At 48.7% G+C, this 121896-nt stretch overlaps 1 protein-coding gene across 3 annotated transcripts; it reads left to right on the forward strand.

Annotated features, from left to right (window-relative positions):
* The first annotated feature begins 21438 nt into the window (after positions 1-21438).
* LOC105694856 (POU domain, class 2, transcription factor 3) lies at positions 21439-120627 on the forward strand. 3 transcript variants are annotated; one of them, XM_012415938.2, is made up of 9 exons: positions 21439-23262; positions 69507-69752; positions 97880-97936; positions 114454-114590; positions 115825-116160; positions 118069-118131; positions 118533-118852; positions 119155-119451; positions 119801-120627. In XM_012415938.2, exons 1-9 carry the CDS (start codon positions 22710-22712, stop codon positions 120048-120050), a joined length of 2259 nt encoding a protein of 752 aa, XP_012271361.1. In that variant the 5' UTR covers positions 21439-22709; the 3' UTR covers positions 120051-120627. The 3 variants fall into 3 exon arrangements, with proteins under 3 accessions (XP_012271361.1, XP_012271362.1, XP_012271363.1); XM_012415939.2 differs by having other exon boundaries at positions 115843-116160; XM_012415940.1 differs by having other exon boundaries at positions 119751-120036.
* The last annotated feature ends 1269 nt before the right edge of the window (positions 120628-121896 follow it).

The raw sequence follows: 121896 nt of genomic DNA on the forward strand, positions 1-121896 counted from the left end.
CGCAGCTCGCCAGTGATTTCCGGAATCGGTTCCAGAGATGATCCACTTGGAATTAGCCCCAGTGAATGATTTTCAGTGACGTGAATCCAGAGACCGTTGTCATTGATGATCCACTTGGGATTTGCATTCAGTTGATGGGTTTCAGAACTGGGAGTTCCCTGGAGCTCTTATCGTTGATGGTTCAACTACCTTACAGACATCAAAGTGGTTATCAGCACTTATTCCGGAGCTCTCTAAAATTCGATGATCCCGTCAGGTGCGGATTCGTCTCGGACCTGATCGTAGCCTTGGTCCTAAGGTCGCCCTGCAAGACCCCGAAGAGGTCGGGCAGCCGCAAGGTCGCGCCTGGGGCCTGGCCAGGACAACCCAACCCAAGGAGCTTCTCCTTCTCTCCTGGAGCTCGTCTTGACTCGGGTTAGCCAAATTACAGCTTCCATGTCAGGCGCGGTGATTGATGCCTCGGTCAGAAAGGGCCGCTCGGCGCGTTTTCCAGGAAATTAAATAGTGAAACATCAGAGGAGCCCGATACCGGGTCCTCCCTTAACCCGTGGTTACCCCAAGGGTCGACTTATTAGACATGCGCAAACAGGCGTTAATAGCTCCTCCCGACGACCCTTCGATTAGATCTTGGAGATTATCCAGACACTAGGACCCTCGATGGACCTGGTCCCGATTCCCCGGAACCGGCGCACTGGTCCAGCGGTGCCGAAAGATCAGCCGAACGTCATCAGCGCTCGACTTTGGGTCAGCTCCTTTCCCGGTGGTCCTTGAGTCTGACGGCCCAAAGTCACAGGAAATCTTTGAAACACCCCAGTCGACCTACGGATGCACTTTTCAGTCGACATCGACCATCAGGTGCCGACAGGGAAGCGCACTGGTCCAGCGGTGCCGAGAGATCAGCCGAGCGTCATCAGCGCTCGTCTTTGGGTCAGCTCCTTTCCCGGTGGTTCTTGAATCTGACGGCCCAAAGTCATAGGAAATCTTTGAAACACCCCAGTCGACCTACGGATGCACTTTTCAGTCGATATCGATCATCAGGTGGCGACAGGGAAGCTGCAGTTTGAAGATGGGGTGTCTTGGGGGTTTCCGATCCCGTCTTCCCAGCTAAGTCGGCACCGATCCAGATCGGCGCCTGGCGGCGGAAGGTCCTGGGAGTCCTGGGAGTCCTGCAGCTCGGTCGTGACGCAATAAAATACCGCCACCCACAGGGCAGCCCTATCTCGGTCGCATCAGCGCAATGCCTCACTTTGGCTCGATCCTGCGCGCTGCATCCTTGCATCGGCTCGGCCCGAAAGAGCGAGCGAGAGCCTCCCGGAGGCGGAAGGTCCCAGGGGTGCATAATGAACTCGTTAATTAACTATCGGGAAGCTGCATCGAATCTGATAAGCGCAGCCACACGACGCGCCTACCGGCTTGTCCCCGAAGTGGGACCTGGAGAGAGGTCTTACTCAGGGTGCAGGTGCGGAAGACGAAGAGGCGCTGCTCCCGACTTCGTGGGCCACCTCCGGGTTGGGCGAGGATCGACCAGGGGGGTCTGGATGGGAGATTTAAATCCTTCGATCCTTAAGGATTCTTAAGGCGATCGATGATGGTCCGAGAGAAGTCCAGGTTCTTCTCCCATCGTCCACCTGGAGAACGGTGCATCGCGTAAGGACCATCGCTGATGACACTTTATCTAGACCTTTGGATGATGGGTCCAGATCTTGCTTCCACCTTCTTTTACCTCCGGAGCGACTCTGCCAGGGATCCAAGGGGTGCAATTTGCGCAGGTGGATTCTCATCTGCGATCGTTACCGCTTGGGGTTACCTATGCGGAATTAGGGGGGCCCCGATAAATCAGGGGGCGCGTTTAAAAGCGCATTAAGCCCTGCGCTGATTGATACGCGTTTAATAACAGATCCTGGACCTCGTCTAGCCGGAGTCTCGATACACTTCCCGTGGGAGTTTGATCCCCGTCGAAGACTCCTGGGTCCTGGCTCTTTCGCGTGCTCCCGGGGGAATCGCCGTCTTGCGGGTGGCTCCGACGTCGGTAGGTTGGCCTCTAATAATATGGTTTTATTCCGGGAGCCTCCCGACGCCGGTGCGCCGAGGTGCCTTAGGCCATGGACGCCTTCTCTTCGCTCTTTTCACCCTTTCCACCTCGTCCGGTAGTGCCGCCGACCAGCACCCACGTGCTCCAGGGGTCCATCCCACACGCCACCTGGTCCTGGATCTGGACCACGTCCTTATTCTTTACCCGAACCCATTCCTGGCTTAAAATGACTCCTGGATATTAAATCCAGAAAAGTGCAACTATTATAGTACCATTGTCAACAAAATTTTCAATTTTCCACATACTACCTCGACCTAACCTAACTTTCGGAAATTAAGGGGATGAGAAAGTGACGGGAAGAGGTCTCGTTTATGAAACTTTCCTCCGAACTGAGTGCACCGAATCGTTTCAAACTTGACAATGTCAACATGGAAGCTATAAACAAGGTCCTGACACCCATAAGATTTTAATTATTTAACAAATTTTTTTATAGATGTTTCCCAAATTTTTTATAAAAAATGAAGTTTCAGGAGTTGCAGGACCTACCTTAGGCTCGTCATATTCACGCTGCAAAGTTGGAAATAATTTCGTACACCCAGTCCGGAGTAAAGTTTCATGAACGATTGAGCTTTCGGATGCCACTTTAACATCCCCTTAAGTGGAAAATGTGTCCGGTAATTATGGAGAATAATTGGGATTGACATTTTTTTTTTTCCGGGCAATTTGACGTAAATCACTATTATTGTCACTTTACATCGGTTCGTTACGTTAGGAAATTAATAATTTAATACGTTGGCTCGATTGGATTTCGACTAAGAGACCAGGGGTCGTGTCCAACAGTGCACAGGAGTCTTGAGCTTCACCGTTACGAAGTCGTTAAAATTATTTTTAGGCTCGGCAATTTCGATCGCAGGGTCGTGCGTCGAAAGCAAATACCCCTAAATTCGCCGAGTCGATGCTCGCGTGGGCATCGACGCATATTCAGAAGTGCATCGACGCATATTCAGGAGTGCATCGGCGCATCGTGCATTCTACGCGCCGTCCCTCATCGCCGCTCGTGTATATGCGGATAATGACATGACCGATTGACAAGTGACCGTGTCAATGGAATCGACGCAGAAGATGAGGCCTTAAAAAGTATATAGAACGGGAACTTGCACCGGGCGATGCACTTTTCCTAATCAGAGCGTTGATACCGGAGATGGGATGGAGAGCGAGAAAAACAGCCGGTGAGACTTTCCCAGAGGGGAAAGCCGAGAAAAACGAGAGTTCCCTCGCGCTAGGGATATATTAATTTCCTGGAATTAACTGAATAGATGAATAATTAGGAACTGAGTGCCGCAAGCGCGTAAAGAGACTCCAGGGGACGCGGCCGCGCGAGCCAAGAACATTATTCGCGCAACCGTGGTATGAAGGATTTTCGTTTACAAAATTAATTTTCTTTACAAATCGTAATTACAAAATTAACCGCATTCTCTTCGAATAGAACTCGTTTAGAACATTTTATTATTTGTGCACCGGTCATGGGAATTGGTTCACCACACGCCAAGAACATTATTTCCGACTTCGACGTCAACACGTTTTGTACTTCCGAAGTCAATAAAATTCACAGTTAACCCCTGCTCGTTTCGTTTACAAAATTAATAAACCACATAATCTTCCAATAGAACTCGTTTAGAACATTTTATTATTTATGCACCGGTCACGGGAATTGGTTCACCACGCGCCAAGAACATTATTTCCGACTTCGACGTCAACACCTTTTGTACTTCCGAAGTAAATAAAATTCACAGTTAACCCCTGCTCGTTATTTATGCACCGTTCATGCCAGGCTATGTTCTCTCTGATATATATCACCGTCCGACATGTTCTTTTCTAGCCGAAATGTCGACACTTGTATGTAGACCTCGACATGGGATCCTGTATTGCCACACTCGACTTTCTGGTGGATTTGCATGAGCCATTGGGTGGCACTTTTGTCGACACGTTGGATCACGTACGACCCGTTCAAGTATAGACACTCGGCCACTTGTACTCGCTTATGTGAACGTAATGTACCGTGTACGCATGAGCATGCATCTAGCCCAATCGGAGCATTAGAATGGCTAAGAGCTCCTCGAGGCGAGCGGAATTCCTGCGGGGGGTCCGCGTGAAAGTTTCCCGCCAGTAAAAAGAGAGTCGAAAGGAAAATCGGTTACAAATATGGCACCCTACCGAAATTGACAAAAACTCCCTAGAAAAATTACAACACCCCCCAAAATCGGGAATAATCGGTTAAGCTCAGTTCTCATGATTTAAGAATTCCTTTTCGACGCGACCAATACTTGAAATCCTGAAATTTAATCGGATTAATTTTAATCACCCACTTATCGGAATGAATTTAAAGCATTATAAATTAATTCGGATTATTTTTTCATCACTCATTTATCGGAATGAATTTAAAGCATTGTCAATTATATCGGATTATTTTTTGATTATTCATTTATCGGAATGAATAAAGCATTGTAAATTAAATCGGATAATTTTTTTAATCACTCATTTATCGGAATGAATTTAAAACATTGTATCGAAGGCACTCATGGAAGCCGCGTCTTTAATTTACTCGTTATCGGCCTTGATCGTGAGCGATGTTAATAGCCTGGTCTTACACGAGGAGTAACAAAGACCTAAGGTTGCGTGTTACCGTTTCACTCATTTGCCTGGTAACGAACGTCCTCGTCACGGCATACATTTATTTAAATAATTAAACACAAATTACACGACGCGCCCGCCTCCGTCCCGAGGGGGTTTGCATGTGAGCGAGCATTCCGAGAATTTCACGTCCGCCGTTATATCTGTCCGCGGATCTTGTATACTTTGCGGGGAATTGTGGAGAATCCTTTTTTTCCTTATTTCCGCGCCCAAGATCGCGATATGCGCCCCTTCCCTAACAATTACTCCGCTGAATTTAAATACTTTGTGGCAAAACGCGCGCAATGAATTTCTGTCAATTTAGCATCGAAACCCACGTGTGAAGACTTCATATATCTATTTTTTATATAACACTTTTTAGAGTTTAGGAATTTTTCCGTTCGGTCTAATTTTATTTATATTTCTCCCCGGAGATTTGGGGAATTTTCCCCGGAAATTCGACGACCTCGCGACCATTGTTGCGCACGAGGGGGAGAATAGGGTAATTTGGGGGTGAGTCGTTGGCGGAATTTTGAAGAGGCACTCCTCTTCTGCGGAAAACCCGCAGAAGAGTCGGCCACGTCTTCGCACGGCCAATTTCACTGCAAAGCCCAACAGGATAACCACAGAGACCTTTGTGTGTGTGCGGTACACAACACACCGACATTATGTAAAGACATTTCCTGAACAAGACTCGCCTCCCCTTCGCCGAGGTTACCCCACCTGGAAAACGCATCATTTGCATTCTACCACAGTTTTCCAACCTCATTGTCAATTTCCCTGGTTTTGTACTTTTCTCAACAGAATTCGAATTTTCGGGTGGGAGAGCGAGGAGATGAGAGGATTCTCCTCAAATTGTCCTGACAAACTCGTAGAATGTGTGGAAGTACAAGTTCAAGCCGTCCCTCTTTTCGCATTACCCACCACACACGTACACACACACACGTATGTGTGCGGTGAACATGTCTTTAAGTCATACGATGGAAATCAGCCTTTTAAGCCGGCCTCGCCCACGCTCCTGCTCGGGCGTGCTTTTGCGCCGCACACATTTCTCTACACGCTTTCCCACACATCGGATTCGCTCATCCACACACAGCCAAGATTAACGTACGGCCCACACAGGCCGAGCGACACTTGGCGCAATTTTATTGTCGGGAAAGGAGCCACCGTGCATAAACGATTAGCCGCTACGCACTGCGATGGTACACCTGTCGACGTGCGTGCTCGTGTTCCACACAGGAGACGACCCACGTACATACGCACAGCGACACGCTCGAAATACGATCTTAAAGGACACCGCGGTCTTCGAGGACCGTCCAAATCACCCAACGGGCAAGTATTAATTTTTCCACATTTTTTTCATAACGCGATTTTCACGGACACTCGAGATCCACACAAGTGTGGGTTGAATTAGGGTGTAAATGCGAAACGTGGTCGCGTAGAAATTTGCATCTTGGGGCTTTATGCGCAATTTCGAGTGCCTAAGAGGATCGACGGTGGAAATGCGAGAATTCCCCTAATTGCGCGGTAATTGCGATAATTAACGCGGTCGCGTTATGGTAATGCGATGTGACAGGAAGAGACGCGGCGAACGCGTCGTGCTCGAGCCACTCCACGAAACCGCCGTCTTACACGCATGCACGCCGAGCCACCTCGTGCGTACCCACTTCCGGTTGTCATGCTCGCCTGCCGAGTGTCGGTATGATGCGCGCATCGGATGCAGCTGAGATTAGGGACGCATCGCGTTGCGCAGCGCTTCTGCGCGGCGAGGTCGCTTATAAAATTATTAAAACCTCCTAAATAACAAATATATACTCCAACAATGTTTTCCACAATTATCCGTCACATAACTACATAAAAAAAATTCTCCCAAAATTAACATCATTCTGAATATTTATGTAGAGGAGCAATAAGGTCGATTTTCCCGAGCCGTAGCTCTGGCAATCTGAACCTTATCGAGGACCAGGTATAGTTTCCAATATTTTTACTCTTTACTTTTCAGATTCCAGGCTTATGTTAATTAGGCACATTACAATTAGGAGTGCAAGTAAAGGGAAATTAGGTGTCATATAGTATCATGGGAAGAGTGCACTTCCTCCGGGCTTCTCGGAAGAGGAAGGCCACTTCCCCCGAAGTGCTGCACCTGCACCTGTCCAGTGCACTGTGAAAGGACTGAATAAATAATCCCTGGAAGGTGACGACCAACGGATCCATGTGGACGACTTCCGTCCTGCCTTCGACAGGATTCGGCACTCTCTGCCAGGTAAGGTCGCATCCTTAAGGCGGCTTTAAGGTGCAGGAAAATCGGAACGTCATCGGCGCCTCCACCAAGGGGTCTGACTTTCCACGGCTTACTTTATGGTTTCCCTTGGGAATTCATTTCTCCTAGTTTTCCGGGATCCTCTAATTAATCCCTCTCATTCCGTTCCCATTTCCGGGACGGCCGACCTCAAAGGAACCTTCTTTTCCACGTTTACATGCGAGAATTCCCCGACTATGCCAAGATGGCCTCTCGTCCGCAAAGAGTAATCATTTTCACCGAACATGTTTTTCTTTCTTCGGGATTTAAATTTTTTCCTGCAAAAATGTGTGTTTTTTTTTTCCTTCGAATGTGAGAAACGAAAATAGGGAGTTGCATTTTTTTTTTCCTCCCCTCTTCGGGTCTCAAGATGCACGTCTTCGGCGGTGCACGGAGACGGCTCACATCGCATGTTTTACTCGCGACGAAGAACAAAGAACTCGAGTCGTTACGATGCGAATCGCACTCCTCTCGGCAATCCGGCCGAATGAGCGAAACGATGAAAGCTCAGGCTCTTTATACTTCGTATGTCGCCTCTCGACGCGTCTCCATTTTTATTTCCCACAACGTGCGAGGTCGAGGCATCCATAAAATGCCATTCCGACAGATGGAAAGCTCCATTGTTCCATCCTTTGCGTTTTATCAGTCGAAAACTGTGTGGCAAAAAACATATTCGCAATCCCTCCTGAAAGTGTAATTTCGAAATTCCAGGATATAGGAAGGACGTCTTAACCTAAAATATCAACGATTTCAGGAATTATTCTCATGACAATAATTATATTTCGGGATTTCACCGATCGTAATGATTTGCATTACGTCGAGACGCCTTAGAACGTAATGGGGGCCATTTTTAAAAATGGCGTACTGATTCTGGGTTGAAGTTATTAAATTCTGCGAGAGGACTCCATCTTGGCAATTGTGGCTCGAGACTTGTCTCGATCGTTTCTGTATTCCCCGTTTTAGCGGATTCGCGGCTGCAATTGGTGCCATCTAGTCAAGGAGAGGCACTCGCGAGTGCAACGGCGCATTATGCAATTGGGATCGATTCCGGCGCAATTATTCCTCCCGGTTTTACTCGTCGCTTAAGTCGAGTCACTTAAGTCAAGCCTCGAGTACTAACGATCTCTTTTTCACGCTTAATAAAGCGACCGCTTGGCAACTGCAGCAATTCCACCGATCTTGCCACTCGGTTTGCATCGAGTACTGCAGTCTGCAGACCTCGAGATTCGTCATTAAGTCATCGGATTCGATTCTCGATTCCCCGATAAATCATCATCCCTCGAAATCTCCGTTCCCCAGGAGGTCAGCGTTCTCCAAGATCAGCTGATTCCAGGAGAGCCGATAAAACGTCGGGATTTCATCGCGGAAATGGAAAATTTTTTGCATCGCGCATTAAGTCATCGGATTCGATTCTCGATTCCCCTATAAATCATCATCCATCGAAAAGTCTCCGTTCTCCAGAAGGTCTCCGTTCTCCAAGATCAGCTGATTCCAGGAGAGCCGATAAAACGTCGGGATTTCATCGCGGAAATGGAGGATTTTTTGCATCGCGAAAATGGAGGATTTTTTGCATCGCGCATTAAGTCATCGGATTCGATTCTCGATTCCCCGATAAATCATCATCCCTCGAAGTCTCCGTTCCCCAGGAGGTCAGCGCTCTCGAAGATCAGCTGATTCCAGGAGAGCCGATAAAACGTCGCGATTTCATCGCGGAAATGGAGGATTTTTTGCATCGCGCATTTCCCACTCTATTTTCTAAATTCTCCCGATTTCCAGCGCCTTCCCCATCGATCTTCCCATCGACAGTCGCTTTGCGACTTTCGATCCTTTTATTCGAGTTGCCACCCCCTGGGGGGTGGCAACCGAAATTCAGACTTACTTCCCCAGATATTGCCGGTGTTAACGAAACTTTTTCCTCAATTAAAAAAGATATACATCCATAACATTTTCTTCGCTAATCATCCGATGCATTGAAAAGCCGACTCAAATGTGTACAATAATAAAAAAGATAAAGATAAGGAAAAACGCCACTTTTCGAAACGGTCCCTCTTGCGATGTCCCAAATGAAATGTGTTTTGTGAGGTGTTTCACTTTTAAAATTAAATTGGAAACGATTGAGATGCTTACTTTCCGCAGCTCGCGCGAGTACTCGAGGGGGTACCTGATGTACTTGAAGACGGCTCGCTCGGGTACTCGCGCTCGCCGGTGCGTACTGAATGCGTGTTCGTTCCTCGACTCGAAACCTACGCAAGAGGGACCGCCATGGCGGGGATATATACCATTTAATTTCCAAGGAGCGAAGATTGACTGGCGAGTCGGCAAGGCTCGGCCGCGACGCAAAACCTCCCGTTTTACGATTCATTAAAATGCCATTTCTTATGCAGCGCACCTAATTACCCGGTGAAAAAAATCCCTCCTTCCTTTCTCTCAGCCCGCGGTTCAGTTATACGCGAATGACGACTCGGTTACAGGGGAAGAGAGCACTGGACGAATAGCCGATCGTAACGGGTCGCTTTATGCAAATCCGCCACGATAAAAATGTCATTAATCTCGATACACCGGAATGAATAAAACCCCGACTCCAGAGCGACCCTCTTTAACCCTGACAAATTTTTCTCATCTCCATTGCCTGATCCCCATAATTTCCGAAGATCATTCTAACCTATAAACGGAAGCCAAATTATTTAAATGGCATCCTATCATATAATTGCACTTATGTGCAACTGTACCATATTCCCACGGTTGATATTCAGAAATCGGGAAAAAACATATATAAATTCATTACAAATATTTCTGTACCCATTTATGATGCAGCTAATCTCTGGTTAAGGGTTAAACTGGAGATCCGGTTTTCGGGGGTGAATTTGAAATTATTGGAAAATGGGGGAAAATTGAATATGTGCAGGGGGTGAGTTTTTCTCTTCGGTCGGGACCGGGAAGTCATCCAGAATCCGAAAATCGGAGATTTGCTTCTGCAGGAAGATGATCTTAATTTGACCCGCTCGGAAGTGGAGTTGCACCCTAGAGGAAGGCTCGGAATCTTTAATTCCCTCGGGATCCTCCCTGACCCCGAGGGACCGGGACCTGTAAAGGCGCTCGCTGGTGCCGCACTGGAGTGAGGGGGCTATTAGCTGGCAGATTAGCAGTTAAAATTGAAATTTGCACGGACAGTTCGATGCGCGGCTGCGGCGGCGGTGCCTTCTGAAGAGGGATTGGAGAACCGAAGATTGGAGAACCGAATCTGCCACGCATCGAGTTCGACGCGTTCCTCTTCGCCGGCTCCTACTCGCTAAGAAATGAGATACTCGGTGCTACGAAATGAGATATGGTTACGAGGTGCTCGTATACGCTAGCAGATGGTGCATAGAAAACGCCTAGACCACGGGTGCATCTCTGAACTGCGAGATATGCATTCGCCGGGCTCGCCTCTTGCGCCGCCATGTTGAATTTTCCAGACGCCAACATACTATCCCGATTAATGCAGTATCCTTTAAATTCTTAGCAATTATTAACATCTCCTCGTGTTTCCGGGCAACTGGTACACTTGTTGTAATTTTTATCGGTATATTTTCTAGGTGTTTAAGCTCTGCACAATTTAAATACCTCGTAGGCAGCGAAGCTTCCCAAGAGTCGCCGCGCGCCGCCATGTTGGATCTCCGCCGCCTCGTGGAAGGATTTTCGGGAAAAAATTAATAATTCCCTTATCGATCGTCGGGGCCGGAATTTACGTGATCGGAGGAGTGTGGGGGGGTGCTGGGACGATTAGTCATGGGGTCTCTTGGGACCCCTCGTCGAATTTAAATGTCGAAACTTGTTCCGAGTGGCCTGTTAGCGCACAGGACACGCTACTTAGCATATGTTAACTCGCGTTGTCCGGGGCTCGAGACGTGTGCGCGAAAAATTGATTTGAGAAACGGGATAGGCAGAGTCGGGCCAGTTTCACTTGCGCCTTCTCGCCTGTAAATTACCCTTCAGTTTTAGTATACCATGCTCGTAAATCGCGCCGGGAATATCCATGGGCGACCCTCGCGAAATGAATTCCTAATGTCCTTTATTTTCCATGAAATTTCTAGTTTCTCGCGAATGACTTTCGACGAGGTCGCCGTTGAAAAATTGCAAGAAGATGTGTAACGTCGAACACTGATCAGGAGAATCCCCCAAAAACATTAAAAAAATAAAAAAAATCCCCGGCACTTCAATAAATCCTTAAACATATTTTTGGAATAAAATGTCGATGTCCAATATTCTTGGATTTTTTATTACCATCTCAATGAATTCTGATTTTTACAGTTTTTCATATAATATCTCACGTCGGGCTGGAGATCAATTTTCAAGTCCCAATTGTCGGGGACAACAATGGAAAAGAGTGGCTCCCGTATTCGGCGGAAATCACGCCCCATGGCCACCCTCGACCGCGTAACGAAAAGCATAAAAAAAGGACCATAAAAGGGATCGACCACTCGGAAAGGCGGTTTCCTGAGGAAAAATCAGCAGGCGGTTAACTCGCTCGCCGCGGGAATAATTACACGGTTTGCCCGAAAACGTTCCAACCTCTCCGTGCACCGTGCCTTGATTTCTTTCAATAATGGCCGCGCAAAGTGGGAGCAAGGACCGTTGGATCGGAATGTGCAATGAAAGCCAGGTGACGGTACAACTTCGACAATACTTTTCCCCGGCCGAGTTATGCCGAGGACCAATAAAGCAAATAAATAAAATTTCAAGAATCCCGCCCGCCCCAGACTTCCTCCTCCGCAACGAGCCGATTAACCCTCCCTTCTAAAAATCCGGAAATATTTCATGCGATCCCCTTTGATCTGAAAAAAAAAATTCTGGATTTTCAAAACAGGTCGTGCCAATGGCCTTCGATCTGCCCGATATTTATATCGGGGATAATTAAGTGCAAGGGATGCTGTAGGAATTTTTCGAATTTTTTCCCTCTGTGCGATTTTTGGAAATTACTTTTTAATAGGGAAGGGGTGTATTTTCAGGTTTCATCCCGCCGATTAACCGGGATATTCCCTTCCACAACGAGCCGATTAACCCTCCCTTCTAAAAATCCGGAAATATTTCATGCGATCCCCTTTGATCTGAAAAAAAAATTCTGGATTTTCAAAACAGGTCGTGCCGATGGCCTTCGACCTCCCCGACATTAATATCGGGGATAATTAAGTGTAAGGGATGTTATAGGAATTTTTCGAATTTTTTCCCTCTGTGCAATTTTTGGAAATTACTTTTTAATAGGGAAGGGGTGTATTTTCAGGTTGCATCCCGCCGATTAACCGGGGTATTTCCTTCCACAGGACTCGGGGGTGGTCCAGGAGGTCAGCTATTCATCATCCGTATCTCGCAGTTCTCTTCTTACGTTACGCTAAGGTACCAGTAGCCGGGCTTATGTACTTAATAAAATCAAGATTAATATTCCTCTTTATGAAAGACGTCGACGGGCGCGACTCGCGACGGACATATCGGAAGCATCCTTCTTCCTTCCTCTCCCCATTTTGTCCGCCCTCTTTCTCGCTCTCTTCGCTCCTTAGTCGTTGCTCTGCCGCGTGATTTATTGCTATATTTTGACGTGGAATATATCGAAAGATGAATCGACCGGCGACTCTTTACGACCGAAACTTCGCCACCCCTCGTGACGTCCCGTGAACTCTGCCAAGGCTTACCCTTCGCCATTTTGTTCCTTCCTCTTACCCTTTCCTAAAAAAAAAGCTCCTTGTCCTCCAAAATTTCCACGTTATACTGGCTTTTTATATTAATATTTCCTGTATAAACGGTCTGAGGGTGCTTGATAAAATTACCCGGGGTGTAGGACTTATGCGTGAAGGGGGAAAAAAATAAGAGGGGGGGTTGGATTTCGGGAAACGAGAATAATAATTAAAATCTAAATGCGTGGGCGGTATAACCGGGCGAAGCAAAAAGCGCCGCTTAGTGTTTGCAGCGCTTAAAGTCGCACGACCGGTGCCATTGAGCAAGGCGTCGTGGTTTTCCTCGGTCATTGTATTCAGATCCCGCGGATCGTCGGTGCCCGGCACGCACGCACGCACGAATGCACACGCTCGCATACCACACGCACCGTAACCGGCCGTGTAATACGAGCCTTATTTGCCATTCATAGGTTTCGTGCCGTGCCTGTGCATTTACTCCCACGATCGGCGTCAGGACGTAGGGCCCCACGTTCACCGAATAATAGCTACCAGAGGAATATTAATTAGCAAATTGACCCAAATAGAAGGAGGACCTTCCTCTCGATGAGCGGGACGAAAAATGTCTTTACGGTTCTGCTTTAAAGTCAACGGTTCGCCCACAAAGTTGATTATTCCCTCCGCCAATCGGTGGCGATGGGCGTGGCCTCGGTGCCGGGAAGCGGAGTGGGGGAAGCCGCGCTACCGAGGCACCGTAACTGTACCCTCTCTTCTCTGTCTTCGGAACCACTTAGGAGCTATTTTTTAGTATAAAATCGCGAGAAAAAAAAATAGATAATGGAAATTGTAGACAGTGGAGTGGGAATCATGGAACACGTATGGGTATAGATGAGTAAAAAAGAGAAGAAAGAGAGTCGGGGACAATGGAGTATGACATCCGTGAAGAGAAACAACCCTCCCCTGGTGTTCCACCCTTGGAGTCGAGGGGTGGATTATTTTATTCAGCATTTTGGAAATTACAGGCCGGGGGCGCTTAGGGGGAAAATGTCAGGGGGCGTGCAAAAAAGGACCGGCCACCCTCGGGGGTTGCTCGTTGTCGACCTCGTATGCAGATGCGGTGGATAAAGAGATCTTTTCTCCCGCTTCGAGGGGGCAGCACTGCAGCGCTCGAGGGTGCGTCGCGGCCAATCCTGCAGGGAACGACCGGATCATTGGATTCATCATTCGGTGTCTCTGTTGGGAAAAATTATAGAGGCAAAAAAAAAAACAATTAAACGAGGAAAGCTCCAATTGTTTCATCTCGAGGGGGCCGATCTGCCGCGGAACGTCCGCGCCAGCTCGCTTTATGTCCTCCCTCCTAATGCGTGCCGCGCACGCGAGGCCGCGACTCGCGGCGCGGTTTTATCCCTCTTTCTTGCGGCCGGTTCGCGGAAAGCGTCACGGCTGTCGATAAAACTCGGAAATTTATCCGCTTATTCATTTGTCATAACATCCCGCCTCTCCCCCACTCCCCAGCGGAGGAATTCCGAGGAACGAGCTCGCCTCTAACGAACCCTGGTACCTCATCAGCACTCTAACCTCCGTTCTCCCATTTCTCGAACCTAACCTCCATTCCTGGTCAGATGCCTCGAGTGATCACCGCGGCGCGATTCCGCGAACCAATAATCGGTAGGGTATCATGTCGAAAAATTCGATACTGCCATTCCAAGGCAGTGAAATTAACCCTAACCAACAAAACTCGAGGTCTCTAAAATCGGGCCTAATCGTCAGGTCGTCCGGTAGGGGATAAATAACAAACACTGGTCTTGCAAAAATATCCCGTTACGGTGGTATCGTGACAAAAATATACGGTGGATCTTGTTGGTTGCAGTTTTGGGAATCTTCTTCACGATTCTTGGGGGCCTGGAAGGCCGGATGCACGAGATGCAGCTGGATGCACCGGGATGCGTCTCTGCCCGTATGGAGCGCGCGGTCGCAGGTTAGGAAGCAAAGCAGTGAAATTTCCCCTAACCAACAAAACTCGAGGTCTCTAAAATCGGGCCTAATCGTCAGGTCGTCCGGTAGGGGATAAATAACAAACACTGGTCTTGCAAAAATATCCCGTTACGGTGGTATCGTGACAAAAATATACGGTGGATCTTTTTGGTTGCAGTTTCGGGAATCTTCTTCGCTATTCTTGGGGGCCTGGAAGGCCGGATGCATGAGATGCAGCTGGATGCACCGGGATGCGTCTCTGCCCGTATGGAGCGCGCGGTCGCAGGTTAGGAAGGTCGAGCGGCCGCGGACATTTTGCCTCGCTAATGTGGAAACTCGGGACGTTAAGTGGCTCAACTGGCCGACGCTTTGATGTTAACCGCGTAGAGTCTTGCGCCAAGTGCACGCGCCCTTCCGCGCGGACAGTCCGGAGCGGATAGAAGCCGCGGCCGGTATTTACCGCCATTTTGCCATTTCTTTCCGCGAACGTTGCCGCCATTGCTCTCGCAAAAACTGCGCCGACTTCGCGATGCGTCGAGTGGATATCTCGGTTTAATTGCCAGTGATAATGAGAACGCGTCCTCGCGTTCTTCGACTATATACACGAGATGCTGGAGGAATTTTTCGGAGGATGGAAACTGGATAGACACGTCTATCTACACCGGTAGATGGCAGATTAGAGCCGATAAGAGAATTAAAAAAAAAAAACCCGAGGACATCCGCGACCCTGACCCTGACCACGTGGTCGGGATGAGAACGTGGGAGTTCGGTTAGTTGAAATTTGCATACGTTATGAACATCTACCCAATGCTTTAGTTATTAGGAAATATTGTTTTTTGTATACTTAGGGGCCTTCATGGTCTAAGTGGTGTAATCGTGCGAGGGATTCTCCGCGCAGGGAATTCTGACGAATCATGTAGATCGAGTCGGAAGAGCCATTAGCGGGTACGGGGTCAATGGGCAGTTTAACAGTAATCTAGCGCATATTTTAGCGGAATATTGAGTCCGTCGTCTTTCTCCGAGTTGGCTGCCCTGACGCGTTTACGGTCCTGGCCTTGATCCGCTAATTCCCTCAAAAGGGGCCGCTCATTTTATAATCGCGCCACCACCACACGATTCCCCGCAATTGGCGACTCGCTCTCTTCTGGGCCGAACATGTGTCACGTAATTCCCTAGCTGCCACTTTCCGCCTCGTCCGCGTGATATCGGCCTGGATTTCAGGTTTCTCAAAAAGATTCCGAGAGAAAAAAATGAAAATTAGGAAAATCGGGGACTTTGAATTTTTGGGCCTTACCTCGCAGCTAGGGAGATTCCCCTAGGGCGGGGAAAGGATTTCCAGGGTTACCGTCAACGGGGGAATCGCCTGGAAAATTGTAAAGGCGCGGTCGATGAGGCCCAAAATTGCGAGGGCCCAGGGCGGGCCCTTTGATCTGGGCCGGAACCGAAAACCTCGTTCCGAGTCCTTGGGAACCTCACCTGAAGTCCCAAGAGTCATCGCACAGGTGTAATTTCGCCCAGGTAAATCGTTTTCCACCCTCTCGAAATCCGCCCCGAAAACGGGCCCTACCCCCCACCCCTGGAATAAATTTAGAAATTTCGATACTTATGCCCCGGCACCGAGACCCGAAGATGGCCGGTCTTTACGGGAGGTTTTTAACTTTTTAACGCGGGGCCTTATTATCATTTTACCCCCAAAGAAGAAATATGGCAGTCGTTAAGGGGCCTTGCAGGAGTCGGGTCTGGAGGGACTGTTTGACGGAAACGTTATGGCCGTGTAAAATTCGCACGGGCCCATTTTCGGGGCCCTCGAAAAAGAGGGGGAGGACTCGTAAAAATTTTGGAAAAAACGGAGGGAAAAAAAATTCACGCGCCTTTCGGAAAAGGCCCCGCTAGAGGGTACGGTACCGGGCCCAGATTCGGGGCCCGAACGGGCCCCACCGTAAACACCGACCCGGTCGCAGTTATTCCACTTATTTGTTAATTGCGGGACCTCTAAAGGACGTCGTACGGATCGTAAACGGTTGTTTGTTGGGACCGTTGTCGTGGAAAAAACCATCCGGGCCCGTTCCCTGAGAAAACCGGCCCTAAATTTTGGCAAACTTCCCTTGCCCCTCGGTCCCAAAACCTCGAAAACCCAAAATGTTGCGCGGGCCGTCCTATTTCTTCACCATTGATCGAAAACGACCGTACATTGAATTTGATGAAGCCTAGCGAGAAATCCAGACCGCTCGTAGGTCCCAAAAAAATGGAATTCGCAAGGGCCCATTTTCCAAGCTATCGAACGTCCCGGAAATCCTCGCTGGATCGACCTACTTATCGTCCTAAAAAATGAATATGAAAGAGGGAGAAAAAAAATTCGAGTAGGTGCAGCTGGCCCCGTTTCTTGGCGCGGGGCCCAAATTTACGTAGGAGGGGGGAAGCTTTCCTCTTTCCCTTTTTTTCCCTTGACATTCACATACCGGCCGCGATGAAAACCTCTAATTTCGCGCATAATGGGCGGCCTTTTATCGTGAAGAGGGTAAAGAACTGCAGTAGATGCTGCGGGGGGTGCCGTTCGCTGCACCAGATCTCGAATATCGAGAGGGAGGTTTTTTCCTCCCTTTTTTTTCCGGAAAATCTCGAGGATCGAAATCGCCCTAACGGTGCTCTTCAGGTGGGCCCAAGGTAACGTCTAAGGCCCACCCGGGAACCACCCTTACGTTCATATTTCACCCCCCATTGTACTTGTCGAGGGAAGGAGAGAAAAAAAAAAGTTTCTATCCGGTGCATTTTTGGAAACGGGTCCCGTTTTCGAAATATAGGTCAGAATCCCAAGACGGTCCTGGACAGATCGTCGACCTCACCTGCCCCGAATCACCCCCCATGAAACCTCCCTCAAGCTTCTAAAAAATTGCATTCCATAAATTCACCCGAGTGATTACCTAAAGATAAGTTAATATTTTTAATAATAAATCTTGGGATCCAGATTTGGTCCGCTCATCTTGAAGGTGACCAATCGGCAGCTGCCCACGCAAGGTAGTCTTCAGGTTATGGGGTCAGGAGGTTGATGGGGGTCCATGGAAAGTGCTGCACCCTGAATAAATACGCCACCTTCCGGTGGGCCTTAATGACTCCATTACGATGCAAATTGTCGTAATGACGTTCGCCGATATTTACGATATTTATGATTTACGCTTGTAAAAAGGAATCCCCGTAGGCGAAAAACCGCCTTAATAATCGCGTTAATAAATTTCCCTTGGGAATCACCGAGGAACAATGGACGTTTCAATTATTCGGGACTTCTCCGACTGTGGTCAGTTATTCATAATTTTCCAAATAAGAGATAGGGGGACCGTTTTGTAGGTTGTGATGTCTGAAGAGATGGCTTCGACAACCCTTCAAATTAGTGACGGATTACCATCCACGTGGCTCCCCTCGTTTCCGTAATGGGGTGGTAAAAAAATCGAGCTTGCCACCTGTAACCCCGGCCAGGTACGCGACAGGGATCAAAGGGGTCATAAATGGGAGGAGGTCAACCCCTTAAATAAAATGTTATGCACACTCAGGGCGGAGCGTGCCCATTTCCATACAAAGTTACCCCTGCGTCGACAGGTTCACCCCATAGGCGCCTGAGAAGGGTTGAGACTAGGCCACCTGCAGGTAATGGAGTCGGGTCATGCAAATACCTGAGTGCCGATGAATAAAAAAGGGTTCCGGGCCCGAAAGGGGTTGTATTCAGATGAGGGTCCCTGACTCGGTACCCTAATGGCCATTTAGGGTGGCACGCGCCAGAGTTCCGCGACAAGTGCACCTCCTCGTACCTGCGACCCTTCCAAGGACCACCTCAGGGTACAAATCACATGTAAAAACAAATTTCCACCCTTTCCCACAAGTGCAAATTAACATTTCCAAAGCTTTTGGAAAATTCACCGAAAAACATAGAAAAAAAAAAAAATGGAGTGCAGGAGGCGCGATCCAGGTACCCCCCAGTTGATTGCAAATTAACGCGCGCTTCAAGTTGGGTCATTTTGGATAGTAATTTCTGGGGAAAAAAAATCGGGAAAAATTACCCCTTTCTCGAAATACCCCCGAAATGCCTCGGGGGTGGTCTCCCTCCCTCGGGGGCATTATTCGCGCCTCTCGCGCGACTTCGCCGGCAGCTCCGTCGGCGTCGTTAAAATCAATACGCGAGCCGCTCTTTCTCTCCTCTTCGGGGTTGAAGGCCGCGGGGGTGGGGGCTCGCCCAACCTCGCTGTTGGGGTGAAAGTGGGGTTTTTGGCGCGATAGGGGCGACAAAGGGGAAAGTTAGGGGTGGAAGGGTGAGCGCCTTCGCTTCCCCTTAGCGCGGCGGGGGCAGACGTGGAGGAGATAGGGCGCAGGGGGTGACAGGGCGGAGTAGGGGGTGCCTCGCTATGGCCAATAAGAGCCACTTTAAAGCGAATTCCTTACATCGATGCAGTGCGCATGTCGGATTCAAATCCGAGGACCTGAGGAATAGGTTAGGTCTCCAGGGTGGAGGTGACATCCCCCCTGTTATCCCTATCGGAGATGCAAAAACTCCTCGGTACCCATCACACATGCACTTACCACCCTAACCTGACCACAAAATCATAAACCCACACATATGCATAAATAACTACGCCCCCCACACACTAAAACCATACATGAAAATCGCTTTTACCAGCATTACCGCAAAGTTAATCAATTTTTGGAAAATCTGAAACGTACAGTTTGTGGTATTTGATCTGTAGGGTGTTTTGCATGGGGGGGATTTTTTTAGGGTGCTCAGGTGGCGCTTAGGTCACCCTGGGTAAACGCGTGAGGGCTGCACAGGGGAAGGCGAGAGGTTCCGGGGTGGCGGGAGGGGTGTGGGTGGAGATAAGTGTGCGTATGACCAATGAGAGGTCGGTTTAAAGCCGAGTATTTTATGCCTTCACTGCGCATGCCGGATTCAAATGTGGAGGGGTGAGATCGCCCGGGTGGCGAGGGGTGGCTATATGGAAATATGATAGCGCATAAGGGGTGGGGCACCTGCCGGGCCGCGAGATATGGCCGCTCGCGTATAAATGTCTTCTGCGCCCCTTACGTCCCACCATTCCACCTGCAAGGGGTGGAGCACCCTCGGGGGTGTCGTTCCACCCCCTGGACGTCTGTCTTCGGTGTTGCAAAATTCCTAAAAATTAATTCCAAGTCGTTTTCAGTGATTTCCAAGATGCTGGGAAGGACATTTTCCTGCACCTGTATCTAGACTCGGTATGCTGATTTTATTTTTACTTTTTTTCACTTTTTCCACTTCTTTTATCCTGCCGACACCTTGATGAGACGTCCATCCGTTGCCGACGGACTCGACAAGGATGCCGAAGAGGGTCAACTTGGAATAGTTGGAACGGAGATCCCTCGCCGATGTTTCCCTAATTCCAGGATCGGGATCCTGAACGTTATCAGCCGTATCTCGCCCTATCTTGCCCTGTACCGTCGTGGGTCTCTCCCTATCGAGACTCGCCTCTGATCTCTGATCCTCTCTCTGACGATTGCGACCCCTGCTTATCCTAGAAGTAATTAGTTCTGCCCCCAAAAGTGACCGCGGTCACGGAAGAAATGTCATTTTCTAATGCACAAGGACCTGATCCTTGGACGTGGCCTCTCAAGTATCTCCAAAAGGATCGGACACCTGCAGGGGAACGACGATTGCAGTTATCAGACAGGTACCATCGAGGTTTATCACCTGGTGTCAGAATTGCTCCGCAATTTTCCCCGTTATTAATTCATAGAATAATTAATCTTTTAATTTCGAGGCTCCTCGAAGGACGACACATCCTCGCTGTACCTCTTCGTCCTCGATTCGATCGTCGCTCAGGATGCTCTTCGGATTCGCCGCAGTATTTCAGGTTTTACGGCCAGTCAACGTTCACTTCGGTATCGTAAATCCGGAAAGTGCGACAATCCTAACTTCGGTCCTGAACTTGGAGGCATGCAAATGCCAAATGACCAAAATCCGAAGGAAAGATCCTTCCTTAAAAAAATCCCGTCCCACCTAATAAATCTCCAGGTCCAGAAAAATTCTTTTATCCAAATCAAAAATAAAGAGTAATCCCTACATACAGTACAAATTCAACTTTCGAACATTTTTCCTCCGCCCTTCTCCTTTTTCATTTATTTTCATCACGGTTACTAAATTCCACTCGGAAGGAAATCTCATTTGCATCCAACCGAAATATTGACATCCTTTCCCATCATCATAAAAATTATGAAAATTCATAAATCAGGATCCTGGATTTCTCGTCGCTCATATTTTCGAGTAAAAACGATGTTTCATTAACAATGCAATACATTTTCCCAAGCTACTAAAAATTGTCCATTTTATTAAAATTGATCCACGACCCTAAGATTTTTTCCCGTTACCAAAATTTTGCCACGTTACTAAAATTTCCCCGCGGCATTAGAATTTTTCCGGGGATCCCCCGGGGTTGTCGCGCAGGTGGACGCAGGTGCGGATCTCGGTATGCAAATCGCGGTGCGCGTGGAGAGGGGGGATCTCTCGGGTCTTGGCGCGAGTGCCGAGCGCGTATCAGCTCGCCGCGACGCCGGGTCCGAGCTGGTCGTCTGGGCGTGGACGCCTGGGGCAGGGGTCCGCGGATTGGCCGGGTCGGCCCCACCAGGGCGGCCTCGCCCCTACCAGGTCGTCGAGAACCAGCGGCGACTACCTACCCTGAAGAGGTTTTTTTCCCTTCCGGCCTAACGACTCCCCCACCTCGCGGCGTCCGGGCGGATAGCCGCCGCGACGTCCGTGTAGCGCCGCCGCTGGCGAGAGTCTAGTGTAGCTGCACACATGCACGCGACAGCACCTAGGCGCCCTAGGCCGCTCTCGGGGGCCTTCTGACTTCGAGTCGAGCGAGGCCGGACCATCGTCGAGGGCACCAGGTGGGATCCAGGGTGAAGGACGTGGGAGGACCCAGGAAGAAGACCCGGGTCTAGGTGCGCGGATCCTGGTCGTGGGCCAGACCTCCAAGGAAGCGGCCACGTGTGTTCCGGCACCAGGATCGTCGGTGGAAGTCGACGTGGAGGACGGAGACGTCGATGAACCCTCTAGGGATCTAGAGACCGGGATCATCCCAGGACCCTAACGAGAAACCCTGGACCGTGGTCTCTATCGAGGTGGGACATAAGTCGGGAGTTCACCGGTGGAAGTCCTGAGACCAGCGGTTCGACGAAGGAGTCGGGTCAGTGGACGTCAGGACGGTGACAGTGGACCAGAGTGCGGTCGGGGGGTCGGCCCGAGGGGTGCGCCGGCGATCAGCTGATTTTGACAGATCGATGGTGGCCACGCCGGTCGGCAGGGTTGGGACGTGGTCGCCGCGGATGGCGACTAACGTTGGTCGGATGCGACCCGGCACCGGGTGATCGGGAGGATAATAGCTGTCGCGGGTGTGACGTGCTCGCCGTGGATGAGAAGTCGCGATCGAGAGGACGCATCGGGTGGTTCGTCGCGGTGGAGGACACCGTGGGTGGAACGTCGTTGAGGGTCCTTTGGCGAGGTTTTTGAGATCGGGTGGCTCCATGCCGGGCTCCCCCAAAGGGGTCGCGTGAGCGCGGGGCCTGGGACATGACTGGCGGCTGATCCTTCGGGACCCTCTCCAGGAAGCGGCGGGATCTCGGGGGGCATCCCCGAGAGGCGTCGTCCAGAGCGGCCGCGTTGGATCTCGCGGCGGTTGGGACGTGCAGGGACGTAGCGGGTCCCAGGGTCGCGGTGGCGGGTACCGGGGTGCTCGCCCTGCCAGGCGTCATCCCCAGGGAGTCCGGCCTGGGGACCCCCCCGAGAGGCCAGGTCGGGGACGAGGTCGCAGGCCTGGCGGGTCTCGACGGCGACGCGGTGCGCCGGTGGGTCGCGGAAGCCGCGCGGACCGTCCGCCAAATTCCGCCTCCGGTGGTGGTGCCGTCCAGCTCCGGGCACCGGCACCAGGCCCAGCATCGGCAGCACCATCATCGACGGCAGCCCCAGCAGCAGCACCAGCTGCATCAGCCGCCCCAGCGGGTCCAGGAGCCGCTCCGTGCCGTCCTTGCCCAACACCTCACGGAACCCAACCCGGGTCCTGCCTTCGCCCTGCCCTCCATGACGCAGACTCCCATCATGCATCTGTCGGAGAACAACAACCTGGCAGAGGCCATGGCCCAGCAGCAGCAGCAGCAGCTCCAGCACCAGGCCCAACAGGCCCATCCCCATCAGAAGCGGAAGCAGACCAGCCCCACCAACAACAACACCATCGAGGCTTGGAGATCCATGCAGGGCCATCAGTGGTGGAGTCCCCTGGGACCCGTCCACCAGGACCAGACTCAGATGGCCCAGGCCCAAAGTCTCGTCCCCGGCAATCCTTGCCAACCCCAGAGAATTGGCCCTCAGCATTGCACCGACGTGGACCAACCCCTCGACTTCTCCGTTGGCTCTCTTCAGCAGCACAGACTCCACGCCAAGTTCAGGAACTCCCAGGACAGGATCAGGGGCAGGCTCGGGGATAACAACAACGGGACTGGGACTCTTCAGAAGATCAGGATCGGGGGAAGACCCCGGAGTTACAGCCCCAGCGAGGCCAGCACCTCCGGGAGCGACGACGAGGGAGTGTCCACTGGGGGTAGCCCTGCTGCACCCCTACGAGCTCCGGAAAACGGTGAGTCTTATCAAACGAACTCTCCTTATCTATCGGGTTGGACCCCAAGTTTCTCCATGAATTTTCTACAGATTATAAAATCTATCTTCTGCTCCCAGACGAACCGCTTTTTTATCCATCCGTCCTCAATCAGCATTTATTCCAAATTTTTGGACCTCAAAGTTTGAGAGAGGTGCTAGGAAATTTATTCCTCAGCTATTATTATTTACTTTGTATGGAATTTCTGGGGGGCCGTGAGTTATGAATTTTAAGGAGAATTTTTTGGGCTGGTTCTTGGGGTCCCATAGAGACGTCCATGCCTAATCGGACCCTGGGCAAGCGACTAGAACAAATGGTGACTGTTGCGTAAAGTGAAATCCGATAAAATCGAAACTCGAGCGAAATCGACTCGTCACTTCGGCGTTGTTGGTCGTCGTTAGAGTTCAACTGGTCCAGCAAACCCGATGAGGTCTTTCTGTCTGGCGGTTCTCTTTTAAAATCAGGGATCTCGCCTGGTGTTAATTTTCTGGGTGAAAATTTCCTTCCACCCCTTCTCATCTATCGGGAAAATTTTTATGCTGCACCAGCGCATCCTAGAAAATCTTTGACAGATTTCTCACAAATTCTGACAAATCTTGGAACAGAGCTTCACTGTCAGCTGTTGGGATCCCTATTTCACCCCAACACCCACGCACTTTTCAGGGTGCATTGTGCATCCCGGGTGCATTCTGAAAGCCTCATTGTTCGTGACCCCCAAAATGCAGCGCAGCTCCCCTTCTCGAATTTCCCTACATTTTTGCATATACGAGCTGCAATTGCAACAACCAAATTATGCACTTACATTACTTACAATGTTCCGCGATTGTTGCCAGGAGATATTTATCAATTGATATTATTTCCTACGGGTAGAATTCATTTATCGGTTGGACTAAATTCCGGGATTTTACATACTCGTTATGGCTCTCTTTTAATTAACTCTCGATTTTACTTGAAAATAAGGAATGATTATTGCAAACAACGGCCAAACGGGAGCTGATTAAGAAAGGTTAATCGATTGACCTGATCGTCGGGAAAAAATCAAAACGTGGCCTATGTGCTATTTTTTTATTATTCGCTTCATTCCAATGGACGGGAAGCTGTTGAAAATTATAGCGCGCGCTACATGTTATTATTTTTTTTTTTTTAAGTAATTAACTTGATTATTGCAAAAAGTCAAAGGACTTTCCCGGTACGATCGATCCGACGCGGAAATAATTACCATTCTTATTTGCACTGGATTTAATGCGTCATTTATATTATTAGCAACATTTGTAAGGTCAATTGCAATGATCGCCTCGCGATGTACTTTTTCATTTTTTTTAGTAATCCTGATTTTCTCGCGTTTTCTCTAGGAGGAGAATCCTGCAAATATCGGTGTAGTTGGTTCATGTGATAACCAATCAATCCTCAGAAAAAAAAAAAAGAAAGAAAAAAGCTATCGATACCGTGGAAAATCAACTCCATCTTGGCCTTGTTTCGCGTTATCTCCTCGCATGTCGGAAAAATCGCAGCCTTCGCTGAGAAATCGCGAGATAAATTAATAAATAATAATTGCAGAAATTACGGGGGCGATAATGAAGCCTGATAAGAGGACGACTCGTCCTATCGCAAATCTTCCACAGTCACAATATTGTATGAACGTCCACCGAAAAGAAAGTTGAAATAAAAAAAACCTCGATTATCAAACTAGTCATTGCCTCTCTCGAAAGAAATCTAATTTGATAACGATATCGTGCGAAGATATCGCGAGGACTGCTGTTAAAAATCCCACTTTTTGCATGGAACATCGAATGGCAAACAATTAACTCAATTCCACCTTTCAACAATGTCTCCAACAAGTCCAACGAACTGAAGAAAAAACCATAATTATTCTTCAATAATTGCCCTAACGTGTTATCAATTTCCAGGCGGGTTGGAAGTGCTCATAATCGGCTGTGAATTTTAGAAATGCCCAATTTTCTGTAAATTCTGTGAATTCTGTGATTAATAATTATTTTCGAATTGGGTTGTAGAAAAAAGGAAAATCAAATGTATAAAATCTAGGGCCCGATCTTTCATCGATATTCGAATTTCATCGGGCCCATTCGACATTAATAATTTTAGAAACTCCAATTTCGTGTGAATTCCCTGAAATGTTGTGACTAATAATTATGCTGGGTTGTAGAAAAAACGAAAATCAAATGTATAAAATCTAGGGCCCGATCTTACATCGATATTCGAATTTCATCGGGCCCATTCGACGTTAATAATTTCAGAAACTCCAATTTCGTGTGAATTCTCTAAAATGTTGTGACTAATAATTATTTTCGGTTGTAGAAAAAGGGAAAATGAAACGTATAAAATCTAGGGCCCGATCTTACATCGATATTCGATTTTCATCGGGCCCATTCGACGTTTATAATTTTAGAAGCTCCAATTTCGTGTGAATTCTCTAAAATGTTGTGACTAATAATTATTTTCGGTTGTAGAAAAAGGGAAAATGAAACGTATAAAATCTAGGGTCCGATCTTCCGTCGATATTCGATTTTCTGGTGCATCGGGCCCGATCGATGGGCCCGATCATCCCCGGGCACATTATCCGGCTTGTAACGTGATACGCCGATGATTCCATGTTATTTAGCTGGCAGGTGTACCTTGCATAATGTTTTTCGCACAATTAGATGCCACGCATACTGTATGTACCGAGCTCGGTGCGCAAGAAATCGTATGCAATGACAGCGGCTAAATGCGTCGGGGATAATTCCTTTGCAATTCTCTCGGCGCGGATAATTCGATCCGTCGAGACGTCGATTGACCACGGATCGGCATTCGCATAATTCGCTCTGCATACGTCCCGTTTCCTCGCGATAATGACTCCCCGCCATTTGCGCCGGTCGGCCGATGATTGCCAATCATCGGAATAAAATTATCGAGCGGAGATCCGCCATTTTTTCTTCCCTTTCAATCACATTTCCCTCCGCTTTCCATGGAAAATATCCCCAGTTCGTCGACTCTCGTTACTTTTCAATCTCACTACAGTTCCAAGAATCGATTGATACTGGTATTAAATGATAACGAGGCATATTCCACATGTCCATTACCCTCACTTTTCCCTCGGATTTACCGGGGGGGAAAAAAAAATCATAATTTTCCATTTTTCCTCCCTCTTTGGATTTTACGCGGACATTGTCAGGAATTAGATAAGGTATCCGATCATGGGAAATATTATCAGTCGGTCAGAAAAAATCCAGTTGGATTTCTCTTCCTGACTTTAGAAGGGAACTTTATTAATCCTACTTCGTGGATTTTCATTTCCTGTTAATAATTTCAACTCTTAATAATTACGCCTCGAGATTTGATAGAAGGGTCGGATAGATGTTTCTTATTTTTTATTTATTAATTTTTTTCTTTTAAGGATCGCTTTTTTCCCCTGGCGGAAATCCATGATCCTTGGCTCGAAAGTCAGGACACGATGAGGCGTCGAGGTCGAAGGTTTCGCAAAATGGAGTCGATCCTTTCGAGGACTATCCTTGCTAGGACTAACCTCGACACGTCAGGCTCTCGTCAAAGACAAGTCGAGGTATCCCACGAGTGGACGGATCGTCGTTTATCCCGAAAATTACAAGCCACGGGTCTCGGGAGAGAGAAAAAAAAAATAAGAAAGGATAAAGAAAAGAAAAGGACGAGGACCCCTCGGCCCTGCCGTGTGCGGAACGGGTTAACGCCTTGCCACTTTATCGAGACGTCTCATCAATGATCGGCCTCCATCGCGTTAATGACGCGCCCTCGAGAATCGAGAGCCGCATATATATCCCTTCGATCCCCTTATCGCGGTTATCGAGTAGGAATCGAAAGCAGGGATTTCATCGACAATTTCTCACGCCCTCGAGAAATTCCCTTCCGCTCGCGTTTCCTTTCCGCTCCTCGCCGTTAGCGGAAATAATCAGGAATGCCGAATCTAGGCGGAACGCGTTTTTGCGATTTCTTCATTTCACGGATTTCGATTCTAGCCGTCGACTTGATCGGCCCGTCTCGAATAGATCCAATATCTAAGTCCGGATGACACCCTCCGATGTCGACTCGTCTCGGGAAATATTAATATAATTTTATAATTGAAAAATAAATACCGCCATTTTTATATCGTCCAATGATGAGCCCTCCATAAATCGCGTGTACTAAACATTAGCGCGATCGAGATTTCAATCCGGCCAGTGGTGCGACCAATCGATTGTCGATCCGATCGGGTGGTTCGATGGTGGAGTGAAATCGCCAGAGGGAGAAAAAGGAGGGCCCTTTCGATTGCGTTCGTTTACGTCAATAACTTCGGCCCTCGAGAGCGCCAACAAAAGAGACTTCTCTCGTTCGGTTTCTCGAAAACTGACGGATCGACTCGGCCTATCTCGCCGATCGGGCTCGATACGTCACTCGAAAAACCAAGGCTTGGCTGGCCGATAAGAGATACGTCCAAGAGCAGCCGGAAACGGGGCCCGACTCCACCTGCGCCATAGGGCCCAAACGCCCCGAAGACGATCTTATCGCTCTTATTCGAGCTTACCGAAGAGATATCGATCCTAAAAAACGCGACTGATCAGAAGAGAGGGTCACTAGAATCCTCTCGGAAAATGGGAAAATTTCACAAGTGGGCCTTACGGGCCCAAAAGCCTGGAGGAGGATTTTACCGAGGGGTTTTCGATCCTCGGAGACGCGACTTCGGACTTTGGTAGAATCCTTCCGGAAAATGGGAAAATTTCACAAGTGGGCCTTACGGGCCCAAAAGCCTGGAGAAGGATTTTACCGAGGGGTTTTCGATCCTCGGAGGCGCGACTTCGGACTTTGGTGGAACCCTTCCGGAAAATTGGAAAATTTCACAAGTGGGCCTTACGGGCCCAAAAGCCTGGAGAAGGATTTTACCGAGGGGTTTTCGATCCTCGGAGACGCGACTTCGGACTTTGGTAGAACCCTTCCGGAAAATGAGAACGTTTCGCAGGTGGCGAGGATGGCAACCTGTTCCTCGAGGGGCCTTACAGGCCTTATGGGCCCTACGGGCCCCACCTGGGCGAGACGCGTCGGGACGTGACCTCGCCGCAGGTCGAGGAAGGGAGGGAAAGGTGAGACGAGAGTTCGGGTCACCTGGGTGAACCTGGGACGAGTCAGGGGTGCCTCGTTAGGCAACAGGTGCAGGGCCTTATGGAAATGTGGGACCGCAGGAGAAAGGGTCCTGGAGTCGCGTTGGATAGGTCAGGTCCGCGAACGTCCGAAGGGTATCCAGGACGAGGTTATGGGAAGGTCCAGGTTTTCTGGATGACGTTCACGTTGGACAGGTCAGGTACGCCACCGGCACCAATCCGGTGACTCGAACAGGTGGCAGGTCGTCGTGCAGGTGGAGCCGAACAGTCTCGACTCGACCATCCTGAAGCGACTGCACGTTGGATAGGTCAGGACCAATGCATTGGATAGGTCAGGTTTAATATATCAGACAAGTCCAGCGCATTGGATAGGTCAGGTTTAATATATTAGACAAGTCCAACGCATTGGGTAGGTCAGGTTCATCGTATCAGAGAAGTCAGGTTCAACACATTTTTCAAGTCCAACACATTGGATAGGTCACGTCCAACGCGTTGGCTAGGTCAGGTCCACCAAATCCGCAACCTTTCCACGCGACGTCTTGCGAAGCCTCGACGGCGAATCCGCTTCAAGGATTCCGCAGAGAAACGCGGCTCGGATAAACGACGGGAATTACCATATTCATTGGATCGTCGGTACTCGCGCGCAGGTGAGTCGCCGTCCCTATTTGGAACTCGCATGCTAATGTCCTGTGACCGATAGGCGCGAGCTCGTCGTCGGGCCCCTTTGTCGGGTCCCTCCACGCCCCACCTAACCTAACAATTGCGACGATCATTGTGAAAATCCCTCCACATCATTGGAAATCCTTACCCGATTTTCCCTTATCTGCCCCGATAACGATTAATATCGATTACAAAGTCAGCCTAAGCCATCAAATCGGGATATTTTCGCACCAGAAGCCTTGCCCGTTCCCTTTTATCCTTCTATAAACCCAGGACGAGGACGCCGAAGAGGTCCAGGAAGAGGACCCAATTCGGCTCCCTGGAATTCCTCGCAAAGGACACCGATGATCCCAGGATGTCATCGGGCAGGAATGTAAGGACGCGGACTCCCAGGGAGAAGAGGAACTGCCGGGTCGCCGGATTCCGCTGCGGAGTCGTTGCGAAATCGCGCCGGATAAGAGAGTCTCGTTGAATGCCACCTCCGGGATTCTGCCGCTGTTACGCGAGCACATCCTTGGTCGGGATTTATTAGTAACGGTGGAAATTAGTTATCACCCCGTTGCCACCGGGGAAATTCCTCCTTCGTTTAGCTCATCTTGCCGACTCGCGTATCCACTTATCCGCTTAAATTTGACGTCAATCCCGGAATTAAAATATCTCACGACGCCCGATATGGATTAGAAAAAAAATAAGAAAATAATTAATACTAAACATCCGATCCCCTCATCGTACGTCATTTACATATTTTCCGGGAAAAACCGAAGAATATCACATATATGTTTCCAAAATTCCGGCCTAATGCCCTACAATGTGTATTTTTTAAATCGTTATATTAACGTATCGTGGAACTCGTCAGGTGTATATGCATTTATGTAAACGTGTGGGACTCTTACAGGTGTAGGGCATGTATGTGTCTCTTGAGTGTACGTGTAAGGACCACACTCGTACATGCATTTGCGAGGTCATTATTCGACCACACACGCGTTCTTCCCTTGTATCCACACGCGCGAGCGAGGCCCTCACCCATACAATTACAGGGCCCTCAAACGCACATGCGACCGCGGATTTGCATATGGGCGCATATGGCATGCGGCTCCGTGGCATTCTGCATGACGTGCATGACGGAATTCGTGGCGGGTAGGAATTCGCGCCGCGTCCCCTCGGACCGCAATGACTGGACAAGAGAACGCACCGGCTCCGACATCTTGCGTTTTACTTCTCCAAGTGATCTATGAAATTATTACTGACGGCCGGATTTCCGGCCAATGACGAGAATGACGGAATTCATCCGCGTTTCGTGGGATGACTACCGTGACGCGATGAAAGAATTTATCGGCGATTGACATTTTGCGATTTACGTCTTCAAGTGTTTTATGAAATTATTAATGACGGCCGGATTTCCGGCCAATGACGAGAATGACGGAATTCATCCGCGTTTCGTGGGATGACTACCGTGACGCGATGAAAGAATTGATCAGCGATCGACATTTTGCGATTTACGTCTCCAAGTGTTTTATGAAATTATTAATGACGACGTTTTATGAAATTATTAATGACGTTCTATGAAATTATTAATGACGGCCGGATTTCCGGCCAATGACGAGAATGACGGAATTCATCCGCGTTTCGTGAGATGACTACCGTGACGCGATCAAAGAATCGACCGTCGATCGACCTTCGACCTGACACTCTCGTTTCCAGGAATCTCGATGAATAACCGTGGAGATCCCCACATCCGCCTCGATTTCCTTCTCGATTTGCATTCCAGTTTCCCTATTCGCCTCCTCCATCGGGTGATTAGAACTCGTTCCTCGTGGGAACCGCTGTAACGAGATCGGCGGATGCGGAGACTTTAATGCCCTAAGCGCTGCGCAAGAGAGGACGCGCGGATTCCCCAAAGACAATAAACGAATTTATTTCGGACATTCGGGGGGAGGACAAGTTCGGGACAAGTTTCCTCGCCTTTCCTGGAGGATCCAGACGATGTCGGGTTTCTGCATTCGATTCAGGACCTTTTTTTTCACGATCCCCGATTTTTCCTCGAAGAGTTTACCCAGTGAAACCAGACAGGAAATTAATGTCGATTGTTGTCTCGCCGAAATTGCGCGCACAGGTTTAGGACCAGTTTCCTCCTGGAGGTTCGAGTTTAAAATTTAATCTTTAAATGCATCCGGTACAGGACTCTTTCCCGATGATCCGTCATTTTTCCCTGGAGATTCTAACGAGGTGATTTATATGAAATTAATTTCACCGATCTCGAGGCGTTCACCCGGGAGTACCACTTAACCTATCTAAATCCTCGTTTAATATCTCCAGACCCGTGGATTAAAATAATCGGGAATTTGCATATCTACGGGGCCCGCGTTAACAAATTGGACAGTCGATTAGCGAAGTGTCGCGCGATACGGATATTTCATAGCGCGCCTCTGCGCATGCGCCCGGCCTCCCCTGACAGGTTAGGGACGAGTTTGCTCGGATGCGAGCTGTTACGCGCGCGGGTACGCACATTACGTTTTTCGCAGGTGTGCATGTTTACATATATGCATATGCATACATTGGCGAATATATACATATATACACAACGCGAAGCGCGATCGCGTATCCCTATCTCGGGCGGAGATAATGCCGTGTACACAGAAATAGGCGTTGCTAATGCTCACCGGCAGACTTCCTGCCTCATGTATTCAAATTAAACCGCGGAACGCCACGAGAGATGGTAATGCTAATGATAATGGTAAATGAGACCGGGGCCTGCGCAGAGTGGCACCGAAAGCGCCGCGACTGCGCGCCGACATTCGCGTGATAAAAGTGATAAGAGCGACAGCCGCGAAATGGCCGATCATTTAGATCCAATCGGTCCAATATTGGTCTCGAGACTACGCACATGACATGACCTATAATAATCTAAAATTGTGCATCCAAGAGATATACAAACAATACCTCCGAGAGCGTCCGCCATTTTGGTCCCCGCGTGATATCCACGATAAGCAGTAACCGATTTGAAATTATCCTCGATTCATCAAACGAAGGACTTCCTCACTCGGAATTTACCACATCCCGACATTAAACTCGCCCTTAGCGTAAATTTTCCCGGAATAAAACCTGCATTTTCGAGACCTCTTCGGCGGCCATTTTGGTCCCCGCGTTATATCCACGATAAGCAGTAACCGATTTGAAATTATCCTCGATTCATCGAACGAAGGACTTCCTCACTCGGAATTTACCACATCCCGACATTAAACTCTCCCTTAGCGTAAATTTTCCCGGAATAAAACCTGCATTTTTGAGATCTCTTCGGCGGCCATTTTGGTCCCCGCGTGATATCCACGATAACCAGTCCTCGATTTGAAATTATCCTCGATTCATCGAACGAAGGACTTCCTCACTCGGAATTTAACACATCCCGACATTAAACTCTCCCTTAGCGTAAATTTTCCCGGAATAAAACCTCCATTTTCGAGATCTCTTCGGCGGCCATTTTGGTCCCCGAGTATCGGGGCCCTGAACCGACCCGTAAAATCCCTAAAAAAAATGTGAAAATTCCTGAAAATAGAGATCCAATTCCTGACACATCCTCCCAGGGTCCTGATCCTTCGGGATCACGTGGTACAATTGCAATACACTGGATGTTAACATCGTAATTATTTAAAATCGCCCCATCGAGGACCCCGCGGCGTCGCATAATTAAACGCGGGCCTTAATGTATTTTTAATAACTGGATAAATAAACATAAGCGCACGGTGCGCAATTTGAATCCGGATGTGCGGTGATGAGCGGTTTTGATAAGGCCACACGGTGTAACGCTTTCCCCCCCTTCGTCCCGCTCGGGACCATCCTGCGCGCGCACGCGCGTTTACGTGCGAGTCGGCGATATTGTGCAGTTTATGCGGTTTATGCAACGCATGTTAATTGCGCCGACGAGTGAAACGAGGAAGTCTCCTTGTGAATCCGACCCTGCGCCGGCGATCGCCGGTTGGGAATTATCATCGTGCCTTTCTACGCTTTTACTGGCGTCTCCCTTCCTCCCCTTCCAGAGGCACTCTGTCTCTCTCCCTCTAGTGGCGTTTTCCAGGATACATGGGTCATGTACATATGCACCTGTAACCGTTATGCGGTACATAAATGGTGATCTACGTGGGAAAAATGTCCTTACGATGAGCGTTACGAATTATCTCTTGCGCATCTAACATGAGTTGATTTTGGAACGTCATTTTTTTTTTGTATGGGAATTAATTTCGAGATTTGTGCGATTATCTGGAAATTCGAGAAATGGGGAAAAAAGAGGAGAGAGAGAGGATGAGCGTTACGAATTATCTCTTGCGCATCTAACATGAGTTGATTTTGCAACGTCATTTTTTTCTTTTTTTTTTTCTGGGAATTAATTTCGAGATTTGTGCGATTATCTGGAAATTCGAGAAATGGGGAAAAAATAGGAGAGAGAGAGGATGAACGTTACGAATTATCTCTAGCGCATCTAACATGAGTTGATTTTGGAACGTCATTTTTTTCTTTTTTTTATGGGAATTAATTTCGAGATTTGTGCGATTGTCTGGAAATTCGAGAAATGGGAAAATAAAGAGGAGAGAGAGAGAAATGCGAAAAAGTTCGGCGGGACGTTTTGCTCAGGGCAGGAAGAGATTTCTTCGTCTAGGCGTTCGTGATCGATTTTGTTTCTCTGATCCGCGCCGGCCGATTTCTATCAACCCCCGTCACGCCATCGATGTGGCGTTCGACTAGATCGGAGGATCCATGGATCCTTGGATCCCGTGCGTGACGATCCACGCCCGATTTTACGAGCGCTCGAGGAATCGATCCCTCCCGCGGGTCCTAACCCGGGTTCCGGGTCGATCGGTCAAGTCCACGGAAGGATCTATAGAACCACGGCCTTGGATCTATAGATCCATGATGACGGATCGTGATCCCACTGCCCGTGACAAAAGTTTCCTCTCAATTTTGCATCGACGAGCCTATCAACGCGCGCCCTAACCTAGACTCCGGATCGACAGTTCAAATCCCCAGAATGATCCATAGATCATTCCCTGGATTCACCTACCACGTGAACTGACCATCATTTATTAGATTACTCCTTATATAATGACTCACTTTTTAAAATGGATTTCAACCAGGAATTCCGATCGATATGTCGAGTCCACGCGAGGACCCGTAGATCTATAGATCGTTCCTCCGGATTTCTCCTAATGTTGAATCGTTGAAAATGTTCCAAGAAAATAGTGATTTGGAATTTTATTCCACCGGACGTGGGATCGACGAGCCCTCCACCTGTTCGGCTTCTAGAGATCCGATCCGATCCAGGAAGATCGAGTAGATCCCTGGACGGATCGGCCACGCCTCGGGATCGTGCACCCGTAGATCACGCGGGTTCACTCGGCACCCTCGGTATTACGCCCAGGAGCAGATGCAATTACCCCTTTCCAGTACCTCATTGCAATTATCGCGTCAAAGTCGCGGCTCCGAGCCATCCGGGATCAGGGACGGCGGATCGCACGCGGATCTTCCGCTCTCCTCTTCCGCACCTCTCGAGCGAGGCCGGAGAGGACGGACGCGGAAGGAAGTCCTAGAGAAGGGGATTTCCTTTCTCTCCCGAAGGATGCAGAGTCCCACGAGTATCCCTCTCGGTCGACAGTCATCCGATGATAACTCCAGGAAACGCGAATAGAATTAAAAGAGCGACGATCGAGAATCGATCCGGACATGTGCATCTCGACGGTGATTAAATTAAAAAATGCAAAAAAAAGGCGATATAACCTCTATGGTTAATTCCATGCCCACCAGGCACGGTTACCTAACAATATAACCGTTACATAAGGTTTGTAACATATAATGTAACATACATATAACATAACTAAAATTAGTATTATCATTTCCTCCGATGGTAATGTATGGCCCAAAATTTTTATCACGAGTCGGACTCGTCAAAGTACGACAAGGGGTTAATAATTGTTTAAATTTACGTGGAAATTCAGAAATATAGTACAAGTAAGCGATTTTTCTACAGGCAGAATTTTTTTTTTATCAAGCCTGTAAATTGTGTTTCTATGTCCGTTGGCAGGAGAGAATAGAGAGAGAAGTACTACCTCCCGCAGATTCCGTCCTTACCGGCAGAACGTCCCACGAGTATCCCGTTTACGGGCGCGTACGCGCCGACACGCTCGCTCTCGCGCGAGATCGCGTGCGAGGGTAGTCCGGGGAATGCATAAAGATGAGACAAGAGCGATCTAGATGGTCCGTCACACGCCCCGCCACCATCGCGAGGTTAGACGACCTCGCGCGTCGGCGGCTCGCGGCCGACTGAGCGGCGATTGGTCGCGCGGGGGACCACGTGACCGGCCGGCAGCCAATGGGCGCGCCTCGCTCTCCCCACCGCCTGCGCACATCTCTACGCATCTCTCCATGCAACGCGCACCCATTAGATGCTAACAAAAAAATATATATATTTATATATAAATATGTATATCGCGAGAATCCTCGAGCCGCGCTTATCTCGCCGCGTTTCCGGGGAATCATGAGAATTATTTCCGCGGCATGCAAATGCGAGCTCCAGGTACGAATCGAGTCGTGCTTCCGGCAACGATCGAGCGGGGCGATAGGGCCCATATCGCTGCCATTTGCAGTCGCACGATTCCCACTTCCAGGGCTGTTAGAGGGGCCCGATAGGGCCCACAACCCGCGTGCATCCAGAACGACTAATCCTCGTGTAATGGATGTTTTGCATGTCGCGGATTATTTTCGCTAGTCTTGCTCTTTTCCCGTCCTCTCTTCTTCCGTTAAAACGTACAAATTTTTAATAATTTTCCAAATTAACCCTGAAACTACAATCGGTTATCACGTACTATCAACGTCATCGCACAAATGCGTCTCTGTGAAAAACGATTCAGATTTTAATTCGCTTTCCGAATATTCCATTTTTTTTTTTTCATGTTTTTTGACAGTGTCAGATATGCGCCAGCAATGGTATGTAATGCGATGACGTTTGGTAAAAATTATCAATTAAAAGAATTAATAATTGGATTTCTGTTTGAACGTTCATGTGGGAGGGAAAGAAGAGCCGAATGGACGTTTACACCTTTTACGCTGTTTTCGAAAGCTCGTGGGAAGGAAAGCGAAGAATGACGCGTGGCGGCAGTTTCTCTCGGATGGGAACCGGCGAGGAGCGAGTTAAATGGTGTTTAACAACGCGTTGAGCAGTTCCTTAGGATCAACTGGCCGTGCCTAAACGCGCTAATAGATCTCCGGGATGAGACGGCGAGCGAGCGGGTTTCCGAGCTCGCTCCTGAGGTGTCGAACCAGCTCGATAAGGCCTGATAAGAGTCCCTGTGCTCAGTCTAGCTCGACGTGAAAACCTGCACTCGGCGACGTCGAGGTGAAATTTATCAACCCAACGATTAACCGCATCTTCACGGTTTATCTCCAAGGACCAGGGTGGTGCGGATGGATTTTCGGAATTGTTCCCTGGGGGGTCGAATTTTCGTTTCCATCTCTTCGGAGGGGGATAGAAAATGCCGCGTGGCGTTCGTCGACTCCCACGCTGCATTTCTACCCGACAGATATGCATTTGTGATGCATTTGCATTGTGCGTGGGAGTTGCGCAAGGCTGCGGTGATGCATCAACGTCACCCCAAGGTCTGCTGTTTTCGAGATCCCGGGAAAGGGTTGTTTTCCACGGCATGACGATGCAACTGCAAGGGGTCGCATTAATCGATCCCCGTCACCTCGAAATCTGGACTGCAGATCGCGTTTTGTCCCTGGAGGTCGCTGCATCAGGGTCCTCTTCTGCGATTCATCATCCACTCCAGACCCGGTCTGCTTTGCCCCTAAACGCAGAAACATCGAGATTGAAATTCGACTTCCGAGTGCAGAATTTCTACCGGATGAGTTTACTCGTAGCATTTTCAGTCGATGAGAAAAAAAAGAAAAATTATTTCAACGAACCGATAATCGCGTTTTGCCCCTGGAGGTCGCTGCATCAGGTTACTCTTCTGCGATTTATCATCCACTCCAGACCCGGTCTGCTTTGCCCCTAAACGCAGAAACATCGAGATTGAAATTCGACTTCCGAGTACAGAATTTCTACCGGATGAGTTTACTCGTAGCATTTTCCTCGGTGAAGCTACAAGACTCGGTCGATGAGAAAAAAAAAGAAATAAAAAGAAAAAAGATTTCAACGAACCGATAACGAGAGGCGGCAACGATCCGGACAAGAAATCGGCCGCGGATCTCGGGATAAATTGGCCAATTGTCTAAATCGGAATCGGGCCGAGCTCGGTAACAAAATGGCCGGCCTTTCTCGTGAAAGTGCAATTTATTCCACTCGTCTAATGTCGCAACTCCGAAAACTCGGCCGAGAGGCTCTCTCGCTCGCCGATTGTTTCTCCCCTTCCGCTTAGTTCCCATTTAACGTCCTGCGAATGGCGAGTTCGATTTGCAGGCATTCCAATATTGCGCCGTTGATTTTTTTTCCCCCTCGAGTTGGCCTTCTACTTGGCATTAGGTCGCGCTCGAGACTCTTCACGGTCGACTTTATACATTATCCTCGGTCCTCGAGAACCTAAAAAATCATATTCCTAGATAAAAACCTGTATAAGGACTCGGTACATATCCAGTCATATTTTCCCACCTCCAGACTTATCAATTGCTTATTTCTTTCCCACAAACCTTGGACTTTTATATCACTCCGCGCAAGGAGTTTGCCAATTTTTTTTTCCTCTCTCTCGCAAACCTTGCATACAAACCTTGCATTTTTATATCACTCCTCGTAAGGCATTCCTCCGAGGTCCCGCTCGCAATTTGCATCACTTAGCCACGTTAATTTTCCCGTAAACTGGCAACGGTAGGGAAGTGCGCGTGTCCGCGGCTGATAGTTAACTGAAAACATAACAATTTCGCATTATGTGTTTTTGCCGGTGTTGGCCGACGCGATTCGATGCGCATTCCAGCTAGGAGCGAGTAGCACCGCCGGCCGTTCTTAGTAACGCGTTAACGCGCTCCTCGGCCGATGAAAGTCCCGCACACACGTACGTGCATACGAGCCTTTACGTCCGTACGTGCACCCACACGGTCGGCTTAACGAAAGTATCAGAAAAGGGAGAAAAAAGTAGGGGGAGAGAAAAAGAGGCGGCCGAAGGCTGCGCAAGCGGATATGTAGATCGTTAGCGCGCGAGCCTGCCGTATGCGTCAGCCTCGAATCTCGCAATTCCGCGGACATTCCGCCAAGTGACGTCCGCGGACGACCGTTCGAAGGAAACGGACGTCACCGGAGAAAACGGAGAAAATGATAAGAAGGGAGAAAGACCTTTGCGGTTACCTCGCTACACCTCGTTACCTTACGTTAAGGCGTAACGAAAGTGGCACGGGGTTCTTCGATTACAAAAATTTAATTTTTTATCGCAAAACCAGGTCTCACGAGTGCAGATACCTTCCCCGTGGTCTTTAAATTCACGTGGGAAAAATTTCAAACGGTTCGGTGCACCCAGCTCGGAGAAAAGTGGGATGAACGATGGAACCCCTCGGATGCCATTTTCATGGGTTAAGTTCACCTTAACCAGAGGTAAGAAACTAACCAGGGAACTGGAGTTAAGTTCGCCTTAGTTCGAGGTATTAAATTATCTAGTGAATTTAGGTTAGGTTCATTTGAGGTAACCTAATCTAAGAATGGATTTTGGATTACTTCCTCCCCGTGAAGTCGGCAGCGCGTACCTGTACGCTCGCTCTTTTGCTTACGCTACTCTCGTTTCGACCAATTTGGCCGTTTTTGCCGGGGGCGGCAACCGTTGACTTTACTACCGAGCCTCCCCCTGGGAGAGGTGAACTGCTCCCTCTGTCTCGCTCCGAATAATATTGGTTGAGGCGACACCGTCTCTCTCGCGCCCCCTTCCAGACCTCACCTTTCCGAGTAACGATCATTTCGCTCGCTCTCTCCGTCCAGGCTCTCCTTTCGGTCCACGCACACGCGCGCTCGTCCTCTCGTCCTCCTCCCACGGCGGCGCGTCCCGGAGTGACTCACGCGCCGCGCGCCCCGTGGCGCCCTCCCCGCCCGAGCGCTCTGCCGGCGCTTTCCGGAACTTCCGCTTTCCTCGTTCCGGTCTCATCTGCATTTCATATTTTTCAACTCTTCCAAACGAGTACGCGAGCATTAATGTTTCCTCTACATATACATACATCGATTATAATCAGGAATTTCAATACTTCAAACTATTATAACGATTATTATTTAATTCGGCCTTATTCGAGATATCCACGATAAACCAGCGACGTATTAAAACACGCTATTAAAATTCATACATATATTTATTTATTTATTTATACCGATGCATAGTGAATATTTTTTTTTTCTTGAGGAATCGAGTTTTTCGTTTTCGGACCTGGTCGATATTTTCGGGTACCCGGGAATTACGATTATTATTTAATTCAGCCTTATTCGAGATATCCACGATAAACCAGCGACGTATTAAAACACGCAATTCAAATTCATACATATATTTATTTATTTATACCGATGCATAGTGAATATTTTTTTTTTTTGAGGAATCGAGTTTTTCGTTTTCGAACCTGGTCGATATTTTCGGGTACCCGGGAATTTCAATCGATTTGTTGTCAGTGTCGAGATCATTTCCTGAACGACAGGTCGGGTATGTCGAGGGTTCCCAGGGAGTCACGAGTGGCTCGTTATCGATGCCTACGACTCTGATTAGTCGGCCTGCCGACTCATCGAGACCACCTGACCACCGCCCGGGAGACCGGCTCGAGACCGGCCGACTTTATTAAGCGAAAGTCACTCGCCGGTCGGACTGATCGATCGTAAATACAGAGAGACGGAGATCCGACGAGGCGGGTAGAATTTCCGACTTCCGGAGACTCGCCAGATTCAAGATCACGCGATTCGTGACGTCCCAATACCGATAACTGGTCCTGATAATTTTCCATAATTTTTCGTGATTTTTTCTTAACTACCTGTTAGAGATTATGGGTAATAATCACCAGTTTGGAGGGGGTTATCAACTGTTTGAGGACACTTTCAACAAGGCCGGGTAGAGGACGGCTTCGCATGAAGGAAGTCCATTGTCGGCGCTTTGTCGGTCATCGGTCGGCGAAGGAGGATGCGCCTTTACCGGCCGATCGGACAAGCTATTGTTCTACATCGATGCGCCCCGATCGGACATTAATAATCCCGAGGTTCTTGTCATTAGCCGGCATTTGGCCGAACCGAATGCCTCTCGCATGTTCTCCATCGGTCCGGACCTCAAAACATGGCCGCCGGGCCCGATCGACTTCCGATAGCCGGGCGTCACTCTCGGCCATTGTCTCTCGATAATTAGATCGGTGCATCCGAGCCAGGCTCGATTAAAATATTCCCGATCCGATCGCTCGATCGGTCCTCGCCACCTTGCTAGGTATAATTCGCTACAAAACGCTCTCCGATTGATTCGTTCGACTTTCTCCGGAATGGAGAACGCTCTGTGACGAAATCGGTGTCACGCCGATATGCAAATCGGAGATATTGTAACGCGTAGGAGGGTGGAGGGCATCGGGAGAATACGAACGATCGTCATTAATTGATGGACGGTGATGGGAATCCTGATGATGGGACTTTTACGGATACTCCACCGCCGGGTCGCTTCGCCTTCGATCGCGTCCTCCGCCGCCATCTTGGAAATCCTGGATCATCTATTTTAATTTACTATCAATTAACATGAGGCTTAAAAAAATTGGATAGCACAATTTTTAGGTCAGTTTTCTTTTTAAGTATATACAAAATCGACGGAAAATCTGCTCGGCGAAGGTTTGGGATTATTCGGCGTCCATTTTGGAATTTGTCGATGGTCCTCACTTATCGACTTTTGGGTTAAATTACTATCGATTAACATTGGTAAGCTTGAAAAATTGGATGGGTCAATTTTTAGGTCTCGTTATTGCGCTCAAAAAATCTGTTATCAGGGGGCAGGGGGCTAATCGAAATTCTCGTTAGATCACCCCTAAGGTGTTTGCGCGTTAATCGGCCAACAAGCCTGGCTCCTCCTTCGGCCGTGTTGCGTTAGCCGGATCGATTACTTAACACTTGTCACGCCTCGCTTATTAACATTCGGTCATCCCCTCCAGGAGCGGTCCCTACCTCACCTGCGAGACAGGTGCAGAGGGGATAGCTCGGAGGGAGGGAGCGGAGAAAGGACGGGCGTCGTTTAATATTTATTGTTTATCGCGCCCACCCCCTCCGACCCAATCAGAATTCGCGGTGGACACTCGCGGTTCGCGGAAATTATTAGAATACCGCGACGCACGATCGATCGCCATTAACCGATAAGACGGAAGGACGCCGGCAGGACGGAATACCAGATTGCCAGAGACGGTCCGGGTTCGTGGCCCGGTCCCTCCCGGATTTTTTTTTTCTTCTTCTTTACTTTCGCAAATCGACTCTCCATCTCAAATCTAGAAACCAGAGAAGAGGTGAAATCTCGGTTTAAGATTTACCGCGGAGAAGATCGCGGAAAGTGACATCGACGCTTCGCGGTTTCTCCATCTTCGGCTACTATGAGCGCCTAAAGGCGCCCGACGTTTGGTCCAATATCGCCCGCACGGTCAGACGAGTTTCGCCCATATGTCGAAATGGCCACGTGTTCGAAGGGTTAATCGGGCGGACATTTACCTTAATACTTTTTAGTCTTCGGTTGGAGGGTGAAATTTCCTCGGGAAACTAGGAGCGTATCCAGGAAATATATTTCAGGTCTGGATCCGAAAAGTGGTGAAACGCCGGTTCTTGATTTGTCACGGAAAAACTGGGGAAAAGTTGACTTTTCTGTCCCACCGTGGACAGTTACGCGATAACCCGATGTCCCGTTCGCCGTGGAGTCAAATTCGCCGAAAGACATTATAGTAGTGCCAAGGAGGAGATGCCTCGGAAATCGATTCCAAGTTCAATCTCGGAGCACGGTGCGCTTCCGCGGATGATCCATCCCCGGGCCCCATCTCGGCCGGGAAATTGCCGCGGCGGAATTGCCGCGGCTACGCCCTCTTCCTTGAAAAAAAAAGAAAAAGAAGATAAAAGAACTAGAGACCTCGCGGTTGCGCAATGCGTGCCGAGGATAAGGAGGAGAGAGAGACGAAGCGAGCGCTCGCGAGAAGCGATACGGCGTGGCCACCTGGCGGCGCGCAGGAGGAACCTCGAGAGTGGAACTCCACCCTAATGAAATTACTCGAGGATTGCGGCTTGTCAATGCAATTCCGATGCGGTGTAATTGTACGTAGCGGAGCAATAATGCCCTACCCGAGGTGGGCATGAGATCGTAATTGCTTAATGCGATCAGGGGTGGGACGCGAAGGGTGGAGGTGAGGCCGCACAGTGGGACACCTGTCGCGACACGGGCCCATTTCGCGCGCGGCTGCTCCAACTTCTCTCCTTACGCTTTTGCGGTCGAGCTCTAATAAGATTATGATGGGATCATCCCGAGGTTCTCAACGCGACAGGATCCAGAATCCTGGGAGAAGGAGATCGAGATTCGACGGTCGGTCGACCCCCTTCGATGATGGGTCCGACCGGAATCTCTGGATCAGCTGATCGGGAGCTGATCGTCCATCGACTCTTCTCGGGCCCCTTCAAGGCCCCGTTTGCGACAATGGACCTCGGTTCGTCTCGTCTCGTTACTTCCGATCATGATTCTCGTTACCGGTGTCTTCGTTCGCGCCTGTTTGAGCCTACCTAGGTCTCGGCTACCTAGGCTATAAAATGGTCCTCTCCAGCAGTTTGGCGCGAATCGACGGTCCGAGGAATAAAAAGCAGGTGAAAGTTGGGTCGTGCCCCTGGCTCTACGTGTCCCTCTTCAACGACTCCTCCTCTAACCAACACTGCATCGGTTCATCGGATGGTAAACCTTAGCCGGAATTTTTTATTCACACATCATCTCTTGGGTTCTCTGACCGACTATGTTACACCATCGCATCAGTCGATAAACCTCAGGCATGATTTTTTTATTCAACATCTCGTGACAAAATGATGTTGTAGGAGCCTTTTCCTGGCTATCAGAGACAAATTAGATGCGACTGATTATTGCTGATGCAGTCAAGAAAAGTTAGGTTAGGACGGACTGCAATCGTTGGTGCAGCTCCAGGCTAGTAGCGTTGGCGTTCAGTTTGGAGGACCCCGAGGTGGACGGGGACCACCCTTTTTCAAGTCGTCCATCTCCATCGGGATTGACACGGTGCACAACATAAAGTTGCACTTTATGCGATTCGGGCCCTGTTTTGTCCCCGTAGATTATGATTGCCGGGAGCCGTGGCTAATACCAGGCAATAAGGGTGTCCTGCCGGACCTCCACCCTGGACTGTCATCCCGACATCTTCGGGCCGAAGGACCCAAAGGGCACCTCTCCTATCCACGGAGACGAGATTCGAGGATCCTACCAGGGGGATCCCCGAGATCAACAGGTCGCGGTCCGGTTATGAGAGTGTAAAGCGTTTTGAATCCACCCTCCGCGAAGGGGCGCGAATCCTCGGCGCGAACCTCACAGCGAGGGGACCCGGGGGTGGACCAACCCCGAGCTGACAGCCGATTAGGGAGGAAGACGAGCTCGGGGGCGCAGTCCCCCAGCGGAAAACTTAAAATAACATCGCTCGATCATCCGGGTGTCTTCGCCGACAGCCGGCGGGCAATCGCCTGATTTCGTATTCCCTGTGTCCCCCGGATGATCCTCGACCTTTCCCTCTTCTCCCCTCTTCGGCATCCCCATCACACCAACGCGTGCTATACGCGTGCCAAGTCCAGCGAAACTACCCCCTTAACCTTGTCCAAAAGTGCCCCCCCCTTTTGAACATCTCGATTAGTCTCGATTCTTCTCCCTTCGACGCCTGCTCTTCGTCGGCATCTTCAAGGTGCGTCCATAAACGAATTTCATTTTCCTGAGCGGGAGGATTTTCGTAACGTCATCGGGGAAATTTTGGGGGGGTTGGGTCCTTCGGCAAAAAACGAGGGACAACCTGGGGCACGAGGGAATGGGACCGTGTGGAGGTTGAGCACCTCTTCGATGCTCATTACGGTGTGTCCCGCCCCTGGCGGCGGGTAATCAGGGTGTGGAGTGAGGGGCAGAAGAGGACGGGGGCGGCGGGTGACCTCGCCCGGGGCCTGTCCCCCCTTCCGTCCCCCTGCTGACCAACGGGCCCCTCCAGTGCCCCCTGCACCCGACCTCGAAGCACTCCCGATCCGACTACCTGCGCGTTGGGACTATTTTCCCGGCACCGGCCCCCGGAATCTCGACCTTATCGCCCTCGAAGTGAGCTCGAGGTGTAAGGACTGGGCTTTATCGAGCTGCACGATCGGGCCCAATTTTGCCAATTTGAAATTCACTAAAATTCACTTGGGATACATTCTTTTATCACTCTTGGATTTTTTATCCGATCCTCATTATTGGTAATGCTATTTTTAAGGGTGTACCGAATATCAGGGCCTTTTTTTAGGATTTTGGATTTCACGGACTTGAACTCCAATTGGCTTGCTCAATGTGCGAAATGTCATTTGTCGGAACCTGTTTTATTGTTTGATGGAGATTATACGGTCCCTTGATTAGGGGGCCCGCTGATAAGATCGATCGAAGGTTGAGCGGCCGTCGATCGGAATGGGGCCGATCGGAGGGCCTCATTCCGCAGAGTATAGGGATCATTACATCAAGGCATTTCGTAGCAGGAAATGGCCCTCGTGGCAGGTGGGTCCGGCCTGCCTTCTCCGTGGGCCCGAAAGCCCCGAAAAGGGCCCGTTAGGGACTTTTTGCCTTCGGCCGCTCATTTATTATGCAGACGCGCGTCCAGGTCTCGGGTCAGAGATTCGCGAGGATCCCCGGGTTTCGGGACGCGCCCTTGAATAATTGCCGGATCCACCAAGATATACCTGAACTTGGTTCTCAACCATCCTTGTTCCCCTCAGATTCACCTTGGAAAAAAAATCTAGGGACCACTGATAAAAACCTCCCTATCAGAAGTCACCCGAAAGTGTCCGGATCCCTTCCCGAGGAAATAAAATTCATTGAACCGAAGAAATATTTATCTTTACATGCTCGTTTAACGTCCCATTAATTAGAACGCCATTACAGAGGGGAAGAAATATTGTCTCGACTCGAAGAATAATTATTTCCCTGGAATAAACGTAAATTGTCATAATTTTGATGCAATGTAGCCTGCAATTTATTCCTGCTTATTTTAGCGAAATAATTATTTTTTGCGTGGTGGAGCCATTTTTTTGGCAGTTTCACCCCACAAAGTGGGTGGTGAAACTGCCAACCCCACAAAGTGGGTGGTGAAACTGCCAACCCCACAAAGTGGGTGGTGAAACTGCCAACCCCACAAAGTGGGTGGTGAAACTGCCCCAGCTGATCTTCGAATTGTCCAATCTTGGTCTTATCGAGCCAGGAAAAAATCTGGGATTCTCAGACGTCGGTCTTCGGAGATCATGGATGGTCACCGACGGCGGGGCCCGTTTTTCTGGGAGGATCCAGTGCAACGAACGATCCCGATCTAGGTCGAAAGGCTAGGAGACCTAGACGTGTCCCGCTAGTCGGAGCTGGGCTTCCAAGAAGCCCCGGGCCCGGAGATGTCGCCGACCAACGGTCCCAGACGGAGCCGACCTGACCCAGACTGGTCCAGCTCGGGTCTCTCGGGATTCCTGGGACACCCGGAAGCCGGCTTGTCAACGTCTTCCCTTAGGACCATCAATTCTGAGCCCGGGTCCCGGGACTCCATCGGGATCCCCGGGAAAGCTCTGGGTGGGACACGTCCCATGCGGCGGAATTGGGTACCCTGGGTCGCGTTTACACCGGTGAAAACGAGACGGCTTCATCCGTCTTATCCGCACCATCTCTGGCCGTCCACCTGTGGCCTACGTCGAGGATGTGTTTAGAAGTTAGAGAATAGAGCTACCTGGTGGAGGACTGTTGTCCTGACTCCTGGAGGACTCTCATCTGAACAAACTGATTCTCCCTTCGCAAAAAAAAAAAATAAAGATATTGTATCAAAGAAACGTTTTATTAATTCCTGAAATTTCACTCCTATAAATCAGGAAACTCGGTAGAGTTTCGCACCAAATACATAAAGCGCGCGCGAGCGGGATCGACTATTTACTTTTTGAATTTATTTCCGGGAAATAATTATTCTTTGAATTAGGAAAATATTTCCTAATTCAATTTTTGGTACTGAATCTGAATGTTAGTGGAATTGTTACCTTAAATGTGCAGCACGGGATGTTCAGAATTGCGTCCCCCTTATCCATGGATCTTCGCCTGCCGGTCGTAGGCTAATGTCGAAAATATGCCCGGACGTTTAGGACGAGGGCTACCTGGGAAATGCGAAAAGGTCCAACCCTCTAAAGAGGGAAGCGGAGGGTAATGGTGTCATTCGGACAGTCTTGCCCCATTAAGGTCGGTCCGTCCTTACCGCAGGGTGGAAAAAATGGGGGAGCAAAAAGTTCTAAGGGTCCGGGAGTTCCTTTCTGCCCCCGCCGCGTGGACGCGATATAATTCCGGGTCCTACGCAAATTTGGGGGCCCGTCAGGCCCGTCCTCTCCCATGGAAATGCCTAGGTCCAGGTATACATCCGGAAGACGTCTTGCGTGGTTGCCGAGGGGCCCGGAGAATTTAAATGATACCCAGGTCTTTGTGATTGCGCCCGTGGAGGATCCTAACCTCAATGACGATTCCGGGAAGCGGGCCCCGATTCACGTTTGGGTCCTAGGGCCCAGACGGTGCCGACTCATCCTCAGGCCTTTTTGAAAGTCCCCTCGCGACGGTCCCAGCTATCCACCCAGTTGATAAAAACACTGCTGATGGATCACTGGGACAATCGACTTCTAATCGACGCAGGTCCTAGGGCCCCGTTTTCGGGGCCCGCTTTCTCCGGCTGCGTCCGGTTGCGTGAGGCAATTCTCGAGCCGTATGCAAATCGGGCCCGGCACATGTCGGGAAGCTTCGCGTGGACGAATGAGGAATTCAAATGATCTGTGGGATGATTTATTGGCTCGGGGTGGTACAAGGAATCGGTTAAATGGGCTCCCGTGGGGGTGATTTTGGGCCCGATGGAACGTTGGAACTCCTATGTTTCCTCGGATCTCTTCGGGGTCTCATCGACCGTCCAATCGGGGACCCATGAATGAAGGATACCTCGGAGGTGGACAGCGGGGCCTTAGCCGGCCACTTTTTCAGCTTCCTTCGACCTTCCTCGGCCAATGGCGGTGTTGTCTTTGTATCCGGGGACGATGACGACGTCTTCTCTTCCATCCCTCGTGGGGCCCCTCGGCATTTCTTCGGGCCCCTTTTCCTAATGGCCGTTACTACACGCCGGAATGCCTCGTTACCGTGATTCGAGTTCTATTAGTGCGATCCCGGAGGTGGACTCGCTCCCGCGAGGTTAGCTCGAGGTTAGGACCCCTTCTCGGCGACATAACCTCTTTTCGGAAATCCGATTAAACCCAACGGGCAGGAATTTGCTCTCCTCTCGGCGGCCTTTTCTCCCTGTACGCGGTAATTCCGCGAGCTCGGAAGTAATGAAAGCGAACAACGACCCGCCGCTCGCGTTTGCGAGTATGACCCTCTTCGCGACATTGTGCGCTTCTCGCGCCTGCGCAGTAGGGCTCTCCCCTCCCTCGGAGTTGGGCCTGAATGCGCGCGCAGCACGCTGCGCTCCCTCGGAGCACCAGGTGCGCGCTCCCGGTTTCCGGGAGACCAGCACACCGGTGGTGTTAACGTCTCTCCTCATTTTGGATTTTTCTTCTTGACTTTCCTTCAATATTTCAGAAATTCACTCCTAGTCGCCTTCTTCTATCTCATTCCGGGTATTCTTTCCTCCTACTTCTTCTCCCTTGTCCCTTGTATATTTCTTTTGGAATTTCTTATTTCCACCCACGTATTTTCGCTTCGGTCTTCCCCTTTCTTCCTCTCGTATTTCTGCCTCTCGGTCTTTCTCCTTCCTCTCGTCGGGGATAAGGGCGTTTACGAGTTGCTGGAAGCGCCATCAAACGGCGTAAATGCCTTGCCGCGCCGCTAGGTGGCGGCACTGCCCCCCCACTCCGGGTCACGTGGGAACCGCGGGGCCTCTTCTTACGGCCCTGAGATACGGCCCAACCCCCCACCCCTGTCCCCTCCTCTTTTTGCCGCGTCGTCACACCCGACGCTTATTAAATCCACCGCAAAAAGCGCGCGGCGCGTTTCTTTGCCGCGGCTGTGAACGGCGTTTAACTGATTCTTAGGCACTCCTCGGTCTCCGCTTTAGATCGAGTGGCATAGAATTCCCCAGTACTCGAGTACCCTGGAAACCAGTCGGTATAAACGGCGAAACGGGCCCACATTCATGGGACTGCTGGGATTTAATTAGAAATTAATATCTCGACTGTTAAGAATTGACAAGCTTCGATGGAAAGTATGGGAAATATCGAGGGGCATAGGGCCCAAACCGCGGGATTCCATCCTAACCTCTAAATCCAGGTTACCGCGAAGCGGGTGGAGGGAGAGGGTCGGGCCCCATCGGTGGAGATTGCAGTCCATGTTGCGGTTTCGAGGATCCATCCTGAACGTGCCGATCCATTACGGATTATCGATTACCGGGCCCGGCCATCCGGCAAACGACTATTAATATTTCCCCCGGGATATCTGCATGCACCTCGGATCGCGGGTGGGTAGGGCCCCGAGAGGGCCCGAAGTTTCGTTGCGGTCCGCGAGAGAGGATCGGGCCCCTCGGAAGGGGCCTTGTTTTGACGCGGGGGCTCGGAATTACGTCGTCAGAGTCCCCCCGTGCGGGGGTAATAATGTAATAGATAATCGAAGGTGTATCTTCCGTCCCGCTCGGGCCCCTTGGCGGGGCCTTATGCCCCTCCTCGTCCCCGGACCCTGGGGTCCTGCACCTTTTGGGCCCCGGGCACCTCCGAGCCTCGGCTATTTATTACGGCCGCAGGGGCTCTCAGACTCCCCGGCGGCCTTTGGGCCCGATCGGGTTTCTCTCTTTCTCCTCGGGGCCCGTCGATGACTCCTCGTTGCCAACTCCGCCACGTGACTCGTGATTTTTATCCCATCTTCCCGAAAAGAAACCGCGCACCTTCGTCTTCAACCCGAGGAACGTCCTGCTCCCCGACATTCGCCACGCTTGCCGGGCCCGATTTGGGCCCTACATACTTTGGGCCCAAAAGGGGGACGCAAGGAATAATCCAGATGGTTTCACAGGGCATCGCCCTAATTGCGAGAGTGGTCTCCTCTTCTCTTCACTAATCCGCTCTGGAGAAACTCGGTAAGGCCCAATTTCGGAAGCGATAACGAGAGTGCGGGTTAAACCCGAGTTCCACGAGTCGTTGCAGAGGATGAGGGGGTAATATCGTGCCAGAGTGGGTGGATTGCGTAATGTTGGCTGAGTAATGGCTGGCGTTATCGGGCGGGCAAAAATGGGCCCCGAGGGCCCGATCGTACCGACAACGGATACACAAATCAGGCCGTAAAGCCGATCAATTAAACGGCAGGCCGCCGATCTGCCGCGTATTATAACCGGTAATTATCCGTAATTAAATATTGGCCAGGCCCCTACCATGGCAGTCGAGGGGGTGTGTTTCGGTGGGCCCGACTCGTCGATCTCTTTCCCCTTTTATTTATCTGCCCGTTGGTCCCCGATCTCTTCAACTTTGGGACCAAGTAAGTCGTTTAACCGGCTCCGACTCATCACCCGGCAATTACGGGACTCCCGAGGACATATGACTTCCCGGTAACCCTGGGGCCCGATGGGGCCCAATGTCGCTGCCCACGTGACTTCTTGGCAACCCTTCATCGAGAAGTTGCCCAAGTTGCCCCACGAGTCCCGTTATCTCCCCGAAGATGAATCGATCCGGTCGATTTCCAGACTCCAGGACCAAAAAGCTTCCTGGTCCCATGGGCCCAATTCCCCCAGAGTCCCATAAGGCCCATAATTTCCTTCTTTCTAATTCTGCACTATTACGTACCAACGACTCGTCTTTGCTTCTCCCATTTCCCGGGAAATTGTTTGCCTCCTTGTTGGTCCATCGGACCCATTGGGCCCAAACTAAGGCCCCGTAGAAAATAGCAGAACGTCGGCTCCCGATGGGGACCATCGAGGATGCAGGAAACGATGACGCTCCCCGACCTGGTTCGGCTTCTAGGAAATAATTAAAATTTCGGGGCCTTAGGTCCCCGTCAGAAGAGAAAACGTAATGATAGCGTTGAATGGCGTGCGGGGCGAGCCGGGGATTTATGTAGCCCTGGGTAATAGGCTGTGGTGGGTGGCTACGGGGGCCCCTGGGCACATAATTGCTCGGCTTTGCTTTTTGGAAAACACTTCCATGGTGGCCCGTCCACCAGCGCCGATCATGCTCGCCTTCCCATTGATTTATGCCCGCAATCGGTGGAACGGCCCAGGTCCCTTTTGTTCAGGAAAATTCGTCCGACCGCCATAATTAAACCGGGGAAGGGAAATCGATCCCCGAATCGATTTCCCTAGAAATACCTAGGATCAAAGTGCCGGCCGTTTGATCGGCCTCGGAAACGCGATGGCTTTGTCATGGGGAATTCGTTGGGGTGGCATAATTGGAACAGGAAACCCAAAGGCTGCCAGAATTTTTTCCTAGCCCTGGAAAGTATTTTCTACGCGTCGAGTTGGAACATTAGAAGTGCAATTCTCTATGGGAACGCCGTAGAATTAATGAGCACCCTCGGACGCCATGCAGATGGGTCATCACGTCCGCACAAAGTGGAGTAGCGGCTCCAGGAGACTCGTCTCATTTGAGGATGGCGCAAACCTCGTCTATTTATCAACTCGAGCAGTCGTTCGCCTTTCTGTGCTACGAAGCCGCCCCCTCGGGCGATTTAATCTAATTTGTATGGGCCTTTGTTAATCGCGACCGCGTTAATTTGTCCGTCCCGCAAACGGAGCCGGCCACGAGCAAAACAACCACCGGTCGAAGGGAGGTGTTCCATCTCCGAGCCGAGTCCAGGAAAGTCCATGAATCTTTCGTCAGATGGGACTCAGGGTCCAATTAAAACCGGACAAATCAACCTCACAATATCCACACCGCGGCCATCTTCACAAACCATGGATGCGCCCTTTGAAGTTGGTGCTGATCAGCACCGGGGGTCATTTCGCTTCATTTCCGTTTAACTGGTACTCGCTATAAAAAAAAGCTTCAAACAAAAATCCCAGAGCTCACAATTATCGATGGATTTCGTCTGAAAGATTTTTTCATATCACGCACCGCGGCCATCTTCACAAACCATGGATGCGCCACTTGAAGTTGATGCTGATCAGCACCGGGAGCCATTTCGCCCCACTTCGCGCCGGATTTCCGTTTAACTGGTACTCGCTATAAAAAAAAGCTTCAAACAAAAATCCCAGAGCTCACAATTATCGGTGGATTTCGTCTGAAAGATTTTTTCATATCACGCACAGGTGAAGGAAGAAACTGAAGATAAGTGAAACCCGCCGTGCGTTGGGCACATCTTGATCGTGGTTCCACAATTCTTGAAGAGGACTTATCTTGCCTATTTTTAAAGTATTTCCTGGTGTGCACTACGAAGTATGATAACTCGAGTGTGGAGCACGTGCACCGATTTTTTCAGTCAATAATTATATTTTAATGTAGGATGCGGTCCCAAGTGCGAAGTCCGCGAGTTCCAGGAACAGGTGGGTGTAAAATGGGCCCCACGCGAAAGATGGCTGGTTGAAAATCCAAAATCCAACAAAAAGTGCACGGAGAAGGCCCCCTTCGCCGACATTGACACGGAATACCTTCGGTCCCCATCAGGGCTGGGCCCCATGCATCACGTGACACGCGAGGGCCCAATGTCAGCCACCCCCCACCGCATAATTAATAAATTAGGGCCCGTTCGCAGAATCATAACTCCGAAGTGTGATCCCTCGGTACGAGTAGTCACCGAATGGGCCCGAATCGGTCCCAGGAGGCAGACGCGTATTAAGGGGCCTTATTTATCGCCCCCCTCCCCGATATGATTTAACAAACGGTATCGGTAACAAATTGATAATCCCGGTCGCGGGCGGCGAGATCACAGAAGACGACCACGGGGGCAGGTCAGGGCCGGACGAAGGAAGAGGTTCCCCCGGGTAACTTCGTGAGAGGGCGCCATTAGCATAGGAGGACCCCCCACGGAGACAAGCGGGGTCCTTAGGGGCCCCACCGGGCCCCGCCGGACCCACGGTACACATTATAGAAGAGGCCTGATATATAAACCGAGGCCCATTGATTTATGGCCACGCCGATTCCTTTAATTACAATACGATATTTATTCAGATGAGGCGTGCGCAGTTCGGAGTCACGCTGCTATATGCTAATTTCCATGCCCCCCCTCCCTCCTGAATTTCATCTCTGTCTCCACCCTGGTTTTTCTTGCGCCCGCAAAAATTGCCCTGGAATTTGGGCCCGCCGAAGTGGGACCAATTTCATATTCAGCGAGTTCTTCGGGGATGACGAGGAGATTAGACTCTGGTTTTTTTACACGTGGGGTTAATGCCGAGTCGGGGGGTTTGGTTTATAGTTCCAGGGGGGCAGGTTGTCCCTTGGAAGGGGCCCTACATGATTCAAGTCCGCTCCCGGCTTTGCAATTCCGATATGATATTTATATTAGACCGGATAAGCATATCTACTGGTGCTGGGTCGAGTCCGTGTATCAAGTCACGATTGGCATTGCGTATTTGTACTTAGAGGAGCTGAGGATTCCTGGGAAACACCTGGGGGTTCCTATGGGGTTCCGTGGGCTGGAACCAGGATCTGGGATCGGGATATTGGTACCACTCCCAAATGGATGTTGGGATGACGGGAGTTAGGCAGTCCTAAGTATCCAACCTGGACATTCACTGTTGTCAGCCAAACGTCAAACCTAGGCACCTAGGTTCAAAGATTCGGTTCCAACCATCCAGTCAAGAGATCCAAAATGTGCGATCTAGGCCAGTTCCAACTATCAGCTCCCAATCCATGGATCCATTATGCGGAGGAACATGTTCCCGTCGTTTTTAACGTAACGTGACGTGATTAAAACGGCGGGAACTTTTTCCTCTACGTGATTGTTGGGACACCCAGGTCCAATGGTACCTATTCAGCAGAAAGGATACCCAGCCATTGAGGTGGAGGCAACCCAGCCTAGTTGACGTTCCTATGGGGTACCGTGGGCTGGAACCAGGATCTGGGATCTGGATATTGGTACCACTCCCAAATGGATGTTGGGATGACGGGAGTTAGACAGTCCTAAGTACCCAACCTGGACATTCACTGTTGTCAGCCAAACGTCAAACCTAGGCATCTAGGTCCATTCGGTTCCAACCATCCAGTCAAGAGATCCAAAATGTGCGATCTAGGCCAGTTCCAACTATCAGCTCCCAATCCATGGATCCATTATGCGGAGGAACAAGTTCCCGCCGTTTTTAACGTAACGTGACGTGATTGAAACGGCGGGAACTTTTTCCTCTAGGTAATTGTTGGGACACCCAGGTCCAATGGTACCCATTCAGCAGAAAGGATACCCAGCCATTGAGGTGGAGGCAACCCAGCCTAGTTGACGCCTCGGAGGCAAGGAGTAGGCCTGCAGCAAGCAGGGAGAAAAGGAAGAGCATGGCAGCAAACGAGGATGCCCTCGGTCCGTGTTCCCACACGTGGAGGCCGACCAACCCCGGCCGGGATGATCCCGACTCGGTAAAACACGTGTAGATAATTACCGACATGCGGTATGAGCTCGCGATATTAATCACGATTAAGCCGATTCCGAGGCACCCCGGCGTCTGCGTGCGCATCCTGCAGATTCCTGCACATCCCTACACGCGTGCACCCGAGTGCACGGATGCACACTCGGGCTGTGCCTCCTTGCCCTTCTAGCCGCCCACGAATCGATTCCTCTCTCATCGGGCAAGTCTTCTCTCTCTTTCCCGCCCACGAGGAGGCGACCACGTCCGATATTCGTGGGCCCGGGCATTACCCCTCTCCAGCAGACCCGCCGATATAAATCAAACGCGAATGCCGACGTTCGCCCAGCAATCCTGGACCGATCGGTATTCGTCCTGGCTCCGACCTGGAAACGAATCAATTGGCCCGACTCCTGATCAGCTGACTAATCACCAGACAGGGTCCGGTTGTCCCCAAGACGAGGAGCGACCCCAGCTGGAAGCGACCGTGCCCGAGACGAGGAACCAGACTAGGAGGTCAAGGCTGGACGATACGGACCACATCTACAGGATCAGCGATCTGCTGGCCATCCGCCCTGGTACCGACTTCAACGTCGATTTACCGCTGAGTCTTGGGTCCGGTCCCGCAGTTTGTCGCTCAATAGCAACAAAGGAAGTTTCGCGCCTATCAGCTGGAGATGGGTCCTGGATTGATCGAAGTCCGGACACCGGATTCGGCGAGGCAAATTGCGGCCCTGCATCAAGCCCAGGTGGACTAATGACGCCCTAGAGGCTGCTCCTTCCTTTCCTCCTGTCCATACCCACTTCCTCTCTTCCTCTCGTTGCCCTCGTCACCAGCGATCTGGGCCATGCGATCATTGGGCTCATTGTTAGCCATCCACGTGTACGACTTCATTGCCCCATGCTTGAGTGCCACCACCGTTGCAGCCTGATTACCGCGACGTCGTTCGGCAGTCCACCACGTCTTCCCAGAGTTATTCTCTTCCCTTCAGCCCTGCAGTATCACCGATTCGGATTTTGAAGGTTCCCCAGATACTTCATCATAGGACGAAGCCGCCACTTGCAAGAAATGGGGATTTTTCCTTATACACACCAAAGAAATGGATGGTGCCTCCCGAGCGCCGGGTCAAGGAACCTCCTCTGATCGCGGATCAAAGACTCGACTAATTGATCCGCTAGGAAGGCAGTCTAACTGTAAAAAATCGAGCCAATGACCGACCATGGGGCTTGATACCCTGATATATTGTCCCTATAAAAGCAACACCTCCAGAACGACTCGGAGGTCGGATGCAGCGACGCAGCAACCGATGCACTCGGTTGCGGCATCGCGTGCGTTTCGGTCCGAGGGTCTTTATTCGCCTTTTTGCATGGAGCGGCTTCTCCAGCTTTTTCCATAAGCACACCCCCGCCCCCCTGGACCCCTCCATGGTTGTTGACCGTCTGTCTCGCTCCTCCTCTCGTGCCGGACTTCATTACACGTCGCGGCCAATCTCCATCCTTCTTGTTGATCTGCACTTCCGTATTCGTGTCTTCGATCATCTTCCTGCGGTGCTTCGGCTTCCAGCTTCCTTTCCCGAAGGCTGATCAGCGATTACGTCCAGGGATACCTTCCTGATCCTGGATTCGGCTCCACTTTGTCGTCATTTGTGGTCTACTAATTAATCATCATGCTTAGACCTACCCGATTGATTTGATAATGCCGCGGCTATTAGTCGAGCATGGCCTTTGCCGATGGCTAATTGATTTCCCGATGGTCTTATTGATCCAGGGAGCGGATAGAACAAACCGCCGCCGCGAGAGTCGATCCTTTTGCTGGGATGTTGAAAAGTCCCCGGCGCGGACTAACTGCCTGGATGGTGGGTATCATTCAACTTGTCGTCATCTCTGTGGGTGGTGCATCCAGCAGGTGGTATTCTCGATCGATCATCGACCTGCCTTCGGAGGGAGCTGATGCTGCGGGGTTCCCTGGACCTCTTCGATGACCTGGGTTCCCCTGGTGGTGACCAACAATTGGTTGGACCCAGGTCTCTGGGCACGTCTTCATGATTTTTTCAGCCCAACTTAATGAGCGACTACGTTTTTGGTCCGACTTTGGGATCCTTATAGGTGCCAGGTCCAAGTCCCTCTTCTTGGGCTCCTGGACCATTCTCGTTTAGGATTAGGCAGGTTGGACCCAGGGCTCTGGGCACATCTTCATGATTTTTTCATCCCAGCTTAATGAGTGACTACGTTTTTGGTCCGACTTTGGGATCCTTATAGGTGCCAGGTCCAAGTCCCTCTTCTTGGGCTCCTGGACCATTCTCGGTTAGGATTAGGCAGATCCGCAGGATCCTCGATTAACGAGACCCAGGCGTATCTTTAAGGGAGTGTACTGATTGATATGTTTGCCGGTGCTCGGTTACCGGCGGTTAGGTGGAGCCACCATCCACTACTCGCGATGATTTAGGGGCCATATATTACGGACCCTTGGCACCGCTTGGAGTACTACTCGCGCTTCGGTACCAGTATTATTGAGACGTCCGCTCTGACCGGCAGCTATATAACCCTTGCATGCACAAACTGTTCCTTGAAATATTGCTCGTGACCGCTCAACGGCATCCGCTGGAAACATCTTTCAAACTCGTTAGGAAACAAAAGGATCCGATGGTTCCTGGCGGACCAGGAGACCAGGGCGCCGGTTTTGGGTCATCCCCTGGCAAAGGGTTGGGGTGGTAAGTTGTCTCACCAGCAACTGATCAATGGGTCGGTGCTGAATCCGCTTCCAGGAGGAGATTGGACCGGGATTAGGAGTCACCGGGAGCATGGATCTCTCGGGAAAGTCGATTCTCACGGATCCCAATGACAGGCTGCGTCGCCATCATCGGCTCCATCACTATGATCATCGTCAGCCTCTCTCTTAACTCGTTCGCCTTTCCCAGGCAAATGAGCCACCTGGAACCCCGACTCCAACATGCAAAGCTAAGCGGTCGGACTCTGTTTGTCCTGGAATCGGAGAAAATGGCGGAATGGCCTGCAGAAGATGCGCCGCTCCGTTTCTTAGCTCGGAGCTGATCCGGATAATTACTGGACTCACGTAAAGACCTCTTGCCGGAGCTAGAGGCCAAGGAGGTGGCTCCGAGTAATAGACGATAATTTCTATCCTCCTGCACATCGACACCCTACTCGGCGTCTTCATTCGATCCGGCCCGGGAACCGCTTCTCCAAGCTGGCGAACTGGTTCCGACACCTCGCACTTCCCCGAACTTGCAATTGCAATTGCAATCGCAATTGCAACTCTCCATCTCCGTGCCTAGAAGCTATATCGGCTGCTGAGTTCATCGGAACTAACCTTATCGAGCGAACGAACGAGCCGGACCAGCCGTATAGATCTGCAGGTACCATCAGCCCTCCGGACAAAATCCGCTTTCTCGCATCAACGAGCCCAGCTACAAAAAAAATCTTTCAACAAAAATTGTCATCCTCGTCACCGGTAATAACTTTTGTCCGAAGAGTTTTGCCGTGGCACGAACGGTTGCAACTAGAGGTCAGTTTTTCTTCTGGTGGAAGGTGCTGATGCCTCTTTTCGTCACCTGGGAGGGTGCTACAGATTTCTTGAGGTTAGGTTCAGGAGGACGAGGGTTCGGCGGGTGGAGGCAAGAATTCCGTGACGTTTGCCAATCGCGTGATAAAATAAACAGGATAAATAAGAGGAGAATCAGGGCGGGGAGGTCTGACAAGTCCTTTTCGCTGGCTCCTCTCCTGCACTCCTCACGAGAAGGGCAAACAACTTCGGAATTCACTGTCTGATGAGAGGACTCGTTTGTTTGACGTCCTGGCTCCCTACGGATGTGTCCCCGGAGTTTCCTCCTCGGCTCTGTCTTTTCCATGCTCCTTGGAGAACCCCAAGGGGTGGACGAATGTGCGCGAAGATGCGCTCCTCCCAAAGTATGACCTACCCAAAAGGAGCCATCCGTTTATTCCATTCTCATGATTTTTAATCCTACGTCCAATCGTCCATATATACAATCGAATTATCTGTTATCTTACTTGCAGAATCAATTCCACATATTAAGGATACGTAAAATCAAGGGTCAGACCAGAGAACCCGGGGACCCATCAACGGTCAAGTCAGGACGTGGAGGGTTCTCCTTGAAGCTTCCCGGAATTTCCTGCCAAAAGCACGAGGCTGGGAGGAGAGTCCTGTTATTTTCCGACCGAGTAGCTCCTGGGGATCCTGCCGAATAATCGGGAGCGGGACTTGGGCGGAATGAGCGGAAATTTTCCCTTTAAAATGCGGAATTGCCCGCCGGGTCCTGGCCGGTCAATAGCGCGCCGGCCGTTCGGGGGTGGTGGCGATGGGCCATGGTCAGCCATGGTCAGCCATGGTTAGCCATGTCCCATTGAGTCCTGCAAACAGCCTGCCTCTCGAAAGTCCTCCCCCGTCCAGAATCCACTTAACTTGACACCGCGCCATACATTATTTAATTTCGAATGCGCACCACAAGGCGCCATCATGGCGGCGAATAATGGATCCGTACTGCTGGTCCCTCCCCCATTTCCAAATTTTTATTTCCACCCCCACGGCTCGCCCCCGTGGTTTAAGGACGTGGGCCCTTCGTGATGCATCTCCTGCGAGGGATGCGAGATCCAGGGTGCATTATTCCATCTTGCAAGCAAGATGTTCCCGTTCGATCCAGTGCATCCAGGGCGGGCTAATCCGGGGCCTTGGGGGGATGCAACAGTTTCGTAACCCGGAGGGAGGGGGATGGAAAAGAAAATATCTCGGAATCTTAAATCCGGGCTTAGGTCCTCGCGTCTTCTTCTTCTTCTTCCAGAAGATGGCTGCCAAGGAGGGGCCGGAGGTGGAAGGGAATTAGGGGTGGTTTATTTTTTTCTTCTTTCCCTTCCCCCGGGATCCCGGCTTGCCTCGTCGACTGCGAGACTCAAAGAGGCGGGGGATGATGAGTGAATGACAGGACAATGAGCTCGGTCTGATGCACGCGAGATGCTTTATGACGATTCAATATGCCGCGGCGCCCCGCTCGGTTGCACTTTCAATGCAACGGCCTGGCTCGAATTTCCTTACCGAGATTCCGTAAGTGAGGTGCACAGAATCGGGACAAATCTTCCCGAGGTGGGGACCGGGATCGATCATCCGATAATCGGGTAATCCCGATTCTGCCTACGATTACCTACTATTTTTACAAGACTTTATCCTTACTCTCCGTACGTGGCATCGATTGCAATTGGTCAGTCACCTTTGCAGTCGTTAATATCCTTGCAATTTTTTACATGGGTATTATTGACAGAGTGGGTATCGAATTTATCGAAGTTAGGTAATATTCGAAATTTTGCAAGTCGTTAATATCCTTGCAATTTTTGACATGGGTATTATTGACAGAGTGGGTATCGAATTTATCGAAGTTAGGTAATATTCGAAATTTTGCAAGTCGTTAATATCCTTGCAATTTATGACATGGGTATTATTGACAGAGTGGATATCGAATTTATCGAAGTTAGGCAATTTTCGAAATTCGCCCCGAAGTGACAGCGAATCATTTGTTTTTCCCTCTATACATGCGGAATTAATTTTCGAAATCGTTAATACCTTTGCAATTCATGTTATGGGTATCACTGATATCAGCTTAGGAATCGAATTTATCGAAGTTGGATAATTTTAGCTACGATTCGTTTACTCTCTCGGGGGGTGACTTTTCAAAATCCGTTCACGGGTGAAAGCAAACAAAGATGCAGCTGCCTTCGTTCCAACTCTTGCGCCTCTCAGAAAATCGAATCCCCTATGGGGTCTCCCTAAAACGGCATGAAAAACGGGGGAAAAAAAAATCCGGGGATTAAAAAAGAAAATTTTATTAAAATTCTGAATTTATGAATTTTCACCGATGCATAATTTAGTCATTGGCAAGACGCGACAAAGGCGGAAGGAAGGGCGTAGAAAATTATTCTGGGGGAAATTAATAAGTAGGAGGTTTTTTTTTCTCCTGAAATTCCCGGTGGAATTAAGCGAATGAATTGATTTCTGGCTGCGGGGGTGGTTCCTGGGGGAGCGAGGGGTTAGGGGGTGTTTCGAGGGTATTTCGGGACGTCCGGGAACGAGACAATAAGCCTCGGAGGGCTCTCGGTAGGGACTCAAAGAGTGCCCGTGCCGCGACACTCGTTCGATAATCTAATAAAGGGGTTGTTCCGACTTCCACCCTCTCTTCGGGCCGCGGTCTTGCTCCTACGCGCGGGGGATGATTCGAGGGTAAATATTACCCCAAAAGATTTCGCGAGCTAGTCCCTTTTCCCCTGGAAAATTTCGCAGAAAAACACTATCGAGACTGTAATTTATCCCACCCCTCGTTTCCTCAGTTTCATGCCCCAGTTAAAAAAAAAGATTCAAGCCTCAATCATGAGCGTACCGAAATAATTAAATAATTATTCGACAATTATTAACCCCAACTGAGGAAAAAGTAGTTTCCAAATGACTTCCTCTGAACGGATAAGAAACTCCATTTTATTCCGCTAAGCTTATTTTTTCCATCCCTTATCTTCTAAAATTCATACATGAATTATTGTATTTTTTTCTTCTTTTTTTTATTGTCATGCGTTGAAAGTAGAATGGGTAATCATAGAATTCTTTTAAACGTTCGGGGGAATGTTCACGGTCTTTAGGGGTTGAAAACTCCCGACACCAGGGATGTTAACCCTCGTCCCGGTTTTTTCCTTGAATTCCCCTTAAAAGAGGGCAATAATCGCCGGAGCGAGCTCGAGGACGACCCGGGGGTTGAAGGGGGAGGGGGGGAAATCAGTTTCCGAAATCGGGGCAAGTAGGGGTGCAAACGTCCACCGATTCCCGTCTTCCCATGACCCAGAATCCCGAAAAAGGGTGGTTTTCAAAGAACCGCGTCCTTAGCGTCTTCCTACGAAAAACAGACGCGCCTCCCCCTTGCTCCCCCACCCCATTCAATCTTTTCCCTCCTTTAGGAATTCCTTTTTTTTCCCGCCCCCTTTTTTACATCCCCCGTTGAAATTCACCCGAAATTCGGTGAATATGCAGGATGCGCCCTTCCGTGCCCCTTTCAGGCCACCCCATAAGAGCCGGTTCTCCAGAAATCCAGAAAATTTACCTGCATCCCGTCACTCTCCCCCTGCTCCCCTCTCCAACCCCTCTGCTATCCACGAGAGTGGAAAAAAAGAGCCGGCGTTGGATTTCACCCCGAAATAACGCTTTTTCACAGACTTTTTACGCATTCCCTCGAGATGGAGGGTTCCACGGAAAAAGGCATCCCCGCGAGGGTTGATGGGGGGGACTTTTTTCTCTATAAAAACCCCTTTTTACGGACAAAAGTTAAGTTCCTAACGAAAATTCTCAGGCCCTAATGCAGTCCCCTGAATTTTTTCTTTTTTCAACCCCCCCCTGATTTTCGAGATTTTTCAATGGACCGGGGGGATGAATTTTGCGGGGATCGAGTCGCTTCTTCGAGCGACCATTGTCAGTCTCGTGAATTTTCAGAGTCACGATTTTTTTTTTTTTTCACTTCCATCCCCTTTTCGCGATCCTTGTGGACAATTTGTTATTTATCGATTTGTTGAATTATTTCTGTGATGCATTTTATTGAATTCGTTTAGATTGATATTTTTTACGCAGTAGTTTAACCCTTCATCGCAGGGATGATGTACTTGGCTCGAGATAAATGTATCCTCGTGGGAGAAATCGGATTAGGGGTGGATTCCTCCCTTACTGGGAATTCTATTAATTGAATATCGATTAATCGACAATCTGATCCACGTTGACCAACGAGTTGGGGCAGATGAGAGTGGTGATATCCATCTGGATAAAGAGAGAAGGGATCACTCGACAAAAGAGAGACCGACTGATCGGGTGCGATCACTTTCTCGAAGATCGATCGATCGATCCTACCGATTGCGGCTGCACGCAACCTCGGAATCGGCCATTGTCATTTGACGTCCCTTTCGATGACGATTACTCATTGACAGTTTGAAATATCACAAAATAGCATTAAATGCCATTTAAAATTGAGTAAAATTACTATTCATTAGAAATGCCCCAATAAATCCGATTTTTCCGATTTAAATGAAATATGAAATAAATTGCTAGATAAATTAGTCGGTGATCGGGATTATCACCGGTCAGGTTTACCTGAGAAATCGTTGAGAAAAACCTTCTTTGAAATTTCCACGACCTCGGCGAGTGCACCTCGTATCAAAAGTAAACGAAAAAATGCCTCCCAATCGAGCGATAAGGTAAAAGCCTAATCGGATATCCTCCGTGATAAGAAGTGACGCCCAGCTCGCCTGTAGAATTATTCTACCCACCTCGGGCTGATTGTAATAATTTCCTCGAATCGCCATGTTTGCCTATTATTTAAATTCCACGTAACTCGTGACTATTTTCAGCCTTTTCCACAAGCGTCGATATCCTTCATTTTTTCCGATATCTAGTAAGATTTCTGATAACTCCCCCCACGTAGGACCTAATCAGGGCAGATATTAATTGACATTTTATCGAGTGACTAATCGGCGGCGTTCATGGACTCGATCGGGATTTCGGGGAACGTCACTTGACATTGTCATTCGGCAAACATTGCGCGATCATCGGCGACTTGTCGGGAATTCTTCCTGATAAGAAGGGCACGCCTCGGTTTTACATGTTTAAGGACCAAATAGAAGATAATCTCGTGTTGAATAAGTGTCGGGGACAAATATGGAGGTATCGATAACCTGGATGAGACACGACAAAGTTAATAGCATCAGCGGACGTGGAAGGTAAAAGGGAATAAATCTTCCACCCGACGAAAAAACTGAAATTAATTCTGAAAAATTTCCTTCCCATCTCTTTCAATAAAATTACCATTGAAAACATGAGAAATAAAGAGAAGACGAATTTTATACATCGTCTCCTAGTGTTAGGATTAAAACGCGGCTTCGAAATCCTGCGATGATCGTTCTCAACAACGAGAAGTGCAACGCACTTTGCGTAAAACTCATGATTTCTTCGTATCGAAAAATCAAAATGAAAGACGTCCCCTTCGAGAGCAAGGATGCAGGACTCGAAAAGCGATATTCGAGATCTCGCATCGATCTTTTCTGGCTAACAGGACAGCCACGACCTCGCCATTCCCGCAATGGCAACGAGGGTCGGGCCGTCCCGTGAGTGCGAGGGAGACGGAGCGATGGGGCTCACCGTGAGAGCGAGAGAGACGCGAATAGCGGCGACGACCGCTCGGAGGGATGACCAGTTTTTGCGCATATCGTCTCTCTCTTTTTCCCTTTCACCCCCCGCCGCCCCCCCAGGGCCGATAATGCATTACGCATGCACGCCGGGATGCATTGCGCCGCATGCATGTACGATCGGTGCACCGGTGCATCCATGTATGCACCTATACCGACATGGAATTGCACGGTGGCACCGATTGCGGTGCATCGGCGGCGCATTGATGATGCATTGGCGGTCCATTGGCGATGCATTGGTGCATCGATGCATCGACCAATGCACCTCGAATGCACCCCTCCATAAAGTGCAGGCCGCCTGAAAAATTCCTAAATTTATTCTGAATTTATTCTGAATTCTTTTTTTTCCCAATTTTTTCTCCTTCAGCTCCCTCATTTATTAATTTCCATTTAAGGGGATTTATTGCAGTTATGGAAATGATTGAACAACAGTCGCGGTGATATCCAGAGACCGTGAAGAGGAGGGTCGATGCATTTTTCTCGTGTGAACCGTGCATAGGGCGCACCCAGGGCGATGGGTATTACGAGTATTGCGAGTAATTGCAGGGGCGGAGGGGGGTAAGACCTCGGCTTAATCGGTCGAAGACTCGAGGGGGACTTTCTCGCCTTCTCGTGCACTCTTCTGTGTTCTCGGGTTTCTCTAATCCTTCGATACACCGCCATTCCCATAGAACTGCAGCGACATGCAACCGTTGCACCGAGTAATGCATAAATGTATGACGATTGCCGCGGCGGACTGGCCTCCTAATCGCGGGAATAATCGCGGGAGATATTTTCCGGATTTTTTTTTTCTTTCTTCCAGGGGGTGGGCAAAATAATCATCTTCTGTTATCAACGATCGAGGCATTGATTATGTCCTAATCGCTCGATGCACCAGCACCGGTAACATGCACCGCGATTTTTTTCCTTTTCTCCCTTTCTTTTAATTACACTTCCTCTAATTTGCACTTAGGGTACCGACCGTTCACACAGGGGTGCATAATTCGAGGGGAGGGAATTATCCCGTGAGAGCTCAATCTCAATTCCTCTCGTTATCCAATTTCCTTTTTCATTTAATTTACCTCTCCCCTCATAAGCGAACCACTTATCAATGGTACCCAAAATTTAATCACGGAATAAAACATTTTATGATAAATAGAGTTACTTATACATCCTATTTCTCGATATGGGACTCCATAGTCGATGGAGAAATCTCGGTGCCGCTTAAACTCCACCCCTTCGCCATTAATTTCTGCTTTTAATACACCCCCACCCCCGTGGAGAAAGTGTTCCATCAATCGCAAGTCTCTATTCCCCGAGAGCACGTGGCTTAAAATCGCCATAAAAAATGCACAAAGTTTGCATCGGGGTGCAGGCTGCGGACGTTAAAAAAAGACCTTACCCCCAACTGCACCCCCTGGGGAAGGGTGGCTCTGCACTTGGGCCCTTCTGGCCCGGAAAACGGAATGGAGGGAATGGAAAAAATTGCGTAACGGTAGGCCCTTTATACAGTGGAATACAGTCGGGGGTAAAAGTTTAAAATGTTTGAGCAAGGGTGGTCCACCCCTCGGGCGTCTCTCTCGTGTGTGTGAGAGGGCCGGATTCGCGGCTCCCTATTTTTGCGTAATTTTTTTCCCCCTTTTTAGCGTGTGTAAAGGGTGTTTTAGAGTGTATAAGAGTGTTTTAGCGTGTGTAAAGGGTGTTTCAGGGTGTGGAAGAGTGTTTTTAGGGTGTGTACAGGTGTGTATGTGTGTGTAAGGGGTGTCTAGGTGCGTGTCGCGTGTTTCACCCTCGCGGGAGGGGTGGAAAGGGAGGGGGCGAGACGCAGCGGCGCAGATGCTCCCGAAGGGTAGGGGCGGTTTTTGGGGGCGGCCGAGGGGAGGAAATGGATGGATAGATGCCGGCGACGTGTGTCTGCCATTGTGATTTTAAATTTCGAAACCCAACCCCGGGTTTTCACCCCTTTTAGCCCCCCCTAGCGTGCCGGCCCCCTTAAGGTGCGGTTACGTGTGGCGGGACGAACTCGGTCCACATTTTTTCCTCGATATTTTTGAACTTTTCTCTTTATCCAGGATTTTTTTAATACAACTTTTTCTATTGATCGTTAATCCTACCAATTGACAATTAATTGATAAGTCGGCGGTGGATTTTTTATAATTTGATAAGCGGCCACATGTGAGGCGACATTAAACAATGCGATCACGCATGCACGGTGATAACCCAATTCGATAGTATCGACCACGGGTCCTGAGCGGCCGATAAGACTTCAAAGAAGTTACTTAACATTCCTACTGATAAAGGGAAAAGAATTACCGTGTCGCCACGATAAGTAACTTCTCATCGTTCATTAGTCAATTGCGGAGGAATTAATTATCCTACAGTAATGGATATCGACCGGCGGCCATTTTGTTTTCCTGGGAGAAATTCCGCTCCACGATCCCATTGGGTCTCTAGAACTTTGATTCGTCCACATGGATTAAAAGGGCCCATGCCCATAGGTTCATAGGCAAATGGGGTGAATTTCTTTCGAAAGGGTGCGCGCCCTTTTGCCTATTTAAAATTTTCAAAATGGCGTTCGGATTCTATCCTCAAGAAGCATAGAGAAGAAATAACCGCTACAGGTGGAAATAACGTAATTGGAATTGATTAATAATATAATATACACGTTAGTAATGATAATTTATAGTGTAAACCCCTCTCCGTTTGCCTACTACCCCCCAGGGCAATTTTTTGAATAATCCCGGATTATTATTTAATACCAATGTTTATTCGGCGATCTCCGCATTAAGTACTCGAGGTACTTGAAGTAAGCTGCTTTTTTTTTCCGTCGGAGCCGTTCATCCCCTTAGGGGTGCGCTGATTCGCTGAAATATTCACACTCCCATAGGTCGTTCCCAGGAGGGGTGAGAACGAAAGGGTGCGCAACTACCCTCCTCGGGTTTAAAGTCTCCAAAATGGCGGCGCCTTCGCGGAACGGCATGCAGATTGACCTACGCGCCTGCGCACTTAAGGAGCCTCGCTAGCCAATCAACGAGGCGTGGACTCGCGCATGTGCCGCGGGCTCTCAGTCTTCCGCCAACCCTACCGGAGTCAACATCGGGAAATTCCGGAAAATTGGCGAAATTAAATGGGGAAAAAATCCTGTTCAGATATTTCGTCCGTTTCGAGGATTCTAGGTCAATACTACGGCCCGATTAAGGGTCGTTCACCCCGGATTCCCTTATCACCCGGGTTTCGGGTATCAGATCAGGCAAACGATGCAGCTGCACCGGATTTATCTCCCTCGATAACGAGATAAGTCACGTTTAAAGTAGGGAATTATAAAAGTCACTTTTTATGTACAGCATTTTAGGAAAGCGAGATCAGGAAGGGGTGAATGGGGGTGAACCAGGGGCGGACATCTTTTTCGGGGTAGGTGCGGCGATTTACTTATCGAGGGGTAGCTTCGGGGTGGCCATACGTCCTGGCTGGTCGCCTGTCCTGCCCTAAACAGGATTCAATTTGGCCACTACCCCTTGGGTCCACCTTCAAAGAAGGATCACCGTCACCGGCGTCGAACCACCCCTCCGCTGACCGGTCGGCTTCTACTATTAATCTTGTATCGGGCGCTTTATTCACCCCCCGCCACCTCCCAATCTCCGCCAGCCCTTGACTCCAAAGAGGAATTTTCAATTCCTTCGAGTGGAAGAGAAATAGAGATCAATCGCGACTGACGCCGAGGTTTGGACTCAGATAATTCCCGTCATCTCCCTTATCTACCCACTCACACCCCTTCGGGTAAATTCGATAAGGGCGAACTTCGGAGTAAATTAATATATAAAAATCATCCCTTCTGATCGATCTAGGAATTTTAGGCAGTTAGATAAAAATTGAATGGAAAGCGTGAAATATGGGGATGTTTTAACCCCAAAGAAAAATTTTCATTGAGTGAATAAATTCATGTATATTTAAATCGTCTCCTCTGATCAACCAATTTCTTAATTGTAGAAAAATTGTAGAAAAACTGTACGGGGGTGGTTTCTGCAATTCTGGAGGTTTCAAGGGTTAGGGGTGGGTTTGGCGACCTTGCCATGCAGAGTATTAAGAAGGGTTGCCACCCCGTCCCTGGGGGGCCGTTAAAGCGAAATAGCCCAAATGCAAGGTGGCCACTCGGGGGTGAACTCACCCTTACTGGGGGGAGGCGGACCCCTGGACTCGCGGCGTAGGTAAATCGTCGTTATCTGGACAGTGATAAACCCGTGAATGGAGTCCGGTCCGCCCGACGAATGAGCGCGGGGAATGCAAAGAGGGGTGGCTACCCCATTGGCCGGCTGGCCGGGTCCAAGGGAACCCGTCAAATGGATGGACTACCCCTGAGTGCCACCCCCGAGTGCAAATTCGATTTCCCTTCCAAGTCGAGCCTCGTTTCTCCGAGCACCGTCCAGGGGTGGGTCCATTCTTCTTTTTCTATCCATCCGGGGAAAATTTCGCCGGACCGAGCTTTGGGGGTTGATTCGCGGCACCCTGGGGGTGGGCCACTGACCGTAGCCTTTAAAATTCCTCTCGGAAGGTTCTTAATGAACAGGGAATTATTTTCTAAGGGATGAAACGGAAAGGAAACTTGAAGTTTATTTCTTCCAGTGTGGAATTCATTTTTTAGGGAATGCGCAGATAAAGAGGTCCGCGATAATCGAATCTCGCGGGGGTGTGCCATGGGAGGGGTGGTTTCGTTTGTCCCGGCCATGGGGGTCTATGTGGGGATATTCAGGGGGGTCGACGGGGTTGGGACATGCAACCACCGCGAGATTAAAAGAACCGCTGGCCCGTGTTAGGGGTTGCCCCGCGCCTCGGGCTACACCCTTGGCACGAGGGGGTGGAAAATCAAGAGGCGCTTTAATATTACAAATGGAACCGAATCAAAAGTCTCCTGGTCCTCGCCCATGTCGGGAAGCATTTTATCGAAACCCACCCCCGACCTCTGGAAACCACCCCTTCTCGCTTCCTCCTGAAAAGAATGTTACACTTCATAAAAATGATCAGGAAAATTTTACGAAAATTGTATGCGATGAGGTTACATCAGAAGAGGAACCATTTCACCCCTTGATACCTAATAATAAATTCAGAAGCATACTAAAGAAGAAAAATACGGAAAATAAAAAATTAATTCCAAAGGGTACTTTTATGAAAGGTGGAGTGACATTCTCCTGGCACCCCGTGATTCATCGTCGAGGCTGGGAATAATTTAGAGGATTGATGACGGGGGTGGTCCACGGCAGCCCTTTCTCCCCTGGAGAAAGGACTTTCTCTTAACAGGGGGTGGCGGAGACGCTAATGCACGCGAGCGCGACAGCGAGGGAAAAATCGAGTGGAACGGAGGAAACCGGGGTGGTAACTAAGTCCATCCACCTCGGGAGGGTGGAGAGAGAGAAAGAGGGGCAGAAAGGAGAGGGGAGGAAGAAAGATGGATAAAAGAAAGCGTACCCGGCGCTAACTAAGGGCGTCGGCTAATCAATATCATCAGAGAATGGCCGCTGGCCTGACTGCCCCTCGCCGAAGACCACCCCATTGGTCCAGCGGATGCTGGACGAGAGGACGGAAATTGGACGGGGTTGTCTATTTCTTTTCATTCGCTGTTTTAAAAAAAAATACCTAATATCTTCCCACGGTTCCCTCAAAGATCATTCTTGAACGTGAAATTGCCCATCTACGTCTCGGTTGGTCCAGAGGATGCTGGGAGAGAAATTGAAAATATTCCTTATAATTTCACATTTTTTTCCCGATGTTGCTCCTCATGCATAAATAATTCTTAAACGCGATATAAAAATCGGATCGTCCCGGGAATTAAAATCCAAGGCGTCGACGTTTACCGGGAGAAAATCCAACCCCTTGAGCAAGTACGGATAAATCGATCTGGATACGAAGAGGTGATTTAAAAATGAGGAATTTCCATGGAAGGGCATTTCCCTCCGGTGTGGAGAGAATAAATAAGAAATTCCAGGGAATATCCAGGAAACTGGGGAGCTCCTCGTGGTCCCGGGTGCGTGACCCTGGAAGCCCATAAACCACCCCATGCACAGGCTCCCATGGACCCCGGCGTAATTAGAGGCTGCAGTCTGGAACAACATCCAGGTCGGCCATTGTTCCCGAAATTAAGGGAAACCGGGAAAAAGGGAAGCGCCGGGAAATGCATAGGAGAGGAAACCAGAGGGGTTGCTAATTACGTATAAGAGCGAGGGCGGCGAAGCCATTTTCCTCGCACGCGCTTTTATGTATACAGGGTGACGCATGCCGAGGGTGGATACGTTTACATGCTTCCACGCACTTTCACATGAGCTCGTGTGTCCGCAGGGGGTGCGTCGTTAATTCCGAGGCCCTGGACCAGGAACATACCCTTATCCTCCAGGACTCATATACGCCACCCCTACTCGTCAATATTGCTCCAGAGCTAGCTAGATTGCAGTTTATCCGTGCGCGACTCTTGACACCCCCTGTATAATTTAATATAAATTATGAGGAATTAATAAAAAATTTGGAGGAGCGATGTACGTTATTCTTGGATTTTTCTGCGGGAGGAAAATTGAGATTGCATTGTTTTCTTTTCTATTTCAGGGAAAGTATGGATGGGGGACGGCGAAGTCGCGTGGAGGACGGAAGGGAGTTTCCGGAGAAACTCACCCTTAGCTCCATGCGCGGCGACGACGACGGCGAGCTTGACGACGACGACGACAACGACGTCGTCGACGGGGGGAGGCGCCCCTGCCCAGCCCCATATGTCACCCCCTATCGCCGCCCCCGTAACGACCCCCGATCACAGGAGCTCGTCCACCCTCCACGCGAAACTCGGCATCTCACCTGGTGAGTTCTCATGAATTTTCCCTAATTTATAGGAAAGAACGTTTTCGATTTCGAGAATTATTTAAGGGCTGAAGAGTTTTCCACCTGGATAAGAAAAGGAGGGCAATCTCGACGAGGTGGGAATTTCGCCCGGGTTTAGGGGTAGTTTCATGTACCATCCTCGGTGGTCACTCGCCCTCGAAATCATCCCTCCTGTGGAAATTCGACGGCGCGAAAAACCCGGGCAACTCGGGGGTGGGTTTAAGACGCCACCCCCTAGTGGGGCTCTTTAAATAATGCAATAAGCCTGATGTCATTTCGCCGGACAATGGAGGCGCGCCTCTTGCGGAAATGGCCCCTAAGATTGCCTACCCCTCGGTGTCGCGCACCCTCAACCCTCTCGTAATATCCGCCCCTTTGCCTCTCGGGGGGTTTGTTCGATCTCTTTCAAAATGTGGAAAAATCTGCGCTTCAGAAATTTCAGCCAATAAATGGCATTAAAATTCCCAAGAGTGAAATTCATATTTATAAATTGTAAAATGTGAGAAAATCTCCTCAGAAGCGCACTTCAATAATTGTTACAAAAAATTCTCCTTTACACCTGCCGTGCAAAATATGAATTACGTTAACGAATTAATAGAAAGAATATTTCTGATAAATTTCGGTCGCGTACCCTCTCTCTCTTAAATCTGACATAAAAAATACTAATTATCGTTAAATAATCGATAAAAAAATGTTTATAGATACGTTTAACCGTGAAGAATCTTCCGTGAAATGGGCGTAATAAATTTCGATAAAATACGAGAGGATAAAAAAATAGAGCAGGCCCCGGGCGGTCCAGGAAGAGACGAGGAGCTATCGATCGGCACCGGAAGCTGGGCCGGCCTCGCAAAAGACGGAAGCTGATGGACCGACGGATGGGACGGCGTCTGTTCTCGTTTGCTTAAATAAACATTGCTCGGACAATGGATCGGGTCCTCTTCCTCTCATCCGCGAAGTGGACGCAAAAGAGCGAAGTAGGGGGGGCACTTCGCAACATGTTTAATGCATCGTTCAACATTTCCATGTCAAACATCGCTTTGACTCGGGGAATTTAAAACTTCTCCACACATAGAAAAAGCCCCTTCAGGTATATATGTGGTGTATATAGTATATAGATATACATAGTGCATGTATAGAGAGCACTTGGCCAGGTCCAACCGGTACCAATCGGTACTTGTACGCTTCTCGGTCGATACATATGTATGTGTCGGGGCCAAGATGATGGAAAAGGCGGCCATCTTTATTTACACCAAACCCGCAATAAGGGATGCGGCAAAGAGCTCGGGCAAAGGCCGCCGATAAGGGCTCGGACGGAGAGTGCAAATCACCCGTGAAATTCACCGGTTAGAGGGAGATTTTTTCCCCGTTTTCCCTTTATCGACCCCTTCTTCGCATTCAATTGCAGCGGGGTGCTCTGTAATGGTGGCATCCGAATTTAAAGTGAAAAAACAAGTGCCTTGTATTTATCTCCCCAGAAATGAGCTTCAACTCCCTCGATAAGGGTTGGCAATTTTTTCTGAATTTTTCATATCGATAAGGGTGTATTTAAATTCCTAGGGGAGGAAAATGACTATCTCGGGTTTCGTACCTTTAATCGGTATTTTTGGAAAATTAAAGAAAAATCCGGAGGAGGAATTCTGATCCTTTCTCTGGACGTCCTCTCTAGACTCTAGGGAAGGTCCTCCCTCGAGGGTCTCCCCAAAGGACCTCGTCCTTCTGCTGATAACAATACCTCGCTTACAGGACCGGCTTTCGACTCCTTGAAATATGAACTGCGAGGGACATTCGGGGACCAGGACACGTGTCCTTGCTGGACCAAATCGCGGAATCCCTTCCAGGACACGCGGGATTAAAGGCCTTATCTCCTGGGGGAAGACTGGAAATTGTTGGAAATTCATCGCAGCGTGGATTTCGGACTTTTATTGTTATTTCATTTTAGTGAATACTTTGGTTATCTTTTCGTTACCTATGCCGACAAGATGGCGGCTTTGGGTGAGATTTGCAGAGCCCTCGAGTGACCCCTAGAAATCTGGAAGAGAGAGAGTTAGGAGAGCATTTTGGGTGCCTTTCATGGGTAGGGGTGGACCGAAGGGGTGACATGAAATATTGCCTACATAGATTTCAACTATTATTGGCTTGTGTAAAACACGGCGACATTTGGCGCTAAATCGATCAGGGGTTCGGCTGGACCGGCTGCTCTCTCGCGCTAAGAGAAATAAATACTTACGAAGGGACGAGGGAAATATAGAACAGGACATTTTTTAAAGAAATGTTCAACCCGAGGATTGTCACGCGATTTCCGGAGAAAATAACGAAGAAACCACTGAAATTCGTTTAGGAAAACATTCTGACGGTTTAAAAAAAAAATGGGAATTACCAATTATATTAACAATAAATTACAATTTAAATTTTTTAGTAGCGATGCATTTGGGATGCAGGATAAGGGGGACGTTAAGGATGTGAGCAGCATTTTCGGCAGAATGTTCTGGGCGGTCACTGTATTTTGACAGAAATATGTGGCAGGAGTATAAGCAGAATATTTGACAGCAATTTGTGACATGTCAGCATCTTGCAACGTACATGCAGCATTTTGACAGCGACATGCGGCATATAAACAGCATTTTGGCAGCAACACGCAGCACTTAAACCCACAGCCTCTCGTAAGTCCCGATCCGATCTCTCCTCTTGGCTCAAATTGAATTCTGATTTACTCAGCTGCACATAGCGTCGCTGCCAACCTTGCTATCTCCTTTCCCCCTGCATCCTTCTCCCTCTCATGCATCCCAAAGCGCATCCTGCACTACAACCGAGTCATATTAATTTCCCGTCCACTATTTCGCCGTGATTCATGGGGACTCGAGATTTTTTGGAAGCATTCCCTCCGGCCACTTTTTCATTGATTTATCATCCTGAAAAATATGTTCAATAAAAAATTGCATATTTGCATTTTTCGTTGAAAATTAATTCACCATTATTTTGGATGCGTGCACCGCGATGCACCGAAAATATCCGACAACTCGGCGGAGCTAATTTCATATGTTCGATAAAAAATTGTATATTTGCATCTTTCGTTGAAAATGAATTCACCATTATTTTGGATGCGTGCACCGCGATGCACCGAATGCATGTCCAAATATCGTTCGATAAAAAATTGTATATTTGCATCTTGCGTTAAAAATGAATTCACCATTATTTTGGATGCGTGAACCGCGATGCACCGAAAATATCCGACAACTTGGCGGAGCTAATTTCATATGTTCGATAAAAAATTGTATATTTGCATCTTTCGTTGAAAATGAATTCACCATTATTTTGGATGCGTGCACCGCGATGCACCGAATGCATGTCCAAATATCGTTCGATAAAAAATTGTATATTTGCATCTTGCGTTAAAAATGAATTCACCATTATTTTGGATGCGTGCACCGCGATGCACTGAAAATATCCGACAACTTGGCGGAGCTAATTTCATATGTTCGATAAAAAATCGTATATTTGCATTTTTCGTTAAAAATGAATTCACCATTATTTTGGATGCGTGCACCATGATGCACCGAATGCATGTCCAAATATCCGCCAACTCGGCGGGGCTAATTTCATTTAATCCTGCAGATATTACAGAGGAGGGTTTTTTAACATTACCGGCCCATCTGTTCGATCCGCGCGATAGCGTCGATAAAAATATGCTTTTATATATCGAAATCATGTAAGAGGCCCGGTCGTGCACTTACACGAGCATTATCGCTGGCAGGTGCAGCTGCCAATTTTGCCGGCACATTGCCGTCAGTTAGCGGTCACGTATAGTGGCCCCGACATGCGAGAAAATGGCGTTGCTAATTAACCAGTTCGCCTTAAATCCAGGAATCCCTCCCCAAAGGGATTTAACATAAGAAATTTCAGGCGCAAAAGTAATTAAAACGTACAAAACTGACAGTTTCTAGCGTGACGCGTTAAGGCTCGTTTTCCCGTGACTAAGTCTCGCGAATGTGAACCTTACGGGGCAGGCTCGTCGGAGCGTATTTTGGGAGATTTCTTTCCTGCCGGTATCGCGTTATGAATGATCAATAAATAATAATAAAAATCATCCCGAGATGGATCGATAACGCCTTATCGAATTCTCAGTGCGCACTAGTTTACCTAATCGCCTCCACGTGGCTAATCTATATTTCCCCGAGATATGCTCGTAGATCTTGAATATTGTACGACTTAATATCCGTAGGAATACTCCAGAGTAAACGCGATGAAATATTATTTTTGTATAATACATGACGGTTCATGAAAATCATACAGCTGATAAATTAAAAAATTTATTCATTTTTACCAGCCATGCGTTACCTGTCATTATTACCTCTAGGTACCTTCACAATGTCGGGAGTTAGGGAAAATTTGAAAATCTCCAGAAATTTCATGTGAAGAAAATTTATTCATTTGACAAAATGGATATTTCGCGAGGTTCGCCGATCTCGCTGCCAATCGGGGCCCGGTTGGGCCCTATGGGCCCCGTGGGCCCCTTCGGGAAGGGGGTACCAATTATCCGTATAATTTATAATAAACGATTCGCCGTAATTAATCGATTACGTCGCGGGGACGAGTTGCGTGAGCGCGCGCATGCGCGCGCGGGCCCGCTCGCGCGAAAACCATTTTTGAGATCATAATTTTAGATAGGACGATCTCTCCGGGACTCGTTCTTGCAAATGGCCGCGTGTAGGCAAATTGAGGTGAGATTGGAGGTCAGCATTCTGCCAACCGTTGCCGCACCGCGATCCGGCCCCACCCTAACGGGTGGGCCCGAAATTTGCATAAACCCGTCCCTAAACGCCGTTAATCGGCGACATTTGTCATATCGGAAGAGACGCCTCCCCGACGAAAAATAAATAACAAAAGTGACTTCACCCGACTCGCCCCTCATAAATCCAAATCCCAAATACGTTGCTTTACTCTAACAATGTTGCTTCAAGTCCAAGGAAAATATTTTGAAAATCTTCAGTATCAAATGTGGACAACTTTTGATCTTTAGTGCATTGGGTAATCTACGTTTCCAATATTTGAATAAAACCGTTGGCCCGCTCCGATTTGGACGAGGTTCGCGGGGGCGCCGCAAGAGGGCAGCGTGAAAATGGCGCGAGTTCTGCATGTAAATCGGAGAAACCCCGCACACCCGGTGTATGGTATCGCGCGAAGGAGCGCGTAATACCTCCGGGTCTCGGTGAACCGGCTAACGTGATTATTATAAAGTCAATACGTTGCTAACTCATCAGCCGACCCCGCCCTCTAACAGCCCGGTAATATGCACCGGGCAAGGAGTCGGTCGCGGCCGAGAGGTATCCTCCTCTCTCTCCCACCCGCATGCCGCGCGTCGGTGCGTCTCTCTCCCACCGCGGTATATGGAGGAGAGGCGCGCACATCGCAGAGGGCACATCGCGTCTTAACCAGCGGAGTTAGCAAGGTACCTTCCACCTCGCCGAGCTGGACGTTAATACGTGCCGGGTAGCGCGTACCTGTTGGTGGACGCGACCCGGTATACCCGGTAGAAAAGGACGAGCCGATACGGACCCCGAGGGACTGAGAGAGAAGAGAAGCCGGCTACGAAACGTAATACGGAAAAGGAGCAGGCGAGGTAAAAAGACCACACGCTAGGTATCTGTTATACGTTATGGGCCCTCGGAACGCGTTATTACACTCTCGCGAGGTGGAGAAGCGGAAAACCGGAGGGAGGCGCATCCTCTGCATCCCGGTGCATCTCTCCTCGGGACGGTTATTAGCAGGGGAGAGGTCAGGGTTGAGGGACCGCCGGATCGAAAGACCGAGATCGTTGACAGGATTTCTTTCCCTTTTTCCTCCATTTCAACCCTTTCGCAACGATGCCGATTCTTGAGATGTGTCTACAAAAAAAATTCGGGAGAATCAGGAATTGAGGTTATTCGACGATGCGGTATGAGCATTTAATTTGAGGTTAATTGATCGCTCAATAAAAATGCGAGAGCATTGAAATTAATTTTATTTAATCGTGCATTATGTGCACGTGGGTATTCAATTTGAGGTTATGTAAGGGTACATCAGGTTTGGGTAAAAATGACGAAGTTAGGTTAGGTCAGTTCGACAGGGCTGGCACGATTGATAGCGGGTGCCCTTGTGCACTTGGCGGTGGTGCGGTGTGTGCACTTGGCGCGCGTGTAGAGCCGGGTCGGAGGTTAAGCGGCGTGATTGAGTCTTGCTTACAAGGAGCCGGCCTCCCCCCCTCTCTCCGGCCCCTCTTCACGGGGAAGGAAACCATAATGCAATTTGAGCCATAATACTTGACTTTAAATTGAAAAGATTGCCCGAGGGATGCGAGGGAGCCGGAAAGGAGGGGCTCCTCGAGGGGTGCATCTTCTTTCGCCTCTGATCGACGCTTTCCCTCTTTTCACGTATCACTTCCTGTAATAAAGAAACTCTCTAGCGAATGAATGAAACGATGCTGAAAGAAAAAGGACTTTTTTTACCATTAACCCTTTGGCTACTAAGAGCGCCTAAAAGCGCCCGACGTTTGGTCGAATATCGCCTGCACGGTCAAACGAATCTCGCCCATATGTCGAATATGGCTCCGTGTTCAGAGGGTTAAATTAAGAAATTAAAACTAGACCAAGAAATTCCGGATAAAGCTCTGGGGTAATCAATCTTTTATTTTGACTGGTATTCATTTCTTATCAGGGAATCAAGGACCTGTTAAATGAATGTAACAGTTCATCGACTTTGGTTTATTCTTATCCATGAATTTTTATATATCATTTTTGTTTCTTATCGGTTGAATTCGCTTTCCCTCTTTTCACATATCACTTCCTGTAATAAAGAAACTCTCTCGCGAATGAATGAAACGATGCTGAAAGAAAAAGGACTTTTTTTACCATTAACCCTTTGGCTACTAAGAGCGCCTAAAAGCGCCCGACGTTTGGTCGAATATCGCCTGCACGGTCAAACGAATCTCGCCCATATGTCGAATATGGCTCCGTGTTCAGAGGGTTAAATTAAGAAATTAAAACTAGTCCAAGAATTTCCGGATAAAGCTCTGGGGTAATCAATCTTTTATTTTGACTGGTATTCATTTCTTATCAGGGAATAAAGGACCTGTTAAATGAATGTAACAGTTCATCGACTTTGGTTTATTCTTATCCATGAATTTTTATATAACCTTTTTTGTTTCTCATCGGTTGGATTCTTTTTTCCCGGAGAGGATGCTCGTCTAGGAGCAAACGGGAGGAATCCTGATAAAGACCCAGAGAGGGCAATCCTCGGAATGATTTCGTCCGGGCGGCGCTCTACCGGTATTCTCCGGGATAATCGCGGCTCATTATCGTAATCCCCGGTGATTATGATTCGCACGGGTTACGTACCGGTTGCGTACCGGCGGCCGGTGATTAACCGGCAGAACGTAGGAGGAAGGCAAATAAGGAGAAAGGAGTCGGGAATGGGGATTTTATAGAGAGGAAGAGAGGCTCGTATTTCCACTGTGCCGCCCCGAGAGGACCTTCGGATCCGCCGTGATTATCGTGATTATCGTGATCCTCGTGATTATAATTACGCCGGCCCTATCGGCCGAGCGTAGAGCACGCGTTACAGTGCGTTTCACGCGAGCGAGCCGATGCACCTCAATCGATGCAACTGACACGACAAATTCTAATTAACGTTAATATGTCTGCAAAATGTCCCTTCCTAATTTATGCCGAAAGAGATCGGGGAATAAATTAATAAAAAGGGGGGTACACCGGGAACTTTTCGATGCATTCAAGTCCTGCATGATCCGATGCAACTATCGCGAGGAGTCTTAATCAATGTCATTACATCTGGAAAGTGTCATTTCTTAATTAACGCGGAATTAATAAATTCAAGGAAACGCGCAGCCGGGAATTCCCCGATGCACTCCGGATGTGCATCGGAGGGTGTCGAGAAATTTCAATCGATCTTGGTAGGCTATCGCAATTGCAATTGTTTTTTATTTCTCTTTAATAGGGAAATGATGTGATTTTTTCGCGAACGTCTAATCGCGATGCACCGACCCGCTGCAGCGATGCAACGCCCTGCTGCCTTCGTTCATGTCGGTGGTATTACAGTGATATCCTATGTAGTACAGTGCGTGGAATGTTGTCCAGAGATGATTATCCAACTCTGTACCATGACCCCTGTTGGTTAATTATCCTGCTCGAGAAGAGTGGAATCTCGAGCCTCCACCTGCTCCGGGAAATTTGCCCGTCCATTTTGAGATGCAATTAGCCTCACTTTTGTACTCGTCCCCGCCCCCTTGATGGCTCGCACACTTGTCATATTAATTATAATTACTTATCAGAAATTAAACGCGACCTGCAATTAAATTTTCACACTTTCGATCATTATTTTTCCCATGAGTTAACCGAGGGAATTATTTATTACAGAGGTTAACGCACTTTTCCAGACCGGTCCAGTTGTTCATTACATTGAAAATACCGTATACCGCCCTGAATTTAATTTCTGAGTCATTTAGAATTTCCTGTAATTTGTTCCGATTTTTGCCTCCCCCCGACATGCATTGACATTTTCGGGCGCAATTGGACAACTGCATTTCTGGGGGTGCATGTCGACTGTCCGAAGGGGATGCTAATGTGTGCGCAGCTTTGTGCTCGATCAAGGGTGGGTTTTTCCAGGCTTTCCTTATTCGAGTGACCAGTGGCCATCTGTCGGGTCCTTCTCGCACTGCGACCCCCCGCCGCCCCCGAACCCACCCCCGTTTACATTTCCAATCAATAACCGATTGAACGACCCCCTCCACCCCCGCTCGCATTCCTCCGTTAACGGTCGACTTTTCCCCCAGATGTTTCGGCTCTCACCCTGTAGGAATTTTCGAAAGGTCGGGATAATTTGGAAGAACCAAACTCCCCCCTCCCATTTTCAATTTTCCCATATTTTTTAATATAAACGCTTTTCTACCCCTTTCCTTAAATCCCGATGGGGACTGGGATTAGAAATAAAAATGAGAAAATTCAGGATCGATCGGTGAAAATTCGAAATTTAGCGTGAGGGTGGTTTTTAGGGGAGAGGAAAAGGGGGTGGTTTTTAGACAGAGAGGGGAGGTGAAAAATCAGATAGGAAGACGAGCAGCTGGCGCCCGGGAAATGGCTCCCCGTGGTCCCGGTTATTTCGGAAAATCATCTTTCGGCCCTTTTGGCCCGCTAATTTTGGCCCGGCCTCGTCCACGAAATTACTGGCTACTTCCTGGGTCGCGGACCCCACGAAGGGCCCAGGCCCTACGGCCCATCGCATATGGAATGCGGTAGTCCCGGACTGGCCCAACTCCACCTGGAGAAAAATAAAAAAAGAACTCTCCTCGTTTTCGGGAATAGGAATAATCCACTTAAACCAGCCTCGTGCGATGTGCATATCCACGCACACCTGTAATTTCTGGGGAGACATATGGGACGCGGTAATTCCAGGCTATCATTATCTCCAATTGGTATGTATGTACCTGTACATTTTTAATCATTTTTGGAAACGTCCAATCGACTTCAATTCCCCCTTTAAAACCGATATCGAGGTCAGAGAATCGAGGGAGGGAAGGGATGAAAATCACGAGATAGACGAAAATTTATATTAATATGTAAATGATATGTAATTGGGAGACGGAAAGATGTGAAATTTTGAGAAAAAAAAATTTTTCCCCGAGGGTCCGGGTTTCGATCCCGCGACGGAAATTCGCATTTGAGGCGCGCCGCTTTGAGGAATCTCGGAGGTAGAATTTCGCGGATTTCTCTTTTCTTATGCAAAATCGGGCCCATTGTCGAGGGTCGACAATGGCGCGTGGGCGGAAAGCCTCGAATAGGAGGGAAATTGACGGAAAGATCTGTCGGGGCACGTATCGGGGACGTGGGCCGGCCGGTGATGAGAGTCTTAGGGGTTTCCCGAGGGGCCCTGGGGGCCCTAGGGCCCCGAGCTCGTTAGCATATCGCCGGCCGATTCCGGGGCCCGATGGTCCCTTATACCGGGTGCACCGGTACATAGGAGAGATCGAAATCGCTCGGACCGTGCCGGACCAGGTAGAGGTCCGGACTCATTAAAGGGCCCTTTGTATCCGACTCGGTGGAGGTTGCTCCCTTAAAGTGACGCCAGTCGCATTAACGAACGGGCCCGACTTCCTATGTCGGGCCCCGGATACCCGGGGCGACCGGATGATTAATAGGGCCCTCTTTTCGGCCTTTTTGCGCATTTTTGACCTCCACTTTCGGATCTCGTTCGACAGGTTTCGAAGGTGTTACGCGGAAGGGCCCAAGGGACTCTCGATGGTCACCATAAATCCGAGAAAATGGGCCCCTTCGAATGACCGTCAACACCTTGATAATTCCCTGCATTGTCTTTTCATCGGGATCCAAAGATCCAGGAATCGGATGCCTTCTTTTACCATTCCTTACATTTTCTATGGCTGTTTGACCGGTGACCAAATCCGATTGACCGGTCACTTTTGACTCTTTTTTTTAGATATTTTTCGTTTACCAAACCGAGGCGAATAAAGGGAATATTTTCTAGGTCCGTTTCGCCATTGACCAAATTCCATCGATTGGTCACTTTTTACCCTTTTTAATATTTCTCGTTGACCTAACCGAGGGCGAATAAAGCTCGGATGGGAATTCCGGGGCGCGAAATAGTGGAGGTGATGACGCGTGGAAAAACGATGCCCAAAATCGCGACCTCCGACCCTACCTCGACCTATGGCCCTGTATAAAAGCGGTGTCATTATGCAACAACAATAACCGAGTCCGGTGCACACACCTCTGAAAAGAGCTCGCCTTGACCCCTGGGATGGCCTTCTGTTGTGCGGACAATAACGAGAGCCACCCCTGGAAAAATCTGCCTCGTGCCGAGTGGACCAATTTTAGGAAAGCCCCCCTCAGAAATGAAAGAACCAGAGGAAACGTCGAAATCCCGGAAAAATTCCTGGAAATAACTAATCTTCCACTTCTCGACCACGTGGCTCCACCTTGACCGATCCCTCCGCGGTTCAAAATTTTTTTGAAAAATCAAATTTAATTAAGAAACCACTTTTCCCAGGGTCTTTGCATCTTTGCAGGTCTTTTTGCTTTGTGATCTTTGCATCAGGGTCTTGCAGGGCATCTTTGGGAGGGTCTTGAATATCGGGATTTGATCGATGCGGAGTTTAAGAAAAATCTGGGGTAGGGTCACGAGGACGCGTATGACTTTTTCGGGTGATAAGGGAATCCCTGGGGATCCTTTTCATTTTCTGTCCCACGTCGGATGGGGGGAGGGGTCCGGGGTAGAATTTGTCCCGGACCCCGATAAGTCGTTACAATTAAGGCCAATAATTCATTGGTGGCACTGGACGCGAGCCATCGAGTGGCGGGGCCGAAAATTCGAAATTTTTTTGCAAAATTCAAATTTAATTAAGAACCCACTTTTCCCAGGGTGGAGGAATCTTTGGGAGGGTCTTGAATATCGGGATTTGATCGAAGCGGAGTTTAAGAAAAATCTGGGGTAGGGTCACGAGGACGCGTATGACTTTTTCGGGTGATAAGGGAATCCCTGGGGATCCTTTTCATTTTCTGTCCCACGTCGGATAGGGGGAGGGGTCCGGGGTAGAATTTGTCCCGGACCCCGATAAGTCGGGACAATTAAGGCCAATAATTCATTGGTGGCACTGGACGCGAGCCGGACAGTGGTCATCGAGTGGCGGGGCCGATAATGGCCGCCGACCGGCCATCCCTGAATATTCCACCCCGGGACGGCGCGATGATTCAATTCGACAATGGTCCATTCCGAGTGGACAATGCCTCGGTCAAACGCAGCGTCCGAGGGTGGCCCTCTGCAAAATGGGCAAAATGGGCTGCCGGCTGAACCCTGGCCTGGCGTGGGTGTGGAACTGCCTCCAGATTCTCGGATCCAGCATCCCTCTTCCAGGAATCGAAGCGCAACCTTCGGGCTGGAATTTCATCTACCGAAAATGTAGATTGATGTAGAAATGTAGAAAATGTAGATTCAACTTCTGGGGATATATGGAGCCTCTTATTACGTTTGCATTACATCGCCTCTTGGAACGTCGGTTAATCTCGGCACTAATTGTTGGGAAAAAAAATCGAGAAATTTGAGAAATACAATTTTTACCAAATGTAGAAAATGTAGATTCAACTTCTGGGGATAAATCGAGCCTCTTATTACGTTTGCATTACATCGCCTCTTGGAACGTCGGTTAATCTCGGCACTAATTTTTGGGAAAAAAAATCGAGAAATTTGAGAAATACAATTTTTACCAAAACACGATAGGAGTTCGGAGTTAACTTCTTCGACCTCCAGTATGGGTTTAAAGTGGAGGCTTGAAAAAGCGAAAAAGTCACGCGTGAACTGTCCTCACGCATGCGAGAAACGAGTCCGGATCCCTCTGCTAGGAATTAAGTGCTGTCTCTGCCCCAGGAGGAGCATAATCGTCCGCGTAATTACTAATTACATGCCCGGGTACCAGCGACTCGAGGCAAAAAGTTATTAATGACTTCTCGAGCAGATATTATTAACTGGAATTAACCCCGGGGGAGCGCGCCTCCCCGGAGGTCGATTTAATTTTTTCTTCTTTTTTTTTTTTCTTCTTCTTCCCCGGAATCGCGGCAAAATCGAAATCCTTTTTCCGGATTGCCGCGACGTAGCAAAATCCAGCCTGTTACGAGAATGAGTCGGGCCGGGTGTGCTTGTTTCCTTGTTTGTACAATTCGCCCTCTCGCTTTCTCCGATTCTCCCCTCGGGGGTGCCCTGCACCCCTGGCCCGCTGCACCCATAGGTGCATCCCTTCGTCGCATCCAGCAGCCCTCGTGGCACGAGCCTTTGTCTATTATCATCGGCAACGCTTGCCAAGAGTTGCCTGAATCGCCCTGTAGAACATATTCCAAGAGTAAACCCCTCTCTCAGATTTTATTCCACGAAACGTGCGCCCTACTTCCCTTAATTTTCTATTTTTCTCACTCCTATGAAAATATTTCCAGTAAGATGTATTATTAATTCTATGTCTATTAATAATGTCTATTATCATCGGTAACGCTTGCCAAGAGTTGCTTGAATCGCCCTGTAGAACATACTCCAAGAGTAAACCCCTCTCTCGGATTTTATTTATTTGGAAAATATTTCCAGTAAGATGTATCACTAATTCTGATAAATCGTGAATATAAGAATTATACGCGATTAAAAAAAATCTTTCCGACTCTTTTGATAACACCAACCCCGATTTTCCAAATGTTCGCTCTTTATCTTCTGTCCTGGTAATTTCAATGATTTCCATTAAAAAAAATATTCCCAAAAAATACCGTAGCCTCGAAATATTAATTTTCTGTTTCTTGCCCGGCTATTAATATTTATTCATTCATACTTCCGTCGTATCACGCCCTGTGATTAATTAACGTCATAAATGGAATCAGGTCGGCCGAGCCCAGTAAATAATTGAATCATCTCGAGTGCTTCTCCGGCGGATTGGTTGTTATTTATTTAGCGGCCCTGCCGATAATTATTTTTTATTTTAAACGCCGGTCGGGGGGAATGCTACGAAAGTCGAAAGTCTCCTCGGATCGAGCAGCTGTCGGGTAATTAAGGATAAATTGACGCTTCGAATTGCGGGAATCTTCAATTGCGATGCTGCGGATCGGGCTTAATGCGAGGCCGCATCGGCGATAATTCCCGGCTAATTAATAATTGCTGTAACGGGGCGAGACCTCTTATATGCGAGGGGAAGTAACGAAACTCGATGAGAAAGAATAGCCCTGCTCTTTTATGGGCCTGCAATTAGCCCAATTGATCGATTCAATTAATTAATTAGTCCACGGATCGGTCATTATACCGATACCGAGTCGACTCGTTAATAGCCCTAATTGTTCCAATTAACAGCATTGTCGAGAATTTCGGGAGAGTCTCTCTCGATTTTCGCAAAAAAAAAAGGAAAACGTCATCCTTAAAAAAAGAGCAATAATTAAAAGTCCGCACAAAAAGGGGGATTTTTATTTTGAATAAATTCTCGTGGAGTGAATAGTGTTCATTTCGATGACCTACAAACCCACTGATTGGTTTTCCCTTTTTTTTTTCTTTGAAATTGTTTAGACCTTTTTTTGCGACCAACTCGTTGCGCAGATTTTAGGCGGCCCAAGAGAGGAATAAAAACAACAAAAGGGGTGAGAATTCGTATTTGAATCTTCTCGAAATTCTCAGGCTTTCCTGTGCCGAAATTTTGGGCCATAAACCATCGCAATGGTTTCTCCTCTTTTTTTTTTTCCTTTTCTCTCGCTTCTCTCAAAGGAGCCTCCGAGATCAGAGTTTAGTGCCTCGAAAAAAAAGAAATAGGGGAAAAGGGAATACCTAGGCGAGGTCTAGGGAAACGCAGTTCCGAGGTGCAGCTTTTCAAACCTCTTCCCACCCCGAGGAGCTTTTACAACTTAACAACCCTCTCGTTCTGCCGACCGCTCTCTCCTTCCGGGGTTTCGACATATTTATCTTATTTCATTTTATTTATTTTTTTTCACCTAAACCTTCAAGGCCGTAAACAGGACTTTCTCGAAATCGCCAGTTCGCCGAGTTCCCTTCGACATTTCAGACCATTAACTTTTTAACCCGGAGGAATAAATGTTTAAGGCCTGCAATAAATCCCGGCGAGAATTTCCGAATTATTTCTCAGAGATTGGACCCCTGTCAAAAATGCAAATCTCTGAATATCAGTACTAGATAACCTGTCAGAAGTTGAAACATCCCCTGAAATCAGTCGATGATTTTTCCTGGGTGACAGTTATTGTCATTAATTTATTATCCATGGATCAGACTCATTAAAATTATTTTTTTAGCGGTTTCCTTGAAATCTGGGTTTTCGGGGGAGGGCTGTCAATTTTTTATGCGTTTCCAAGTCGAAATTAAAAGCCATCCCGTTTTGGCATGATATCGCAAGAGTGGCTCTCTATAATTCAGAGGTTCGGCGGAAAACGCGGCGGGGGGTTACGGGGGGGCGGATAATGTATGTACCCTTCGAAGGCCCCTTAGGGGTTGCGGGGGTGGCCAGAGCGAGAGGGAACTCGGGGAGAGAGAGGCTCTGGTCAGCTGAGAAAGAGGGGCAATGCTGACCAACGCGAACGGACAGCTCTTGGCTCTCTCAGTAGTCAAGTTGCGACCGAACTGCCAACTTGCCAATTCCAGAAATTCGGATTTTTTCGAAAAAAAAAAAACCCTCCGAGTCCAAGGAAACGCGACTTCCGGGGACGTCGAGAAATCAGCTGTTCGGCGCGGCGATGACGTCCGGCTGATTCGGACTGTTAAAAAAATTCCCGGATTTTTTATTTTCTCGAGAAAATTTGCCGGAATTAATTTCGCCACTTTTTGCAGGAGGCTTGTTAGAAGATTTTCTTTTCTTTGAGAGTGGTCGATAATTCTCGTTCGATAGTTTTTTAATAGGGGGGACCCTCGCGTGTACGTGAATGGGACCTCGTGTTTCGGATTTCTGAAAGAAATATTCTGAGAGGTCCTTTTTCAAAATTGATCTCGCCTGATCGGCGAGGAATTTCGGCCTTATGGTTGTCGGGATTTGCCATTTCCGGGGAAAGAAGAGGATGCATGCCGACGCCAAAAGCACCTTTCGAATACGTAAGTCTTGCCGATCTGACGTTCAATCATATTTCCATATCGAGTCGGACCTAATCCTCCCTTTTCTTAGCTTTTATCCTCCGTCTACGCAGTGGGAATTAACAGTCATGGCTAATAATTAATAATCATGGTTGAGGAGGGCGGATGAAAGTACTCTGATAATTAAACTGCACCGTGTAAAGTATTGCCTATTTAAATACCAAAACGCATCCACTGGCGAATGGAAGTGCACTCATCATCGAATCAAGGTGTACCATCATTAAACCAAAGTGTACCCATAATCAAACAATGTGTACCCATCATCAAATCGAGATGCACCATTGGACCAAAATGCACTCACCGTTGAACCAAGATGCACCCATCATCGAATCAAGGTGCAGCTTGAAACGAGAGTGCACCATCAAGCCAGAGTGCAGCCAGCATCAAACTAAAGAGTGCCATAATCGAACCGAGATAGATGGACCTTGCAAGTGGAGTGGTCAGCATCAAACAAGGCGTACCCACGTGCACTCGCAGCAACAACAATTGCGCCGTCGATTTAACACCCGAGTGTTTTTTTGTTTTTTTTTTCCCCAGCCCGGGAACGATTTCCTCGGACAAGTTCTCGGAAGGCTTTTCCTCGGCTCTCGGAAGACTTTTACTTGTTCGGATTCCTCGAAGGCTCTAAACGGCAGCCTGCGAGGAGATTTCATCTCGTTTCCCCATCTCTCTCCGCGAGTGATCCGCGATATCGGGCCGTTATCGCTATCAATGCCCCTCCTGAGCCCAAGAGACAAACGCAAAACGCAAACGCGTCTTCGCGAGGTGAAAGCGCACCTTTCTCACGTAGAAAGTCGAGAGGACAAAACCTGGACCAAGCAGATCGAAAACAATAACCGACTCTCCTCAGGATTTTTCCTTCCTTCGATAACGCTAATCCATCGAATCGCAGAATTCGAGGGAAGTTTATCAAGAGGGAGAAAGTTAACAAAAATGTCTAAAACATCCCTTACTAGGGAAATAAAATTATTTCCGCGGGTTGTCATCGGTTTTTCCAGGTGAAGGGATACTCAGGGAATTACAATGAAATATTTGTTGTAACGCTTCGGTGCATTTTGCATTTTTAGAGTTCCCGGGAAATGGTGGGGATTTTTTTTTTTTTTTTTTTTGGAGGTGTCAGGGATTTCTTATTAATTGTTGGCGGCATTTGGGTATGTTTTAAGGGAGGGTCTTTGTTGATTATGGGAATTAATTTCAAGTTTTACGGGGTGATAAGACCTGCCCACATAATAATGGTCTCGGCAGGAGTTGGACCAGATCCTCTTCTGAACCCTTTGTCACCCCCATGAGTCCTAACCACCGTAAATCGCCCCATCAGAGTATTCCCCATGGGGCCAGGTCGGCCCGAGGATTCCGATTGGCTGGAGTGGTTATAAAAATTACGTCTCCTTGGTGCAACATCCCCTCGACTTATGTCACTTCAGGATGAGGGTGATATCGAGAAACGACGATAAGAGACAATCATCCCCTGCAGTTTAAAGAAGGCAGTATCCCTAATTTATGGCAATTTATGACGGACGTTGTTAATCGAGTTCACTTATTGTTATCTAAAGGGTGTATCGACATACAATTCGTCACTTAGGGGTTGAAATAATTGAGATTGATAATTATAGTCGCTCTAGAAAATTCCGCCGAAGATTCATGAAATTTCCCTGAATTTCTTGAATTTCTTGAATTATTTGCATGGTCGCCATGGGCGATGGAAAAATATATCTTTTTTAATATCACCCCATTTTTGGGGTTAAATTTGGGGTTGTCTCACTTCTGAATATTCCCTGGTTCAACTTATGCGAATTTTTCACATGGTTACCATAAGGGAAGGGGACGGGAGTTAACGAGAAGTATACACCCCATGGAAGATCAACCCCCTGTTGCGACTTCCGACCAGTACCCGCGCATTAGGGGTGGCAAAGCGCCATTTTAAAGTCCACCCTCATTCGCGTCCACCCATGGTTGTCCCACGAGTTCATCCCTGTACCCCCCATGCTTTCTTCATCCAGGGGGATGCATTTAAATGCGGCCATTTTTTTCGTCCACCCTCCTGCCCCTCCGTATGTCCGCATTCTGTTTCGAATCGAATTTTATGATATGGAGGATCGATCTGTAACTGGATTACTCGATTCGACACGTAAGGGGTTTTTCCATTTTTTTTTCTTTTCCCACCCCTTTATAGGAAATGGGAAGTACAAAAGTTAGGGGATCGAGGAATGGCGAAAAATGGGAAAAGGGTGATTGGGAATATTTTAATAATTGTATTAATAATGGAATATCGGTACTTGCGGTGCTTCCGCGGTAAGCTCATAACGATAACTTAAGAGGATTATTATCGCGATAGGTCGAATGTCAGTCATGCTTTGCATTATCGGCGGATTTTGTCCGTGTCCATCGATCCCAGGATTAGCGAGTCCTCGCAAGATGCGTCGCGTGCGTAAGGCAGGAAATTTGCGTAATGGCAAAAAAAGAAAAAAAGGTCCCACCCGGATATTAATAATTCGAGGCGCTTGCTCAAAGAGAGTCCTGACAGAATTCAATAACAAAATTCAAAGCCCTTAATTAAAATAATGAATAAACATTGAATAACGAACAGGCAAAAAAAAATAAGTGCATAAACCCGCGTATCTCACCTGTAAATGCAATTTGAAATGGTATTATTAACAACGCCACGTTTGATAAGGCTGATAACGCGGAATCTCCTTTTCGAGGAATACCGTCGGAATCCGACATAAATGGAGATCTCGTTCCAGAACGGCCATTTAATTAGCGCCAATTAGGCAAATGCAATCCGAGAGGTTCGCCTTAATTAGCGCATTATCTCTACAGACGCGATTCGGCATAATGCAACGTCAATCCGTGATAATTCTCGCCTCTATGCCGAAAAGCCGCCGCTGATTAGAATTACTGGGCTTATCGGGCATCACGCCAGGGATTAAGCCTTTTCCGTAATTAGCTCTTTATTATGGGCGCTGATAACGTGATCGACTGCATGCAGGAAGTACGCCTTCACACCTGAGCAGCTCGATATCGGTTACACAGGTATGCGTGGTTACTTTCTTGAAATACAGGTGTATGCACGTGCGCATTCTCGTGCGATTGTACAGTGCACGCGTGAAGTGTCTCCCCCCTCTCCGAGTAGGGCTGAGTACCCCCACCACTCTTGTTGGGCCTTAAGGCCCACTCGGTCCCCCTTCCCCTCTTTGGGCCCACTCGACTTCTTCCCTCCTCTAAGCCACGACGAGACCGTCGCGATCTTGGGAGGGCGACCTTATCAGATCGTTATCGGCCGATCTGGCCGCGTTCCGCGACCGGGCCCGGTCACGATCGGGCCCGGAACCTCCTACGTTCCCGGGGCCTTAATTAAGCGTTATGAGTTGGTCCACCTCGTTAAAGGACTTCATCCGCGTACCTTAACTCCGTTTCCCTAGGGGATTACAGGCCGTTTCAGATATAGTCCCCGACCCCCCTCGTAAAATTAAAAAAAAAATTAAAATCCCCTAATCATCTCTTATCGTTCTTCAAAAATTCAGGCCCCGAGTTTGTCTCCTTCGGGAAGGAGGTTGATTAAAGGACTTCATCCGCGTACCTTAACTCCGTTTCCCTGGAGGATTACAGGCCGTTTCAGATATAGTCCCCGACCCCCTCGGAAAATTTCTCAAAATAAGTAAAATCCCCTAATCATCTCTTATCGTTCTTCGAAAATTCAGGCCCCGAGTCTGTCTCCTTCGGGAAGGAGGTTGATTAAAGCACTTCATCCGCGTACCTTAACTCCGTTTCCCTGGAGGATTACAGGTCGTTTCAGATATAGTCCCCGACCCCCCTCGGAAAATTAAAAAAAAAAAATTAAAATCCCCTAATCATCTCTTATCGTTCTGTAAAAATTCAGGCCCCGAGTTTGTCTCCTTCGGGAAGGAGGTTGATTAAAGGACTTCATCCGCGTACCTTAACTCCGTTTCCCTAGGGGATTACAGACCGTTTCAGATGTAGTCCCCGACCCCCCTAGGAAAATTTCTGAAAAAAATTAAAATCCCCTAATCATTTTTTATCGTTCTGCAAAAATTCAGGCCCCGAGTTTATTTCCTTCGGGAAGGAGGTTGATTAAAGCACTTCATCCGCGTACCTTAACTCCGTTTCCCTAGGGGATTACAGGCCGTTTCAGATATAGTCCCCGACACCCCTCGGAAAATTAAAAAAAAAATTAAAATCCCCTAATCATCTCTTATCCTTCTTCGAAAATTCAGGCCCCGAGTTTATCTCCTTCGGGAAGGATTAAAAAGCAAAACTCGATATAACTGCGAATATCCATACACGCGACGAGATGGCGTTTCGAAAAATCTCGCGTCATTTTAATAACCCCTTATCGCGCTTATCGAATTAAGGCCCCGAGTTTATCTTTATTGTGGGAGAACCTCCTCGGGAAATAAACTCGATTTCCGCCGCGAATGTCGATATACACGACATCGGCAGTTGCCACAAGACGGCAAGATGGCGGCGGTATTAATTAATTGCATCGAGAGGGCGGGAAGGGGGGAGGCCGCCGCTCGGCCCTAATTCGATTTCTCGCAATTGAGTTGTTCCCCGGCCAATGGCCGGCCCTCCTCCGCTCGGAGTTATTGTCGGCTTGTATTTTTCTTATTTTTGCACGCTACGATAATTATCGTACCCACCCTTCTTCCGTACGTCCGCACTCTTGGGGAGATGTGTACCCCCCCCCCCCTCCCGGTGTAATGGACCTTCTGCAGACTTTCCACCCGGAGTTGTTATAGGAAATTAATTGAAAAAGGAGAAACGTGAGAAATCCACGTTTTACGACTTGGCTTAATTATTTTGACTTTATCAGTATCCTCCTTAGCCGCTATCTGGCCTCGTCCGAAGTTAACAATGATGACCCCCGTTTTTCATAACTCCCCTTATCAATTTTTAATAACGCCGAAATTAACTATGGGAAAATCAAGAACCTTCTCTTCGGTGTCTGTGAAAAATGTTAATGTCAATTAGAGAATAGATTTAAAGGGAATTAATTATCCGTGGTGCTTCTTATCACGGGACATTTTTATGTGTTGGGGCAAAGTACTGATTGTGCAGTTATTAGAAATATCGAGTCGGTGGATTATTGAAATATTCTCGTTATTAATGTAGGTAAGGCCTTGGGAGGCTCGCCTGAAGGGCGATTCCATTTTCCTCGGTATTTGCGACACCGGGAATTCCGACCACCCCCTTTCCACCCCCTGCCAGAAGCACTCTCATTGGATATAATATATCGTCCGGATTGTTAGAGCTCCTTATTGTTTTCCACTCCTCCTTAGCCCCCGTCCTCCTTCCGGGCTTTTCTTCCGCGCTTCTCCGCCTCGCAGGAGCCGCCCTTAGTTATAACTTAATTACAAGAAAAGCTGCCCGGACGGCAACGAGCAACGGCACCCCCGTTGCTCGTTCGAGCAACGAAAGCCGCCTGGTTGCTACATATATATATATATGTACCATATATGTATTAGATATCCCGTAGTTGGAAACTTTTTGCCCGGGGAATTATCTGCGAAGGAAACGCGGACAGTGGGGGGGTTAATTCCCTCCCCTGGAATTTTTTGCGACAGATTCCATTTTCGGATCGATTTAATATTTTCTTAAAAATCCATTTCCCCGAAATTTCTATATTTCCTGTAAAATTATCTGGAATTTTGTTTGATACGTTATCCGAGGCTTTGGATGTATGCATTTTTGGGGGAGTTGCGCTTTTTTTTTCGGTTTTCTGGTATTGCGGATGATGGGCTGCGGTGAAATTCGGGCCAATTTTTACCCCAATTTCCAGGCTTTGATCGTCTTCAAGTCCCGAGAAATCCCCTTTGTTCTCGCGCCGAACTCCGAAATGAAGCCGGGCGCCAAGATTAAGGGAACGATATTCAAAGAGTTAACTGCCGACAAACTTCTCTAATTACGTCGCAATTACCCGCGAGCCGGCCAGGCAGCCCGATCTTAACGAATGGAGAACCGCGCTTATTCCTGCGGTTACATGAAACCATGGGAAAGGGGGCTAACTTTACGAGTCGGCCGCTCAAAAACGGCGGACAATCTCGTTGACATGACGCCGAAAGAAATGACTTTCACTCTCGACACCGCAACAATGAGGCCGAGCCAATGAGCGGCGCTCTTTGAAGCGGCGCCCGGCGAGGATCGAATCTCCAGCTGACCGAAAAATCGGGCAAAATATTTTACTGCTTCATTTACAAATCCGAAATCCGATGCAAAGTGCAATCGCGCGAAAACAGCAGTAACGAGTTTATTTTTGCAATAAAAACGAGACGATAAAACAAGTTGACGACGGAAACGATCCACGGCGCGCAAAAGCGTTCAACCGCAAGGGTGGAGGGTTCGATCCCCGCTCGGGACGACTTTTTTTTTCTACCCCAAAATGACTTGTTCTGTATTTTTATAACCTGTATCACGTTTCCCGTTACTAGTTGGGATTTTTTCCCAATTTATACGGTTTAAACATTTTTTTTTCTAATTTTCTGGTAATACATTCTTGACGCGTTCTTCGCCGTAATCTGGCGCTGGGCAGCAATTAAACCGCAGGAATGCACTCGGTTATTATTTTCCTTCCTGATGGGTTTCACGCTCGTTGGCCGATTTGCATCGAATGAATATTCTTACCATCTCCGGATATGCGTAAGGCGCGCGACTCGCGGCCGATAACGCGCGTTATCCCGCCGCGTTACGGGAAATTAATAAGCGCGCCGATAAATCAAGAGGCGTCATGACGAGTCTAAGAGATCCTCAAGATACGAGAAATGACTTATTCTTCCTCTTCCTCGTGTGCGCTGAGTCATGAGCTCCGAACAGCGGAGCGAGACCTCGCCATACCGCTCCGATCGGTTTCCATCGATAACGAGCTGGCCCACGAATTAATCAGGCCCTCGATAAAATTCACCATGAAAGATCACACTATAAGGAACAACTTTTCTCTAAACAATTTTTCAATAGGTAGCGTTGTTGAGTCTAGAAAAAAAAAAATTGAATCCATCGCCTGACCTTACATGGCGACTTCAGTCCGGCAATAATTTCTAATAATTTATAAAAATTGTCATAAAATTCCAGGTCATTGTTTAACAATTCTCGCGGGGGTAACGATCAAATTTATTGCCTTAGGAATCGTAATTCGCCGTAGATTACGATTGTATCATGGGGTTATCGGATAGGGGGTTGATAAAGGGGTCGCACCCTCTGGCACGCGACATTTCGAAGCAACCCTTTTTTCCAACCCCCGTACCAGATCTCCCATCAATTTCGAATAACTTTTCCGTCGACTCCTTGTTTCCTCCACATTTCCACTTTTTTTTTCTCTCGCTCGTTTGCAACCTTCCCTCCCCCACGTCCCTTTTTCACCCCCTGACACAATGCGACAGGCTCTCGACATCTGCGGAGGGCGGGAACAACCCTCGGCCAGGGCTGGACAGCAATTACTTTTGGATCCATCAGTTCTCGAAGGATTAGCGCCGCTCGAGGACGATTAATACGTCGCTAATGATCGATCGATCTCCGATTTTCCCTCCCCCTCCCGCCCGATCGGGCTAAATCGGCCGGAACGAGCCGGCACCCCCAATTATCGGCCCAGACGTTCCAAAAACCTGAAAAAGACGAAAATTAAATCGAAATGGCTTTCAAGAAAATTCAGAAAATATCTGGCTGTCCATTCGTTTGCTCTGAATAATTTTTAGAATTTTTCTTTTAAGGAAAATGGGAGGGTCTCTCTCAGCGATCCAACCCTTTCGCGGGGGAGTTCTGATAAGGACGTTTGGAGGGGTAGGAGAGGGTGGACAAGGCGGTCGCCATGGTGACCGAAGATCAAGAGGGGATGAGGGGTTGAAGAAAGGGTTGATTTCATGATAACGGCCGCCATTATCAACTCTTTCATTATACCCCGAAAATCCGGATTTTCTTCGGAAAATTCCAGCATCTCCTTATCACTTATCCGAAAATTTTTTTTTTTCCGCAGATATCAGGTATCGTCGCAGTTGCATTTCAGGATTTACCGGGCTCTCAGATTTCCCGTATTATTACCATCTCGATTTCCGAGGTGTCCGTCGATGATTCTTATCGCGTATATCAGCCTCGTATATGGTACGTGGTTTCCATATCAGCGATTCGACTGCATATGGGGTGGCCCTTAAAAATTGATGCCAGACCGGCCTCGGCCACGCAAACTAGATTCAAAAGGCGCATTTCGCATTCATGGTTGTGCAGCGGCCCGGTCGAGGGAAGACACGTATGTTACGTATACACCCTATCGATATACATGATTATAATATCGTACGAGCGCCGATAAGGCCGCGTCCACACGGGCGAATAAGACCGAGATTAATTTTTCAAGCCCCCTGGAACCACCCCGGCCATTACTCCGACTCGTCATTATTACCCTTTCCGCGGGTTAAATATTAAAATCCCATCGGAGCGGCGATATTCGGGACGGGGGAAAAGACGACTGATAAGACTCGCCCGATACGACAACCCTAACCCCCCTCTTCTCCCCCCTTCGGGAAGAATCACTAAAGAAATGATATCCCACAATTTCCGTCACCTCTAGCTCTTATTTAAGATAAACCATGGAGAGGGATTTGCTCCTTTTTTTTTTTTCCTTATCCTTATCGATATCCTGATAAGCGACTTTTATAGTACTTTATATTTCTTATTCTCCGTTTTTCTTTTTATTACGAGCTTTTAGGGCCCAGGCTTCTTCCGGTCGTGTCGAAAAAGAGGTGGAGTCAATTTTCGAGGAGGAATAATCGATGACGCGGAGTCGATCGACGTTATCACTCGGCCGAATCGACTCGCTCGACTGATAACTGACGGCCCGGTGTTTCACTTATTAATCCGATCCGATTTTACTGACAGGCTCGCGTGCCTCGTTCTCGTCATCTTTCTCCTGTTCATAAAAGGTCGCGGCATTTTCGTGCCTCGTGCATGTGCCCTATCTCTTTCTCTCTTTCGCCCTATCGGTGCGTGTACCTCGCGTGTACTTGCGAGTACTCTCGCACGTGACGTGTACGAGAAGCGGCCGGCAACGAGTTCATCATTATTTCATGATTACGATCTCATTTCGCCGGGAATTGCGCCCTTTTCGCCAGTGAATGCAAGTATAAATGCAAGTATGCAAGTGCAAATGCAAGTGTGCAAGTGCAAATGTAAGTATGCAAGTATAAATGCAAGTATGCAAGTGCAAATGTAAGTATGCAAGTATAAATGCAAGTATGCAAGTGCAAATGCAAGTATGCAAGTGCAAATGCAAGTATAAATGCAAATGCAAGTATGCAAGTGCAAATGCAAGTACGCAAGTGCAAATGCAAGTATGCAAGTACAGATGCTATACGAGGGCAGAAAGAAGGCGGTGCGAGCGAATGCAATTGTATAATTTTATTAATAAAGATTAGACTTGGCGAATTTCTCAAAGTGCAATGTATTAAGTTCCATTTTGCCAAGTTCACGTCTTTTGCTCGTGTGAGCTCGGCTTTAAACACATTGGCATTCGGTGGACACTGGTCAAAGAGAGAGAGGGAAGAAGGAGAGGTGGAGGAGAGCCAGAAAGAGAGAAAGAGAGCGAGAGAAAGACGTATGTCCGGCAGTAACTTCTTCACGACACTCTTGAGGGTCCGAGCCTCTTCAAGGTGCTCCATATAATTCCACCATTTCCGCACCTACGAACGGGAGTGAGAAAGGGAGAGAGAGAGAGAATGCACGTTCGAGAAAGCTCCATTTTTCAGGGGGGAAATTTCCCCCTGTCGCGACCTAAAAATGTATTCCTCAATTCTGAATTTTCAAATCTTTAACCGGGCCTTTCTCTCTAATTGGACATTTTTTAATACCAAATCGGCATTTTCAATTTGACATTTTTAATTCGACATTTTTAATTCGACATTTTTAATTTGACATTTTTAATTCGACATTTTTAATTCGACATTTTTAATTCGACACTTTTAATTCGACACTTTTAATTCGACATTTTTAATTTCACTTTATTCCACTTTCGAGAAAATTTTGCAATTCTACCAGAATTATGAATCCCGTCGAAAATTAATATGCATTATGTAAGGAATGTAAAGAAAAGAGAAAAAAAAAAAGAGTCGTCTTGAAGCATGTCAAAATAGAGATTTCCGTGACAATTGTGTCAGAGGGGGCAATTTTGGCATCCGTGTGGGAGGAGCAATTTCAATTAAATCCTCATCAGACGAGCTCCGATCCGTGAATCGACTTTGCGTCCTTTATTCGTTTCCGTCGACTTTTCGTCATTTCTTTCTCCGGGCCATCGTATCGTCAATTATCGGCGGTAACGGGGACTATTAGTAATAATTCCCCCGTTTAGGGAACATTTTTTATCTTAATTCGATCGGACGCCCGACGGAGCCACTAATGAAATTCAATTACCCGGGAACGGCGAAACACCCTCTGGATAATAATCCCGCATTTAAACATCCGTCGCGAGGGCCAATTGCAGCCCTTATGCACTTTCCACCGATCCATTAAATCGCCTGCATTTCTCGACCTACCCCACCGGAGTTCCGTTTATCGGTATAAATTTTTTAGATTATTCACGGGAGGACATCCAGCTCTGAAAATAAAGCGACTGCCTGACAGTTCGCTCCAAATAAAATAAAATGACCCCAAATCAAAATGATCTATTAAGACACCCTGAACATGAAATTCAACCATTAAATAAAACCCGAAATTTTATTACTCAATATTCTGTCAAGTATATCCCAGTTAAAATAAAAAATACATTAACATTAATTTGTTGATATTCAAGTCCTGCCGTGAATTTCATCCTTTACACATTTTGTTATTTAATGAAATACACGATTTTTTTCTCTCTCCCTGGGTACCATTATTTGCCATTTGATATCTCGATGTCCTTTACCCAAAATTTCGATCGATCAGCTGATCGGCATTTTAATTATTTCCTGATAAATCCAACCATTAACATTAATTTCTTAATATTCAAATCCTGCCGTGAATTTCATCCTTTACACATTTTGTTATTTAATGAAATACACGATTTTTTTCTCTCTCTAGTTACCATTATTTGCCATTTGGCATCTCGATGTCCTGTACCCAAAATTTCGATCGATCAGCTGATCGGCATTTTAATTATTTCCTGATAAGTCCAACCCTTCAGAGATTCATTCGTCGCAATTATTCCAAAAAATATGTAAAAATTGCAGACCACCCACGACACGTAACCCCAGGACGCCGTCTGCAGCGTCGCCGGTATTTGCAGGGTGTCCCATAAGAACCCGTATTGAAACGTCCTCCCCCAGGGCGGCGGCGAGGGGGAGGGTGGGATTATCTGAATTCAGTCGTTTCGGGGTGAGTAGTGACCCCCCAGGGGGTAGTAGGTGGCCGCCTTCGGGGTGGGTCAGCTGCCCCCGCCGACACCCCCGAATGCCCCGTGACGTATGGTGGTCATCTTCTGTCCGAATTACCACCATCCACCTTCTAAGCCCCTCTCTGCTCCAAATAGATAATTTGAATATCCGGTGAAAAAAAAATCCACCCGAAAGGGAATTACTTCCCCTTACATTCTACATCCATTTTACACCATATTAAATGAGATTCATTATCAATAATTTATTATTACCGTGCGTTGACATCGTGTTAGTCCATGGCCTAGGTCAATATCGATGAGATTGACCGCGGTCAGGTCTCTAAAAAATTCCGACGTGGCTTCGAGGGTTGAAAACCCCCTTAAGGTTCGCCCTTTCTGGGCGAATATAAGAGGCGAATCTGGGCGAAGGGGGGAATATAAACAGCGTTTCGCCCTTAAAGAAAAATTATTTCCGAGGTTTATGACCACCTTAAAGATTCTCATTCTTGTTGGAAAAGGTACTTTTCGTACCTTTTTAGTGAGATTCAGATTTTAGATTTGGGAAGGGAGGAATTTTGGAGACACGTTTTAGGCCTTGCTCCTGCCTTAAGGATTCTTTCTTCGCGGGCGGAGATTGAGAAAAAGGTTCTCGCTTTTTTCAGGGGCAGATTTCCTCGATTTTGACTCTTTTCATGCTGAACGAGTAAAAGGGAGTTGGACTCGTTTTTCTCGTCTGGTTAACTTTCCTCCGGTTAACTTAACGCCTCGGTAAGCTGCCACCGGACCAATCGCGGAAAGGATTGGTTTTTGCGGCGGAACGAACAAACATTGACCGATTATGATATACAGGCCCCCCCGCCTCCGCCCCCCGTGGTACCGGAACGACCCCCTGCTTTGTTTCCACGGCCGTTTGCTCGGCACTGGGACCGTTAAGGCCGTTTTATCACCTTCGCCGCGATCACCTGGAGACGCGGTCGCCCCGGTACGGATGGGCGGATAAAAATTCAACTACGCACCTTTAATACATTTTATACATTTTATATACCTTTCAATCTTAATAGTGTCTGAACTTTATGAATTATGAATTTTACATTTGTCGAAATTTCTGTTACAGCGAGCGACGCCCTGGGTCGGGTCGACAAGGAGCCAGCATCCCCAGAGTCCATGCAAGGTGAGCACTTAGAATTCAATTAGCAAGACTTTTTTTTTTCCTTTTAACGGAAATGTCCTTGGGAACATTTTTTGCCGAGGTTTGATAAGAGGCTTTGACAAGAAATTCGGATAGGAGGTTGTGACCGGAAATTTCGACAAGCTGTTTTGACTAGAAAATGTGGCAGAAAATTGTGCCAAGAAAATTCTGACGAGTATCAAAACATTAAGTCACTCCCTTAACCCTTTCAGCGCTATGTGCGCATAAGTGCGTCCGACGTTTGGTCCAATATTGCTTGCACGGTCCCATGAAATTCGCCCATACGCCCAAAGGGCTTAGCGCCGAGAGAGCTAAGAATGGTGACCGGAAATTTCGACAAGCTGTTTTGACTATAAAATGTGGCAAAAAATTGTGCCAAGAAAATTCTAACGAGTATCAAAACACTAAGTCACTCCCTTAACCCTTTCAGCGCTATGTGCGCATAAGTGAGTCCGACGTTTGGTCCAATATTGCTTGCCCGGCCCTATGAAATTCGCCCATACGCCCAAAGGGCTTAGCGCCGAGAGAGCTAAGAACGGTGACCGGAAATTTCGACAAGCTGTTTTGACTATAAAATGTGACAAAAAATTGTGCCAAGAAAATTCTGACGAGTATCGAAACACTAAGTCACTCCTTTAACCCTTTCAGCGCTATGTGCGCATAAGTGTGTCCGACGTTTGGTCCAATATTGCTTGCACGCCCCTATGAAATTCGCCCATATGTAGAAAAGGCTTAGCACCGAGAGAGCTAAGAATGGAGATCAGCTGATAGAGTCATCGGTCCGGCCTGGGATCGGGAGGATCCGAGAGATCTCCCAGGGGTGGGGGGTGGGCCCAATGACACAAAAATCGAGAGAAACCCTCGTAGTCGGGGTCCGTCCTGAAATCCCTTTGCGGCCCTCCCCTAATAAAACCGTGGGTCTGCGGTTTCCAAGGACGCGGCCGGTCTCCTCTCCTCGGTTTCCTCGGCGCACGTTTCGTGCGGCTTTATCGCCGGCCTTAATTCCCTTTCCACGTAAAGGATGTCATAAAGCCAATTACACTCGTGGCAGTCGCTCCACGCCCCGGCTCCGCGGAGGTTTGTCATTTGTTCCTGCTGGGCCTTGTCTCGCGGCCACCTCGGGGCCCGGGAAACGAAATGGGGCCCAGGAATTTTTCGACGGATCGTAAATGCGCCAAGTCACCCCGGGAGAGTACCACCGTGGGCAATGCTCTCGCCGATAATTCGCTACAATTTGCAAGACCAAGGGGCGGCCTCGTCTCGGGGCCTCTTCTAGAGGGGCCCGATCCGCTCTCCCTTAAAACCGCTGGCCAGGCCCAATAAGAAGGAGAGGAGAAATACTGGGACTCCGAAAACTGCCCGTGAGAATGGATGCCAGATTTTTGGGACCACTGGGGACCGACTGGCCCCCTATCCCGAGGTCTCGGGCCCCGATTTTGGGCCTTTGACAGTATCCAGGGAATTTAATCCGAATTAATACGGGATGAGAACTTGAGAACCGAGAAGGGAGGACGGAAAGAGGGCCCGGTACTGGAGCTAGCTTTTGGGCCTTATCAGGAATTTAGACAGTCAATATTCATTCATATTCATATATGATTCATATCTGGAAAATATTCAAGGAATAGTGATAACTATTGGGAGTATCGAAATCCGAGGCTCGTAAGGCCCCGGGCCCCACTCGGCATCCACCTAGGGAACTCGAGTGGCGTTACCAACCTGTGGTTTACTTTATAGCATTTAAGCCAGTTGTTTGTCTTATTGCTATTAGCCTTGGTCAATTAGTAATTTGATTTTAATGCGGTTTCCGTGAAACCGGGGCCCACTACCGGTGCTGGGCCCTAAGGCCCCGCGGCCGACTTAGGGCCCGCTCGGAGGGCGGCGTGTCATTAGGAGTCATTAATACAGCGGACCTCTGTAATTTGACACACGTCCGATCGCCTAGCGCCATCCGTTCGAGTTTCCCCCACCCTGCCCACTTTGCTGCTCACCTTCTCGCTTTTTACCCCCACTACTCCAGGCGTAACGAGCAAGGGCTTCTTGCGGGAAGGAACTGTATCGGCCGTCGTTTCGACGACTCCCAGTGGCTGTCAATTTCCGAGGTAGACCCGAACCTCGAGAAATGTCGAAACTTCATTTTTGCACTTCACTTTTCCACCCCCTCAGGGGTTGTCGATTTTTTAAACGGGCGCAAACTCCTAGAAATTCCGGAGGCTCACTTTTGCACTTCGCTTCTTTCACCTCCTCGGTGGATGTCAATTATCCAACCTATCGATAGTTGCGAGCTTTAATTTTTGCACTTCGCTTTTCCACCTCGGGGCTCGTCAATTTCGTGGAAATGCCTCGCAGCAATTTCAGACCACTTTAAGGAAAGACCGAGCGATATATCGCGGGACACGTAGGCGAACATGTAAATCCCTAGACCCGGCATTTTTTAAATTTATATGTAACCGGTGATTGCAATGGAAATACCCTTTATTAAGTTAATGATCTTGCTCCGCAGCGGGAAATAATTGTCCGCCGCACGACAGGGCTGGGATCGTAATTGCGATCATACGGATCCCGAGGACGTGGAAACTGGGCGCCATTTTGTCGAGCCGAAAGTACCCTGGAAGTGAAGGAAAGAAAAATAGAAAACAAACGCCCGGGAGGAAAAATCCTGGAAATCGTGGAAATCGGATAGGGAAGTCGATCGACCCGCTCGTCGCGCAAACGACGAGCCTTAAGCGTCGAAGTTGCCCACCGTGAATACTTTTCCGACTTTGTCATTCAAATATGGCCACCCATGAATGCCCGGAACGCCGTTCGGACTTTCAATAGCCGTCCAAATCTCGCCGCGTAAACCTGCATTCGATAGATCGAAGCGTTCCGGAGAATCCTTGGATTTCGATCGGCGACCATAGTCAGACCGCCCGACTCCAAGGGAATTTTTCCAGGAATTTCCAAGGCTCTCCAAGAATTTCCGCGGTACTGAAGGAAATACTCGTCATACGTGTGTTTCTTTAATTTTTTTTTTCGACAATGGGGCTTGATTTTTCCGTCGAGATGTCGGAAACGAGGTTTAAGCTACCGAGCGAAGCGCAACTTTCCCCTCCAAGGGAATTTTTCCAGGAATTTCCAAAGCTTTCCAAGAATTTCCGCGGTACTGAAGGAAATACTCGTCATACGTGTGTTTCTTTAATTTTTTTTTTCGATAATGGGGCTTGATTTTTCCGTCGAGATGTCGGAAACGAGGTTTAAGCTACCGAGCGAAGCGCAACTTTTCCCTCCAAGGGAATTTTTCCAGGAATTTCCAAAGCTTTCCAGGAATTTCCGCGGTACTGAAGGAAATACTCGTCATACGTGTGTTTCTTTAATTTTTTTTTCGACAATGGGGCTTGATTTTTCCGTCGAGATGTCGGAAACGAGGTTTAAGCTACCGAGCGAAGCGCAACTTTCCCCTCCAAGGGAATTTTTCCAGGAATTTCCAAAGCTTTCCAGGAATTTCCGCGGTACTGAAGGAAATACTTGTCATACGTGTTTCTTTAATTTTTTTTTGACAATAGTGCTTGATTTTTCCCTCGAGATGTCGAAAACGAGGTTTAAGCTGCCGAGCGAAGCGCAACTTTCCCCTCCAAGGGAATTTTTCCAGGAATTTCCAAGGCTTTCCAGGAATTTCCAAGGCTTTCCAGGAATTTCCGCGGTACTGAAGGAAATACTCGTCATACGTGTGTTTCTGTAATTTTTTTTTTCGACAATAGTGCTTGATTTTTATCTCGAGATGTCGGAAACGAGGTTTAAGGTACCGAGTGAAGCGCGACTTTCCCCTGGAGCGCGCAACTTTCCCCTGGAGCCGCGACGCCGTTGGTCGACTTAGGGGTCGAATATCTCGGAAACGGCGGGTCCTCGAAAATCCCAGCGAGAGAAGGTTTCGCTCCAATTTCCACGGGTAACTTAACGGCGGCAGTTTTGTTCGGTTTATCGGCTTTTTTAAAGACGCTGTGCGTGCCTCCTCAGCGTTCCGCATTTGTTTACCCGCGAATGGCGGCGATTACGGAAGGCTGGTCGTTGGCGGCTCGCAGTCGAACATCCGGCGTGGCAATTCCCGGCAATTCCTGGTCGGTTCCTCCGCACCGCCAAAAAGTGCAGGGCAGGTTCGCACGCACAGAGAGCGTCCGTAAACCTGCGGTGAGGCCGCTAATAGCGTAAGAGGAAATGAAAACGAGTGGCTCCTTCCTGGAACGGAGGGACCAAAGAACGGATCCAGGGGAAACGAACAAAAATGGCCGCCGAGACGTCTCAGTCCCGGGAGCGTAAAAGACCCATCGCCCTCGTAAAAATCAGAAGGAAAAAACCGCCGGCAATTTTCATTAACGATTTAACAAGAGAAATGTGAAAAACATCCGAAAAGAGGAACGCGATTTGCATGGAGTCCGCAAAACCCAAAGGGCGCGGGATCGAATCCTGCGTCCGCCACCTTTTTTTTTTTTCATTTTTTTTTTTACTTTCTCGTAGGATCAATTCTCTCGCTTTTTATAAAACGCATCCTTTCCCGAAGCCTTCTGGCTCGACAAAGTCGATCGATCTCGTTAAGCCGAGAAAAGGACGGCGACGAGAGCGTGAGAAGACCCGGGACCGTAATGGCCGACGCGATTATCGGGTGGGTGTCGGCGCCATTGCTCTCGTCTTCGAGACTAGCAATTAGCAATTTAACCAATAACTCTGCAATTGGTGATTCCGTTAAGAGTCGTCACGCTCCCACAGAAGGAGCGAGTGGCACTTTGCGCGGTCTCGCCATCTCGCTCGGCGTCCGGCGGCCATCTTGGATCTCCTTCGACCCCCGCCGTAAATAGACAGTCTGTGATGGGAAATTGACAAAGAGACGCGATAAAGAAATCAATGTAACCGGTAATTCCGTCGTTAAGGTGAAACAATTTCTCGTCGCTAGGACGATGGGCCCCATAAGGCCCCGTAAGGCTCTAAAAAGCTCCGCAAGACCCCTTGCGAGTCTTATGGAGTCTCGCGGGGGTGTCACGATATTCCACGGTAGAAAATTTACTAGAAACGCCATCAAGGATTAAATGTGACCCGTGCCCCCGTCGCTGGAGGCGAAAGGTACTCGCTCGGAAGACGGGCCCCCATAAGGCCCCGTAGGACCCCTTAAGGCCCCCCGCAACGGCGACGCTCGCGGGGGTGTCCATCGACGGAACCGATCGACTACCAATGGCGAGCCCACGCGGCGATTAAACATTAATTAAATAATCAATATTTATTAAGCTTATTACCGAGCACGCGAGCGGCGGATTGATTCGATTGTGAGGCCCGCTCGGGCCCTCGTATATCGCTTAATAGGCGCCATATTGTCCGTAACGACGCAATAAATATGGACGCGGCCGAATGAAGACGATAAATTGTCGAGCCGCCCCCGCTGTCGGCGCGGCGTCTCTTAGCCATTTTTTCCCAGTTTTTATTCCCCTCCCCCCTTAAGGCCCCGCGCATACACGACTCCATACATCCACCATATTGTCTCTACATCCTCAAGATTTTTCCAGGGATCGACCTGCTCGCTCTCAGGGTAATTGCCATTATTTAACGCGGCATTTCCTCCCGCGTGTACTTGATGTCCCGACTCTACAGGGCGATTCTAAAATCGGGAATTCGAAACTAATGTTCCCCCTCTGTAGGAACAATTTTTTAAAATTCATGAAGGCTTAGAATTGTATATTTCTTTTATTAGAAAATATAATTTTGTATCGGATCGCGACCGATTTTGAGGTTAAGCGGCGTTTACCCCCCGCGAGGTATCTCGAAATCTCCCACCTGTCAGCCGGGGGTGTTTGGAGAACCTTTAAGGGGGGCTGGTTCCACTAATTTCCGGAGGGGGTCCACTTCCGGCCTGCATTGGGATAAGATCGCTCGTCATAATCAATTAGTAGCCCGTTATCTGCGGTCACACGACCCTCCCCTTATCATCGGGCCCCCCCTAGGGATGTACCCCCAAGCCCCTCGGTTTTTTCTCTCAGTCACGCGAGGGCGTTCCAGGGGGGAGGTCCTGCAACGGGCTGGAACGATTCTACTCCTCCACCCTTTCTCTCCTGATTTTTATTTCGAGAGCTGAGGAACATCTTGAAGGACGAAAAATGTTATGAGGTATATTTTATTATTTCAATAATTGATATTTCAGGATGAGTATTATTTCGTTTCTTTTCGCGGCCTTCGGTGACAAGGACAGGGAAATAACTGACCGGGATCGGTGCCCCTGGGGCCCAAGACGAGACGACCTGCCCCAGGGCGAGCGCATTGCGAGGTACGTCCCTGACCGAGAGAGACGGACTTATGTGGACCAAGTGCTACGGAGAGAGAGGCCAAATCTCTGGCGAGAGGGCCTATGTAATTGTTATTTCGCGAGAACTCTTGTCCCTCGTCTAGACACCGATAATCGGTGCAAAAGGAGCACCAGGGGTACTTTTAACGTCGTTACGGACCTCGTCTGTCCCCGAGGAGGACCGACGGGATTCCGGGAGAAGAGGACCACGTTCCCGAAGACCGAGTTAACGAACAATTACTCTTCGACTTCGTCAAAGAGCACCCCCCTATTGGCCGGGAGGCACCGAGCCTTTGAGGAAATAATTATTTCTCGCAAATGTCGTTACCTCGATTAAGAACCACGGCGACAAAAGTGCCCCCCCCAGTTATGTACAATAATGTTATTTATATTTATCTTCGCTATTTATATTAATATAAATTATATCGATTCATTATTTCTGTTCGTCGGACCACGTTGACTTCCTCTCTCCATTATTTTTTATTTAACTGCTCAATTAGTGATATTTTTATCTCAGGCGTTTCATGAGGATTTCAATGAGCTTCATCCAGGTTAGGAGAAATATACAGACACTTGATATTTATTTATTCTTGATTTTTTATCTTTGGCTTTTTGGCAATGACAAATGGTGGCAAATTATCGGTGGGCTGTTGTTATCCAACTTTTAATAACAATTCTTGAGAGCGACTCGCTGTTCCAAGATGGCGGCCGCTCGAGAGCGATTCCCACGTAGCCTCGTATACGGCTCTCTAAAACTGTCCTCGACACCCTCGAAGCAACCCCTAACGACTTTCCGGTACCTTTAACCGGAGACAAAGAGGGAACTAACCGGAAGAGGGAGGCACGCACCTGTAAACTTTTATCCGGCGATTATAGCACCCCCGCAAGGAGTCACCCCCTCTGCGCATTCCAGGGGCGGTGTATAATAAAAAAGAGGGTGCATCTGCGGCCGCCTGATAAGCCAGAGGGTATTTCACACTCGGTCAAGCCCTCCCCTTGCCAACAATGTGCCATGTCATTATTTATCCCCCACCCCATGGACCGTCCCCCTTGGAATCGTCCAAGACTAGAATTTCCGATTTTCCTGAAAATCATTTCCACGTTTCAACCCCTGACAAAAAAAATAAATGGAACCACCGAATTAATTTAAATGTTTACCGGGGAATTTTAGAATTATTTTAGGCTGACCGGTTATTTAGAATCAGCGGTGAGGAAGGCTGGGACCGATAAGCGACCCCTGACTTTTTCATTCTTGTCGGGGAGGTGAACAAGGGGGTGGTCGCCGTCCCGTGAAAACGCCGTGGGGGTGGTGACACGAGTAAAAGACCAGCCAACCCTCTCGACGATTTGGGGTGAAACGGGAACCCTAAATGACATTTAAACTTTTTCCATCCCCCTGAGGTGCAGTTGCAATTCTCACCCCCTGATAATAAGAAAATCAAGGAGAAAGAGACATACCATAAATCTTCCATTTACATGAAAAATAGAAATACAGACCTTACATCAGTTTAAGGGGGAACATTCGTAAAAATGAAGATTATCGTTCGCGTTAAATTCCGTGAATTTTTATTCTTTATTTTTTATAAATCTTAATTTAGCATTTGTTGATATATCGTCTTGTGATTTAAGGGGGTGTGAGGTGTCCCTTTAAATCCAGGGCAGGTCCAGCTGAGAGCGATTTCTCGTCCAAGGGCAAGAGTTTGGGTTCTTCGGGGGGTGGCGAAACGATTTTCGAAATCCGCTCAACACGTGCCGCGAGAGCCAATCTCGGCCTGATAAGTTAAGGAGTCGCGTACGCCGCGATCGGCACACCGTGAAAATAGAATGTAAAGTGCTCGCAGCGCCCCCACGGCGGGTCGGGGAACCAGCCAGGGGGTGGCTGGGCTTCACTTGAGGGTTGACGCGTATGACGTGCCGGCCACGTGACCGGACTGTCAACTTGACAATCACCGCCGCCAAATACGCAGGGCGAATCCTAAATACGAGGATATTCAAATAAATCCCATATTCGGCCATGCCGTGTGCGCGGTAACTCCCTCCGAGGTGAAACCTGAATAAATAATCGGACTGCCCCTTGCGGGCAAACTGAATAAAAAAAGAGAATAACCTAGCAATAACCTAAAGATATTAAACTTGACAGAGAAAAAAAAAAGGACAGGGGGGATAACCTAGAAACATTAGACAATAAGAATGACGATAAGAATATTAAAGGCGATACTTGAAATTTAATATGGCGATATGAATTGAGTACCGTAATATTATTTGACCCGAAATTTCGGGCGCCTTTTTCTTTGCGGGATTTTTTTTTAATTTTTTTTTTTCGGACGCTTGACCGGAGCAGTCGATCGGCATGGAAAAGAGAGAAGAGGAAGAGGTGAGACTGCGGTCAGCACGCAGGGCTGCCATACATCACTGCCAGCCGAGCAGGGGTGCCAATTCCGAATAGACCCGAGTGCCACGGAGCTTCCCTTCCGGAAGCTGCCCTCTTTTATATGCATAGGTTCATTTCCTTATCGGAAATTTACGATGCTTTCGCCTCCCTCTGGCGCCTCCTCTTCGCGATTTACCGGACTCTTCTCGGCCGATCGGCCGCCATCTTGTTTCCGCGCGCCGCCGATTGCAGCTCCCAATTCTTCGAACATTTCCCTCGGTAGCTCATCCCTTTATCGAGATACAGAGTTTATTTGAGTCCGCGGTTGTTTCCCACGCGACACGTCGTTATTCTTGTGATTTTTATGTGGGATTTGTATAAAAAGAAACGCGCAAGGTGTCCGAAGCAGCGCGTGCCAATATGGCGGCGCCTTCCTCCTGTTGTCATAGCGGTAGTCGTCGATGATCGAGAATCGAACGGGACAGCCTAACTGTATTTCCGCTCCCTTCGATCCCACATCTGCCCTTATTGGCCTGGACCGGCTGCCTCTCTACAAGTGGCGGGCGTCGATAATTAACGGGCACGCGACCTCTAAGGTCGCCATCTTGGATCCTCTTCGAGTCGCTCCTAAAATCCCTCTTACCTTTATTTCCACGTTTAAACACTCACCCAGCCTAAATTAAACCATTCCAAATCGTGACATCTTACCTAAGTTTAAGGATTTAGTGAATTATTTGATAAGTCGGATTAATTTGTACATAAAATCGGACGAATTTGCGGTTTACTCGCGGCGTTTACCGCTGGATGTCGGAGCCGACCCGAGGCACGCGTCTGCACATATGGCCAGGTATATCGAGGCATTCGTGAGAGGAGACCCACGGGCCCACGTGTGTACCCGAGAAGGCGATTAAAAAAGAGTGGCCACGTGCCTCCGGCAGCACGCGACCAACCTAACGGTTTCCAGTCCACCCCTTTCGCGCCCTCCCGGGGGCGCCGGGACGCCGAAGAAACACTGTTATTCCATTGGTCGGCACCCTCTGTCGCCACCCCTAGTTAGGGGAAGGGCCCCAAAGTGGATTCTCCTCGGCAGGCAGTTTTGGGTCCGTTTTCGGGCCGGAACCTCGAACCAGATTTTTCCCTTGATTCTTAATCATCACGTTATCGATACCTCCACCGTGGATAAAAATTCCACAACAAACCCCCGCAAAAATTGAATCCACCGGTGGAAGAAGGATTAACACTATTTTTACATCTTATTCCTTAGTCTTGCTAGAATTATCCACAGAATAATTTAGAAATACATTTAAAGATTAAGAATCACCATATCTTGGATATTATACTATTATACCTAAGTTAAGCTTTTTAGTTTTTTTTTTTTTTTTATCAAATTATGGTTCTTTCGGAATATTTGAAATTCCCCTCTTCTTTACCTTTATTTGCAATGTCGTGATATTTCAATTTATTTAGTCGAGTTATTTGGAATTTGATTTTATTTTATGGGTGCCTAGGGATATTTTGGGGTGTGAAATCGTATCGCGATACAAATGTCGGGAACCTTCCTGGATCGAAATCCCAGATCGCGGCTTTTCATGGGGATTCTTATGCACGGTAGGCAGAACAGGGTTTCGTTTCCCCATTGAAGTCTGGGCATAATCGAGTGATGTAAGGCCCTAATAAAATCGTAAGTCGGTTGACAGGGCGATCCGACCTCGAAGCCTCCCCCGTAACGAAGGGTGGCTCGCCATTGTTACGTTGCGCAAGGAATACGCACCATGGGGAATAATGCCGAAGAAAACTCCGGCAGAGGCAGATGCTGTTCAGGATATATTCTGCCGGGATGCTGAGCAGGATCCCGGGCCCTCTCTAATGCGATCTCCTCGTCCTTTCGGAGGTCCTTCCGAGGAAGGGACCCCAGAAAGGGCGAGAAAGTGCATCGGGATGCGTCCAAGAGACGTCCTCAAAAGACGCGATAAGAGGGAACTTCGGGTAAAAGACTCCCGAAAGAGCTCCCGAAGGATGCCGGGAAGTGAAAAATAAATTCGGAATGGGATTTCGAAGGCAGCCGAGGTCTCCAGGAATTTCAGAGCGGATTATAAACGGCCGCCATGTTGGATCTTCAGAAGAGAGGATTTCTCTCTTAACTCTTTCGCGTGCTTTACAAGCGAGACAGAGATATCGGAGACGAGTAAAAAACCATAAAATTGTTGAAGAATGCACAGTGGAGAGGAATAAATCGTAATAATGTTTTTTTAGTCCACTTTTCTTATTCGGGAGTTTCTCGCTCCGACTCGGCGGCCATATTGGATCGGCGGAAAGAATTAATGTTCGGGGCTCTCTTTCGCCTTTTTTGCCGCAGGTGAGGCGATAGGATGATGAGGTACTCTGAGGTTTGCTTTGTTTCGATTTTTCGGCGGCTTTTGGGGAGCCAGGGAGACGGACTTCGGGCTGAAATCGGGAAACGAGGGATGCGGCCGCGAAATCGGCCCCTGGAAAAGTAATGATCCCGCTTTGTTGGTGGCGAGGAAATTCGGGCCTTCGTGACTCGCCGACTTTCCCTCCTACGAATATATATTTTAGGCAGATCCGGGATAGAAGTGAGAAGGGAAACACGCCCATTTCGTATAACGCCCTGCCCGCGGCATCCTTTAACGAAAACACACCGACTGGCCCCTTCCGAACGGGCCTTACCTGATTCTGGGCCTTTGTCGGACCTGCCCAGATTTCGGACTTATTGCCCCAGCCGTGACAATGGGCCGATCAAAGTCATCTGTCGAATGACTTCCTGAAGTCCCGGAAAAAATCCCCCGATTCCTCCTACCGCGCCGATTAAAAGTGGCCTAACCTAAAAATTCGATGAAAATTATCCCTGGTGATCTCAACGAAGGGTATAAAGGACACGTAAGAAATATCCGCCGACCCGGAAGTCGGTAATAAATTTCCTTAGAATTTTTAAGTTGGGGTACTTTTAAGGGGCTGGAATTAAATTTGAAGTAAAATGTTCATGTCCATGTAGGAAAAATGAACAGTCGCTATCACTACTCATAGACACCCTTCAGCCCCAATAAACCACGAAGACCGGGACCATCTCTCTTCAGGTCCCACTGTTCACCTTCCATCACCTGATCGGACCACTTCTGGTTCGTCACCTCCTGACCCAGAACCATCGCCGCCACCTCCGGTGTCCTTGTCGTTTCCTCGTGTCCCCGCACCCTCCGTTCCCCTTGGTGACATCTCTTCGGCATCCTGGGACAAATGCGCTCCTGCAGCTGCCCGTCCACGCGAAATGGACGGACGCGTCCATGAATGGTCTTGCGTGGGTGATGGATAGACGGTTACCGAACGCTAAATGGCTTTCGAAGTGTCTCCTTATTGCACGGGACCTCCCATTATCCCGATCGTACGTAGATTTTCCGGAGTGTCAAGGGACCCCGAAGAGATCGCGAGATCCGGGACCATCGTCGATGGGTCCCGAGATTCCTTTTTTCATATTCTCCCTATTAATGGATTTCCCTTTCCGTCCCTCCCCCAACTCCAAAGATTTATTTCCCATTATGCCCTCTGGAAGAATAACCGCGGTTGGGATTTTCGGACATAACCATAACAGAGAATTTTTCCTCCCGAAATATCAGATGCAAGAATAAAAGAAATGAAATACGAAACGAGACTAAATCCATATGAAATTCCAGAATTTCCTGGCGACCCATGCGAGGATTTCTTACATATTCACTGTATTTACTGTACTTATTATTTATTGGCAGGTTGCATTCATAGATATGCATGTATTTTTTTGCATTGAGTATACACGAGGGTGAAATAACATCAAATGTGTGCGCAACTCCTGAGGAATTATTCCTTTCTGTGTTTCGCGGAATACAAGATGGCGGCGCAGAGGCCGAAAGGAGTCTCCGTCCCGGCGGGTTGGAAACGCGTCAGAAAAGTGCACGTGGAGGGCGAAGGTGCTTTTCACTTCTTCGACTCTTTCCAAAGAGTCTTTCGGAGTTTGTGTCGGGGTCGGGCCCCGCCACGAAGAGTCCAACACACGCAAGAAGCGTAACAGGCGTCGCCACCGAAACGCGTCCTCCTTCCCTTCCAGATTGCGGGACGACGCCGAAGTCCGTTGGCGTTTCCTGGTCCTCGGTGGCAACGGATCGGCGCGTCTCTTTTTTTTCCCCGTCACCTACCGCCAGGAGAGGAAAAAAAAACCGCCATTAACGGACGCCGCCCGAGCGCCCTGGCGGAGGAAAAAAGCCCCCGGAGAGGGAGAGAGGTTAGGAAGAGCTTCTACGGGGAAGAGGAAGAGGTGGAAGAGCATGGGAGAGCGCGATAAAATTAATAAAATAGGCTTCCAACATCCCTGGAAGGGGATGGAAAAAAGAAAGGGCTCGCAAGAGGTGGAACCAAGATGGCGGCGTAACGGCCGTGGACTTTTACCGGTATCTATTTTTACGCCTCGTACAGGGACACACGGAGTTTCTAGGGAAAGGGCGGAGAAACGTGAGAGTGTGCAGGAATTAAGGAAATCTGCCAGGGAGTTCCCAGGGAGGGAAAGAAACGCGGAAGGGGTAAGCAAACGCGCAACCAAGATGGCGGCGTCGGAACGGAGTTTCACCGACGTGTTTACCGTTTTTTATGCGTTATCCAGGGATACGGAGAGAGGGAGGAAGAGTTTGTACGGAAAAAGGGCGCAGAGAGTGTGCAGGAATGAATGAAATCTATCGCGGAGTTCCCAGGAAGAGAAAGAAATACGAGGTTGCTGGAAGGGGTGAGCACGTGCGGAAGAAAGATGGCGGCGACGCCGTCTTCCCCGACACCTGGGAGCGCGAAATAACGTTTCTTCGGTTAAAAGGGTAGAAACGTGAGAACTCGTGCCCCGAAATGTGCGTAATCGTCCCAAAAATTCATCCTGGAAGGTAAAAAACGCCAGGGGACGGCCGGGCAAACATGGCGGCGCAGGAAGAACGACGGTTGGGACTTAACCTTAAATGGGGAAGGTTCGCGGATTTCGCGGCTCAGGAAAGGGTGGAGCCGCGTGAGAACGCGCTCGTAAAAACGCGCGGAATCGGCCCAAAAATTGGCTGGTTAACAAAAAACTGGGGAAAAGGGGGATGCAAAGGAGAGAAAATGGCGCCTTGTCTTTCGTGGTGAACGCGCACCTGGAGGGCCCAACGAGGTTTCCGATGTCTCGGGACTCACACACGGATATGGATTTCTTCCCAAAAAGGGTGGAACCAGATGTGTCTCCCCGAAATCGAGGGAAATCACCCCAAAAATCCTTCCCCCTCCCCTGGATCGGGCCCGACGTGGGGCCCGATCTTCTCACGGCGAGTGGAGGACAAAAAGGTGAAAAAATCGGAAGGGGACATCGAGCGAGGGATGCAAATTTTTCGAGAAAGGTGGAAACCCTCGCTTACCTGCCCGCTTTTTTGGGCCCTATAAGGGCGAGGAGGGGGGACTGCCAACCGAAATTTCATAGGAAGTCCTGGAAGCTACCAGGGGATGGGCCCTACCTGCTCTTCTTGGATTTTTTTACGATTTTGGGGGAATCTGGCCCAGGTACACTCGCGGGCCCAGGGGAGCGTGGGGCCCATTGGACCCTCGGACTTTTTTCACAATTTTTCTATGCTCGCCAGAGTGATCTCTACCTGTCAGGGGCTTTATGGGATGTACGGAAGCGCATCCCCCTCGATCGGGCCCGGGGCCTTACGGGGCCTTTTCGGGCCCGAAATCCGCGGGATGAGAAAATCCGCCGAGCCGATGCTAAGCAATTTTTTCTTCCTCCTCCACCTTTTTCTCTCGAAAATTCGGCTTTTTTCTCCCGGAAGGTCGGCGACCTCCGAGTAGAGGTTAGGATGGGCCTCACCTTTCCCACAAGTCCCAATATTCTATCTTCTACCCCACTTATTTAAACATATATATTTTTCTCTCCCTACTTCAATGGCCATCATTCATTTTATATATGCATCGGGAAGTTGGAACGCGATTGTTTAGTATTAATTTTCATGTCGCCGATATTGCGGGGATTCTGGGCTGGGAATATTTTCTTTCAAAGGGAAACCCGGTTAACCCTTTACCAGGGTGGACGCGTGCACGCCATTTTTACGGCACCGGTTACGCCTCGTAAAGCCCGCAAAAGGGATTACGTCCTCGGTGTGTCGAAATAATTATAATTAAAAACCGTTACTCTGCCCGCAAGCGCCGGTTTTGCCGATCAATGGGGATTCGGTTCCGCGCCATTACAGGTAAAACGCGGCGCGCGTTATGCTTTCCGAAAAGAAGGCGCGAGAAAGAGAGGGCAGTATACTCCGAAGCGCGCGAAAGAAAAGGACGCAGATACCCACTGCGAACTAGACCAAGAGAGAAGCAGAAAAACGGTGGAAAACCTCGTTAGCAGCGTTGAGAGGAAGAAACGAAAAAACGGAAGATAATCAGAGATGATCTAAATCTAAAGGCCGAAACATTCAGATCCTGAAAAAAAAAATCAGCCCGCAATATGGAATAATCCAGAAATATATATAGAATAAATTGAATAGGAAATTAAAACAATGGGTAATCAGAGGGAGAAACCTTTTTTGTTTAATAGCATTTTATGAGGGAAGAAAGAGAAGGTTCACGGGAGAGAATGAGAGATAGAGACGAACGCATTCCGCGCGAGGAAAAAGAGAAAACGGCGCAGGGAGCGGGGAAGAGAGAGGAAAGCATAGGGGCGGGGAGGGGTGCGAGGGAGACCGTCATAAGATCCGATGATGGATGCCGAAGGGTTGCCTCGCCGCAGGGGTGGGGAGCCGGCCCGCCGTGAAAGGGTTCCAGAGCGCCGACCAATCAGAGCGCGGGACGCCCGCGCCTCGGCCAATCGCGCGCCGCCTGCCGGGCCGCCGGGTGGGGGTAGCTCACCCTTAGCGCTACCGGAATAACGCGGCAGCGCGTTGCGTCACTCCGACATTCGCTCCGTGTCCGTCGGGAGAGGAGCACGGGAGAGGGAGAGCCTGCCGGAATATTATAATTACCTGCTCGTTACCAAATACTTATAACTTGGAAAACAAATCTCATTTAAATATTCACGGCTCATTTGAATACCGCGTAACTAAATACCCATGAAATTCGGTAAACCGCTGTAAAATATTCTCTAAATTACCGGACGATTCAATTCCTACCGATAATTCGTGAAAGTGCGTTGTCGACTGGCGGTTTTCAATTCTCTTGGGGAAATTTATTCCTTTCAGGAGTTTTCTTTTTTTTTCCATTTAAAAAAGAAATTCACTTTTTGGGGGGAGCTGTGCGCGAATGGGGGTGGAGGTGGATCGCCGGTCGATGATCGACGGGTAGGACGATTTCCGCGAGTGATAAGGGCCTGTTTATCGCTTCGACGGCCTGGATCTCGGGGGCGGCTTCCATGTGACGAAGGAGAGCGACCTAAAGATGGTCTTCCTCGAAAATCCGAGGATGATCTTCACGGACATGCGCCTACATGCTACCAGCACGCCCACGACCATTCCTACGCGGTACCAGCGTCGCCGGAAGTACAGGCCGCAGAATAACAACGACTGTACGATTTACATATAAATTGTGCCCTGATATTTCGACGGTTCCCCAAAAAAAAGAGAAAAAAAAATCGGGATGTCAATGGCGAAGAAATCAGTGCGGAATTACTCCGGATGAACGAAAATAAGAAAATCACATCATTCACTAGGAAACTCATAATTAATCCCGAATTGCGAATACATCGCCGATCGTCGATTTTAATCGACGAATTCTGATAAAATCTCTTGTCTTCCTCCGAATTCAAATTTCGTATTTTTATATCATTGATACCTGTTTTTTATTTTCCAGATGCCGACCTCCATGGAGACGTCGACGGTCCCGAGCTCAGCGGGGACGAACGGAGCATCGCCAGCGACATGCAGGATGCCAACGAGGCGAACCTGGACCACGACTCCATGGACTCGGACAGGGAGGCGCTCAACCTGGTTGGTAGAAGATAAAAGAGATATCAAAATACGAAACTCAAGGGAACGAAAAAAAAGAAAAAAGACCCCAAAAAATTCCACAAAGAATTATATTACATTATTTCGTGTACCCTAGACGTTGATTTTCATTTTTTTTGTCACGTGGAGATTTCTTCCCGAAATCGGCAAAAGAGGCCGACGGGATTCCCAGGCAAGGGGGGCGTAAAATCAAGAAAAGGTCTCGAAGGTCAGAAATAGGGGAAGATCTCGATCGGGGCATTTTCGGGGGCGGAGGGGGGGGTTCGATTGTCATTCGGTGAAAAAGTGGCCCTTCCTCAAAGGGACATCTGTTGGCCGAGACGTCCCCGGTTTCGGGAGGGAGTTCCTCCTGGAGGTTCCTTGGAGGTGCCCCTCCACCCTCGCCCTCTTGAGGGGGAGGCGGAGGGTAAAAAGTGGACGAGCTCGATATTTGGCAAATAAATATAAGGAGGGACGCGGACGCCGGGGCGGTAAAACACAAAGGACGGGGACCGAAGTGACCAGTGTCCTGGGGGTGGGGGGTAAACATCCCCTTTGTCGGATAATATTGCAGCCCTTGACTTTACGTTTCCTCGCGTTTCCTTCCTGGAAATCCGTCTTCGGGATGGAGATCCTATTTATTCTGCGAAATTGCTGCCGGTCAGTTTGGGGGGAGGAATTTTCTCTTTTTTTCTTTTTTATGGATTTTCTTGGGGGAAGAGGGGTACCTACGATCGAACGTCGAAGGGGTGGGTATCGTTGAGATGTCTGATCGTCGGGGGATAATTTTATTTTCTATTTTCTGGATCCTCTTAAAAAATGAAGGGTTGAATTTAAGCGGGTCGGGAATTTTGGTCCAATGCTCGATAGCGTGAAAATTCTTTTTCCTTGGGTTACGATTAATTCCTAAAAATGTCTTAATATTCGGAGAAAATTCCATGTAAATTTCTGGTAATTCTTGAAAACGAATGGAAATTTTTTCTAATATCGGGAGATGGTAGGCTAGAGGGGGTCCCTGAGGATTCTGAATGACAGGCGGGAAACGCGTTCAACAGGAAAATTCTTTTTCCTTGGGTTAGAAATAATTCCTAAAAATGTCTTAATATTCGGAGAAAATTCCATGTAAATTTCTGGTAATTCTTGAAAACGAATGGAAATTTTTTCTAATATCGGGAGATGGTAGGCTAGAGGGGGTCCCTGAGGATTCTGAATGACAGGCGGGAAACGCGTTCAACAGGTCACGGACGTTTCGCAGCGCAACAGCAGCAGCGGGACCAGCGGAAGCGCGTCGTCGCCAGGGTCCGGGACGAGCAGTCAGCTGACCGGGAGCCACCCTGGGAACACCGGGACCTCCCAAGCCGCCCTGGCTGCCCAGCTCGTCGGCCAGCAGCTACTTATGCACGGCTCCCTCGGGACCCTCAGCCCTCAGGAGATCCAGGCCCTCGCCTCGACGCTGCAGCAGCAACAGCAGTCCCTGCAGCAGCAACTCCAGCAGTTCGCCATGTTCCAGCAGGCCAACCCCGCTGCAGCAGGGCAGCTTCCCGCGCAGGCGCAGTTCTTCCTGCAGAACCAGGTGGGTGGGCTCGAATTCAAGGAAGGAAACATAAAAAATGTGGAATTAGAAAATCCTCTCATCTCCCCAGAAATTAAAATCAAGAGGGATTCAACAATCGTTTATAACATTAATTCGTGAATTGGACGAGATTAAAAAAAAAATAACGCGAGGAAGGGAAAAAGAAATCGATTGAAATTATTTTATGGGATTTATTAACGCTAGTTGAGATTAATCAGGATTTAATGGGAGAACATTGGTCTGGGGGTTTGTTAGGGCGAGAAATAAAATTCAACCAGCCTTGTCTTTTTTTTTTATTTCTTTTTTTGGGAGGGGCTTTGGTTTTGTCCGCGTAAGAACGCGCCACCCCCGAGGACTCGATTGAGGGTCCTGGTGAAAGGGTGGAGTTGAATGAGAGGAAGGGAAAGAGGGAAAGGAAAAAAAATGTGTTTCTGCCGATTTTCGGGGGATTTGGGAAGTCTCATCTCCCCTGTTTCGGAGGCTGCGACACGACGCGAGGCGCAACAGAACAACTTTATGCCCAGGATTAAGGGCCCGGTTTCGGGGGCTGGGGCCTCCTCGCGACGGGGCTGAAAGAAAATCCAGGAGGGAAAATGCATCCCTCCGGCACCTTGCCTGTTGTGGGCGCCATTGTTGCGTCACACGTGGCCGAGGGTTAAGATGGGATCCGAAAGCGTGGCAACCCCTCTTGTCTGTTTCGTTGTTTCCTCCCGACCCTCGTAAGAACGTGCGCCCTCTCGCCGGAAGATTCAACCCCTTTTCGAGGGAGGACCCGACCTGCCCCAACCCCTTCGCACGCGACCGCACGCGTCGGGGAGGTAACCCCCCTTTAAGGAGTATTTCCAATATTCATAATTATTAATTTCCACACATGCCTAAATAGCTTAAAAAAGTGACGATTAAGCAATCACCTTAAGGTGGCTCCGAAGTGCATATCTCATTTTTTCAATTTTTCGGTTCTACCGCCCCCCAATATTTTCCCCGAGAATTTTATGATATATGATTCCAGAGAATTTTATACGGGATCTAATAACTGAATGTGAGTGTTAATACTGGATTTGTTAAAATTAAAATGGGGATCGAGATTGAAAAGTCATATCTCAGAATGTCAAAGGGATTAAATAAGGGGGTGTGATTTTTTTTTTCTCGTGGTTATTTATAATATGTCGGATAGGGTGATCTCTAGTGGATATTAATTGCATATCGATACATGTCGCGTTGATCCAGGTCAGGGATTGAGAAGTCAGCCTTCACCCTTAACCCTTTCCAGGCCCTCGGGATGCAAAGCGAATGCCTCTTTAATTCGGGTTTCATTCCTTCGGGGGTTGAAGAGAGGTTAACCGGGACAGAAGTCACCCCTTTCGGCGGCTCTCCTGGAATTTTATTTACGGGGGTCGTACCTGTGCACCCCTCGCGCGTGCCTCCCCCCCTGGATTTTATCTCCATAAATAAGCATATAAGCGGCCGCTTCTCAGAGACACGTGCCCTGAAGAGCCCTTTTTTTTTCGCCGAAGGGTGCCGAGCAACCCTTTCTCGGACTTTCCGCCCAAGGAGAGGGCGCAGATAATCGATTTAAAGTGGCACCCCTTTCCCTATTCATACTTGACATGCACGCGACTCCATTCATCGGGGTTGCTGTTCCTGTCGTGTCTTTCAAACCGACTCGACATCCTGACAGGTCTGCGGGGTGATTTCTTAAGTGGGAATTAAAAAATCATCCCCTCGACCCAATCGCTCGCTGACTTAGTTCAGGCAAGAGGAAGGAATCATATATCGCGGGAAATAACATTTTCTATGGTATTAGGAAAAATTGTTTTTTTTTAGTACAGACGGTAAAATTTACATTAGGGGAGAAATTTAAATGTAGATTTATTAAAAACATTAAGAAAATCAACGATTGTCTTGCAGGGGCTGTTGCAGAGCGGTGGCTACCCCCAGAGACCGAGTCATCCGCGCTCCCAGTCCATGCAGGTACGGTCTTATCACTCGGGTGTTAAAATATAAGGGATGCGTCGAAATATGATATCCGGTATGGTCGGAAGATTTAGAGAATGACCAATCCGTGTATACTTCGAAAGGAAAACCAATTCGAAATGAAGGGTGGACGAAAATTCGGGAATTTAGAATTGAGGCTACCCCCAGAGACCGAGTCATCCGCGCTCCCAGTCCATGCAGGTACGGTCTTATCATTCGGGTGTTAAAATATAAGGGATGCGTCGAAATATCATATCCGGTATGGTCGGAAGATTTAGAGAATGAACAATCCGTGTATACTTCGAAAGGAAAACCAATTCGAAATGAAGGGTGGACGAAAATTCGGGAATTTAGAATTGAGAAGTTTTCGAGGTATTTAGGAGGGCCATTATCCGCAGGTGCAGCAGGCGGTCGCCCAGGCAGCCCAGCAGTTGCAAGCCCTCCAAAAGCAGCAAGCTCTTCAGGGTGGAGGAGGCCTCGTGGGGAGGACCTTGTCGCAGCAGAGATCACCTCCACCCCCCGGCACCCCACCCGCGGTGAAACCACCCCCCGCGAGGCTGGAACCTTCGCCCGAGGAGACGACCGACCTCGAAGAGCTCGAACAGTTCGCGAAAACCTTCAAGCAACGCAGAATCAAGCTCGGCTTCACCCAGGGCGACGTTGGCCTCGCCATGGGGAAGCTTTATGGAAACGACTTTTCCCAGACTACCATATCGAGGTGTGAAAAATTAAACGATAATCCTCCCCGAGTGACACTTTGCGTGAAGTTGAATTTCCACCGCGAAGCTTCTTCGGCAACTGTAAATTCGATCCTAAGGTCACTTTTCGATTTTTAATATTAAATCGGGATTAAGAGTCGCTGAAGAAGCGTCAAGTGCTGCAGAAGAGACCGCGGGACTTTTCTGGTTTTTTATTTTTTTTTTCTTTTTTTTTGGTCTTGTCATAAAAATGTCAAAAAGCGAAGTTTGGGATTTTTCTTCGGGTTTTATTTACCTAATTTTGTGGTTTTTTTACCCTCAGGTTCGAGGCCCTTAACCTCTCCTTCAAGAACATGTGCAAGCTGAAGCCGCTGCTGCAGAAGTGGCTGGAGGATGCGGATAATTCCCTAAATAACCCTAACTCTCTGTCGAACCCTTTGACCACGCCGGAAGCGATCGGCAGGAGGCGGAAGAAGAGGACGTCGATAGAGACCAGCGTCAGGGTGGCGTTGGAAAAGTCCTTCGTCCAGAATCCGAAGCCCACCTCGGAGGAGATCACCATCCTCGCGGATAGCCTCGCGATGGAGAAGGAGGTCGTCAGAGTCTGGTTCTGCAACAGGTATGCCCTGACCTACACTAACGATAAATATATCCCTAAAATTAATAACTTCATCAAACAATTAATCACGAAACCGGATCGATTGTCCTAGAACTAGGAGACGATTAAGGAGTAATTCTAAAAAAAAAATACTCTTCAACTATCGCATTAATTAATTAGACGCATTAAAGTCGATTTTCAAGAAATGCTCTTCGGCTTCATTTAATGCGAATTTTCAAATTTCCCGCTAATTACCTACAAATTTTATTTTCGATTCCTCATTGGACAGAAGAGTAAAACTTTCCTAATCGTTGTCATAGAAATAGAAGATATTTAAGGGGCGGTTCTAACGAGTGCTCTTCAACTTCAGACGACAGAAGGAGAAGCGAATCAACCCGCCCACGGCAGCAATGGGGAGTCCGACAATGGCATCTCCGGCACCCTCGGTCTTCGCCTCGTTGGCCAGCTCCATGTCAGGAAGTCCCCTGGCCCTGACGACGCACTCTTCAGGGATGCATTCCCATTCGCACCCGACCCCCCTGGGCTCCCCTCTGCCCCTGGCCCTGGTGGCCTCAGCGGGGGGCAATTACCACCCCCTCAGCGGGAAGTCCAACGAGTGACACCAGCCCGCGACCCAGCAGGGTGACGCTCTCTACCATCATCAACACCACCAACGTCATCACCATCAGCGACGACTGTGCAATCTATCCGAGTACTACCACTGAGCCAACCGAGTCTTCCGGGTCGCGGGTCCAGGGCGAGGAGAGATCGGGCTTAGCCATGTAGCAGGGCCTCCACCGGAGGATCCATTCCCGAAGACCATCCAGGACTCTTCGGCGCCATGAAGTCCCGAGATTTGTCGGTCCATCTACGTAGAACTTAAACCCAGGGATGGATTTCTCGACGGGGGTGGGAAGCAGGTGAAGGAGACCCGGACGATCCCTGGTACCTGGTGACGTGGACCCAGCATCTTCAGAGTTTGGTATGACGCCAAACGCTGAGGGTCTGTCCACGTTGTCCGTAGAATTTAAATCGAGGCTGGGATGAATTACTCGACCGGGACCACGGGGGTGGAAACCAGGTGAAGACGACCCGGACGATCCCTGGTACCTGGTGACGTGGACCCAGCATCTTCAGAGTTTGGTATGACGCCAAACGCTGAGGGTCTGTCCATGTTGTCCGTAGAATTTAAATCGAGGCTGGGATGGATTACTCGACCGGGACCACGGGGGTGGAAACCAGGTGAAGACGACCCGGACGATCCCTGGTACCTGGTGACGTGGACCCAGCATCTTCAGAGTTTGGTATGACGCCAAACGCTGAGGGTCTGTCCATGTTGTCCGTAGAATTTAAATCGAGGCTGGGATGGATTTCTCGACCGGGACCACGGGGGTGGAAACCAGGTGAGGAAGACCCGGACGATCCCTGGTACCTGGTGACGTGGACCCAGCGTCTTCAGAGTTTGGTATGACGCCAAACGCTGAGGGTCTGTCCATGTTGTCCGTAGAACTTAAATCGAGGCTGGGATGGATTCCTCGACCGGGACCACGGGGGTGGAAACCAGGTGAAGAAGACCCGGACGATCCCTGGTACCTGGTGACGTGGACCCAGCATCTTGAGAGTTTGGTATGACGCCAAACCCTGGAGGCTCCAGGCGGACTGTGAAGGCTGATGAGATGACGAAGAGACGAGAAAAGGTCCCTGGTTGGAGAACCTCCGAGCTTAGAAAAGACTGATGGTCCCTTCCTCCGTCTTCTTGGCAGCCTTGAGGGGAAATCAGGGAGGGCAACCAAACCCGGGGGGGTTCGAATTCGCTGATACCAAAAAGAAGAGATTCTCTTCGCGGAGAGGAGTCCATCCAACCACCGGTAGGAGAAATGAATCGCCTCGAGGAGTCCTTTCAGTCCCTGAGGAAGGCCTTCCTGAACCATGTCCTCCTCAGGATCGGTGAATTTTAAATTTGCGCGGGATTTTCAAATCATTCTCCCGGGGATTTGGCGAACTTTGCGAATCAATCTCCTGCTGGCTCACAGTCCGGCCCTGAGAACAGTAAGTATATCACTGTAAATAGGTAGTTAAAGGTTGTTAGGTATTATTACGGTTATTATTAACTAATTGATGGTCGAATCGAGATAGAGAATCCCAAAGATCCGCCTCTCGTAGGAAGCTACCCAGAACCTCTCGAATTAGGGCAGGAAACCTCCCAGGCGTCAGGGAACTCCTCTTCGTCGACGGAATATTTCTTAAGGAACTTAAGACGGGATTTTCGAAAATAATTGTTACGCGAATTAATGAGCCGAGTTAACGAAGGATACTTGATCGTTGTTACAAGGATCGTCGGTTACTCGCGGGTCGAGGAGCGAGCGACCCACCCTGTACTGCCGCGCCGAGCACCAAAGGAAAGTCAATTTTCTGTCTGAATTGTACGTTTTAGAGAATCATGCTTCTAACAAATGTTGTTCCTTC

The sequence above is a fragment of the Orussus abietinus genome, unplaced genomic scaffold (assembly GCF_000612105.2).
Source record: "Orussus abietinus isolate OABI.00-Male unplaced genomic scaffold, Oabi_2.0 scaffold27, whole genome shotgun sequence".
In the NCBI taxonomy this organism is placed as follows: Eukaryota; Metazoa; Arthropoda; class Insecta; order Hymenoptera; family Orussidae; genus Orussus; species Orussus abietinus.

Coding starts and splice junctions, on each gene's coding strand:
- LOC105694856 (XM_012415938.2), top strand. CDS start 22,710: ATGACGCAGACTCCCATCATGCATCTGTCGGAGAACAACAACCTGGCA. Junction 23,263..69,506: donor CCTACGAGCTCCGGAAAACG/GTGAGTCTTATC, acceptor TTTCTATTTCAG/GGAAAGTATGGATGGGGGAC. Junction 69,753..97,879: donor GAAACTCGGCATCTCACCTG/GTGAGTTCTCAT, acceptor TTTCTGTTACAG/CGAGCGACGCCCTGGGTCGG.